Source organism: Lissotriton vulgaris, chromosome 4_1 (genome assembly GCF_964263255.1).
Source record: "Lissotriton vulgaris chromosome 4_1, aLisVul1.2, whole genome shotgun sequence".
Classification (NCBI taxonomy): Eukaryota; Metazoa; Chordata; class Amphibia; order Caudata; family Salamandridae; genus Lissotriton; species Lissotriton vulgaris.
This window is the reverse complement of record NC_141691.1, coordinates 1,013,648,018-1,013,792,196: the sequence shown is the minus strand read 5'-3', so window position 1 is coordinate 1,013,792,196 and position 144,179 is coordinate 1,013,648,018.

Sequence of the window (144,179 nt, the reverse complement as noted above, 5' to 3'; positions counted from 1 at the left end):
TTTTTGATAATATTTTTTGTTAAAAAATTGTATTTAACATTTCACTTTTGTTAAAATAATATTTTATTTTTGATTTTTTTAATGTGATTTATTGATTTATGTGAGTAGTATATTAGTTGTTTCCTGTTTTATATTGTAGATAAGTAAATTTTATTAAAATGTATTTTATTTTTTGGGAACTGTAAAATGTTTTTAGCATTGTATGATTTGTATTTATTATTTGTAAGCCTGGACGTAGTGGGGCTTCGCGAAGCTATGCGAAGAGGGCAAAACACTACGCCCACCCACGCACTTCGCGTAGCCCCACTACGCGCCACCCGCCTCCCTCCCGCCCTCCCTAAATGCTTACAATAATATATAAAATAATTATAAAACCACTTACCTTGTCCTGCCGCGTCCCCGGGGCTCCCGCTCGTCATTGCGCCGCCGGCGCTTGTCTTGGAAGGTAATGCGCAAGCGCGGGCGGCCGCGCATGCGCATTTATCATGAGAAATGCGCATGGGAGGGCGGCAGCGCATGCGCATTAGCATCCAAGACGCACGCGCCAGCGGCGCAATGACGAGCGGGAGCCCCGGGGACGCGGCCGGACAAGGTAAGTGGTTTTATAATTATTTGATATATTAATGTAAGCATTTAGGGAGGGTGGGAGGGAGGCGGGTGGCGGGCAACTTCGCTACACCCACGAAGTGGGCATAGTGTTGCCTACTTCGCCTACTTTGCAAAGGGGGAAGTAGGCAAAACTTCGCCCACTTCGTGGGCGTAGCGAAGTTGCCCGCCCACCCTTAATTATTTTTAGTACAATTGTATTATTTATGATTTTAGGTATGTACATGTTTTATGCAAAAATTTTAGGAGGTGGAATGTTATTTGTAGTCCCTCTAAAGTCCTGCATTTTCTCTACTGTTTGTTAGACTGAAGTGTAAATAGTAAATATAACCAGTACAGAGTCCAACACTTTCCCTACTCTTGCAAAGCCTGGAGTGGGAACAGTAAATGTATCCCCTTCAAAGTCCAACACTTTCCCTACTGTTGTTTAGACTGAGATGAGAATAGTAGAAGTTATGTATCTGGAGCTCAATTCTTTCCCTTCTATTGAATACATTGGAGTAGGAATAGTAATTCTAACCCCTCTGCAATTCAACACTTTCCCTACTGTTGCATAGACTGGAGTGTGAATTGTAAATCTAATCCCTCTGTAGTCCAACACTTTCCGTACTGTTGAGCATAATTGAGTGGAAATAATCATTGAAACCCTTCCAGAATCCAACACTTTTCATACTGTTGCATAGACTTTCCCAACTTTTGTTTACATTATAATGGGAATAGTAAATATTATCCCTCTAAAGTGCAACACTTGCCTTATGATTTTATAGGATTGAGTGGCAATAGTAAAATAATCCTTTGTAAATTAAATATTGTATATAATGTGTATTAACCTGCATTTACAGTAATTTTTTATTCCTTATTGATACTGTATGTTTATATTATTTACATGGTTTCTGTTTTCAAGAGTTTGAATAAATGTCCATCATTTTTTTAACTGAATTTTCATATTTGTCATATTAGTTTAATTTGTTTAATTAATTGTTATATTTTGGTATATGTTTGTTTATATTTTTTGCTGTTAGTCTTATTTTTCGATTTTCAAAATTCTACTATTTTAATGTTAATATACAGGAAAAATTGTTTATTAATTTATTATATATATATATATATATATATATATATATATATATATATATATATATATATATATATATATATATATATATATATATATATATATATATATATATATATATATATCCAATCCAAAACTGCCAAACGGTGAAGACGCCTCACTCTCAGGTTTGTAGGCAGCCCACTGCGTTTCAAGCATTACGATGCTCTTGTTCATGGGCAAATGGCAGAGGGAGGTACCAGGCAATCAATCAGGAACAGCTGATATGCACCCAAACAGTCCCGCCTCAGTGGGCATATGCATGCAAGGCATGCTGGTACTTTGAGTTCCTGTTGTTTTTTACCACAGTGGGTGCCTTTTTCTTCACTCACTTTCATCCAAATTGTAACTAGGCATGGGCGGAAAATCCGTTCCGCTCGCGGATTTTGCGGCTTTTCGGGAAATCCGCAATCCGCGAGATTCGCGAATCTCCCGCAAAATCCGCAAATCCGCGAGCAGCGGATTTTGCTCGCACTGCTCGCACTGTTCGCATGAGTTCGCGCCCCGCGAATAAGTGCAAAATTGCAGAAATACGATCTTAGCAAAACTGAAAGTAACTACTTACCAGGTTCAAAAGTTCAGGCTCATCATTAGTAGCCATTTCCTGTAGTGCTTCCTGAGGGGCCCCTCCAGAGTTCAGTTGCCAGTTGAAACTATTATGTGACCCTGCTCTGAACCTCAGAATAGTTACACATATGCCACAAAGGTCCTGAATTACAGCTAAGGGAGACAAGCAGGAGCCAGGCTGGAAGTTAAAATCCATTAATCAGCCCCTAATTCATTATTGTCAGTTGGGGCAGGGCAGGTGTTGTAACTAATTTTGCAACAATGAAAGCACTTAGCAAGTGCAAAAGATCACTAATCAGGGCGCACTAAGGAAGCAGGTGCCAGCTAAAAAAATATTCTGTGACACATTAATCAGCCCCAAATTAATTCAGGTCACTTGAGGCAGGGAAGGTGTGCTTTGCTTTGCCGAAAATAATGTACACTGGACAACCAGAGGGTGTGGTGATGAAACAGAGGGTGGCATGGGTGGGCCAGAGGGTGGCATGAGTAGTCAGAGAGTGGCAGTGGTGACAGAGAGTGGCAGTGATGAAGAAGAGTGTCCCAAACAGGCTGGACACGTAGAAACAACAAGTTCGCAAAACTTGCGACCCGACAGGTAAGTTCGCAAATTGCGAAATTGTAAAAACCCTCGCGAACTGGCAGAAACACGGGCGAACACAAAAAAAAAAAAAATCCGCAAATTCGCGGGAATTCGCGGATTTTGCGGATTGCGAATCCGCAAATCCGCAAAATTCGCGAACGCGAGATCCGCAAAATTCGCTCATGCCTAATTGTAACCCCTAGGCGTCTTCACTGTTTGGCAGTTTTGGATTGGACATATATATGTATATATATTTATATGATATAATAAATTAATAAACAATTTCTGACACAGCTCCGGGGGGTAAGAACAGATTTATTGATTTTCTTGCGCTGGCAATAATGTCCCTGAAACGCTGGCCAGACGCGTTTCAGCCATCCATTGGCCTCATCAGTGCCCGTCTCAGCTGCCTTCTCGCTGTTTCCAGGGGTCCGTTATGGTGATGTTTAAACCTGTGACCACTCTGGATCATGTGATCACTGGCCCCACCTTTGCCTCAAAGGTGTGAGACATCTTGCGCTCTCCTACAATCCCGCTGAATGCTGGGCGTTGAAGTCCTTCGTTAGAGCCCATTCAGTGAAAGGATTTCTAAAACACCAATTGGTGCTTCCAAAATTGTTTTGGACGATGATTTCACGCCACTGCAGCTGGATTTGAGGGTAAATCTGTTCTTTGTCCCCTTTCTCAGGCAAACACAGCATTTGCCTCCTCTCTCCCCACGTGTTAATCGCCCCCAAGTGGAAATCCAATATCGGGGGGGGCAACGCGTTCTAACAATCCTCCAAAGATTGCAGGTAAACCGCGCAGCTCCAGACCGAGAGGCGCAAGAAAATCAATAAATCTGTTCTTACTCCCCCGGAGCTGTGTCACTCTCTTTCTGGAGTAAGAGGGAGTCTGGATGCTGTGTTTTACCAGTTTGCAGGTGCTGGTTATGTGACACGCCCTCTCTGTCTGGAGCTGCGCGGTTTACCAAACCTGTCATTGGGTACTGCTCCAGGTGGACTACAGTACAGTAAGCCAAATGAGAAAAGAACTTGCACCGGGCGACCACACCTTACTCAAAGGATTGAAAAAAGACAATGATGTTAAAAATATGTAAAATGAATTACATCTCGTTTTCAGGACTACGAATCCCAATATGCAAAGTGGCTCAAACATCGTGAGCAAGGCCAATCAGGAGGCCTCATATTGAAATAAATAAGCTGAATCAGATGAAAAACGAGTCTGCACTTCATTTTACTAACAGCCCAGGAAGAAGAGTCCATGAGACTCGAAACGCGTTGGCAAAAGCAAATCAAACCGGGAGCGTGGATGCAAGTGTGTTATGATATTCTGGATGGAAGGCGAGCTGTGTGTGACCTCCTTAAGCTGTCAGGCATTTGTTTGAACATTTTCTGCACGGCCGCCTGAGCCGTGGGGAGGGGCACCATCCCTGCTATTGGAACGGGAGGCTGTCATCCGGAACTGCTCCTGGTGGACTACAGTACAGTAAGCCAAATGAGAAAAGAACTTGCACCAGGTGACCACACCTTACTCAAAGGATTGAAAAAAGACAATGATGTTAAAAATATGTAAAATGAATTACATTTCATTTTCAGGACTACGAATCCCAATATGCAAAGTGGCTCGAACATCGTGAGCAAGGCCAATCTGGAGGCCTCATATTGAAATAAATAAGCTGAATCAGATGAAAAACGAGTCTGCACTTCATTTTACTACCAGCCCAGGAAGAAGAGTCCATGAGACTCGAAACGCGTTGGCAAAAGCAAATCAAACCGGGAGCGTGGATGCAAGAGTGTTATGATATTCCGGATGGAAGGCAAGCTGTGTGTGACCTCCTTAAGCTGTAAGGCATTTATTTGAACATTTTCTGCACAGCCGCCTGAGCCGTGGGGAGGGGCACCATCCCTGCTAATGGAACGGGAGGCTGTCATCGGGAACTGCTCCTGGTGGACTACAGTACAGTAAGCCAAATCAGAAAAGAACTTGCACCGGGCAACCACACCTTACTCAAGGGATTGAAAAAAGACAATGATGTTAAAAATATGTAAAATGAACTACATCTCGTTTTCAGGACTACGAATCCCAATATGCAAAGTGGCTCGAACATTGTGAGCAAGGCCAATCAGGAGGCCTCATATTGAAATAAATAAGCTGAATCAGATGAAAAACGAGTCTGCACTTCATTTTACTAACAGCCCGGGAAGAAGAGTCAATGAGACTCGAAACGCGTTGGCAAAAGCAAATCAAACTGGGAGCGTGGATGTAAGTGTGTTATGATATTCCGGATGGAAGGCGAGCTGTGTGTGACCTCCTTGAGCTGTCAGGCATATGTTTGAACATTTTCTGCACGGCCGCCTGAGCCGTGGGGAGGGGCACCATCCCTGCTAATGGAACGGGAGGCTGTCATCAGGAACTGCTCCTGGTGGACTACAGTACAGTAAGCCAAATGAGAAAAGAACTTGCACCGGGCCACCACACCTTACTCAAAGGATTGAAAAAAGACAATGAAGTTAAAAATATGTAAAATGAATTACATCTCATTTTCAGGACTACGAATCCCTATATGCAAAGTGGCTCAAACATCGTGAGCAAGGCCAATCAGGAGGCCTCATATTGAAATAAATAAGCTGAATCAGATGAAAAACGAGTCTGCACTTCATTTTACTAACAGCCCAGGAAGAAGAGTCCGTGAGACTCGAAACGCGTTGGCAAAAGCAAATCAAACCGGGAGCGTGGATGCAAGTGTGTTATGATATTCCGGATGGAAGGCGAGCTGTGTGTGACCTCCTTGAGCTGTCAGGCATTTGTTTGAACATTTTCTGCACGGCCGCCTGAGCCGTGGGGAGAGGCACCATCCCTGCTAATGGAACGGGAGGCTGTCATCGGGAACTGCTCCTGGTGGACTACAGTACAGTAAGCCAAATGAGAAAAGAACTTGCACCGGGCGACCACACCTTAATGAAAGGATTGAAAAAAGAGAATGATGTTAAAAATATGTAAAATGGATTACATCTCGCTTTCAGGACTACGAATCCCAATATGCAAAGTGGCTCAAACATCGTGAGCAAGGCCAATCAGGAGGCCTAATATTGAAATAAATAAGCTGAATCAGATGAAAAACGAGTCTGCACTTCATTTTACTAACAGCCCAGGAAGGAGAGTCCATGAGACTCGAAACGGGTTGGCAAAAGCAAATCAAATTGGGAGCGTGGATGCAAGTGTGTTATGATATTCCGGATGGAAGGCGAGCTGTGTGTGACCTCCTTAAGCTGTCAGGCATTTGTTTGAACATTTTCTGCATGACCGCCTGAGCCGTGGGGAGGGGCACCATCCCTGCTAATGGAACGGGAGGCTGTCATCGGGAACTGCTCCTGGTGCACTACAGTACAGTAAGCCAAATGAGAAAAGAACTTGCACCGGGCGACCACACCTTACTCAAAGGATTGAAAAAAGACAATGATGTTAAAAATATGTAAAATGAATTACATCTCGTTTCCAGAAATACGAATCCCAATATGCAAAGTGGCTCGAACCTCATGAGCAAGGCCAATCAGGAGGCCTCATATTGAAATAAATAAGCTGAATCAGATGAAAAACTAGTCTGCACTTCATTTTACTAACAGCCCAGGAAGAAGAGTCCATGAGACTCTAAACGCGTTGGCAAAAGCAAATCAAATCGGGAGCGTGGATGCAAGTGTGTTATGATATTCCGGATGGAAGGCGAGCTGTGTGTGACCTCCTTAAACTGTCAGGCATGTGTTTGAACATTTTCTGCACGGCTGCCTGAGCCGTGGGGAGAGGCACCATCCCTGCTAATGGAACGGCAGGCTGTCATCTGGAACTGCTCCTGGTGGACTACAGTACAGTAAGCCAAATGAGAAAAGAACTTGCACGGGGCGACCACACCTTACTCAAAGGATTGAAAAAAGACAATGATGTTAAAAATATGTAAAATGAATTACAACTCGTTTTCAGGACTACGAATCCCAATATGCAAAGTGGCTCGAACATCGTGAGCAAGGCCAATCAGGAGGCCTCATATTGAAATAAATAAGCTGAATCAGATAAAAAACGAGTCTGCACTTCATTTTACTAACAGCCCAGGAAGGAAAGTCCATGAGACTCGAAACGCGTTGGCAAAAGCAAATCAAACTGGGAGCGTGGATGCAAGTGTGTTATGATATTCCGAATGGAAGGCAAGCTGTGTGGGACCTTCTTAAGCTGTCAGGCATTTTTTGAACATTTTCTGCACGGCCGCCTGAGCCGTGGGGAGGGCACCATCCCTGCTAATGGAACGGGAGGCTGTCATCTGGTACTGCTCCAGGTGGACTACAGTACAGTAAGCCAAATGAGAAAAGAACTTGCACCGGGCAACCACACCTTACTCAAAGGATTGAAAAAAGACAATGATGTTAAAAATATGTAAAATGAATTACATCTCGTTTTCAGGACTACGAATCCTAATATGCAATGTGGCTCGAACATCGTGAGCAAGACCAATCAGGAGGCCTCATATTGAAATAAATAAGCTGAATCAGATGAAAAACGAGTCTGCACTTCATTTTACTAACAGCCCAGGAAGAAGTGTCCATGAGACTCGAAACGCGTTGGCAAAATCAAATCAAACCGGGAGCGTGGATGCAAGTGTGTTATGATATTCCGGATGGAAGGCGAGCTGTGTGTGACCTCCTTAAGCTGTCAGGCATTTGTTTGAACATTTTCTGCATGACCGCCTGAGCCGTGGGGAGGGGCACCATCCCTGCTAATGGAACGGGAGGCTGTCATCGGGAACTGCTCCTGGTGATCTACAGTACAGTAAGCCAAATGAGAAAAGAACTTGCACCGGGCGACCACACCTTACTCAAAGGATTGAAAAAAGACAATGATGGTAAAAATATGTAAAATGAATTACATCTCGTTTTCAGGACTACGAATCCCAATATGCAAAGTGGCTCAAACATCGTGAGCAAGGCCAATCAGGAGGCCTCATATTGAAATAAATAAGCTGAATCAGATGAAAAACGAGTCTGCACTTCATTTTACTAACAGCCCAGGAAGGAGAGTCCATGAGACTCGAAACGGATTGGCAAAAGCAAATCAAATTGGGAGCGTGGATGCAAGTGTGTTATGATATTCCGGATGGAAGGCGAGCTGTGTGGGACCTCCTCAAGCTGTCAGGCATTTGTTTGAACATTTTCTGCACGGCCGCCTGAGCCGTGGGGAGGGGCACCATCCCTGCTAATGGAACGGGAGGCTGTCATCGGGAACTGCTCCTGGTGCACTACAGTACAGTAAGCCAAATGAGAAAAGAACTTGCACCGGGCGACCACACCTTACTCAAAGGATTGAAAAAAGACAATGATGTTAAAAATATGTAAAATGAATTACATCTCGTTTCCAGAAATACGAATCCCAATATGCAAAGTGGCTCGAACATCATGAGCAAGGCCAATCAGGAGGCCTCATATTGAAATAAATAAGCTGAATCAGATGAAAAATTAGTCTGCACTTCATTTTACTAACAGCCCAGGAAGAAGAGTCCATGAGACTCTAAACGCGTTGGCAAAAGCAAATCAAATCGGGAGCGTGGATGCAAGTGTGTTATGATATTCCGGATGGAAGGCGAGCTGTGTGTGACCTCCTTAAGCTGTCAGGCGTGTGTTTGAACATTTTCTGCACGGCTGCCTGAGCCGTGGGGAGAGGCACCATCCCTGCTAATGGAACGGCAGGCTGTCATCTGGAACTGCTCCTGGTGGACTACAGTACAGTAAGCCAAATGAGAAAAGAACTTGCACGGGGCGACCGCACCTTACTCAAAGGATTGAAAAAAGACAATGATGTTAAAAATATGTAAAATGAATTACAACTCGTTTTCAGGACTACGAATCCCAATATGCAAAGTGGCTCGAACATCGTGAGCAAGGCCAATCAGGAGGCCTCATATTGAAATAAATAAGCTGAATCAGATGAAAAACGAGTCTGCACTTCATTTTACTAACAGCCCAGGAAGAAGTGTCCATGAGACTCGAAACGCATTGGCAAAATCAAATCAAACCGGGAGCGTGGATGCAAGTGTGTTATGATATTCCGGATGGAAGGCAAGCTGTGTGGGACCTCCTTAAGCTGTCAGGCATTTGTTTGAACATTTTCTGCACGGCCGCCTGAGCCGTGGGGAGGGCACCATCCCTGCTAATGGAACGGGAGGCTGTCATCTGGTACTGCTCCAGGTGGACTACAGTACAGTAAGCCAAATGAGGAAGGAACTTGCACCGGGCAACCACACCTTACTCAAAGGATTGAAAAAAGACAATGATGTTAAAAATATGTAAAATGAAATACATCTAGTTTTCAGGACTATGAATCCTAATATGCAATGTGGCTCGAACATCGTGAGCAAGGCCAATCAGGAGGCCTCATATTGAAATAAATAAGCTGAATCAGATGAAAAACGAGTCTGCACTTTATTTTACTAACAGCCCAGGAAGAAGTGTCCATGAGACTCGAAACGCGTTGGCAAAATCAAATCAAACCGGGAGCGTGGATGCAAGTGTGTTATAATATTCCGGATGGAAGGCGAGCTGTGTGTGACCTCCTTAAGCTGTCAGGCATTTGTTTGAACATTTTCTGCATGACCGCCTGAGCCGTGGGGAGGGGCACCATCCCTGCTAATGGAACGGGAGGCTGTCATCGGGAACTGCTCCTGGTGATCTACAGTACAGTAAGCCAAATGAGAAAAGAACTTGCACCGGGCGACCACACCTTACTCAAAGGATTGAAAAAAGACAATGATGGTAAAAATATGTAAAATGAATTACATCTCGTTTTCAGGACTACGAATCCCAATATGCAAAGTTGCTCGAACATCGGTAGCAAGGCCAATCAGGAGGCCTCATATTGAAATAAATAAGCTGAATTAGTTGAAAAACGAGTCTGCACTTCATTTTACTAACAGCCCAGGAAGAAGAGTCCATGAGACTCGAAACGCTTTGACAAAAGCAAATCAAACCGGGAGCACGGATGCAAGTGTGTTATGATATTCCGGATGGAAGGCGAGCTGTGTGTGACCTCCTTAAGCTGTCAGGCATTTGTTTGAACATTTTCTGCATGGCCGCCTGAGCCGTGGGGAGGGGCACCATCCCTGCTAATGGAACAGGAGGCTGTCATCGGGAACTGCTCCTGGTGGACTATAGTACAGTAAGCCAAATGAGAAAAGAACCTGCACCGGGCGACCACACCTTACTCAAAGGATTGAAAAAAGACAATGATGTTAAAAATATGTAAAATGAATTACATCTCTTTTTCAGGACTACGAATCCCAATATGCAAAGTGGCTCGAACATCGTGAGCAAGGCCAATCAGGAGGCCTCATATTGAAATAAATCGGCTGAATCAGATGAAAAACGAGTCTGCAGTTCATTTTACTAACAGCCCAGAAAGAAGAGTCCATGAGACTCTAAACGCGTTGGCAAAAGCAAATCATACCGGGAGCGTGGATGCAAGTCTGTTATGATATCCCGGATGGAAGGCGAGCTGTGTGTGACCTCCTTAAGCTGTCAGGCATTTGTTTGAACATTTTCTGCACGGCCGCCTGAGCCGTGGGGAGGGGCAACATCCCTGCTAATGGAACGGGAGGCTGTCATCGGGAACTGCTCCTGGTGGACTACAGTACAGTAAGCCAAATGAGAAAAGAACTTGCACCGGGCGACCACACCTTACTCAAAGGATTGAAAAAAGACAATGATGGTAAAAATATGTAAAATGAATTACATCTCGTTTTCAGGACTACGAATCCCAATATGCAAATTGGCTCGAACATCGTGAGCAAGGCCAATCAGGAGGCCTCATATTGAAATAAATAAGCTGAATCAGATGAAAAACGAGTCTGCACTTCATTTTACTAACAGCCCAGGAAGAAGAGTCCATGAGACTTGAAACGCGTTGGCAAAAGCAAATCAAACCGGGAGCGTGGGTGCAAGTGTGTTATGATATTCCGCATGGAAGGCGAGCTGTGTGTGACCTCCTTAAGCTGTCAGGCATTTGTTTGAACATTTTCTGCACGACCGCCTGAGCCGTGGGGAGGGGCACCATCCCTGCTAATGGAACGGGAGGCTGTCATCGGGAACTGCTCCTGGTGGACTACAGTGCAGTAAGCCAAATGAGAAAAGAACTTGCACGGGGCGACCACACCTTACTCAAAGGATTGAAAAAAGACAATGATGTTAAAAATATGTAAAATGAATTACATCTTGTTTTCAGGACTACGAATCCCAATATGCAAAGTATCTCGAACATCGTGAGCAAGGCCAATCAGGAGGCCTCATATTGAATTAAATAAGCTGAATCAGATGAAAAACGAGTCTGCACTTTATTTTACTAACAGCCCAGGAAGAAGAGTCAATGAGACTCGAAACGCGTTGGCAAAAGCAAATCAAACCGGGAACGTGGATGCAAGTGTGTTATGATATTCCGGATGGAAGGCGAGCTGTGTGTGACCTCCTTAAGCTGTCATGCATTTGTTTGAACATTTTCTGCACGGCCACCTGAGCCGTGGGGAGGGGCACCATCCCTGCTAATGGAACGGGAGGCTGTCATCGGGAACTGCTCCTGGTGGACTACAGTGCAGTAAGCCAAATGAGAAAAGAACTTGCACGGGGCGACCACACCTTACTCAAAGGATTGAAAAAAGACAATGATGTTAAAAATATGTAAAATGAATTACATCTCGTTTTCAGGACTACGAATCCCAATATGCAAAGTGGCTCGAACATCGTGAGCAAGGCCAATCAGGAGGCCTCATATTGAAATAAATAAGCTGAATCAGATGAAAAACGAGTCTGCACTTCATTTTACTACCAGCCCAGGAAGAAGAGTCCATGAGACTCGAAACGCGTTGGCAAAAGCAAATCAAACCGGGAGCGTGGATGCAAGTGTGTTATGATATTCCAGATGGAAGGCGAGCTGTGTGTGACCTCCTTGAGCTGTCAGGCATTTGTTTGAACATTTTCTGCACGGCCGCCTGAGCCGTGGGGAGGGGCACCATCCCTGCTAATGGAACGGGAGGCTGTCATCAGGAACTGCTCCTGGTGGACTACAGTACAGTAAGCCAAATGAGAAAAGAACTTGCACGGGGCGACCACACCTTACTCAAAGGATTGAAAAAAGACAATGAAGTTATAAATATGTAAAATGAATTACATCTCATTTTCAGGACTACGAATCCCTATATGCAAAGTGGCTCGAACATCGTGAGCAAGGCCAATCAGGAGGCCTAATATTGAAGTAAATAGGCTGAATCAGATGAAAAACGAGTCTGCACTTCATTTTACTAACAGCCCAGGAAGAAGAGTCCATAAGACTCAAAACGCGTTGGCAAAATCAAATCAAACCGGGAGCGCGGATGCAAGTGTGTTATGATATTCCGGATGGAAGGCGAGCTGTGTGTGACCTCCGTAAGCTGTCAGGCATTTGTTTGAATATTTTCTGCACGGCCGCCTGAGCCGTGGGGAGGGGCACCATCCCTGCTAATGGAACGGGAGGCTGTCATCGGGAACTGCTCCTGGAGGACTACAGTACAGTAAGCCAAATGAGAAAAGAACTTGCACCGGGCGACCACACCTTACTCAAAGGATTGAAAAAAGACAATGATGGTAAAAATATGTAAAATGAATTACATCTCGTTTTCAGGACTACGAATTCCAATATGCAAAGTGGCTCGAACATCGGGAGCAAGGCCAATCAGGAGGCCTCATATTGAAATAAATAAGCTGAATTAGATGAAAAACGAGTCTGCACTTCATTTTACTAACAGCCCAGGAAGAAGAGTCCATGAGACTCGAAACGCGTTGGCAAATGCAAATCAAACTGGGAGCGTGGATGCAAGTGTGTTATGATATTCCGGATGGAAGGCGAGCTGTGTGTGACCTCCTTAAGCTGTCATGCATTTGTTTGAACATTTTCTGCACGGCCACCTGAGCCGTGGGGAGGGGCACCATCCCTGCTAATGGAACGGGAGGCTGTCATCGGGAACTGCTCCTGGTGGACTACAGTGCAGTAAGCCAAATGAGAAAAGAACTTGCACGGGGCGACCACACCTTACTCAAAGGATTGAAAAAAGACAATGAAGTTAAAAATATGTAAAATGAATTACATCTCATTTTCAGGACTACGAATCCCTATATGCAAAGTGGCTCGAACATCGTGAGCAAGGCCAATCAGGAGGCCTAATATTGAAATAAATCGGCTGAATCAGATGAAAAACGAGTCTGCACTTCATTTTACTAACAGCCCAGGAAGAAGAGTCCATAAGACTCGAAACGCGTTGGCAAAAGCAAATCAAACCGGGAGCGCGGATGCAAGTGTGTTATGATATTCCGGATGGAAGGCGAGCTGTGTGTGACCTCCGTAAGCTGTCAGGCATTTGTTTGAACATTTTCTGCACGGCCGCCTGAACCTTGGGGAGGGGCACCATCCCTGCTAATGGAACGGGAGGCTGTCATCGGGAACTGCTCCTGGTGGACTACAGTACAGTAAGCCAAATGAGAAAAGAACTTGCACCGGGCGACCACACCTTACTCAAAGGATTGAAAAAAGACAATGATGGTAAAAATATGTAAAATGAATTACATCTCGTTTTCAGGACTACGAATCCCAATATGCAAAGTGGCTCGAACATCGGGAGCAAGGCCAATCAGGAGGCCTCATATTGAAATAAATAAGCTGAATTAGATGAAAAACGAGTCTGCACTTCATTTTACTAACAGCCCAGGAAGAAGAGTCCATGAGACTCGAAACGCGTTGGCAAAAGCAAATCAAACTGGGAGCGTGGATGCAAGTGTGTTATGATATTCCGGATGGAAGGCGAGCTGTGTGTGACCTCCTTAAGCTGTCATGCATTTGTTTGAACATTTTCTGCACGGCCACCTGAGCCGTGGGGAGGGGCACCATCCCTGCTAATGGAATGGGAGGCTGTCATCGGGAACTGCTCCTGGTGGACTACAGTGCAGTAAGCCAAATGAGAAAAGATCTTGCACTGGGCGACCACACCTTACTCAAAGGATTGAAAAAAGACAATGATGTTAAAAATATGTAAAATGAATTACATCTCGTTTTCAGGACTACGAATCCCAATATGCAAAGTGGCTCGAACATCGTGAGCAAGGCCAATCAGGAGGCCTCATATTGAAATAACTAAGCTGAATCAGATGAAAAACGAGTCTGCACTTCATTTTACTAACAGCCCAGGAAGAAGAGTCCATGAGACTCGAAACGCGTTGGCAAAAGCAAATCAAACCGGGAGCGTGGATGCAAGTGTGTTATGATATTCCGGATGGAAGGCGAGCTGTGTGTGCCAGTAGGTATATATAGTTAGGATTTTTTCCCTATGGGATTTCTGAAAATTCTATGCCTAATAACTTTGGCGTTTGTGGACGGAATTGGCTGAAATTTTCAGGAAAATGGCACATTTTGTTTCTGAGCAGCCCTTGAAAATTTGGGGGGGTTTTGTGGAGGGGGGGCCGAGAAAAAAGGGGGGTCCCAAAACACGTTTTTCCCATGTTAATTTCCATAGGGCGGTTGGACTCACTTTTAGCCCGAACGGCTGAATGGATTTTCACGAAACTTGGCAAAATTGTAGGGACTGTTAGCCCGATGTGCCTTTGCTAGGTCTCAATATATGTGCTTCAGTGGATTTTGAGAAATTAACGTTTAAATCAAGATATATATCTGTAACAGCGCTCCGGGCAGCTATCCGGTTAGCGAACCTTTCGCGTAACGGAACTTTGCGATGAGAAGCTGATTGGCCCTCCGGTGTCTGTCAACATTCTAAACAGTCCGGAGCGGCCGCCATTTTGTCTCTCGGTAGGATCGAGAGACAAGAGGAGGGCAAAACAAAGGGGGAAATTACCATAAGGGGGCATAGTAGATCCTCGTTGACCCCCTAGGTTTTATGTGGAGGTTTTAAAAGGGCCTAGGAGGGTCCAAAAAAAAAAAAAAAACATTTTTTTTTGCGTGATAAGCGCCAAGTTCGCGAACCGGAAAGCGTTCTGGGCAGCGAACTTTATGGATAAAAGAATGAAAGACTTTTCTAATGCTGTATGTTAATTGTTTGTTGTTTTTCTTGTTTTTTTTTGTTTTCTTTTTTTTAAAGTGTTTTTTTTATTTTGATTCTTTTTCATAATTTATTAAACTTTCTAACATTTCAGTGTCTGAAATGTCATTATTTTCTTGATATATTGTTTGCAATCTGTGAGGTTGCAAAATGTCCTCATTTGCAAGGAGGACATCTACTGCTTGGACACATTGCAGCAGTTCATTATCCAAGCTTTCATCCATAAATTCCATGTCAATTTGTTCAATTAATTCCTGGCTGCTCTCTTGCAGGTCCATCTCAAAAGAAACTTGCTGCTCGCCTTCCATTTTGCCTGAAATTTGGATTAAAAAAATATATATTAGTAGAGATAGGGCACTGTTGGGATTAATTTTAGATAGGCAGTTTTTATCAGTGAATTTATCTTTTGGCAGTGTATAGTATGAGAGTGGAAATAGGACTATAATTTTGCCTGAAATTTGGATTAAAAAAATATATATTAGTAGAGATAGGGCACTGTTGGGATTAATTTTAGATAGGCAGTTTTTATCAGTGAATTTATCTTTTGGCAGTGTATAGTATGAGAGTGGAAATAGGACTATAAAAAAGTGTATGTGATTTAACCAAGACAAGCCTTACTCCATTGATAACTATAACAGAGAAGTCTATCTAAATACATTACTACTACAGAGGGATAGTGTATATCTAGCAAAAAAAGTCTACTATATTAAGTCATAGTGCACAATATATTAAATTATAACTTACCTTCACAAAGAAGTTGAAGTTTTTTGAAGCTATTGAAATAGGAGGTACAACAAGAAGTAGTAGCCAATCAAATGTCAGGTAGTAAAAGTAGAAAATGAAAGTAACATTTTCATTGGTTGTCAATGCCAACAATTCAGATGTGTTTTGTGAAGTAATTTACCTCACGGTACTTGGAGAGGTCTACAGGCTAAATGGCTAAATGGAATTTCAATGAAATTTGTGAGAATGGAAGGGATTGTTATGTAGTATGAGCTAATCTATATTTGGTGAGAGTGTCTCTAGTCGTTTTTCTGTAAATTACTTTCCCGCCTTTTTTTAGGACCGCTTTCCGGAAAGCGGCCCGGTTAGCGAACCTTAAGCGTCACGGGAGTCCACCATTTTGTGTTTCGGTCGCATTAAGATACAAGATGGAGGGCAAATAATGTTTAGAATGGGTAGAAGGGGTCATGGTAGACTTATCTTGACCCCCTAGGTTTTCTGAGAGTGGCTGAGGAGGCTTATATGTGCGGAAAAAAGAACTTTTTTTTAAAAAATCCGCGAGGTTAGCTTTCGGTTAGCGAACCGGGTAGCGCTCCGGGGAGCGAATTTTGTGGAAAATTAGTGAAAAAAGTTAGAGGAAAATAATAATTGTGAGTGATCAGATGTAGGGTAGCTCTGAGAAGAGCTTTTGGGTTTATGGTACATTTAGGTACTTATAAGTAGGTACCAATGCACAGTCTTAAATTCAGAATGAAAATTCTGTTGCCCTCATCTGAGAAGTGAACTCCATCTCCTCTGTAGATATCTTGCATGTAGTAACGCAAGTTATTGTTGTACAGAGAGCCCATTCCATGGTCTCTCATGTAAGCTGAAACAGATTTGTTTACATGCTTCCTCGCTTTCTCAATTTGTGGACAAAATTGGTTGGACCACCTCCATTTCTGTCTTTGGCATATATTGGAATATACCAAGGCAGTTTGAGGAAAAAGTGCCATTAATTGCTTAAAGGTGTCCTTTAAAAGCATTTCCAGACCTACCCCTGTCAAAGTGCCCAAATCATTACCTCCACAGTGCACTATTAACAGGTCAGGTTTTGGCAAATGCATAAAGGTTTTCACCAATGGTATCAATTGGTGACATTTTAATCCTCTTTGGCCCAACCACTTAATTTCCACATCTTGTAAATTGAGGTTAGGTAAATTTCTGCTCTCAGCATACCTTTGAGCCCAGTGGATGTAACTATGTCCAACAATCCAGACCTTAAACATGGTGGGAGAAGGTTGTTCTGCAGTCAGATGAAGTGTGGTAATGAAAGGGCAGTTGAAACAGTAGGAGTTTCTAAAGAAAAAAAACTGTGGATTTACAATGCTAATGATTCATTAGCAGTGATTGGTGCATTTCCATTTCTGAAAACAGAAAGTTAGGGTGCATGGATGTGTTCTTTGAAAGATGTAATTTGAATGGTCAAGGAAGAAACATTTATTGAAAGATTGCTCTGGATACGCAGGTGCACTGAGAGTTCAGAGTTCAATTGAAACATTGTTGTGTGAATTTGCAAACATGAGAGGTCTTCCAGGAGGTGGTTGCTATGGAAACAAGGGAGAGAGGGCAGAGGGGGGAAGGGTTTTGATTTGAAAAAAGTGAGGGAAGAGGTATGATTGGCTAATATGAGAGATATGTGAAATGAATATCTGTATTTCTGTGCTTTCAATAGCTGCAGCCTTTGGAGTGCATCCTTTTTCTTCTGCTGAAGACAATTTGGTGTATTTCTGAGACTGTTTTCAAAACTCAAACAATATTTGCTAAGGTGAGAAAAGATTTATTTAATTTAGATAGAGAATAGTATGATTTAAGGAGAAAATGATGAAGAAAGCTGTGTTTTTAAAATGTGGTTTTGTCTCTAGTGATATAGTAATAGAATTAGTTTTATAGAGAAATTGTAATTGCATATTTGGTGTAACATTCTGGCATGCAGTAACACAAGTTATTGTGGTACATGGAGCCCATTCCATGGTTTGTTATGTAAGCTGAAACAGATATGTTGTTTTTAAAAACGATTTAAGAAATCAATTTATGTGCGATAAAATTCGCCGAAGTGCGGCGATAATTATTGTCTCTAAACAAGTTAGAGACAAAAATTACCGCTAGTTGTTGGAAATATGCCCCCGGGTTTTTCCTTGCAGGAATCGGGAAGCGAAAGACTAGCACTGAAATCAGTAGTCTCACACCTGAATCGGGAGGGTTGGCATGTCTGGATACTCTACAGCTGGAGCCATAAACTACATCCGCAGGGCTAGGTGATAGCCTAGGTCCGGCCTGGACAATCGGACACAGAGGAAGAGAAGTGTCAGAGGGTGCGGTAGTGAATAGGGTGAAAGGGAGGTGTCGAGCGGGCACAGGGTGTGATTCTCAGAGAAGAGCAGCGCAGATGGGGGAAGTATATGGCCCATGCATGAGAGAGAGAGCGGGGGTGACCATTGCGTGGGGGAGATGCGTGCGAGGGTGGGGAGCCATGCTGAGAATCGGCGGCGTGCAGAGAGTGGCCCTGGTCAAGGCATCTAAAATGGCTGCCGTGCACGACAAAATTGTGGCATTGGACAAAAACGCAAGATGGCGCAGACAATGTTTATCAATAAGGATTCATTTATAATAAAATATTTACTCGCAGTGACAAAATGGTGTTCAACACTTCCTGATTTCCATCGAATCGAACGTTAACAAACGTCACGCAGCAAAAAAAAAAAAAAAAAAAGCTCACGCACAGAGCGGTTTTTAGCCATGTTATCCAATGGAAGGTGGATAACATGGCTAAGAGCATTTGCTGGATAATGCATGAATATCGCTGACTTTTCAGCGATATTCATGCATTGTGGCCGATGTGCGGCGATAATTTTTGTCTCTAAACAATTAAAACGAAGCACAAAATGGCGAATTCCCGTTTCGCTACCAGTTTGCGGCCCAGTTTGCGGCCCGTGAAGCGCTTCTACCGTGAAAAATCATTTTTTTTTTATTTTCCCCACGGGACCCTTTAATAACCCCAACAACATTCCTAGGGGGTCAAGAGGGGTACACCTTGCCCCCTTTCAATAAATTCCCCCTTCGTTTTTCACCTCTTCTTCTCTCTCGATCCTACCGAGAGATAAGATGGCGGCCGCTCCGGACTATTTAGAATGTTGACAGACACCGGAGAGCCAATCAGCTTTCTGTTATCCAATGGAAGGTGGATAACATGGCTAAGAGCATTTGCTGGATAATGCATGAATATTGCTGACTTTTCTGCGATGTTATGTTTACCTTTTTAAATGGAAAGTGTTCCTCTTGGGGCAAGTGTCTTGTAAATACGCTCCCATTTGCGCTTGGCAAATTTAGATTTTGATTATGGGAGTTACCTAGCCATGTTAATAGTGTCCCAAAAATGGTGCTAGGGCATTCCAGAAAACACTTTCATGTGTCTCAAGGACATTTTTAGTCATTTCTTCATGAATGCAGGTATACAATTGATTTATATGCTGTGTTTAAAAACGAATTTTGAAATCAATTAAATTTCAGGATATGTACTGTTAGAGCTTCATAGGTTGTTTGGGGTCATATTTAGAAGGCATTTTAGTGTCTTTGATGTTATTTTTCCCTTTTTAAATGGAAAGCGTTCCTCATGGGGCCCTGAGCAGTTCTTAGCCATGTTATTTAATAGGAAGTGGATAACATGGCTAAGAGCATTTGCTGGAAAATGTATGAATATCGCTGATTTTTCTGCGATATTCATGCATTGCGGCCGTTTTTTTTCACATTTGCAAGCACTTCTTAGCCATGTTATCCAATGGGAGGTGGATAACATGGCTAAGAGCATTTGCTTCAAAGGTTGTTTGGGGTTATACACCATTTTTGGGAAATTATTAACATGCCTATCTAACTCCCATAATCAAAATCTAAATTTGCCAACCGCAGGTGGGAGCGTATTTACAATAAATTTGCACCATGAACAACGTAAAATAGCATACTAGACACTCAAATGCCTTATAAATATGACCCAAAACATCTTATGAAGCACTAGTAGTGCATATTTCCAGAAATGTATTGGTTTTCATTTAATGATTTACTTCATTGGTAGGCCTTCACATGTTTTTTTACCTTGTTTTTTTTCAGTGATAATCTTATCTGCAACCATGTGTTGGCCTCACCTCAAATAAACAAAACAGGTGATGGACTGAATGTGGATCAATGACACACATTCACCCCAGTCTAAAGATCTGGGCCTAAACAAATCTTTAGATAGGCTACATCTTATCGTCATCCTGAATTAATGATTTAAAATATTAGGGAGTGATTTATGAGTGTTGTATGCCTGTTTTGTACCATTGAGTGTCATTTTTGTGATGCAGTGCTGGTGGAAAATATTTGCTATGTTAAATAATTAGTACGGCATTAAGTTTTAGATGACTGTTATTTATTTACTGTTTGGTAATAGTGGTTAATAACATTTTATATTATATTTTTCCACAGATTCAACTGCAGATTCTTTCATAGTTTGTAAAATGCCTTCCAAAAGTAGAATAAGAAAGGCTAGAAAACGTTAAAGACAGCAGGATGATGTTTTATTGCAGCAGTCCTCTTCCCCAAATACTTGTCAAAACACCAAGAAAGGTCCGGGTAAGAGCACGAAATCATTCTTAAGAAATATTTGTAGTAAAAAAAGTTTTGCTCAAAAAAATGTTTCAGTTCACAAAAAGAAAAGTAATTTAAATGGAAAGGAGAGACCCATCACAAATGTTACTGGTAGAGGAAGAGATAACTCTGTGCATGATAGTAGAAGGAAACAACAGTTTAGGGACATTCGAAATCGAATGTTCCGTAATAGGATATTAGTTAATTTATTGAAAAATATTAAAAAGAAAGGCCAACAGAAAGCGGCATTTTATAAGAAGAAGAAAAATGTAGAGAAAATTATTGATCATGCTTTTGAAATTAAGCGAAAGTTGTTTATTTTGGTAATCAATAGAATTAGGAAACTAAGCAAGGTAATTTCTGATTTCAAAACAAAAAGTAGATGGAAGAGAGTAGTAAATCGTACTAACTTTTGTGAAGTTTTTTCCGGAGAATGGATGCATAGTTCAAGTTCTGAGGCATTTTTTAATGAGGAGACTTATTTTCAGGATAATGATTTGGTGCATGCAGTTGACATCAGTGGTCGAGCTTATGAAGTGAAGGATGGTTGTCCAGTTGAAAAAGAACAACTTGTGACAACAGAGACAGAAGAGGCGCTAAGTGATGAGGTTTTAGGAAGACGTCCTAAGGGTCCTGTGTACATTTGGAAGTGTAGTTCTATTTGCAGTGTGCGACAGGTTTCCATCAATTTGCTTTGTGATTTTATACGGACATTTAATAAGAAAAGTTTGAAGCAGAAAATGAAGTTGTTGCAAGATTTAGATCCTTGCAGAGTGAGACAAATGACAGGTTTGCGTGGTCATTCACTGGCTTGTCTTTCCAGGAGAGTATGCCAGAGTGTTTTTCATCATTTCAGGATGCTAGCAGTGCATCATAATAAAGTGAGAAAATTAGTGAGAATGTTGTATTATGCTAAGAGTCCAGCAATTATGCTTAAACAATTATGTGCTGCTCTTTTGCATGGTTCTGAAATAGATGTGAAGAATATTTGTGAAGAAATTGAGTTTTGTTACTTTGGTAGTAAAGATGAGAATGTTCAAATTGACCCAGAAGTAGAGGGTAATGTGGAAGATAATGTACAGGTTTCCAGTACAGATAATTTTCAGAAGGAAATTGCCACGTTTCAGATGAAATCAAGTGAGAGGCCTAATTTCACTTGTGTATGTTGTCGACGCACTTATTATAAGAATCAGACTAAGGTAGTGGATTTGTATGCAAAAAGTGAAAGGGAAAATAATAGTGAATGGAAGGATTTTGCCACATACTTGATGGTAGAAAATTATTTTGATTTGGGATCGGATCAACGTGTGTGTACTTATTGTTGTAATAAATTAAACCAAAACCAGATGCCTGCTAGGGCAGTTCATAATAATCTGGAATTGGTTGAGATTCCTTCTGAATTGAAGGATTTAAATACTTATGAATCTATTTTGATTCAAAGTATCCATCCCTTTCAGGCTATTGTAAGAATGGAGCCAAAGACAGGGAAGTTGCCTCCAGCAGATTTACAGAGAGGAAGAGTTGTTTATTTGCCTCTAGATTTGAACAAAAACATTAATACAATTGGAATAGAAGAAGTGGAAGAGGAACCTCTGGTTATCTTGGTTAATGGGGTTCCGACAAAGAATAAGAAAATATGGCAAGATTTAGTGGATGTTAGGAAAGTCAAAAAGGCAACAGTGTATTTGAAGAAAAATAATAAGTACTATAAGAATGTATATGTTGCAGAAGAGGAAGTAAGTGATGAAGAGGATAGCGATTTGTGTGCTGGCCAAATTGAGAAAGTAGAGGCCTCTAAAAGTGAAGAAATATATGAACATTATAGTGTTCATCCTTTGCATTCCAAGGAAGTCATGGGGAATGCTATTGAGTTGTTTCAAATGAAACAAGCCAAAGGGAGTCCCATTAGTGTTTGGGAGGAAAGTTTGGAAGCTCGGTGTTTCCCACAGCTATTTCCCACAGGTCAAGGAGGAAGATATGATGAGCGACCTCATCAAATTCCTGCGTCTGAATACCGGACTTTACGATTGTATGCAGCAGATCCTAGGTTTCGGCAATGCATTCCCTATTTGTTTCATCTCCTGTTTGAAAGCGATCTGTCTGGACTGTCATATGCAGTGAACCACATCTTAAAAAGTGGTATACAGATGCGAAACATCTCGGCAAGTGACTTTATGCATAAAGTCAATGTCCAAGACAGTATTTTGGATTCTCACTTAATTAATCTCATGGCGTGTCAGCGTGGTACTAATGAGTACTGGTACCGTCGTCATGGTGATTTAAAATGTATGCTGAGGAACTTAGGAACTCCAACATGGTTCCTCACTCTGAGCTGTGCCGAGTATGGCTGGGAAGACTTACTTGAATTTCTACGAGAGGCAAATGGAAATATTGAAAACATTGAATTCAAGACACCTGGAGAACTGTGTTCTTTGGATCCAGTGAATGTATGCAGGTACTTCAATCATAGATTTGAAGCTATGATGTCTTTCATCACAAATAAAAAGAATCCACCTCTTGGAGAGGTGTTGGATTTCTTCTGGAGAAAGGAGTACCAAGCAAGAGGTGCCCCTCATATACATATGTTGTTGTGGATCAAGGATGCACCTAAATTTGGAACAGATCCGGATGACTTAGTGATGAATTTCATCGAACAGTATTCTACGTGTGCTGTTCCAAACGCAACGGAGGAGAAAAGTCTAAGAGAACAAGTTCTACGTTTCCAAAGCCATCGTTGTGGAAAGTACTGTCGTCGTAAATTCAGAAACAAGGACAAGTTCTACACCAAATGTCGTTTCAACTTTCCACGACCGGTGATTTCTAAAGGAAGAGTGAACAGTTTGATGTCTTCGCTGCGACATAATGTGACGAGGAAATCACCCAAGAATACATACAATTTGAAAAGGAACGAAGAGTCCAAGTACATCAATGACTACAACCCAGTGATTTTGTCCATGTGGAATGCTAACATGGATATACAGTTTGTGGCTGACAACTGTATGGCTGTGGCTCGGTATGTGACATCTTACATCACCAAAAAAGAAAAGACCGAACTGAAGGATATGTGGGAGGATATTTCTCATGAAAAGAGCCTCAGCAAGAAGTTGTACAGTTTCAGTCTGAAGATGTTGTCGCATCGAGAAATCGGAGCTTACGAATGTTCTGACCGGTTGTCTTCAGCAAGTCTCTATGCCAAATCCAGGAGTCTCGTTTGGGCGAGTCTTGGTCTTGCTGCAACGCGAAATCGAGTTCTAAAACCTGTCCGGGAAATTGAGTATTTGGCAGAAAAGGAACCAAACAGTACCGACATTTTGAAGACCAACATGTTGGATACATATTATCCAAATCGAAGCAGTCACCTTGAGAATGTTTGTCTATATGAGGTTCTCCAAAATTATATATTCAAGAGGAACATCAAAGAAGATATTGAGAAAGGAGTGTATGCTGTAATTGGAAGTGAGGGATGCCTGGTCAAGCAAAGAAAATGCCAATTAGTAAACCATCGAAAATTGAGTGGTGAATCTCCAGCAAAAAAGGAGTTTTTTTATTTAGCACTTTTGCAACTTTTCAAGCCTTGGCGTGCAGAAGAGGAACTGCTTGGAGATTTCCTCTGTTACGAAGACTCTTTCAATGCAGCCAAGGAGTCCATAGAATGTCCTGCTTTTTCTAAATATCAAGAAATGCTAACTTTGGAAATTGAGCAGGAAGCAACGATTGCAGCCGAGATTGCCAGAGACAGTTCTCAGGACAGTCAGAGTTCTGTTTCATTGAGTCAAGATCCACTTGGAGGACCTATTATCGAAAATGAAGCTGCCACTGCTATGAATGAAGTGGAAAGAGCCATGGCACATGCTCAGGAGGATTCAGTTAACTTAGAAGACTTGGAAAAACAACTCAACGTTGAGCAGAGGAAAATATATGATGAAGTTACCACGGAAATTGAGCACGGATTAAGTCATGAGAAGAACAAGTGCTCATGTACATCGTTGAAGCCTGTCCGACTGTACGTGAGTGGAGAAGCGGGAACTGGAAAAAGTTTCCTCATTAAAGCAATCTCTTGTTATTTGCAGGAAAGGACTGAGTCATCGCTGTCTTGTGTTGTCACCGCTCCTACTGGACTGGCAGCACATAACATTAAAGGTATTACTTTGCATCGTCTACTGATGCTGCCGGTGGAGCATGACAACAAATTACAATACAACAAGTTATCTGGAGATGCTTGCTGTGAAGTTTCAAGAGTCTTGAGGAAAATGAAACTACTTATCATTGACGAAGTAAGCATGGTTTCCAATGTCATGCTTGCCTTTGTGCATTTGAGAATGCAAGAAGTACTTAAAACTGAATATGATGTGTTATTTGGTGGGAAACACATCATTGTTTTCGGAGATCTTCTGCAGCTGACACCAGTAAAAGGTCAACCTGTGTTCAAAATACTCACGCATGAAGATACCAGGAAGTGCCTAGGGAGCATTGGCAACGTCAATATATGGTTAAACTTCAATTATGCAGAACTGCATCAAAATATGCGTCAGGCAAAGGATGAAGATTACAAGAATATTCTACAAGATATTAGAATTGGAAAAGTGACTGAGCATGGGAAAGAAGCTTTAAATGCACGATTACTGTCAAATTTATATCCCAAACAAGAGATTGTGCCTGAGAATATTTTTCAGAAAATTACTGAGAAGAAATCCGGGATATGTCTCATGCCAACTCTTGCAGAATGTGCCATCTTCAACAACAAAATGTTGAATTTAGAAAAGCAAGAGATTGTGAAACTTGAAGCTATCGACAAATTAGAGCATATGGGATCAACAATTATTTTGTCAGACAATTTGAAATCAAAATTGGATTCATTAGAGAAGACTATATCTAAAACAGCGGGTTTTGAAAAGACTTTGAATGTGTGTTTAAATTGCCGAATTATTTTGAGAAGGAATTTACATGTAGAAAGAGGTCTGGTAAATGGATCAATGGGTAATGTTGTTGATTTTGAGAAATACAGAAATAGAGATGGAATAGAATTTTTAAGAATTAAATTTGATGGCATTGAGGAAGTACAGCAAATTGGTCGTTGTTCTGCTAGGTTTTTGCTTGTTAAAGATTTATATGTTCGCCGTAAACAGTTTCCTGTTTGCTTGGCATATGCGGTGACAATCCATAAATCGCAAGGTTTAAGTGTAGACTGTGCATTGGTGAATATTGGCAGTTCTGTGTTCAAGGAGGGTATGGCATATGTGGCATTGTCACGAGTTAGAACTTTATCGGGATTGTACTTGATTGACTGTGATGTCACAAACATTTGTGCGGATCTAGATTGTGTTAAGGAATACAATAGGTTAAGAAGAGAGTATGCGCCACATTTGCCTCAATATCCTTTGTTTGAGAAACGTGTGGTAGGCCGCAAACGTAGAAATAGCAGTAATAGTAGGGAGGTTGTTGCAAAAAGACTAAAAGTCAATGAACCGAAAATTGTTTGCAGAAAGAAAGTGGATTCTGTTGAAGATGTTGTCGGTTTTCAATTTGAAAACAGTTCTGGTGTCAACTGCTATGCAAATGTAGTGGTTAATGTTCTCTTTTCACTAGAGAGTTTAAAAGAACAGATTCTGTTGAATTCTGAACACATTTTATGCTGTTTGTTGAATTCTGTTTTCGAGAAATGTAGCACTGATCGAACAAAAGTAGAAAGTGTGTCTGAAGTTCGTTATCTGTTAGATGAATGTTCAGGTCAAACAGACTTCTCTGAAAATAATCAGCAAGATTGTCAGGAGTTTTTAATGTATATGCTTGATATATTGCAAGTTGAGGGTGTAGATGTAGATCACCTGTTTGGGCTTTCTTATCAATGGCAGCATGACTGCGAGAATTGTAGGGTATCAAGTACTACTAGTGTAGACTCAGAAAGATTTATATATTTAACTTTGCCAGACAGTAAATCAGTCTCCTTTAATAAGCTAGTAAATGCAGCGGATCACAACATGGAGTGTAGCCAATGTAAATCTGAAATGATGTCAACATTACTTATACGTAGATATGGACAGTATGTCATTTTAATGATCCAACGATGTAGGCCTGATGGATCAAAATTGTCAACTTTAATAAAAAAAATTGTGGCTTCTCAGCTTTCAATATCAGGAAGGACTTTTGTAACTGTAGCAATTATCTATCACGATGGTCCTTCAACAACTTCAGGACATTATACAGCTTATTTAAAGTCTCGAAACGGCTGGTCATTCTGCAATGATTCCGTTGTAAGTTTCAAAAAAAAATTGCCGTTTGACCTTAAAAATTCTTACCTGGTGTTTTTAAAACCAAAATTTTAAAGAAAGAATCTCGAGATTTCCTGTGAAGAATTGGAAAAGGTTCATCAAGTTGAGGGAATGTAAGTCTGCAATGCTGTCTAGATTATTGGTCCAAAACTTTTAATTATAATGTTATTTTGTAAAATCCGACTATATAAACCTGATGCAAGTAAGTCTGCTTCATAGTAAGCAGTATCAGTGTCATAGGAAAAGGAGAACATGAGTGACAAAGAAGAGTAAGATATTAGTAGTCCAGGATTGTGAAAATAATCTCAAATGTTTTCTTTTTGCAAGTTGCGAAAATAGAAAATGTCGGGATTTGATTGGAAGAATTACAAGACTTGCGAATCGCGGCAACATGATTTGGCCTAGTGGAAACATGTGATAGAATGAGAGAAGTCTTTTTTCCTATGTAACATATTTTTCGTATCGATGGAGGTTTTCTTTCAGAAAGTGGCGGGCTGAAAATATTTATAGCACAACAGAGTGGATGCTGTTCATAGGAGATCCTTCGACGTCATTGAAAGTAAGTTAATTTTAAGGAGTTTTGAAATCAGATTTCTTAGGTTGTATGGGTTTTTTAAACACAGTCATTTTGATTGTGTTTTTTTTCCCCGCTGTTACATGATGAATACCTTCAAGTCACTGATTTAAGTGAAATTTGATACATTCTGAGAACAGCAAAAATAAACCATTTAACATGTATAATTAATGTTATGCTTTTTGTACTTATGATATACATTTAGAAATGTGAGGTACATATGGGTAAGCTGAGTCTTCTGTAAGTATCAATTTTAATGCGTACAGTGCATGAAAGTATGAAAAAATATTTTAAAAAGGTAACAAGAATTATAAGGTAAATGTTTTCTACTCTTTTTACCCGCAATGCACTGCTGATGATGTCACTGACACTATCTCTCATTTACTCTCTATAGCTGTCTTTCTTTTTACATTATTCTCTGTTTACTTCCCTTATACTAACTCTTCTTTTTTTTAAAAAAATATTTTTTTAGTTCGCTTAAAGTTCGCGAACCGGTCAGCGAACTTGAAGCGAACCAAAAGAAATAGAGCTTGCCAGAGTGATAAACATTCTAGCAATTTTATTTGAAAGGGGAGGTAGTTCTGAAAAGAACTTTTTTTTTTTGTTTTTGTTGTTTTATATATATTTTTTTTTTTCTGAACATTTTTTGATTTTTTTGTATTTTTAGAACAGTTTTATGTTTTTTTTGTGTTTTTTATGGAGGGGAAACAACAAAAAAACAGGCATTGAAAACGGCTCAACAGGAGCAAAAAAAAAATTACTTCTTGGGTGCATTAGGGCACTTATGGTTTTCGAACACCATATTAATCAAATTGATGCTCATGTTCCCATACGACAACATTGCACCGCAATATATACAAGTAAACCTCATATGTTGGAAATTTGGTTGAATATTTGGCACAGTTTCCTGTGCCTCTCTTCCTGACAAAGACATTGATGAGGTAGATCTGGCCACAGGAGTTGTCGGGGGATTGTCTTGTAGGTCCCTTAACTCAGCCCGGCTGTAGTTCAAGGGATGCCACCTGGTCATATGTCGATGCATAGTATAGTTGCCCATACTATATTTCTTCTCTGTGCCTCTTGACAATCTGTAATCACAGATGAGGCAGGTGACATATTTCGCATTCACCTTCTTCTCCCCTGGAGGGATGGAAAAAAACTGCCAGATGAAACTAGTTTTTCTCTTTGAAACACGGGGCAACTCTGGGATAAATTGTTGTTGATCTGGATCCTCTTCTTCTTCTTCCTCCTCTTCCTGCTCTCTGTTGGAGGTAAATTGACTTGGTGGTCCTCTCTTCTTATGAGGAGGTGGAGGTGGTGGTGGGGGTGCACCAGCTGCAGCAAGAATGGAAGCCATTGTTGAACTTCAGGTAAATGGTCTTTCTCTCACCAAGATGAAAGTCAGAGTGAGGAAAGAAGGAGGGGTTTACATGATTTGGGAAAAGCAAAAGTTCTGAACCAATGAAAAGTGTTATTTTTAGGTCACATGACCTAGTATTACATAATTAGGAAACCAAAAGTGAAATGAACTAATGAAAAGTGTTATTACGAGTCACATGACCTGCTGTCTTTACGTTTCGCGCTTTGCGCCACTATCCAATCCGCTTCCGGGTCCGCTAACTTGGCGCGTCGGATAACGTATTACGCGACAACGCAAAACGTCATGATAACGTAACAGTTACGCTTAAGGAACGATTACCGGCTCGCGCACCAAGTCGCGGCTTTGAATTCAGCTAACGGGAAGCTGACCAGTTCGCGGACTAGGAGCGGAACAAATTTTTTTTTTTTTAAAAATGTATAAAAAACATGTACAATATATTTTATGATTTAAAGAAGAATACATTTTACAGATACAAATATTAGCTTTCAAAAAACCATTGAAATTCAATGAAAAAACCATAGGTTATAGTCCATATATAGTTAGGAATTAGCATTTACAAAACCTTATTTTACTCGCATAAAACCATTGAAATTCCATATATAGTTAGATGCGCTAACTATATATCGCGCACCCGCAATCCACTGCTGATGATGTTACATATTACATCATTCATGACATGGTCAGTGACATCACTGATGACATCACTGATCACAACATCCAGTGACTGTATGTTTCTGTAAAGTTAAAATATGTCTTACATATTGAAGAATGAGTGGATGTATAAATGTCTGGATGAAGGATTTAGTAGGTGCATGACTGATTGTATGAGGGAGTGATTAAATGTGTCTCACTGAGTGCATGGGTTAGTGAATAAACTATATTACTTTGTGCATCATTATATCTGTTGTTCTGTAAACTGCTGCATGTGTTGATCAGTAGCTATATGAATAACTATATGGGTTATTGATTGGTTGCTCAAGTATTTGTATGGGAGACTGAGTATATGTGTGAGTGGCTGGGAGGTGTGTGACTCTGTGCATAGATGTGTGAGCAGTTGATTCACTAGATGTATGGTTTCAAAAGTGCATGTGGAAACAGCTGTATGGGCGGTTGACTGTGTGCATGAGTGTATTGGTGAGTGAATGGATATCTCAGTGCTACATGTCAAAGTAAGTACATATGTAAAACACAGTACATGTGAGAGTTAACATATATAAATAACTGTGCATTAGAGCCAGTGAATGTGTGAATGGCTGTATGGATCATTGTGAACTTTTATTAGGGATTATATAAGAGAGTAAATATGTGTTAGAATATGCTTCAATAAGTAAGGTGTGTATAACTGTATAGTTGAGGAATTGGAGGTGTGATTGATTCTTTGCATGACTGTCTAGGTGTATGAGTAACTCCATGGATGAGTGACAATCTGTGAGTGTCTGTTTTCACTGAGTGTATCTAAGGATATATCAGAGTCTGTAGAGGTTCATCGTATTAACACATGAATGATGTCATCTGTGATGTTGTCAGTGATGTCATTTGAGTTGTCATCAGTGATGTCATCAGTGATGTCATTTGAGATGTCATCAGTGATGTCATTTGAGTTGTTATCAGTGATGTCATCAGTGATGTCACTGACCATGTCATGAATGATGTAATATGTGACATCATCAGCAGTGGATTGCGGGTGCGCGATATATAGTTAGCGCATCTAACTATATATGGAATTTCAATGGTTTTATGCGAGTAAAATAAGGTTTTGTAAATGCTAATTCCTAACTATATATGGACTATAACCTATGGTTTTTTCATTGAATATATATATATATATATATATATATATATATATATATATATATATATATATATATATATATATATATATATTCACTGAAAAAACCATAGGTTTCACACCAGGTATAGTTAGGAATTAGCATTTAAAAAACCTATTAAATTCACTGAAAAAACCATAGGTTTCACACCAGTTATAGTTAGCTGGAAATTTTACTGATATAAAACCATTGAAATTCCCACGTTATAGTTAGTCGGACTCACTATAACTTGCGCGTGCAATGCACTGCTGATGACGTCACATATTACATCATTCATGACATGGTCAGTGACATCACTCATGACACTGATGACACCATCCAGTGAATATGTGTCTTTCTGAAAAATAAATATTAGTGAGTAATGTTTAAATATTTAAATATATATATTAGTGTTTCACTTTGTGTATAAGTGGCTACATGTGTTGGTAAGTAGCTACATGCGTATGTATATGGGTTATTAGATGTTTCTCTTAGTATCAGTATGAGTGTCTATATGGTTTGGTGGGGGTATTACTTAGCACATAGATGCATGAGTGACTGACTCTCTGTTTGTATGTGTTTTGAAGACAGCATATGTGCAGGACTGTATGGGTGGATGAGTGTGTATATGTGTGTGTTAGTGAGTGAATGACTGTCTCACTAGTGTTTTTATCAATAACGACATATGTTTTAATCTAGTATATGTGAATATTGATGTATATAAGTGAGTATATGTGAGAGTGAGAGATTGAAAGAGTTCCTGTTTAAATAAGTATGTGTTTCTATAAGTGATTGTTTTAGAGAATAAATATGTGTAATTTTCAATAGAAGTAAGGTGGAAGTGTGTGTATAACTTTATATTCAAATAAATGGATGTTCAATAGTTTATTTGCACGTGTGAGTATGTCTGTGAGTAACTTCTCGATGATTGTTGGTGTGTAACAGGATGTATAGGTGTATCATTTCATATGATGAGTGAGTATATGTATGAGTGGATGTGTATATAGATGGTGGAATTACTGAATTACTTGTTGTAACTGATATGGGTATCTGCTTTTTTTTTAAATTTCAGTTTCTATTTTTGAATATGTGTTTCAAGAGTTACATTACAGTGAAAGGAGGTCTGTCACTATGTCACAAGGATGGTGTCATGAGTGATGTCACTGACCATGTCATGAATGATGTAATATGTGACGTCATCAGCAGTGCATTGCACGCGCAAGTTATAGTGAGTCCGACTAACTATAACGTGGGAATTTCAATGGTTTTATATCAGTAAAATTTCCAGCTAACTATAACTGGTGTGAAACCTATGGTTTTTTCAGTGAATTTAATAGGTTTTTTAAATGCTAATTCCTAACTATAACTGGTGTGAAACCTATGGTTTTTTCAGTGAATTTCATAGGTTTTTTAAATGCTAATTCCTAACTATAACTGGTGTGAAACCTATGGTTTTTTCAGTGAATTTCATATGTTTTTTAAATGCTAATTTTTAACTTTTTATAGGGCTTCATACCTATGTACTTTTTAGTGAATTTCTGTGCTTATTTTTTCACAAATGTCTTTAGCTGAGAAAGGTATGTTTTTCTTAAAATGAACACTATAATGTATATTAAGATAATATTTAACTTTTTTTTTTATATTTGACTCTGGGGCGCTCCCGGTGTGCGTACCGGTGAACGCTTCGGTGCGCGTACCATCAGCGCACCAACAAAAAAAAAGAAAAAAAAAATTAATGAAGGAGTGACCATAAGGAATGGGAACAGAGAGAGTGGTGTTAAGAGAAAGAGAGCTAAAGGGAGGAACACAGAGGGACTGTGTAATAGATAGTAAGACAGATAAAAAGTGTAAGAGGAAGTAACTGAGAAAAGAAAAATGAATAAGGGAGCAAAAGAAAAGAAGAAATAGGATTTACCTTTATGAGCCTCCTAAGCCCCCCTCAGAAAACCTAGAGGGTCAAGAAGTCTCTACCGTGCCCCCTTCTACCCATACCGAACATTGTTTACCCTCCATCTTGTGTCTCGATTGTACCGAAACACAAAATGGAGGACTCCCGTAACGCTGCCGGTGCGCGTAAAGGAGCGCGCACCAGTAAGCGCTCGATAAAAAAAGGTGGGAAAGCAATTTACAAAAAAACCACTAGAGACACTTTCATCAAATATAGAATAGGCCCTACTACATAGCAGTCCCTACCATTTACCCAAATTTGAAGCAATTCCATTGAGAAAATTATGCTGTAGGCCTGACTAAATATCCTGAGGTAAATTACATGACAAAAACACATATGAAATGTTAGAATTTACAACCAATTAAAAACTTTCTTTCATTTTCTACGATTATTTCCTGACGTTTCATTGGTTAAGTACAAGAATATATATAAAAGAAGAGAGGGAAACACAGCCATTTTGACTACTGCTTCCAGAAGTACATTTGAGAACAAATTACACTGACAACTTCAACTGATTTCTCCAAGGTAAATTGTTATTATGGAAGTATATTGTACACTTTAAGTTAATTTCTGAAAAAATATTCTGTTAGTTATATACTATCCCTCTGTAAAAATTATAGATAGAGATAGACTTCTCTGTAATAGTTATGGATTGAGTTAGGCTTCTCTGGTATACAGTACCCTAACTCTACTAATATAGTTAATTTGTATGCAATTTTCAGAAAGAAAATGGAAGGAGAAAATCAAGGAAATGTTACTTCTATCAAAATAAAGGTGGAAAAACCAGAAGACCAAAAAGATGAAGTAGATTTCATGGATGACTCTTTGGATGAACAGTTAATAGAATGTTTGGAAGAAATGGAATCATGTACTTATAATTATGAGGAAATTCCGGACAATATTATGTTAGAAATTTTATTAAATTATGAAAAAGAATCAGAGGAATACATTTATATTTAATAATTTCAAATTGTTTGAGACAATATTCATTTTTATATGTAATTCATAAAGTATTACCAAAAATGTTTAAAATATAAAGTGAGACTTATAGTATACTGTTCAACTATTTTTCTGTTACATAGTAAGTTTACTCATAGTTACTACCTTTCTCCCACTATATTATCTCATATGAATATTTTACACCTCATTTTCATAAGGGAGCAGGATAGACTACTCATGATCCCCTAGAAATTCTCAGGGAGTGCTTAAAAGATCTGTTTCTCCTTTCCAGACAGACTATGTTATGAATTCCATATACCACAAAAAATACAATAACAACATGCAAGATGTCTACAAAGAAGATGGTGAACATTAAATTTAAGTCTCTTCATTAGTACCTACATGTAGGTACTTACATAAAATAAAAAAATAAAAAAAAACAATTAATAAACATACAATTTTTTGAAGTGATTATTTTTCCATAGTACCCTCCTCGATACGCTCCCCGGTGCGCGTACCAGGCGCTTCCCCCGCGAAAATCAAAAAAAAAAAAAAAAGGTGAGACCCCGCGGGGCCCTTTAATGGCCCCCACATCAAACCTAGTGGTACAGGGGGTGTCTACTCTGCCCCCTTATGGTCATTTCCCCCTTTGTTTTGGCCACCTCTCGTGTCTCGATCCTACCGAGACACAAGATGGCGGCCGCTCCGGACTGTTTAGAATGTTTACAGACAACTGAGAGCCAATCAGCTTCCTGCGCGCAAGTCGCGTGGCGCGCCTGGAGCGCTCACCGGTGCGCGCACCGGAGAGCGCCTATAGATATATATATTTTTTTGAACCTAAATTACTCAAAACCCACTGGAGCACATATCTTGAGACATAGCAAAGGCACATCGGGCTACCAGTCCCTACAATTTTGCCAAGTTTGGTGGAAATCCATTCAGCCGTTCGGGCTAAAAGTGAAATCGACCGCCCTATGGAAATTAACATGGGGAAAACGCGTTTTGGGACCCCCCTTTTATCTCGGCCCCCGCTTGACGAATCCCCCCCAAACTTTCAAGGAAGGACCGGAGCTCGACGAGGCCATTTTCAGGAAATTTTCAGGCAGATTCGTCAACCGGTGCCAAAGTTATTCCAAATAGAATTTTCAGATTTAACATTGAAAAAAATCCTAACTATAACTACCTACTGGCGACCGCCAGTAGGTAATATATATTTATATATATATATATATATATATATATATATATATATATATATATATATATATATATATATATATATATATATATATATATATATATATATATATATATATACGTGCTAACCAAGTAGGCTCTCACTCAGGGGAACGTTTCTCCAGCAAAGATTTTATTATACCAGTATTACTTTAAGTACTCCAAAATGGCAGTGTGAAAAGGTCTCTTTGGGTACATTCATTAGCCCCGGCGGCCCAAATCACAAAATCATACCAATGAGGCCACGCAAAGTCACTATACGTAGCTTTGAATGGCCTCGCAGATACGGAATAATGCAAGGCAGCACAAATCTCTTACTCTGGCTCAGGAGGCAAACCTTGGGTGTTGTGGTGGGTTTTCCCATGCAACACCATTGGATTTTGACACTGGGGAAGGCCCAAAACCTTATGTCTCCTCATGTGAGGCGTAGCAAGGATAAATACAAGTAGGATTGTTGCTGTGCAAGAAGGTGCACCTTCCTGCACAAAACAATCCTACCAACAACACAGGCACCATAGCACCATGTTGCAACTGCACCAGTGCAGGGGAAAAGGACAGGGATGCACCGTATTGCATATATATAGTGTATTACTGATCTTTCACTTTGGTTTAGGGCAGCACAGAAAGCTGACTTGCTGCGCTGCCTTACGTAAAATCCCCATAAATGAAGGCCTTTGTTTTTAGAAGGATTCCCAATTATTGCAATTATTGAGCAAGCAATTTATTTTCTAGGCAATGCATGTGATGTATAACTCAATATAATTCCCACATTTTAGGGACTAGTTTGAGATTAACTAGTTAATTTATGGACCTTACATGAATATATGCGGGTAACTCTCCATAGAGTCTAACAGCTCTTTCCTAATCTGTTTTGAATGATGCAGCTTTCAAATCCTCTTCTATTATTTTACTATTTTTAGTGTATCTGCTCTTCCTGCTTAATCATACTAGTCCCATATTGGTTAATAGATTCACTTAAAATGCCTTCCTCACAATGTCATGTCATAATCTTAGAAGCTAAGCACAGGGCAGCATACAAAATAGGTTGGACACCTAATATATGTTTACAAGTCTTGCACCATCAACATGTTTGAGTCAAACGTTCACCCAGAAACCATGGTGAACACATTAAAACTCCTCTGCTTATCTCCCTTCGATTGAGGTCATTGCAAGATACTATCTTACTGTCCTTTCTTAAAGGAATCATCTAGACAACAAGTTGACCTCTTGAAATGCCAATTGTATACATTATGTCTTAGTTACTAAATGTTTGTAGTCTTCTTAATGTACTGCTTACTATGGTAGCATTTTGGTTTTCTATTTGTATATACAGCTCAACAATGACTGAGCCATTTCCCCATAAACCCTCCTACATATCTCAAACTGATTAAAGAGTTTTGATAACTTTAATGTTAACACTGCCTCATACCCAAAGCTACAAAATTAGATTCGAAGCTATTGTCTATTCAAGATGATCCAATCTCCTAAAATGTCTATCAGGCTAATACTTGGAATGGCTAATTATCACAGGAGCAAAAGCAAAGGAAATAGCGTCAGTGATAGAAACATGGAGTTTACAGAGGCATGTGTTTTGTTTGGCTCACATTCAGGGCGATTAGCAGGAACAGAGGATTAAAACCTCAGATATTCACTGCTCTTACATCAGTGCATTGATGAAATGAAATCCAGAACAGTGAAAAAATAGGCTCCGAAGGTATTGCTCTGTCTGTTGGTGATCCCAAAAAAGTTGGAGAAACATGATTGGCACTCGTAAGTCTCCAATTGCCATCCCCCATGTCAGCCACATGTGTGTGCAGACCAACGCTGAAAGGGAAAAGTGGGTCACACTGAAAAGTGGTTCTAACAAGGCCACCTTCAGTGTGGTGACAGCTTCACATTAAAAGCAGAGAGCACAACATTGGGATGAAAGGGAGCAAGGGATGGTCACAGGGAAGCAAGAGACATAGACAAGATTTTAGGGCCCTGATTTTGACGTCAGTTGGAGTTGCCTCCAACTCACACCGTTTCGATGTGGGAACAAACTGACTATAATTCGGCTGTTCCACACACATCATTATGATGCGACCGCACATGGTGCAGTCGTAAACTCCCATTTCTCTATGGGAGCTTGTGCGGCAGACAAAAAACTGTTCCAGCACAAGAAAGTTTGTGTAAATCCCTGCGACGTGTGGCAGGCACCTCACAGTGTCTGCCACACAATGCAGGGATTTTCTGGGGGGCTCAATAGGTGTCCCCCAAGGCCACAGCTGGAGGGCCACAGGGGAAGGGGGCCCTGCTAGAGGCCCCCAAATACTTTTTCGACAGCAGTTCCATGTCAGAAAGGCTGACATGGAATTGCCATTGGAAAGTGCCACCATAATTCCGACTGCAAGAAACGCATCCATTAGGGACTATAAGACTATTCCGATGGGCTCTTTGAGCCCATCGGAACTGAAGCAGAATCCTTGGCTGGCTTAGACTCCAATCGCCATTGTTGTAATACAGTGGTCGGAGTGTAAACCTATATTGCCTGTCGGTAAGCCTCCGACCAGCAGTCGGAGGCTTTCTGACCGACATTGTAATCAGGACCTAGGTACTTTATTATGTATTGCAGAGTATGGTGAACAAGGCTATTGACAAGCATGAAGGGAGAGGGTGGCAGGACAGCAAGTACATTTTGGGATGGGAGGATAAGAGTGCTGATTGAAGTGTGTTGCTAAAGGTGGAGATGAAGGATGCCAAAATGCCAGGCATTTGTACGTAGAGATTGGGCAATGAAGCAGACTGTCCTCCTAAGGGTGGAGATGGAGGGTGCAAGATAACACATGCATGTTTATATATGGGCAGGGGAGGGATGGAACAGATTACCAAGGATAGTGGAAGGGATGGTAGGACACCAGGGACTGCATTATGGAAAGGGCCCAGGGGCACAATGGGCATGTGCACTCAGTTTGAACGCCCTCTGGATACATTGGTATTACAGAAAAGGCCAATGACGCTTATGCATCTCTTTCTGTAATACAGTTAGCACAGGCAACAAATAGCACCAGTACTATCACCAGAGGTAATTTAAAAGGATTGCCACCCAATGCAAATGAGGAGATCTCTTTGCCTCTGCACCCACGCTGTATTATAGACACAGGCACAGAGGCAAAGAAGCTTTCAGGAGGTGCACTGACAGTGTTCCACCTAATAGTTGGTGCTCGGTCAGTGTGCCCCCTGATAGCAGTCCTCTGGAAGGGCCACATGGACATCAAAGACATTCCCTTGCAGGTGAGTGCAGTCACTCACTGCACCTGTCTGCAAAGGGATCTCTTATCCACATTGAAAGAGCAGGCGGGTTGTTGCCTGCACAGTGAAACACTGAGTGGCAGCTTCAAAGCCACTCCATATTTCACTTAAACTTGCTGCCACTAGGGCAGTATGATTTCACGTCTGCATTCAGCATAATATGGTGCACTCTCCTTATTTGTGCAGGATGCACCTTTTGATAGGTGAGCCCAGAACAAACAATTAGACCAGGTACAATTAAGGAAGACTGGGGGAGCTGATGCTATATTGTGAGTGACTACTCCACAACTCTTTTACTCCTTCACTGCTGATCAATCCAATAGAATATGTTTTGGGGCATACACAACATAAAATTCCTAGATGGGTAGTTGCCAATAATGTAGAGTTTTCCACCTTGAGGTTTTAATTGACATCATTGACAACTTGAGCATTACTCTTGCTGTCTGTATGCTTTCACATGGAACCCTTTGCTGTAATTCATCCACCTTATTGACTGCTACACTTTTCTAATTTTATAAGATTTGATTCCTATCTATAGTTTATTAGCAACAAACAGACTGATTTAGAGTTTGGTGGACAAGTACATCGGCACAAACATGGCAGATATACCATCCTCCTTTTTACATGTACATTAAGCTATAATGCACTTGTAATGAGGCAAATGAGATAGCATTTGTGACAGACTACCTGTCCACCAAACAATAAAGCAGGTCTTTAGTTTTCATTGTACCTTATCCTGTGTAAGCAGTTCTGATAGTCTCAAATAATGATCTCTTAGATCCTTATGCTCAATATTGGGTTTGGAGGGTTCTAATAACAAGACTAGAATTCTGTTTATACTGCCTAATTGTGTCTAAAAATGTAAGCCTTTAAGACAAGACTTAATCACATAGTCAACTTTATTTCTCACCTTCATCCCAACTTGTTTCTCATGCTGGAAATGTGGTGCAATCTCATCGTGAGTGCTTTAAACATTTGTGAGAGAGGGCAGCTGACAAGTTCCTCTCCCATATTTACAACAACTTTTTGTTTTGTTCATAATGGAAGAGGAGCAATACATGCAACGTGCATGGAGCACTAAGTCTTTTTGCCTCTTATGGTTAGAGGTGTGTCCACATTCTAGAGCGTCCCTTACGGAGTTCCCTATGATCACTTTGGAGCAGTCTCTGGTGCTAATGAAATCTTTGAAATCTGGCTCCCCCTCCGACCCCTGCCCAGCTAAAGTTGTGTCTTCTGTTGCCAAAGTAATCAACCACATAGTGAACCATATTCTGAACACCACTTTGAGGGAAGGGTCGATGCCTCAAACGTGGAAACACGCTAAAGTTCTCCCACTATTGAAGAAACCTACGGCAGACCCTGCGGCCGCCACTAATTATAGGCCCATCTCACTCCTGCCTTTTTTTTTCAAGGTTGTGGAAAAATTTGTTAATGGAGTTTTAACAAACTACGTGGAGACAAACGGTTTGCTGCACTCTAGCCAGTCAGGTTTCAGAGCTAATTTTAGCACCAAGACTGCTCTGGTAGAAGTTGCAGAGACAATTAAAGCTACTTTGGACAGAGGAGGTAATGTGGTTCTGGTTTTACTGGACCTCTCTGCAGCCTTCAATACTGTGCCCCATACTAGATTATTGCAAAGACTCAGTGACTCCTTGAGAGGGGTATTGGTGGGACGGTATTGAGCTGGTTTGCGTCCTTTCTTACCAACCGCTCCCAAACTATTTGGTCCCCTCCTTTCTCTGCGGTGATCCCTCCTATGCAATTCTGAGCCCAACATTATTTAATTTGTACATGGCCCCGTTTCCCCTTCTCACCGAGAAATTTGGTGCTAAAATAGTGTCATATGCTGATGATACTCAGCTGTTTTTCACATGCGAGAAGGGTGTTGAATTCAATGGCAATCTTATTAATATCTCTTTCTCCTAAGTCTTCTCCTGGTTAAATGATAACCATCTAAAATGCAACTCTGAGTAGTCAGAGATCATCTTTTTTGGCTCATGCCCGTTTGAAGACTGGCATGCATGGTGGCCACAGGACATGTTCCCTCCTGAGTCAGCTGTCTCTACTGTGAAGCATTCAGGAGTCAATTTGGATTCGGCCCTCTCCATGAATACCCAAATTCAGACGGTTGCTGTGGTCTGCTTTGGGCTGCTGAGAATGCTTTGGAACTTTCTGCCCTTGCTCTCAGTCCCATACAGGAAGACAGTGGTTCAGGCCCTGATCGTTTCTAGACTAGATTATGTTAATTCCCTGTATCTCGGCCTCCCCGAATATCACCTGGGCAGTCTGCAGGTGATCCAGAACGCAGCGGCCAGGGCCATCTTTTTGACAGGGCCCAGAACCCATACCTCCCAGCTCCTGTCATCGCTGCACTGGCTCTCAGTGCGAAAAAGAATTCAGTTTAAAGCCCAGGTCTTAGTCTTTAAAACCTTCCACAAGATTTGAGCCCCTTATCTTAGGGACAGATTCCAACCTTATATGCTGCAACGCTCTTTGAGATCCTCCTCCCAACTCCTGATTACCACCCCTCAGGTGCAACTTTCCAGAGTAGGGGGAAGATCTTTTCATGTAGTGGCCTCTCGGCTGTGGAACTGCCTTCCTCTATCCATCAGACAGAGCCCTGACATCCTTTCCTTCAGAAAGAGTCTAAAAACGTGGATCTTCCACTTATGATTTCCCTTTGAAGTGACTAGCTTTGTTCGTCGTTATGTGGTCTATGTTTCTTCCAGCACCGGGACACTCCATGGAGTAGCCGTGCGCTATGAAAAAAATAAAAAATGCAAAATATATTCTTGAAGATATATATTTTTTAACCTGTAGTTGCATGTGTTAGTTACACAGAATGCCAAACTGAGAAAGTTCAAAATTCTTAGATTGATCTTTTTTTATAGCCTTTTTTATGTTTTTCTCCCCTTGCCTTGATCCATCTATTTAGCTTCCTCAATGTTTATGAAATAATGTGAAATATAGACAATGCTAGCATTACACACTGCTCCATTCAGAAGTAAAACATAAGCACGTGGGAAACTATCTTAGTAGAGCAAAATGTAGTATCTTCTCCATTGCATCTTCTGTATAAATAATGCAAAAAGTTGAGAGGGAAGAATAAATGAAGAGATGACAAATCATAAAGTGATAAAAAAATGATACTTTTTCCAACAACATTTGGCAGTCTCAGAGCCAGGAAACAAAGAGAATAGTAATCCAATTAATAATAGTAGTTACATATTAATGACAATGAAAAAATCTGGCCTTGCATCTGTGAGTCTCATCTGGACTAGCTGTCTGGTCTCTTGCTTGCCAGCAAGATATTAGATGATGAAATGAGCCCAATTGATCAACTGAAACATTTCAGTAGGGGCATAAGCTGGGCAAGGTAAGAGATTTAGCAACAACATATGTGAGCTGGGGCAGATGAAAAATACAATCAGGCACTTCTATCAAAACGTTATTATTCCCTTTTTCACTTCTCCATTTCATTTTTCATGTTTACACAAAGTTACAGACCAGCTACCCCACCAATCACTTGGCAAAAAGATAACAAGGGGTTGGGGTAGAGAGAAACAGCACGATTACAAATCTGTAAAACTGCACTAATGCAGCAAAGCATCACCCACATACCTTAGTCATATCTTCATTTTATTCATACTTCCACCATTCTCACTAATTCCATATTGAGCAAACAAGTAGGGGGGAGATATGTGTGAGGTAGCTGTTGTTTGCAGACATCTTTCAAATATTCCTGGAGCCCATAAACCCTCCTTTTTGTACCCCCGTCCAGTTTTAGTGGAGATCTAGATATTAATAGATCAAACTTTAAACCTAAGACTCATTAGAACATGATAAAACCTCTGAGAAGGGTTTTTCAAGGTTCAACCTGTAGAGGTGATAAGAAATATCAAATTCATCAACACCTGTTGATCCAATCAGTAGTAATGTACAAAAGGACTCTTTACAGACAAGTTATTCAAAGGTGAAAATGAATGTGGACTGTGATTTATTACTATATGTCGGTATGAAGAAATCCTGTTGATTTTACCTGCATCCGTCATTTTATTTAATCTACATAGCAATTCTATTTTTCCACTTATCGATATTAAGAGGCTCACCGAATAATAGTGTTGCAGCAGAAATGTATTAAAGGGCTTACCGTTAACTTAACACAGACTGTAAAAAGACATGCTCCCCAATAAAGGCATGAACGTTTAATTAATACAGGGCCCCATTAGGAGGCCCTTTTTTTTATTATGGGTGTTATTCCTGCACCTCCAGGATCCTAGAATTAACAATATTGTAGCTCCCATTAACTCCACTAGTTTGGAATTCACTGGGATTCTGGGTTAAACCCTAAGAATTCCCAGAGTAATGAAGAATTACTGGAGAATTGTGTAATTCTAAATATGAGTCTCCTGGTGATCAACCCTCCTCAGTTTCTCTCAATGATGCTGGCTGTTGAAATCTCTGAGGGAAACAAGCGAGTTCACTGGTAACTCCATGGATCTCCTAATACTCCAAAAAGGCCGAATACATTAGTTTGTGATTGTTTTCTTAAAAATGACCATTGCTTGCCAAGATTAAGCAACGAGGTTCATTTGTGGGGGAAAACACGGACATCTGAATGTGAGATGATAAATGAGAAACAAAGGTATGAAATGTTTACTTCATTGTCACACTCAGCGTCTCTTCGTATTCCTTATTTAATCTATAAAAAAAAGATATTAACCGGCCAGGATTCTCCTTTTATTAATGGCACTGACGTAATTCTATCAGCCTTCTAGAGATCTTTTTAAAGGGGATGATCACAATGAGACTTGGGCCTCTTATTGGCCTTCTACTTTGGTAAGTGAGCCGAGTATCCATTTCAAAGTGTGTGTTAACATTGTTTCAATGCATTTTCTCTACTCCAGTTGACCTCTGCACTGAACATGCACATGGCGTTTTGCGGTTAAACACAAACAACAGGCACACACAGACATCAGCAAAAATCAGCAAGAGTAGTGGCAAAAAACAAAACTCTTCCTCGACTAAAATGAAATATAAAACACTGTGACAGGTTATTAATGGCGCGTTTCTAACTAAGCTTTATTGGGAGGACATCAGCATGCGGTAATGTAATTACAGACTAAACTTCAACTTGAACCCCAAAAATGTGTGACAAATTTCAAAGAAAGGGACATGTAAGAAGCATCTTATGTCACGAAATTAAATATCTGACCTGGCAATGAAGAAAGTGATAGGCACTTTTTTCACATGAAAGACTGAATCCTTGTGTGAAAGAAAAAGATGTGCAACCCTAATACAGGGCTGGTCAGCCTCTTTTCTTACCATCTGCTTCTAACTAGTGATCCCAATTTTACAATGACCTAATGAAACAAAAATAATTGCCAGTGGAGTGGTAGCAGGGAATTGCAATGAAATATTCAACTTGCTCCCAAGTACATACCAAAATAAGGTACTATTTATTACGGCAAATGTATTTATATGTGTATAAGAAAATGGGTAATTAGTTGGGAAGGACAAGAGGCACAATCAAGTAATAATCACAAGCCTTGTCACGGCAAACCACAAAATTCACTAAGTAAACCTGTGCTGAATTACTCTGGGGCCCTGGCACAAAAGCAGACAGGCATAATTGAGAGGCAATGCATAAAGTATTTTTGCAGCATTCAAACACTAATAAAGTAAAAACACAACACAAGAAAAATCCCAATCCAATTTACAGGCATATGCATCAAAGTAAATACCGGGAGCAAATGGGCAGATTCTCAGAATCTGCACCTTTGCTCCCGGTATTTTTGCATTTGGTATGCATCATCCCAAATACAAAAATCGCAATTTAAGGAATCTCTAAATTGAGATTCCTTAAATTGCGATTGCATTTAAGGAATCTCATATTGAGATTCCTTAAATGCAATGCGTGAAAGTCAAATAAATAGCGAATTCGATAAAAGGGGGAGCAAATTACCATGAAGTTGGACTTCATGGTAATTTGCCAAAACTTTGAAAAAAGCACGTTTGAGCATTTTTCAAAGTTTCCTGTTGCGCGCACACACATGCCCTTAGGGCATGTGTGTGTGCAACATAAGTGCATATATCAATTCCAGGGGTGCAACAGGGTGTCATTTTGACACCCTTGCACCCTTGAAATTGCATGAGCAATTTGCGAGAATCTACTGGTACTATTGCTCATGCAATCTCCAATACGTTCCTATGGGCCTGTAGGCCCATATGAATGAATGGGACAGCATTCCTTAATTGCGACTAGCAATTTGTGAGTAGCAATTAAGGAATGTTAAGGAATCGCTATTTTAATAGCGATTCCTACATGCATAGGCTTTTGCTATTCCTAAATAGCGATTCCTTAAAAATCGCTATTTAGGAATAGCAAAAGGCTACGTTGATGCATCTGCCAGTTAGAAATTAAGAGAATACTTAAATGAAAAAAATTGCCTCAAAAAGACAAAAACAATAAGCAGAATTAGAGATTTGAATTTCTAAAATTACTCTCAGTGGAAGTAGAGCCTACAAGTTCGAAGGGCCATTCATGGTTATCTGGTCACGCTGGATTGGGTCAAAGCCAAAAATTAAACCTGATCACAATGGGGCGACGGTTAGATACAGGGACCAGGTTTGTTGTGGTAGCAAGTTTACCTTCTAACTTCCTCCAGTTCAGGCAAGAAGCACCTATAAAAAAGTTGTTAGTGGTTGGGCTGCAGGATAGGTCCACAGAACGTCTCGTTAACTGCGTGTTGCTGAAGACTCATGCCTCAGCTGGAGCTTTGCTTTAGTAGTGAGGTCATCATTGATGTGAAAAACTGCATGTCAATCAGAACTGCATGTTGGCAGGAAATGCAGGGCAGTTGTTGATGCGAAGAGCTCTGGTCGGTGAAGTGAGCTGTCTATATCTGGCAGTGGTAGGTCCCGCATTGGCCTCAATGAAGTCAGCTCATGTTGGGGAGGAAACTGGGGATGGTTCTCTTCAAAGTAAGGAGCCCAGAACCTCTGTTTTTTCACCTGGAGTCCTATTCTTGCTGTTTTACATTTGGACGAGTACACTCTACCACCAAACGAATGGTCTAGGACCTGGGGTACTTCTTGGGGATTAGAACTCACTCCAGCAAGGGCTAGCCGCAGGGTTCAGGCAGGTCCAGTTGGTAATGATCAGCTGGACAGTTGTAGGGAAAGACCTCTGGTAACTTGTTGTGTCCCTGTAGCCCAATTAAGAATCAGCCAACATGCCTTGGGAATCACTTCTGGGTTTGTGGGGTCAAGGCAAGCAGATCAGTCTTCAGGCTTCAGGCAGCAGAGCAGTTCTTCTTGTGAGTCTCCACAGGTGCAGGAGTGCTCTGATGGGAGATTCTGAGAGTGCTACACTTATACCCAGTTTCAGCCTAAGTGTGGGGGGGGGAGACACCCCAGTTGTCTAACCCTAAACTAGTTCTGGAAGTTCTTCCCTTCTCTCTAGCTTTGACTCCAGTTTGTTTAGGTGATGAGGGTATGAAGGCCCAGGTGTGGGCTGAATTTTTCAGTGACAGGCATCTCCTAAATTCAGGAAGGGGCTGGGCACAGCCCTTACACTATCCTTTGAAGTTCAGAAAGGGCTGAGTATAACCCTCCCGGCCATCCTGCTCAGGAGCAGAATAAGCTCCCCACTTTTGTCTCCTGCTTGGAAGGAATACACATCAAACCACAGGAGAGCTATTAACAGTCATGTGACCTTAGACAATGGCAGTAGGATACATTTGGTTTAGACAAACAAAATACCAAATATAGATAAGTGGCATTTTCAGAATAGTAACTTCAAATACAACTTTACCATTAAAGGAGATTTTAAACCATAATTCAAATGAGTGAAAGATGTATTTCTCTAGCTGTTCCCTGTTCCCAAAGTCAAATGATCACATATTAAATGTAATAAGGTAACTGTCATAAGCCACCTACCTGGATCCTAGATGATTCACATGGGGCGGCAAAGCTAATTCCCGATTACTCCCAAGACTTACCCTCGGAGTAAAGGAGGAGACACTGCTCCGGTGGCAAATCCCAGAGGGAAGGAGGTTGGAATGGAAAGAGTGTAGAGTCGAAGATGCTGTGGCTCGTCTACTCAACAGCAGCAGTGCAGCCATTCACACCAGTCTGATGAATGGTACCAGCAAATATGTTACCTATAAACAAACACATAATAAGGCATTAGTCGAGTATTAACTCTATCTCTTACGGTATCACCTCATGAAAGTTTTTCAAATCTCAACCAACTTTTAGTTTAGTTGTTGTTTTGTTTTTATTTAGATTGTCCATGGAGTATCCTTCATCAAAATTTTCAAAACTGTAATGCGTATGAGTTCAGCATCAAACACAACAAGAAAATTTGGATGGGTTTAGCTTCACCCCAGTCCTCTCTGGCAGAGCCCTGGCAACAGTATGTACAAGTCGAAAAAAACACTAGTTACCTTTGTTTGCAGCACGATTTGCAGCTGAGCTCAGTGCAGAGTAAAATCAAGTCTGTCAATGCATCTCTCCTTTTCTTCTTATTCTTTTTTCCACCCAGGTGTGAGACTGTGGCGGAACATTATTGCGGTGAGGTCAAAGTGAGAGGATCAAGGGAGCTGGCAAAACAGAGTGCTGGAAGTCAGGGAACAGGTAAGTGGCAGGTGAAGAGGCTAAGCGAAAGGGAGGAGTGTGGACGGTCTTTAAATAAGACTGATTTAGAACATTGATAAAGGTCACATTCTAATTGTTTGTAACAAGGAACAGGTGCAGATAATTAACTTGACGAGGCTGCCTTCTAGAAAGTGCTTCCGAATGTTCATAAAGGTCGTGCACACCCCCTCCCCTTAATTATTTGCAACCAGGCCCATACGAGATATCTTCAAAATGAAAATTGCAGAGGCCTCCTTTTTATTTTGTTTTACATTTGGTCCGGTATTTAATGGTACCTTTAAAAAGAAAACACATTTTGGCCCCAGGCATGCTCCCTCTATATATTTATTCAATTGTTTGTCAGGACACAGGACTGAGTCCCTAAGTCCTAAAAGGGCTGCTAAAAATCTTTGTTAATGTGAGGCAGTCATGGAAACAAATATTTTGATCTCCCAGACCCACTCCACTACTGTGTCTCTATATGTACATACATTATAAAGCTTAATTTCTGAAAAACTACTGAAAGGATTTCCACCAAATAACAAAAAGCTCTCTTTCTCGGTAAAGATCTAGCTATCTGACAAATATGGTGCAATTTTGTTCAGCAGTTTTTCCTGTATCGATGTTCAAATTTCCATGGAAAATTGCATGGTCAAAATGCATTTGGGGCCCTCCTTTTTTGTAGTCCCACTTTCCAGGAAGGAGAAGACTTCGGAGAGAGACCTGTCTATCACTACACCAAAGCCCCATTTCATGGGCAGACCAGTACTACTGTCATCCTTCGCCTTGTACAGAGGTATTCAAAGAGAGGCTACACTCCCTGCTCACCATAACCCATTATGTGGACAAGCCCCTACCAAACGATGTGAGTAGGTTTTTGACAGAGATAGCAGTGCATCACACACTCAAAACCTCTTGTGTGGGCAAGTGAATACTACTCACAGCGTTTGACCTCTACAGAGATCTTCACAGAGAAGTCAGTTGTGCACCACACTCACATCCCATGGGAAAGACCCTACTACACACACTCTTTGCCCCATACAGAATTCTTACTGAAGAGGTTAGTCCCGCACCACACCAAAGCACCATAACATGGACAAGCATCTACTACTCATAGTAGGAACGTAGGATCTGCTTCTTATGGTTACCCGCACTTTTGCTGATGTATCACTGTTTTTGGCCTAGACTGACTGGGATCCTGCTATCCAAGACCCCAGTTTATCATCTCTCTCCTTTAAATTGTTATGTATGTACTTTGGGAACATTCCAGATTGGATACTGGGGTACCCTTATCAGTGCCTAGTATATTGTACACCATGTACCCAGAGCATCGGTACCCCAGATACCTCCCATGGGCTGCAGCATGTAGTATGCCACCCATGAGAGGCCATTCAAAATGAGGGCGGACTGTGTAAGCTGGTGGTTACACTACTTACTTAAGATATAGGTTCACTATATCTATCTAAATCACTACAGTTAAAAACCCATCAGTAACCCCGGTAGTAGGACTTATCAATCCTGAAGGCAGGGCGCTGGGTTTTACATGAGAGGGTGCCCCTCCATGAGCAGAGCCCCTCTGCAGCCTTTGGAGACCATTCTCCCGGGTTGTCTGTGATGCAGCCAGACATATAGGTCTAAGTGCATCATAACCTTGCAGCAAATGTTAACTTTAAAATGGTTGCTTGGAAACATGTCGTGTTTGGTGTCAAACACCTTGGAATCATGCCTCCACACTCAAGTCAAACAAGCTTTATTCAACGATTGTCATAAAACCAACGTACAAATAAATATAAAACATATATCAGAATAAAAATTTATAGGTACATTACATTTAAAATATATATCCATTTCATCATTGTACATTGATTTAAAATGTAAATTTAAATTTGACACCATGGGTACAAATTAATCATTTAACAATCTATTTCTTTTTTTTTTTTTTAAATAATTTTTATTTTTCCTTTTTCTTAATATGCACATTGTATTTTACATCATACATTTGTATATTTTATACATCAAAAATTTCAAATTTCGCTGGTTTGAAGTTTTAAACAGTATAAACAATATAAGCAATATAGAGATATCCTGCCATATAATTTACAGTTCAAAATTTCATATTCTGTTACAATATCTTATATTGCCATCCTTTCTTTCCATTTGGCTATTGGTTCCCAGATTTTGAGCCCAAGTCTCCTACCCCTTTTCCCCTTGCGTGCATAAATAGCTTTCTCAAGGTTATAACTAGCTAGTAAATTTGCCAGCCATACATGCATTCCTGGGGGTACCTTGTCTAGCCAAACTCTTGCTATTGTTAATCTCATAACTGCGGTAGCTATAAACATGAATTCCTTCTGATCAGAACCAACTTGATTATCTCTCCCAAACAGTATCATCATAGGTGTCAATTTGGTTCGTATGTCAAGAGTATTACTAAGAAAATCTTCCATATTTTTAATCAGGGAATAGAGCTGAGGGCAGGTAGCAAACATATGGATAATATCTGCATCCCCTGCATTACAACGTGGACAGGTGGTGCCAGTGGTGCCTCCCCATTTAGCTATCCTGGCGGGAGTATGGTACAACGAGAATAGAGTCTTATAATGCTGCGATTGCATGGGACCTGAGCACAGAACATTACATCCCATGTCCAGGGATTCTTGAAAATTTCCAGTCTCCCCACCCAATTTTTCAATCCATTTGTTGCTAACTTTCTCTAAATCATCAATTTTACTTTTTGCTAGACATGCATAAAAAGATCTAATTGTGCAGTCCCTCCCCATTTTTATTTTCTCCAATACTTCATTAGTACTAAATCCCGCACTACCACCTTGCTTACGACAGAGGAAGCTCCTTACCTGTAGGTATTTGAAAAAGTCCTTCCTCTCAATCCCATACTTGAGGATAAGATCTGTAAACTGAACTAACGCCTCCCCATCCATTAAGTCCCCAATCTGCCCTATTCCTTTTTGGTACCAACTCAACATTATCGAATCTGCAAATACTTCCGCCGGGAAAGATCTGTTCTTATAGAGCCTGATATATCTGTTATATCTTCCCAGCCCCATTTTTTTTTTTTTTAGGAATGCAATCCATACCCTACCTGCTGCCACTACAGTCTTAAATCTAGTCCGTTTGTGGTAACCAAACTCAATTCTATTTAAAAAATTATTTTCTGCCTCTGCCCCTAATACTATAGAGTAAACTTCTGTTGACATAGTCGTAACACTGCTATCACTTCCTCCACCCCCAATTAACCCCTGCATATACTGAAGTGCTGCCGCCATTTGATATAACCTAAAATCAGGTGCCCCCCAGCCACCTCTTTCTCTTGGGAGGGTCATATATCTATAGGCCCGTCTAGTTTTCCCGTGTGCCCAAATAAATCTATTAAGTACCTTCTCTAACAAATTAAACCATCTAGCCTCAAATACTAAAGGAATAGAACGAAAGAAATATAAAAATTTAGGTAAAATTAACATTTTAATTATATTTGTGCAGCCCATAAGGGAAAGGTGCAAATTATTCATCCTTTCTAAGTCTTTTTTGACTTTATCAATTAGAGGTGCCAAATTCTGCTCTACTATGTTATCCAAACTTGTCGTTAAAAGCACCCCTAAGTACACTGCTGAGTTGACCACCCTATCATCAGTACATACAGTATATCTATTTTTGATTATCTGCGTTTTTAATCTATTTAGGCTATATCCTGAGATCTTTCCAAACCTCTGAGCCTCTAACTCCACCTCTTTTATAGCTATGGTCGGATTAGGCGTTAAAATTGCAACATCGTCTGCGTAGGCTAAGGTCTTCACCACACAGTTATTAATCCTCATTGGTGGTATCTTTTGATTAGCTTCAAGCCTACGCAATAGTGGTTCCAAATATAGCGCAAACAGCAGGGGAGAGGAGGGACATCCCTGCCTAGTCCCCCTAGCAATTTTTACTTTATCAGAAAGCCCTCCATTCACTCTTATACTTGCTGTTGGAGCATTATACAGTACCCGTATGGCTTTTATAAAAGGTTCCCCCAATCCACACCACCTCATAACCTGCCACAGGTAATCCCATGAGACCCTGTCGAATGCCTTCTCGGCATCCAGAAATAGTGCTGCGACAGGGTCTCCTAGGATATCCGCAGAGTCCAACATCGTGATCACCGTCCTTACATGTTGCGTGGTCCCTTTCCCAGGAATGAATCCATGCTGGATAGGGGTTACAAGCTGCTCGATTATCCCAGCCAGCCTTTTTGCTAATATTTTAGAGTAGATTTTAACGTCCGAGTTCATTAATGTGATTGGCCTATATGACCCTGGTGTTTCTGGTGGCTTCCCCTTTTTCAAAATAACTATTATTATTATTATTATTATGTTTCTTATATAGCACCAGAATCGACCCCCGAAGGGGTATCTCCGCGCTTGCCTTGGGAACCCGTCCTGGCTTTAGCCTGTAAGATAACCCCTACAGGGCATCCCCAAGGTGAAAGCCAGGCATCCCGCAGCGGGGGGGGGGGGGGCGTTGTGGAGATTAAGCAAGCTTAATGCCCAGAGTTGCAGAGTGTGAACCCATGATTAGGTCAGGCACCGAAGCGAGAATTATTGAGTCCATGGACATTTGAGCTCAAAACCCTGCCACGTCGGGAATTGAACCCTGGTCCCGGGTCTGACCTCTGCTTCAGGGTCTGCCTGCTCTAACCAGTGAGCCACACTTCTCCACTTCTCCACAACTATTATGTTAGCCCCTCCCCACGTCTCCGGGCTGGGTTACCCTACCTGTGCTTGCTGCATTATCATAAACATGTCTGCCAAAAGCTCTTTTTTTAATATTTGATAAAATTCAAGTGGAATCTGATCCGGCCCTGCCGCTTTCCCTGCCGGTAAACTTCCAAGAGCTTCCTCTAACTCTTCAAGCTGCAATGGTCCATCTAATATCTCCCTGTCTTCTACTGACATTGTTGGTGGCGGAATATTCCTCAAATATTTATCAATCTCTTCTAGATTCGTTGGATCTTCTGGAGTATATAAATCCGCATAGAATTTTCTAAAGACTTCTCTTACTAGGTTAGTCTCCATGACCATGTTCCCCTGCGCGTCTCTTACTTCCTTTACACCTGCTTCAGCTGCTCTCTGCCTAGTTTTAATTGCCAGCACCCGCCCCACCTTCTCACTAAGTTCGTATATTTTTTCCTTTTTTGTTAAGAAGTTATCTGCCGCCTGCCTTGCAAGACCTTCCACTGCTTCAGCTTTTAGCGCTATGATCTTAAGCAGACAATCCTCTAAGGGTAGATTGTGTCTTATAGCCCTGCTTAAGTTCCCTTCCTCTCTTAACAACCTCTGTCCTATCTCTTCTCTCCTTTCCCTTTCTCTTTTTTGTCTCCCCATTGCAAAACTAATTGTTTCACCCCTTACTCCTGCCTTGAATGTATCCCAGACCACCCCTGGGGCTGCTGTCCCCCTATTTATATCCCAAAACCATTTGATCCAAAATACCATATGCTCCCTATATGCAGGATCCTTTAAAAGGCCTCTCTCAAAAGTCCATTGTGCAGGAATTCTTGGTATTTGGTTGATTTTAATAGTAAGGATCACCGGACTATGGTCTGAGATTACCCTGGGTAACTTCTCCACCTGTGACTCGACTAGTAAACAATTCGTTATCAGAAAGTAGTCAAGCCTAACCATTACTTTATGAGGGGCAGAAAAGAAAGTACAACCATCAAGGTGAGGATGTAGCTTTACCCAAGGATCTACCAGAGCATTATGTGTGACCATGTCTGCCAGAGCCCTAAATACTTTCCTTTTCCTACCTCTATAGGTCGCATTTTCTTGTGTAAATGAGCTCTCTAAATCATGTATATTAAAATCTCCACAACATACTATGGGTTCATTCCACTGGGCTAACTCCGCATCAAGAAACTGAAATACATCAGGGTCATCTTCTGTTGATCCATAGATAGTAACTAGCGTTAATTTCTGCCCTTTAAAACAGATTTCTAAGATAGCCCATCTACCCCATTTGTCTTCCTTCTTCTTCCCTACCACGACATCCCTTTGTCTACCCAGGATTGCTACTCCTCTGGTCCTAGTCTCTTGTCTAGATCTTGCCAACAAATCAAATCCTAATTGCTCTAAAAGGTATGCCCTACTTGACTCTATATGGGTTTCTTGCAGACATATCAAATCTAATCGCAAAGATTTCAAATACGCTGCAACTCTCATTCTCTTATTAGGCTCATTTAAACCACATACATTCAGTGATACTATCCTACATGCCATTGTGCTAACTTTGACAGGTACCATACAAGATAAACATTATTTAACATCATCAAACCAGACTGCATATTTTCACAAGTTCTTGAATACATAACAATGTGCCATATCTTAAAGAAAAAATGTTGTCGTTCCACCCCCCCCTCCCCTCCCCTCCCTCTCCACCCCTGCTCTGCCCCCTCCCCCCTCCCTTTTACAGGCAAATAGGTCAACTGACCTATGTGTGCCCGCCTTTGTTGTTGTGCAAGTCGCTTCCCTCCCCCACTCACTTCACTTAATTTTGCTGTGCTCCCCTTAAATCACCCTCACTCTTATCCAGAAACATGTATAGCCATATATAAATATCTATACCTTTTAACCTCCCTTCTGCCTCCTCATTTCTTCTAAGAAGAGCTCAGCTTTAATCTCTGAGTTAAACATCCAAGTTTTCCCTCTCACGATTACTTTTAGTCTGGCTGGGTAAAGTAAATATGCTTCCATACGAGAGCTTGGAATGGTGCGATCAACTGCCTTAACTTCCACCTCCTCTCTACAGTAAAATGGCAGAAGTCAGGTCTAGCGAAAAAGGTGGTGCCTTCAAAAGTCCTCCTACTCTCTGGCTTTGCCTTACTCAAAATCTCCTCTCTGAGCAGGAAGTTCCCAATATACACCAATATTGCCCTGGGATGGTTTTTCTGGCCATCCCTCCCTCCTCCTCCTGACCCCCGGCTTTTTTTACTGTAAATGGGAACCTATGTGCCCTCTGAATTTCTGTTTCCCACTGCCACTGGGATTCTGGAAAGGCACCCTTCAGCAACTTTATCACGTATTGCCTGACGTCCTGCCCTTCTGCCCCTTCTTCCACACCCAGCAAGCGAACGTTGTTCCTCCTCTGCCTATTTTCAAAGTCCTCCATCTTCCAACGCATATCCTCTGCCATTCTTTCTTGCTCTGTCTTGAATGACTGCCATCTCCCAACATCATCTTCTAGCTTGCCAGTGCGCTCCTCAACCTCTGTGACACGGTCCACCAGTTCATCATACAGTTTATTGACTTTCCTTAAGCTGTTTTGGATTTTCTTTGATGCCTGCCTCGCCCTGCGGCTCTCTGCCCTTGCTTCGCTTTGCATTTGTTTAAGAGTCAAGAACAGGGTATGAAAAGGGTCCCGTTGTGCGGGGTTACCGCCAGCAGCTGCTGCTCCCTCCGCCGTGTTTTCATGTACATCCTCCTCCTGATATACTTGTGAGGTTGCTGAGTAGTCCCAGAGAAGTCGTTTCTCCAGTTTAGAATGTCTTTTTTTTTTCATTGTGGACTCTTTCTCTGACGCGCTTATACCTGATTCAGTATCTTCCTGTTCGTCCTCTTCTGCACTAGTTTCTGACGATAATGTTGAACCTGAATCTTCGTTGACTGAATAGAATTCGCCTTCCCCTTCTAGAGAAGTGCAATCACCGCCCCCCTGAAGGTGTTTGTTACTGTTTGCCTCTCCTGTAAGGTTCACATTCACTAAACTTTCATGGCTTCCCCATGAGCCAGGCTTTTTCTTTGAGGCGTTTATTTCTTCCTCCACCAACATTAGGGCTCCGAGCATATCGGCTGTGGTATCTCCTGTTGTGCCTCCCGTGTTCCTTGTGCCATTAATTTCCTCCCCTCCGCGCTCCCCTTTACCTTCACCTTCACTGCTTTCCAGCGCCGCTTCGGCCGGTACACCGCCGCCTGCCTGCGTTGCTTCCACGATCTGGCTTGCTCTCGGCGTCGGCTCTCTCGGTTGCCTAGCAACCGCCCTCACAGAGTCTCCGCCGTCCGCTGCGTCCTCGAGGACGTTTCCTGCAACCGGAGTGTCAGCGTCTGCTTCGTGAACGGAGACCGGCATCACAGCATCTCCGCATTTTGGCGTTTCTGCTGCTACCGCATCGGGGAGTTTCACTGTCACTGTCAAGATCTCCGTCATGGTAGGCTGCGGCAATACCTGATTCTCGTAACTTCTGCTCATCTCCCTTTGCTGAATTGCTTTTACTAGTGCAGCGCGCCTCTCCTGGATTGTTGTGTTTGGAGATCAAACTCTGTTTTCGTAGTTCTGCTTTCTTAGCTTTCTCTGGAGGAGGGGGGGGAGGAAATACTTTTTTAATCGCGCCGGTGTTCTTTCCTGCTGGGGTATCCGATTTTGCGCTAATGGCTGTTACTGTCTTCATTGTTGCCGAAGTATCTGTCAGCTTTTTAGTCCTCTCGCTCACCTTCTCCTGGTTGGGAGCACGAACAGGTATTTTAGGAGCCATATAGTGTCCAGAAAAAAGCCTCAATAGCGCTTCTTTCACTCGGACCCAAGCCTGCCCAACTCGCAATATTTTCTTCTTTAAAGTTACTTCTGCAAGCCACCAGCGCCCAAACTCCATTAGAGGTATTACTCCGTGTAGCACAGCGTTTTTCCACGAAATGTCAACTCATTGTGGGAGAGGGAATTAGATGCGACCTCTCAGCACAACAGCGCAGCGGCCATCTTGCCTAGCCTCGGTTTTCACCCTGATTTAACAATCTATTTCTAATGGTCCAGGCCCAGCCTAAAAATTTTGCCACAGCTATGTAAACTGGCATATCAGTGCAGGTGCGGATAATTCTAATTGCCACCGACCCTCTATCGGTGCCCATCAGCCTCCACACTATTAACTGGTGTTAGAGGTATGATTCCACCCTTCTAGAACCCCTACTGTGGGTCACCGGTCTACCCGGTACCAGCTTTCTCGACCTGGGCAGCACAAAAGGGATGCTGCCAGCCACAGACACGTTTCTGTTCTCCTGCTGCTGAGCCAAGCTCGAGCAGAGGAAGGCGTGACAATAGACATCCTGTCACAAGGAGGTGTAACAACCTCCCAGACAGGATTTAGTGTATTGGGGCTGGGTGGGTTCACTCTGAGAGTGCTAGAAAGTCTACACTGGGGCACATTTGGTGTCCCTGTGCATAGTCTAGCTTAAACCAGTTCTGGGAGCCATTGGGTCCTGCTCTGGTGCAAAACTGGAAAGAGGAAATGGGTGTAGCCACCCCTCTGTCATGCCCCTCCCCTAGGATCTTCCACAGAATCTTCCCAACCCCTTCCCATGGGTATAAAGCGGGTTACCTGGCTTCAGGACTTTAGATTTTACCTGGACAAGAGTCTGCTACGAAGAAACCATGTACTTTGACTGCCTGCACTACGATTGCACAACTGAAGTATCTCCTTTGGAGTAAAGGAGTTACTCACCTGCTGCAGCAGGCACCAAAGCGCATCTGACCGAATTGCTTCTCCAGAGCTCCTGCAGACTCCGAAGATTTCAGCAACACAGGAGGTGGTTTTCTGAAGATCTCCGAGGTATATCTGACCTCTCCGTGATTCTGAGACCAGTACCCCTCCTGGGGACCATGCAACCCAAACCCCTGTGCATTGCATACTTTTGCAAGTGCTTATGTTTGTTGGTGATTCCTGAGCTTGTGCATTGGACCCTGTGTAGTCCTGACCCTGAGCAGTATTTATATAGAAAATATCCAGCCTCCACTCACCGAGTGCTCTGTGGGCTGGTGCTTTGTAAACTTGCTTGAGGTCTTGTTGCATTCCCTGGTCTGTTGGTCTGTGGGTCCCAGCAAGGGTCACCTTGTTTGTTCTTGGGCTTACCTGGTTGCTCCAGATGTGCCCTGATTCTGCATTGCTTGGGGAGTCCCCTGGATCTTGCTGTTCCAAACCGTAACCTGTTTACTCTGACCACATGGGCTGCATTTGCTAAGGCTTGTTGGTGCTCCAGCCAGACACAAACCCCTCAGCACTCTACATCCTTTGTGGGACAGCTCACTTCCAGATCCTGGTCATCTTCGACAGTTACTGTGGCCAGTGGTTTCAGAGTTAGCATCCCTTCTTCACACCTGAAGCACCCGACATTGGTGGGCATTTGACTACCGAGCCCATGGTCACCTGACGTGACCCAGACTCTGTCCCCTCTGCTTTCAGGTTCCTCTCACCTAGAGTTCAGGCTTGGATTCCACTGGACACTCTTCACCTTCCGGGCAGCAGTACTTCTTTGCAGCTCTCCACTGAAAACGACAAAGGTTTCTGACACCACTTGAACCCTATGCACCCGTGTACTTCGGAACTCACTGGTGGGTTGGCTCTAGAACCTCCTACGTTCCACAGGGTTTGCTTGAAATCCTCATAGAAGTGTCCTTAAGCTTTAACTTTACAACCATGACTTTCCTATAGAGTTGTATGGAGCACCCGGCCGTGTTTCCTCATTGCACCCGTCCTCCGTGGGCTCCCTGTGTCACTCCTCTGGGGGGTTCCTTGGGGTCCCAGCAATTCTACGTGCTCTAGGCACAGTGTCTATTGAAGTTGTGATTGTTATACCATTTTTTAGTATATGGTTCAGTCTTCCCCTGGAGCACGCTGTGTATTGTGCCACTTACAAATGTTCTATCATTACAGTATTGTGTACTTTATGTTCTAATCTCGTGCAACTACTATGTGGTTCTCCTTGTGGGGGTGTGAAAGTTAAAAACTGACATATTTACACAATAACACAGAAAGGAACTTCATTAACCTGCCCAGTGTGCTCTAACCACTCTCGTGCAGAGATTAGTAGAGATAGTTATATTAATAATACATATTTTCATATAACTACTATGTGGTTCTCCTTTCATTTAGTCATTTAGGAGGTGATATTCTGGTAAAATAAGCTGCTTTACATTCCTTCAAGATTAAGCCTGAAGGCTGCTCTCCATAGCTACCACTAGGATAGCTTTCAATAAGGTAATCTTTGACCTCATACATTCTAAGGGTCATGTGGACTGGTACAAGGCACCACTTTAAGTAGTGGACAGCATATACCAACCCACCATCTCACACTCACAGCCTTTGCCCTGTGCCAAGTCTCAAAGATGCATGGGTGGATGCAAAGCAATCCCCACACAACACTTAAGAAACACCTCCTTGATGCAAAGTAATGTAACTCAGTGCATTCAACTGCATTGAATTACTATTCATTATTAAACATCAAAAATAAATGATTTCTATAGGTGTATAAGGTGACATATACATGTACTGCTAGGTCTACATAAAAACTAAGGCAGGTCTAATACAGCATTTTTATAACTGTAAGACAAATTTATTGTTACAAGTGTTTGAGTTAAATTTCCACTTATAACAATATAATACAATGCTTACCTTTTGTTATGAAGAATAGACTGTTGTAACACACTGTTCTACTATGGCAACATAAAGGCATAAAATGGCAGACAACATTAATTGTTTTCTATGTTGAAGCCAGTATGGGCAGGTCTGTAAAGAACCATTAAAAAAAATGTGAATCATTTTTAATTTGTATGGATTTTTTCTAAATTGGTTTCAACATAAAAAACAAAAACAGGCAATCAAATCTAGGAATGAGAAAAAAAGAAAACTAGTGCTTTTGGCACACTTTTGCTCTTTCACCAATCTCTTATGAATAGTTCTGCTCTGCCCTCATGGTAAAGCCTCTTGGAGCACCTGCAATTTTCCGTCTATGCCCGATCCAAGTCACAATGTGCTCAAAATAGTTCTGGTGGCACTGCATCACCCAATCCAAGTGATGGTCCTGCTGTCAAAGTGGAGACCTCAGCATCCTGCTGCTGTTGCTCTACATGAGCTAACCGGATGGGGGCATTCATCTCATATACCTCCACATTCCAATCATACCGTCGATTTACTTTTTGTCACTGCCCCAAGAAAATTAATTTTTGCAGATGTTGCATGTGCCAAAACATGATATGACTGTTTTTATTCCTTTCAGAATGCTGAAGAATTGCCCGATAAGATACTCCTTTGTGGCCGGGCGAGTGACATCTGCCTCCTCCTGAAACCCCTGCTCATTCCCTGATACAATGTTGAACCACAAATTTTGAAAAAGTAAAAAAAACAGCTATAGGATAACACAAGGTGTTGTTTCAACAAAGTGCAAACCTCAAATGAGGTTTGAAGGTCCAGTGCTTCCTATAAATTACCCAAGACATTGAGTTCAACCAATACGTTTTTTTCATATGTGTGACACCACTCCCTCTGGAGTTCTGTGGGACCCTCGTGAGTCTCTTGTGGGGGTGTGAAAGTTAAAAACTGACATATTTACACAATAACACAGAAAGGATCTTCATTAACCTGCCCAGTGTGCTCTAACCACTATGATCACTCTTACTTAAAAGCATTCTTTCTCAGTAAACCCAACTTTCAGAATTTGTGGGGCTCCTGCAAGCCCCCTGTGTAACCTGGAACTGGAATCATAGGCTACCCAGAGATCCTGTGGGGACTCTTTAATGGCTTAAATACTCCTGTGAGAGTCTGGTGGGAGCATAGAAAGTCAAAAAACTAAATAAACTAGAAAACACACATACATTACTAATATTGAAAACTACTTATATTAATTAGTAGCATAAGTACATTTTCTCTGAAGTAAAAAAAATAAAAAACTAATTTCAATAAAAAAATTATAGAGCCTGTAGCCTCTCTGTGAAGAGTTGAGTAGATGGCAGTAGGTTCCACCTAATAGGGCATTGGGCACCTAGATAGAGTTGGCTCTCCATGGAGAGCTGTGAATAGATTTGAAGACTGTATATAATAGGCGCTTGAGGGAGTGGACTCTCCATAAAGAGTTATTTACAGATCAAAGGCTGTGTGTAGTAGAGGTCTTAACTCCATGGCTGCTAAGGGTTTTCCCCTCCTGTGCTGATTTTGGAGATTTCCCATTGTTCATGACGAGCTCAGCTCGTCATGAGTGCAGCTCCGCTGTGCCTCATGACGAGCTGAGCTCGTCATGAGCATGGAAGGAGTTAAGGGACTGGGTATAATGGCTATGGGGTATATATATATATATATATATATATATATATATATATATATATATATATATATATTCACTGGAAAAAACCTAGGTTTCACACCAGTTATAGTTAGCTGGAAATTTTACTGACATAAAACCATTGAAATTCCACGTTATAGTTAGTTGGACTCACTATAACTTGCGTGTGTACTGCACTGCTGATGACGTCACATATTACATCACTCATGACATGGTCAGTGACATGACTCATGACATCACTGATGACACCACCCAGTGAATGTGTGCCTTTCTGAAAAATAAATATATTTTATATATGTATATGTAAAGGTCAATGGAAGAATAAATGTTTAAATAAGTGTCTTAATGGATGTTTTTTTAAAAAAATGATTGGTTAACTGGCTTATTAATTGTATTTTAGTGAATACATATATTAGCGAATATTGTTTAAATATTTAAATGTTTGTATCAGTGTTTCACTTTGTGTATAAGTGGCTGCATGGGTTGGTGAGTAGCTACATGTGTGTGTATATGGGTTATTAGATGTTTTTTTTAGTATCAGTATGAGTGTCTGTATGGTTTGGTGGGGGTATTACTTAGCACATAGATGCATCAATGCCTGACTCACTGTTTGTATGTGTTTGGAAGACGGCATATGTGCAGGACTGTATGGATGGATGAGTGTGTATATGTGTGTGTTAGTGAGTGAATGACTGTCTCACTAGTGTCTTTATCAGTAACTACATATGTTATAATCTAGTATATGTGAGTATTGATGTATATAAGTGAGGGTATACAACGTTTACCACGCATTTTTTACCACGCACTACACTTACAACGCAGGCATTACCACGCATACCATTACAACGCATTGCGCTGGGGGGCGCTCTAGGATAGGGAATACGTTTAATTTTATATCCAACACCTTCCCTAGTATCCACGGGGACTGGAGTTGGAATATAAAATTATACTTACCACTATCCAGCACCTCAAAGCGCTATGCGTTGTAACGGTATGCGTTGTAAATACCGCGTTGTAATGGTATGCGTGGTAATAGTATGCGTGGTAACGTCATACATCCTAAGTGAGTATATGTGAGAGTGAGAGATTGTAAGAGTTCCTGTTTAAATAAGTATGTGTTTCTATAAGTGATTGTTTAAGAGAGTAAGTATGTGTAAGTTTCCTTAGAAGTAAGGTGGTAGTGTGTGTATAGCTGTATATGCAAATAAATGGATGTTCAATAGTTTATTTGCATGTGTGAGTATGTGTGTGAGCAACATTTGGAAGACTGTCGATGTGTTACAGGGTGTATAGGTGTATCACTACATATGATGAGTGAGTATATGTATGAGTGAATACATAGAACTGTTGGTGAATTAGTGGATGTGTATATAAATGGTGGAATTACTGAATTGGTTGTTGTAACTGGTATGGGTATCTCCTTTTTTTTGAAAATTTTAGTTTCTATTTTTGAATATGTGTTTCAAGGGTTACAGTGAAATGAGGTCTGTCACAAGGATGGTGTCATCAGTGATGTCATGAGTGATGTCACTGACCGTGTCATGAGTGATGTAATATGTGACGTCATCAGCAGTGCATTACACGCGCAAGTTATAGTGAGTCCAACTAACTATAACGTGGAATTTCAATGGTTTTATGTCAGTAAAATTTCCAGCTAACTATAACTGGTGTGAAACCTATGGTTTTTTCAGTGAATTTTAATAGGTTTTTTAAATGCTAATTCCTAACTATAACTGGTGTGAAACCTATGGCTTTTTCAGTGAATTTCATAGGTTTTTTAAATGCTAATTCCTAATATTACGCATGTGGAACCTATTATTTTTTCAGTGAATTTCATAGGTTTTTGAAATGCTAATTCCTAACTATATATAAGGCCTCAAACCTATATTTTTTTCTTTGAATTTCAAAATTTTGTTAATAGCAAATGTCTATAGCTATAAAATGTAATATTTTTAAAAAAGAATGAATCCTATATTTTATTTGTATTTAAAACAATTTTTTTAATGTATATATATTTTTTTTATTACCCTGGAGCGCTCCTGGGGCGCGCCCCGGTGAGCGCCCCGGAAAGCGTAGTCTTTTTAAGCGCCCCAAGGCGCGCTCCGGAGAGCGTCCCGTTAGCGCTATTGCCGCGAACGAAAACATCATCGTGACGTATCGCGTAGCCGCGTCCACGTGATACGCAAGGCGTAAGCGCATCCGGAAGCACTCGAGCGAATACGATCGCGCAACGTAAACATGTGACGCGCTTACGCGACGCGCCCGGGGGCGCGCCGCGTAAGCGCGTGCGTCATGTGACCTGAAAATAGCACTTTTTATTGGTGCAGAACAGTTTTGGTTTCATAATGATGAAATAAAACTTCTCATTGGTTCAGGCCTTTTTTTCCAAATGATGAAAGACCCCACCTTTTTTCCTTATTCTGACTTTGTCCTTTGACTTAGGAAGACCTGTTTAGCAATCTTTCAAGTATATTTTGTACTTTTAAATGGCTTCAATAGCAGCAGCAGCTGGAGCATCTGCACCACCACCACCACCACAACCACCAAGAGGACCACCACAAGATTACATTGGTGGTCAACAAGAGGAGGAGGAGGAGGAGGAGGAGGAGGGGAGGAGAAGATGGCTGCAAGAACACAATACCCCATACCAGCCAAAACCACACATCGTATGGGAGTTTTTTTCGATCCCAGAGGGAAAGAAAAAAGTAAATGCGGCCAAGGTGACTTGCCTAATCTGTGGCGTGGAACTTTCCAGGGGAAACCCTAATAAGAAATACTCTTTCGGAAACAACACCATGATTCGCCACATGCAGCGCAGGCATCCAATCAACTATTCTGCTGCAGAGATAAGGGAACTGGCCAGTAACCTTCCCCAATCTTCAAGCTCCACCTCCCAAAGAAATCAACCCACTCCAACGGGACCAGAGGCAAGGGAGACGATCCCTTACATTCAGCCAAAAAAAGTACAAAATGTTCCAAAAACACACAAAAAATAAAACAACAAAAAGAAGAAAAAAAACAGTTCTTTTTAGAACTACCTCCAATTTATGAAAAAAGGCTAATTTTTTTTATAACTCTGTCATTCTTCTTTCCCCATGGGCCGCTCCCCGGTCCGCTACCCGGTGCGAGTACCGGGCGCTCCCCCTGCGCAAATCAAAAAAAAAAAAGAGTTATTTACAGATCAAAGGCTGTGTGTAGTAGAGGTCTTAAGGGACTGGGCTATAATGGCTATGGGGTATATATATATATATATATATATATATATATATATATATATATATATATATATATATATATATATTCACAGGAAAAAAACATAGGTTTTAGGCCATATATAGTTAGGAATTTGCATTTACAAAACCTTGAAAATTCACTGAAAAAAGCATAGGTTATAGACCATATATAGTTAGGAATTTGCATTTACAAAACCTTGAAAATTCACTGAAAAAACCATAGTAAGTAATCTTTATTGCTCAGTTAATTAAAACCATTGCAAATATTAGTACATGGGAAAAAATAAAATTATAAAAGTATAAAATGACTATAGGTTCATGATGTTAATGGTCATTGCTGCAGAAATTTATACAGCTTTTCCACAAAACGTGAGTTAAAATCCGTAAGTCCCTTGTATTGCTTGAAGGAAAAGTCTTACACGGTAGCATTGGTCCCTTATATTCCTGCGGTGACTGTGTAGAAGGCATTGCCCCTGGGTTTTAAGCCTTGTTGTAATGTGCGACTTTAATTTGCTTCTTGATTTTTACTGCAGCTGGTGTCTGCCATCTGGCTTTCCTGTTTCTTTTCTGCTTTCTCTAGAAATTTTACGAAATGGCATGCTAATTGGATGTGTTTTCCATCGAAGCAAGCCATGACCGCTTGCCGGCATGTTCTTATGCCCAGCTTGTTAAAGGGCACTTTTAGATGTAATCTGCGCTCTGTGACCAAGCCTTTGCAGGTGCAAATTAGATGTTGAATGTCTTCTTTTGCGTTCCCGCATATTCGGCAGTTGATTGTTGCTTTGGACCTTTTCCATGGAGGAAGGTGTTTTTGAGATGGGAGTAGGCCCAGCCGTAGATGCAAGAACTTCTCCTTTATGCTCCTGGTAAACCCAGCTCCTAGGTAACTTTGGTTGAGGCTGCTTGTGTAGCTTTTAATGACCATCCAGCCGTGCGCACGTTTGACTAGGCTTGCTTTGTCCTCTATAAATGAGATAGCTCTAACAGATTTGTTAACTAGCTGTTTGAAGGTGTTATGGGACCCGCTGCATTTCCAGGCTTCTTGTAGGCACAAGGTGTTTATTGATTGGTTTAAATATTTTGCGGCCGCACTGTTGCTCTTTCTTTCTATCTCTTTCCATAGGTAGAAGTTGAGACTAGCAGCTTCTCCTCTCTGGATTTTGTGCCATCTTTTGGCATAGGCACCCATTCGCTCCAGCTTTTGGTTTCTTAGGCCAAATTCCAGCCTTATTTGTGCCGGCGAGGTGTAAGTGGGCAGACTGAATATCATTCTGATCGCCTTCACTATTGTGCTATTCAATTGCTGAGCGTCTCTCCCTCGTAGGCATTCGCTTCCATACGTTATGGCTGGTGTCAATTTTGCCTGAAATACTTGAAGCAGGGGGGTAAAGCTTCGGCCAGCTACTTTCGTTTTTAGGCCCCTTAGTGCTATTGCTTTGCTGATACCCCTTCGTTTGATTGCTTCCTTTTGCTGTTGAAATGAGCCCTTGGTGTCCGCAATTACGCCGAGGTACTTGTATTCCTCCACTTTTTCAAGTGTGTGCCCTCCCATGTGCCAGCAGTGCCCTACTGATGATCTTTTGGCATTAATCCTCATTGTTTTGGTCTTTGTGAGGTTGATGCTTAGGCTGTTCTCTGTTGCGTAATTAAAGGTTGTGCTGATTAGGTGTTGTAGCCCTATCGGTGTTCTGCTAATTAGGACAATGTCGTCAGCGTACATTAAATTTGAGAGAGTGAAGCCACCTATGCTTGGAGCATGAGAGTTGCTTTCATCCAGCTTCTGTGCTAGGTCAGACATAAAGATGTTAAATAATGTTGGCGCCAGCACGCACCCTTGTTTTAAGCCTTTTGTGGTTTGTATTTTCCTTGATAGGAGATCTCCTGTTCCTAACTTGACTTGAACTCAAGTGCCCGTATGTAATAAGATTAGCTGTGTTAGTAATCCCGATGGAATGTTCCTGTCTTCCAGCTTTGACCATAGCAAGTTCCTGTTGATGTTGTCAAACGCTGCGGCGAAGTCAATAAAACATAAGTACAAGGGCAGATTAGCTGTCTTCGAGGCGTCGATGAGGAGTGAGAGGGCCAGAATGTTTGTTGATGTGCCCAGTTCTTTTCGGAATCCTGTCTGGGTGATGGGGATTACTGCGTTTGCTTCCGACCATTCTGTGAGCTCTTCTAGTAGAAGGCCAGCATAGTATTTGGCCTCGTTATCAATTAAGGCTATTAGTCTGTAATTTTTGGGATCCTTTGCGTCGCCTTTTTTATGAATTGGTGCTAGTATCGAGCCTCTCCACGATGCAGGAATTGTTGTGGTGTCTATTACCTGTTTGAAAAGAGGTAGTAAGACCATAGCCCAATATTCTGGGTTTTGTTTGTAGAGAATTGGCGGTATCCCGTTGGGGCCTGGTGCTCCCTCCGCTTTTCCTTTAACGATCCTGCTTATAATTTGTTTTTCGATAGGATTTAATGCAGTAATGTCCTGTTTTGGGGGCCCAGCTCGAGTTTTTCTGCCCTTCTATGGTCGTCTGTTTGTTGCTGGCTCTTTTGCTGTGTTGAAGTGGGCCTGAAGGTAGTTGGACCAGGCATCTTCAGTTAAGTAGGAGTCTATGCTAGTGTTTCTAGAATACTGGAGTTTGTTGACGGTCTTCCAGAATCTACCGCTCGTGTTGATTCCTTTTGCGTCATGTAGAAGTCTGGCCCATAACTCATCCTCTGCTTCCCTTTTTTCGTGCCATATTAGTCTTTTTTTACTCTGTTTTAGTTTTTGCAGTTCCTTTTGTATTATGGTGTTAGGTCCGTCTCGATGTAATTTCCGCAGTAGTTTGTTGATGTTTCTTTTCAGATGCTTGATCTTGGCGTTTTGCTTTGTAGCCTTGTAGCGGTTTCCGGTTGATTCCGACATCTTTGTCTGTATGTTGCTGTTGCTATATTCCTTGTTTATGTGACTCTTTGGTTTCCTGGTGTGTGCCTGTCCAAGGCTGCTCGTGAATTGCTCCCAGGCGCTTAACTGATCGGGCTGATTTGTGATAATCTTTTCCCACCGGCTTTTTGCGTCCGTTGTGAAGCTTTCCAGGTTTGTTGTGTTGCATTTTATTCTTTTCTGTGCCATCGTCAGCGAACAACCTACATTTATTGCTGGTAAGGTTGTCGCGGCACCCTGGAAGTTAAGGCTAAATTCTTGCGGCTGATGATCACTGACTGACATTGTGCCTATTCGGAAGTCCATGATATACCCAAAGAGTTGAAGAGATGAGAATGTGTAGTCTAGGATCGAGCTGACAGATGAGTTATGAAAGGTGGCTGTCGGGGGATATCGTTTGTGAAGCGACCATTTAGCGCTGCCAGGTTATGATGTTCTAGGTCCTTTACACTAGTCCTTGACAGCCGATTTTGTTTGTCCCATTTACAATTGCTTGTTGTGGGATGTTCCATGCTCGGAACTGGTCCTCCAGACATGTATCCCTAGTTTGAAACCCTCCCAGGAACATATTAAAGTCCCCTGTTACTATAAGGTTGGGGGTTTCCGCTTCTGCCAATGTTTTTGAGATTTCTTCCATCAAGAGGTTCATTCCAGCTTTTTTCTCCCGGGGATGTAAATATACATTCATAAGTCTTAACTTTTGGATTTGGTCTTTACCCCTCACTTCTAATTCTATAGTGAGTATACAACTGTTGCCTGTCTGTGTCGCGTTTATATGAATGGGGTCATTGAAGCTCTTAATGGAAGTGTATATTGCCAGTCCGCCTTTTAAGTGGCCATATTTGGCATTTCTTATTGCTGGGAGATAATGTGAGGTAAAGCCCTGGATTTGATATGGTTGGTCTAGCCAGGTCTCCTGGAGTGCTATAATGTCAAATTTTTGGAAGTAATCAAAGAGCTCGAGGTCTTCTCTTTTGTTCCATAGTCCGTTTATGTTCCAAGAACATATTCTTAACTGTTGTTGTGTTACGTGTTTTTGTTGAGTGTTTTGTCAGAGCCTAGGGGCCCTTGTGTTGATTGTCCTTGCTATCCAGTTTCATTCGTCGTGGCCAAGTGGCCTGTTTATTTGCCTGTTGGTCTCAGGAGACATCCTGGAAACTGAAAGGCTTCTGGCCCCCTTTAAGACACTTTTAGTTTTTGCTTGTGATTGTTTGTTCGTCAGATTTTGGCTTTGTTGCTCATTATATGCCTGGCGTAGTGGTTCAGGGTACCCAGTTTTTTCCAGTCTTTTTAGGCGAATCCCCCAGGATAGAAAGTGTGCTTCTAGTTCCATTATTCTCATCGCAGTTTCGTTCCTTGTCCATGTTGTTTTAGTAATCTCCAGATCTGACAGTTGGTAGCAGTGGGTGAATTCCACTGCCGCTAGATCTTTTGAACTAATGTCCGACAGGCTACTGAACGTTGATAGTAGGTGTAAGATGTTACCTCGGTTGAGAGTGTCCCCTCTGCATCTAGACTTATATTCGGGAATGAACAGTATTGTGCCTCTGTTTGCTTCCACCTGCCCAGCCTCCGGTTTTTTGATGTCTTCTGTGCCCGTTTCTATCCCTGGGCTATCGTGTGTCTTGGCTACTGTATGGTCCACCCCCTGCACTGCCCCTTTGTTCGTGTTGGTGGCTGCTATAAATTCATGTTTCAGGGTGGATCCCTTGCTTCCGTCTGCCGTCGGTCCCCCTTTTGAGATTAATTGGGTGGGATTCTTCCTTTTTGTCATCTTTGATGTCTCCTTGAGCGGAGATCTTTTTGAAGTCGTGGGCGGACTTTCTGTTACCTCAACCACTTCTTTTTCTTTTTCTGGAGTCTTGGTTGTCCTATTGAAAAAGTTTTTTATATTGACCATCTTATTTCTACCTTTCCTTTTTTGTTTTCGGGGTTTTTTATTTTCTACCCTCGGTTCTTCCTTGCTTGCTTTCCCAGTGATTTCGTTGTGGGGGCTTTTGCGGGTTTCTGGCTTTAGCCCTTGCGTGTTTCCTGGGATTGTGTTTGTTTGCACCTTGGTTTCGCTCCTTTGATTGTCAGGGGGCTGCCTTATGGATATCCCTGCAACACCTGCATAGGTTTTGTGATTAAATTTACTGGTTTCAGGGCCGATAGGGGTGTTTGGCGCATGGTCTCCTCTTTGACTGTTGGGCACAGTAGATGAGTTCTGTTGATTTACAATGTCTGACTGTTCACTGTGCTCTCTGTGGAATTGTTTTGGGCCCTCCTCACTAGGATCTGTATCCATTGCAGTTGTTTTTCCCGCTGTCTGTTTTAAATCCGCTACAATGTCGCCTAGAAGATGGGGGATTGAGGTGAGTTTATCCACTATTGTGTAGCAGGCGCAGCTTGGCTGCTCTATTTTAGTTTCCGCTTGCACCCTCTTTATCATTTCGTTCATGTCTGCCAACTTGTTATCAATTTTGGCTACGTGTATGGCCAAGAAGTTTAAAACGGATAGCTGGATGTCCATTTTATCCGAGTGGTACTGCATGGCCTTTATCGATAGTTGGAGAGTGTTTAACAATGATGACCATAGGACTTCCGCACTTTTTGTGTGATCTTTGGTTGGTGAAATCTTGTCTGGGCCTGGTGTTCTCTCTTCTGTGTTGTGATCGACCTGACTATTAGCTGGTAAGTATGACGCTACCAGCCTCTCCCACTCTTTTGTTGTTAGCTGGGAGTTGTCTTCTATGTCAGTCGCAGTCGGTTGGTCGTGTACTTGAGTTATGTCCGGTTTTGCGGCTTTTTCTATTGTTTCCGGTGTTTCCATTTCCACTCTTTCCGGCGTTTTCTCTGACTCTCTACCCTGGCCCATTTGACCAAGTTTTTGGGCGAGCTGACTCCCCAGGACTGTGTCTATGTCCTGTTCCCGATCAGTGATACGTTCCGCCTTCGCAGTGGAGATAGTGCTACCTGAGTTGTGATTTAATTTGTTTATTTGTTCAGCCTCCTTTGGAGGCTCCGTGTCTGCCTGGTTTGGGGCGCTTGACTCGCCAGTTCCCGGTGGGGCTGTTTTAATTTTGGTATTAGGTTCCTTACTGCTATTTTCTGCCCCTATTTCTATGATTGGTAACTGCGCGTTTGTCTGTATTGCAATTTTTGGCTCTAAGGGATAACCCTTCTTACTGCTTTGGTGTATATTTGATTCCTTGTCACTCCCGCTCTTGCCATTATCAAGGCTTTCCATTTGTGTACTCTGTTTCTCGGGAGTGTACTGGTTCCACTTGTTTCCACACTTTTTGTTTTTTGCCATTTCTATGTGTGAGTTTTGACAACCCCCTTCAGGCTCCATTGGCGAAGGGAGCCCCTTGAGGTTGCTATTAGAGGTACTTAGGAATGAGCCTGGTTCTTTCAAAAATGTGAAAATAGAATAGATTTTTGGTTGATTGCTTTTTCTATCTATTTTACTGGTGTCTGTGTCTGTGTCTATGTCGATCCTTTCTGGCCTTTCTAGCGATGTATCTAATAATAAAGGATCTTCTTGTTCAATCTGCGAATTATCTGAGTTGTTTCTGTGTTTACGCTTTTCTGCCCTGCGCCGTTTGGACGGGGCATTGACAGTTGCTTTTCTGACTTTTCCTGACCTCATGACGTGCTTTGGTGCTTTGATGTTTGGTACTTTAGCGTTGTTCTTGTAGGTCTTTTGAATTTTTGAGTCGCGGCTGGTGGAGTTGTGGTGGCTTAATAGGGCTGGATTGCAAGTTATATCTTTGCTGTGTGTTGTTGAAGGACCTCTGTCTGCCTTCGTCTGCCTTTTTGCCTTTTAGCCTTTGTGTGAAAGTCTGCTCGCTCCCCCGATGGTAAAAAAAGCCTTCGGCTGGTTACATAAATTTTAGTTTTTGATCTAATGGTATTCTGATATATTTCTCCACAAGCCTCCCTTAGGGGCAGCTTTCCCAAAGGGCCTCGCACCTTGCGCCTCTTACCTTCTGCCTTCTGCTTTCTACTGTGTCCTCCTGGATTCTTCCTATTGAGCAACTCTCCTGTAGCCCAGCTGTCTTCTCCCCGTACCTGTGGGGTTATGGGTTATGGAGTTGACGGTTGATGTCTGGCAACTCTCATCTGCTTTGGCAGTTTTTTTCCCCAGGAGAGAGAACGAAGGGTTGCCGGGTGGCTGGCTGGGCTGTTACTGGCTGGGCTGTTACTGGCTGGGCTACGACAGCAGGGGAACAAAGGGGCAGAGGAGCGGGGGTTTCCCCTGACTTCCCCTGCTCGACTCTGCACGCTCTCCCCCCTGCCTGGCTCCCACGCTCTCCTCAGCTCCTCACCTCCTCAGCTCCACTGCTCGGGGCTGGTGGCTGGCCGTTGGGTGGCGCTAGCTCTACAGCAAACCGCTTTGCCTTTCCTTTGGTGGGCTGATCCCAACTGGTCCCGGCTTCAGCAACACCTGTGCACCTTTCCTCTCAGGGCCTCCGTTCACTGCCAGCCGGTCCCGGCTTCTGTGATCCGCACCTCGGTGGTTTCGCTGCCACAGCTGCCGCTGCCGCAGCACCTGTGCTCCTCGCTGGTCACCACACTCGGTGTGCACCTTGTCACTGGGGAGAGGAGGGCTCCGCTGGTGCACTGGAGCACGCCCACACACCGCACGCTAACGCAACACCAGCGCGACTCAGCACCGTGGTTTGCAGTTACGGCTGCATGGCTGAACGGCGCTCCGCTGCTTCAAGGCGCTCCAAGTGTGCGGGGCTCCTATGCGCTTTTCTCAGCTTTCTCTCACCCCCGCTCGGTCCTCGGAGGTCTCTGCTACAGCCGCCGCTGCTCTCCTCCGCACCTCCTTACTCGCTCTCTCTTGAGAAATGGGCGTGTCGAAAAAACCATAGGTTATAGACCATATATAGTTAGGAATTCGCATTTACAAAACCTTATTTTACTCACACAAAACCATTGAAATTCCATATATGGTTAGTTGCACTAACTATATATCGCGCACCCGCAATCCACTGCTGATGATGTCACATATTACATCATTCATGACATGGTCAGTGACATCACTGATGACATCACTGATGACATCTCAAATGACATCACTGATGACATCACTGATGACAACATCCAGTGACTGTATGTTTCTGTAAAGTTAAAATATGTCTTACATATTGAAGAATGAGTGGATGTATAAGTGTCTGGATGAAGGATTTAGTAGGTGCATGACTGACTGTACGAGTGAGTGATTAAATGTGTCTCACTGAGTGCATGGGTTAGTGACTAAACTGTCTTAATTTGTGCATCATTATGTCTGTTGTTCTGTAAACTGTTGCATGTGTTGATAAGTAGCTATATGAGTAACTATATGGGTTATTGATTGGTTGCCCAAGTATTTGTATGGGAGACTGAGTGTGTGTGTGGGTGGCTGGGAGGTGTATGACTCTGTGCATAGATGTGTGAGCAGTTGATTCACTAGATGTATGGTTTCAAAAGTGCATGTGGAAACAGCTGTATGGGCGGTTGACTGTGTGCATGAGTGTATTGGTGAGTGAATGGATATCTCAGTGCTACATGTCAAAGTAAGTACATATGTAAAAAACAGTACATGTGAGAGTTGACATATATAAATAACTGTGCATAAGAGCCAGTGAATGTGTGAGTGGCTGTATGGATCATTGTGAACTTGTATCAGGGATTGTATAAGAGAGTAAATATGTGTTAGTATATCTTTGAATAAGTAAAGTTTGTATAACTGTATAGTTGAGGAAATGGAGGTGTGATTGATTCTTTGCATGACTGACTAGGTGTGTGAGTAACTCCATGGATGAGTGACAGTCTGTGAGTGTCTGTTTACACTGATTGTATCTAAGGTTATATTAGAGTCTGAAGAGGTTGATCGTATTATCACATGAATGATATCATCAGTGATGTGATCAGTAATGTCAAATGAGATGTCATCAGTGATGTCATCAGTGATGGATTTGAGATGTCATCAGTGATGTCATTTGAGATGTCATCAGTGATGTCATCAGTGATGTCACTGATCATGTCATGAATGATGTAATATGTGACATCATCAGCAGTGGATTGCGGGTGCGCGATATATAGTTAGTGCAACTAACTATATATGGAATTTCAATGGTTTTGTGTGAGTAAAATAAGGTTTTGTAAATGCGAATTCCTAACTATATATGGTCTATAACCTATGGTTTTTTCAGTGAATTTTCAAGGTTTTGTAAATGCGAATTCCTAACTATATATGGTCTATAACCTATGGTTTTTTCAGTGAATTTTCAAGGTTTTGTAAATGCAAATTCCTAACTATATATGGCCTAAAACCTATGGTTTTTTCTGTGAATTTCAATGGTTTTTTAATAGCAAATATCAAAAGCTGTCAAATGTCAAGTACGTGATAGGTAAAAACTTTTTCGTGTTTATGCACGCTGATGTGCTTTGAACGCTGCCCCCCCCCTCCCCTCTTTTCTCTTAGTAGTACTCTCTCTTTGCAGATAGTGAAGGGTAGTTAACGCAGGCCTTTGCCTCGTTGTAATCCGTCGTGCCTGCTTCCCTCTCCATTTGATTGATTGTTATCCAAGCATTTACTGTTTTACAATTGATTCTCCTCGGTTCATTCTCTATTTACAAACAAGCACAAAGTCGCAATACTCTGTTTAGTCTTTGCAGATAGTGAAAAATCGTGTAAAAAAATAAAAGTAATCGAGCAAAATCAGTAGGCCACTAATTGGATCTCTTTTTGACCTCGCTAAAATAGAAACATTAGGAACAACCCTTCATGAGAAATATGAAAATAGTGAGATGAACTGAGCTCCACACCATGAGGGCTGCAAGACAGCTCGGCTCCGTCACCCACCCCGCCCAAAATAACGACAAACCCTATGCAAATATTAAAAATATATACAACACACCAGCAAAGTAACAGGGTAAAACATTTTATTAAATAACTATTTACATAACTATTTTATACTTTTTGTTGCCCGATCCGGCTAGCTCAATCGATCGAGCATGAAACTCATGCACTCTGATAGCAAGCGTTGCTGCTGATGCTATGCAGACCAAAACTGGTTTTCAGTTTGTACATTCTTCTAGATTTTTCCATCCAAGGTTGGTTGAGTTTGTAGTACAATGGCTTCAGATTTTCAAAATACGGTGTGGTGGCGCGGACTGGGAGGGGGCGCTTGGCTCCTGCCCCCTCCCCAAGTAAGATTTTCATACGTGAAAGTACGTTAATGGTTTTGGTCCCTGAGTTGCTTCGATGTCACTGCCATTCTCAAATGGCATAAGTTCTGGATGTTGGGTGCCATAGTTCAGAGTTCTGAGCAGCGCTTGTAACACTGTCTGAAGCTTATTTGCACCTACTGTAGCTTCACTATTCTCAAAGTAAGTGAGGGTCGTTTGTGGACCTGACTGCATTTGAAAACAATGTGATATGGTACCTCCCTAAACCGCTTGACGGAGGCCCCCGAGGGGCGGTGTGATGGCACGGACTCGGAGAAGACGCTTGGCTCCGACCCCCTCCCCAAGTCTTATAGCACTGGTGTAGCCTGAGATCGCCCCCGACATAGGCGGCCGGCTCCCCGGGTCCGGCGGAACTTTTTGCCTTTTGATGACTCTTCTATTCTGGACCTTGTCCCACAATCCGTTTGACCTGAAGACACGCTGTAGTGGGGCACCCCTTTACCGTTTTAGTTGCCATTCCGCCCGCTTTTGCTACACTGTGCCTCTTCCGCCATTCAGCTGTTTACCGCCCGCTCTTGCGACTATAGCGTCTCGCTCACCATGTAGTTGAGTTGCTCCCGCTCTTGCGATGCAACGATAGGCGGCTGCCACAGGACTCTCAAAATGGCGGCCGGCTCTTCAGATTTGGGCGTGGTCCACTAAAATGGCCCTGGGACACCTTGGCTCTCCGGTGTCTGTCAACATTCTAAACAGTCCGGAGCGGCCGCCATCTTATCTCTCGGTAGGATCGAGAGAGAAGAAGAGGTGAAAAACGAAGGGGGAATTTATTGAAAGGGGGCAAGGTATACCCCTCTTGACCCCCTAGGAATGTTGTTGGGGTTATTAAAGGGTCCCGTGGGGAAAATAAAAAAAAAATGATTTTTCACGGTAGAAGCGCTTCACGGGCCGCGAACTGGGCCGCAAACTGGTAGCGAAACGGGATTCGCCATTTTGTGCTTCGTTTTAATTGTTTAGAGACAAAAATTATCGCCGCACATCGGCCACAATGCATGAATATCGTTGAAAAGTCAGCGATATTCATGCATTATCCAGCAAATGCTCTTAGCCATGTTATCCACCTTCCATTGGATAACATGGCTAAAAACTGCTATGTGCTTGAGCTTTTTTTTTTTTTTTTTTTGGCTGCGTGACGTTTGTTAACGTTCGATTCGATGGAAATCAGGAAGTGTTGAACACCATTTTGTCACTGCGAGTAAATATTTTGTTATAAATGAATCCTTATTGATAAACATTGTCTGCGCCATCTTGCGTTTTTGTCCAATGCCACAATTTTGTCGTGCACGGCAGCCATTTTAGATGCCTTGACCAGGGCCACTCTCTGCACGCCGCCGATTCTCAGCATGGCTCCCCACCTTCGCACGCATCTCCCCCACGCAATGGTCACCCCCGCTCTCTCTCTCATGCATGGGCCATATACTTCCCCCATCTGCGCTGCTCTTCTCTGAGAATCACACCCTGTGCCCGCTCGACACCTCCCTTTCACCCTATTCACTACCGCACCCTCTGACACTCCTCTTCCTCTGTGTCCGATTGTCCAGGCCGGACCTAGGCTATCACCTAGCCCTGCGGATGTAGTTTATGGCCCCAGCTGTAGAGTATCCAGACATGCCAACCCTCCCGATTCAGGTGTGAGACTACTGATTTCAGTGCTAGTCTTTCGCTTCCCGATTCCTGCAAGGAAAAACCCGGGGGCATATTACCAACAACTAGCGGTAATTTTTGTCTCTAACTTGTTTAGAGACAATAATTATCGCCGCACTTCGGCGAATTTTATCGCACATAAACCTTGCTATTAGCAAGGTTTATCGCAAATGCGATAAAAAACGGCCGCAATGCATGAATATCGCTGAAAAGTCAGCGATATTCATGCATTAGTCAGCAAATGCTCTTAGCCATGTTATCCACTTCCCATTGAACAAGCGCATGGTCTTTTAAAGATTTGTGAAGTACTCGGGGCGGCGGTGTGTGTGTGCCCTCTTTCAGGAGCGGGCGGGGGGGCACTGCCAGCAATTTGCAGGCCAGGCAGTGTTCAACACGTGCATCACCCTTTCTCTGCCTGCTATTGCGCTCCATGCTTCGGAAAGGTAAGAAAAAGAACGTGCATTTGAGTTTGAAATGTCCGATCTTGTAGCAGTACACTTGCAAAGCTCACACATGACAATAACCCGATTCAAGGCCCCATTCACCCGATTTTTTAAAAAAATATAGTCCAAGACAGTTACATTTTAAAACTTTATTAATATTTAAATATAACGAACGCAACAAAAACTGTAAATATATTTAACCATTTTTTGAAATTAACCAGAACTATAACGATAACAACAACAACAACAATAATATAACTTTTATGCCTAAATTACGCAAACATTTAGCTAATCTGCTAAAGGGGGGAGTCGCCATTTCTTTACAATAATCAATAATGAAAAATCCACATCAATAGGGTTGCCCGTTTTCTCGATGCAGCACTATAGTGCAATATACACAGCACCTGGGGTGTCAAGAGTGAACAGGTCTTTCTTTGTTCCTTAAGATGTTATCTCCGAGAATGCTGATGCATTGGTGTCTGTACACTTCTTTGTCAATTCTGTCAAGATGATAACTGCTTTATAAACAGACGATATCTTTGTTTAGTCATTAGTGTTAAGTGTGTCTGAAACTACAGTGCCCTTCTGTTTTTTTTTCTTCAGGCACTACAGAGTTTTGTGTGTTGTTCTTTTGAGCGACAATTATTCCAGAGGTTTCAGGTTCACTTGTTTTGTTCTGCAGTGAGTTAACAGCTTTAGAGAGTTCATGTTTATTTGCTATGTCCTGCTGTTCGTCAACTGCTTCAGAGACGTCAGCCTCATTTTTTATGTTTCAGTAGATCCTGGACCTGCCCGGCCGCGCCCAAAATGGCGCCGGTGTAAATGGGACTCGTAACTGCTTGTTCTGTACTGGTTGCCCAACCTTGATATCACGAGATACATATGCAGTTTTGAAGCACATGGCGGAGGCTTGTCTGCTGTAGTGGGGCGCCCCTTTATCGTTTCAGTCGCCATTCCGCCCGCTTTTGCTACACTGTGCCTTTTCCGCTATTCAGCTGTTTAGCGCCCGCTCTTACGGCTACAGCGTCTCGCTCACCATGTAGTTGAGTTGCTCCCACTCTTGCGGTGCAGCGATAGGCGGCTGCCACAGGACTCTTAAAATGGCGGCCGGCTCTTCGGATTTGGGCCTGGTCCAGTAAAATGGCCCTGGGACACCTTGGAACTCGGACGCTTGTCTGCCAGGGCTTGGGTTCCATTCTCGAAAGCGTCCCCTCAGCCTTGAAGATTGTACAAAAGTCTTGGGGGCCCTCGACTCCCGCAGGCTTCCGGTGGGGAGCGGCTGCCATGATTGCTTGCGGAATGGCCACGACGGAGCTACGAGATGGTGGTGCTCTCATGGTGACGCCAGCTTCAGTCTGAAACATCCAGAAACAAGGTGGGGCTTTCATCGTTTGGGGAAAAAAAATGTTTTAATCCAATGAAAAGTGTTATTTTTAGGTCACATGACCTAGTCTTACATAATTAGGAAAAGAAAAGTAAAATGAACCAATGAAAAGTTTTATTAGCAAGTCACATGACCTGTTATGCTTACGTTACGCGCTGCGCGGCGCGCTCTGGATCGTTTCCGGGAAGCTGCCCCTTGCGCACCGGAGCACTTCCGGGTGCGCTAACGCGTCGCGTCATATGACGCATTACGCGACAATGCAGGTGCAGAATATAGTCAAAATGTCTCCACCAACCAGCGGTCGGAATTCCACCCCTTTCAGCAGTCCAAAAAGTTCGGTCAAATCTTAAGAGCGGGAGCAACTCAACTACATGGTGAGCGAGACGTTGTAGTCGCAAGAGCGAGCGGTAAACAGCTGAATGGCGGAAGAGGCACAGAGTACCAAAAGCGGGCGGAATGGCAACTAAAACGGTAAAGGGGCGCCCTACGACAGCGTGTCTTCAGGTGAAACGGATTGTGGGACAAGGTCCAGAATGAAAGATTCTTCAAAAGGGAAAAAATTCCGCCGGACCCCGGGAGCCGGCCGCCTATGCCGGGGGCGATCTCAGGCCTCACCAGGGCAACACGACTTGGGGAGGGGGCAGGAGCCAAGCGCCCCCTCTCAGTCCGCGCCATCTCACCGCCCCTCGGGGGCCTCCGTCAAGCGGTTTAGGGAGGCACCGTATCACATTGTTTTCTAATGCAGTCAGGTCCACAAATGGACCCCACTTACTTTGAATAGTGAAGCTGCAGCAGGTGCAAATAAGGTTTAAACAGTGTTACAAGAGCTGCTTAGAACTCTGAAGTATGGCACTGAACAACCAGGACTTATGCCATTTATGTAAGGCAGTGACATGGAAGCAACTCAGGGACAAAAAGCATGAACGAACATTCACGTATGAAAATCTTATTTGGAGAAGGGGTAGAATCCAAACGCCCCCTGCCAGTTCGCGCCACTACACCGTATGTGGAAAATCTGAAGCCATCATTCTACAAACTCTCAACGCTTGTTATCAGTGCATGACTTTCATGCTCGATCGATTGAGCTAGCCGGATCGGGCAATAAAAAGTATAAAATAGTTATGTAAATAGTTATTTAATAAAATGTTTTACTCTGTTTCTTTGGTGGTGTGTTGTGTATATTTATAATATTTGCATAGGGTTTGCCGTTATTTTGGGCGGTGTGGGTGGCGGAGTCGAGCTGTTTTGCAGCCCTCATGGTGTGGAGCTTAGTTCATTTCATTATTTTCGTATTTCTCATGAAGGGTTGTTCCTAATGTTTGTATTTTACCGAGGTCAAAAAGAGATCGAATTAGTGGTCTACTGATTTTGCTCGATTACTTTTATTTTTTTACACGATTTTTCACTATCTGCAAAGACTAAACAGAGTATTGCGACTTTGTGCTTGTTTGTAAATAGAGAATGATCCAAAGAGAACCAATTGTAAAACAGTAAATGCTTGGATAATAATTAATCAAATGGAGAGACAAGCAGGTACGACGGATTACAACAGGGGTAAAGGTCTGAGTTAACTACCGTTCACTATCTGCAAAGAGAGAGTACTACTAAGAGAAAAGAGGGGAGTGGGGGGGGGGGCAGCGTTCAAAGCACATCAGCGTGCATAAACACGAAAACGTTTTTACCTATCACGTACTTGACATTTGACAGCTTTTGATATTTGCTATTAAAAAACCATTGAAATTCACAGAAAAAACCATAGGTTATACTCCATATATAGTTAGGAATTTGCATCTACAAAACCTTGAAAATTCAATGAAAAAACCATTGGTTTTAGGCCATATATAGTTAGGGATTTGCATTTAGAAAACCTTATTTTACTCGCATAAAACCATTGAAATTCCATATATAGTTATAAGCGCTAACTATATATCACGCACCCGCAATCCACTGCTGATGATGTCACATATTACATCATTCATGACATGGTTAGTGACATCACTGATGACATCACTGATGACATCTCAAATGACATCACTGATGACATCACTGATAACATCTCATTTGACATGACTGATCACATCACTGATGATATCATTCATGTGATAATACCATGAACCTCTTCAGACTCTAATATAACCTTAGATACAATCAGTGTAAACAGACAGTCACTCATCCATGGAGTTACTCACACACCTAGTCAGTTATGCCAAAAATCAATCACACCTCCATTTTCTCAACTATACAGTTATACACACCTTACTTATTCAAACATATACTAACACATATTTACTTTACTCTCTTATACAATCTCTGATACATGTTCACAATGATCCATACAGCCACTCACACATTCACTAGCTCTTATGCACAGTTATTTATAGATGTAAACTCTCACATGTACTGTGTTTTACATATGTACTTAATTTGACATGTAGCACTGAGATATCCATTCACTCACTAATACACTCATGCACAGTCAACCGCCCATACAGCTGTTTCCACATGCAGTTTTGAATCTATACATATAGTGAATCAACTACTCACACATCTATGTACAGAGTCACACACCTCCCAGCCACCCATACACACACACTCAGTTTCCCATACAAATACTTGGACAACCAATCAATAACCCATACAGTTACTCATATAGCTACTGATCAACATATGCAGCAGTTTGTAGAACAACAGATTTAATGATGCACAAATTAAAACAGTTTAGTCACTAACCCATGCACTCAGTGAGACACATTTAATCACTCACTCAATCAGTCAGTCATGCACCTAGTAAATCCTTCATCCAGACACTTATACATGCACTCATTCTTCAATATGTAAAACATGTTTTAACTTTACAGAAACATACAGTCACTGGATGTTGTCATCAGTGATGTCATCAGTGATGTCATTTGAGATGTCATCAGTGATGTCATCAGTGATGTCACTAACCATGTCATGAATGATGTAATATGTGACATCATCAGCAGTGGATTGCGGGTGCGTGATATATAGTTAGCGCTTATAACTATATATGGAATTTCAATGGTTTTATGCGAGTAAAATAAGGTTTTCTAAATGCAAATCCCTAACTATATATGGCCTAAAACCAATGGTTTTTTCATTGAATATATATATATATATATATATATATATATATATATATATATATATTACCCACTGGCGGTCGCCAGTAGGTAGTTATAGTAAGGATTATTTTCCACAGGAAATCCGCAACATTCTATTGGGAATAACTTTGGCACCGATTTAGGGATCTGCCTGTAATTTTCCTTAAATTTGCCTCGCTGCGCTCCGCTCCTTCCCCGAAAGTTTGGGGGGGATTCATCCAGCAGGGGCCGAGATAAAAGGGGGGTCCCAAAACGTGTTTTCCCCATGATAATTTCCATAGTGCGGTTGGACTCACTTTTAGCCCGAACGGCTGAATGGATTTCCACCAAACTTGGCAAAATTGTGGGGACTGGTAGCCCGATGTGCCTTTGCTATGTCTCAAGATATGTGCTCCAGTGGATTTTGAGTAATTTAGGTTAAAAGAAATATATATATCTATAAGCGCGCCCCGGTACGCGCACCGGGGAGCGCTCCAGCACGCTACGCTAGTTCGCGTGCGGAAAGCTGATTTGCTCTCGGGTGTCTGTCAACATTCCAAACAGTCCGGAGCGGCCGCCATCTTGTGTCTCGGTAGGATCGAGACACAAGAGGTGGCAAAAACAAAGGGGAAATGACCAAAAGACCCCCCCTGAACCCCTAGGTTTGATGTGGGGGCCATAAAAGGGCCCCGCGGGGCAAAAAAAATATTTTTTTTCTTTTCGATTTGCGCAGGGGGAGCGCCCGGTACGCTCACCGTGGAGCGTACCGGGGAGCGTACCATGGGGAAAAAAGAATGACAGTTTTTTAAAAATGTAGCATTTTTTTATAAGTTGGAGGTAGTTCTAAAAAGAACTGTTTTTTTATTCTTTTTGTTGTTTTATATTTTCTTTATTGTTTGTTGGAACATTTTTTACTTTTTTTAGCTTTTATGAACAATTTTATATTTTTTTTGTAATTTTTATGGGGACAAACAAAAAACAGGGAATTGTAAACGATTTAACTGGAGCAAAAAAAACAGGAAAAAATTAAGGTTTCTTTTTACAGTTGTGGTTGTCTCCAGCACGGTTGATGAGTTTAATACTTTGCTCTCCATTGCAAACTGTAGTCCCGCAAAATTTGCAAACTATTTTAAAATCTCCAAACTGGGTTTGGATGTTTGGGACCATCTCCCTTGTCTCTGGACCCGATGGAGTGGGTTGTTTACTTTGGGAGGTGCTTGGAGAAGATTGGGGAGGGTTCTCTGACCTCTGCCGCAGCATAGTTGTTTGGGTGCCGGCGTTGTATGTGGCGAATCATGGTGTTGTTGCCAAAAGAATACTTTTTGGCAGGGTTCCCCCTGGAAAGTACAGTGCCACAGATCAGACAAGTAACCTTTGGCACATTAACTTTCTTGAGGCCCCTTGGGATTTTAAAAAACTCCCAGACAATGTGCTCCTTTGGCTTATAGGGGGTAGTATTTTCAGGCAGGAACCGCCTCTCCTCCTCCTCCTCCTCCTCCTCCTCTTCTTTATCTCCACCACTGTGGTGTTGTGGTGGTCCTTGTGGTGGTGGTGGTGGTGGTTGAGATGCTCCTGCTGCTGCTGCTACTGTAGCCATTTCTCAGTACAAATAGGTACAAATAGGTCTGCAAACAGGTCTTCCTCACTCAAAGTACGAAGTGAGAATGAGGAAAAAAGGTGGGGCTTTCATCATTTGGAAAACAAAACTGTCCTGAACCAATGAAAAGTGTTATTTTCAGGTCACATGACCAGGGCATTCATCATTTGGAAAACAAAACTGTCCTGAACCAATGAAAAGTAATATTTTTAGGTCACATGACCCGATGCGCTTACGCTAAGCGCCCCGACGCGCTTACGAAGCGCAATCGTATGCGCTCGGGTGCTTCCGGGTGCACTTACGCCGTGCGTATCACGCGGACGCGGCTACCCGATACGTCACAATGATGTTTTTGTTCGCGGCAATAGCGCAAACGGGACGCTCACCTGTACATGCACCGGGGCGCGCCGCAGGACTGCGCTTTCCGGTGCGCACAACGGTACGCGCACCGGGAGCGCTCCAGGGTAAAAAAAAATACATATATATATATACATATAAAAAATAGTATTACATAAATATACAATATAAGATTCATTATAAAAAATATTATATTTGATAGCAATAGAAATTTGCTATTAAAAAAACTTTGAAATTCACTGAAAAAAACATAGATTTGAAGCCCTATATATAGTTAGGAATTAGCATTTAAAAAACCTACTAAATTCACTGAAAAAACCATAGGTTTGACACCAGTTATAGTTAGCTGGACATTTTACTGACATAAAACCATTGAAATTCCCACGTTATAGTTAGTTGGACTCACTATAACTTGCGCGCCTGCAATGCACTGCTGATGACGTCACATATTACATCACTCATGACATGGTCAGTGACATCACTCATGACATCACTGATGACACCATCCTTGTGACAGACCTCCTTTCAGTGTAATGTAACCCTTGAAACACATATTCAAAAATAGAAAGTAACATTTTCAAAAAAATGGAGATAACCATACCAGTTACAACAACCAATTCAGTAATTCCACCATCTATATACACATTCACTCATTCACCAACAGTTCTATATAGTCACTCATACATATACTCACTCATCATATGTAGTGATACACCCATACATCCTGTTACACACCGACAGCCATCCAAAAGTTACTCACACACATACTCACACATGCAAATAAACTATTGAACATCCATTAATTTGCATATACATCTATACACACACTACCACCTTACTTCTAAGGAATCTTACACATACTTAGGGGCATATTACCACGCAATAGCGATAATTATCGCTATTGCTTGGTTAGAGACAAAAATTTACCGCTGAGCTGCGGCGATTTTTACCGCAAATAAACCTTGGTATTACCAAGGTTTACCGCAAATGCGATAAAAATCGCCGCAATGCATGAATATCGCTGAAAATTCAGCGATATTCATGCATTAGCGAGCTAATGCTCTTAGCCATGTTATCCACCTCCCATAGGGTAACATGGCTAAGAACTGCTCAGGGCAGGTGTTAGCTTTTGGAGATATTCGCGCTTAGCGCAAATATCTCCAAAAGTTGGTAATAGGAGATAGCGATGTTAGCGACTGTTTTCAGTCGCTAACATCTTGGCACGCCCACTTTGCATGTCATTAGTGATAAATATCACTGACATGCAAAGTGGGGCCCAAGATGGTCGCTATCTCCTACTAACTGTCGCTAACCGGTGTTAGCGACAGCTAGGTAATAGGGAGATAATTTTATCTCCGCTTTCTTGGCTTTTAAAGCCAAAAAAGCGGAGATAAACCCCCTTGATAATATGCCCCTTACTCTCTTAAACAATCACTTATAGAAACACATACTTATTTAAACAGGAACTCTTACAATCTCTCACTCTCACATATACTCACTTATATACATCAATACTCACATATAGTAAATTAAAACATATGTAGTTACTGATAAAGACACTAGTGAGACAGTCATTCACTGACTAACACACACTTATACACACTCATCCACCCATACAGTCCTGCACATATGCTGTCTTCAAAACACATACAAACAGTGAGTCAGTCATTGATGCATCTATGTGCTAAGTAATACGCCCACCAAACCATACAGACACTCATACTGATACTAAAAAAAAAATCTCCCGCCCAGTGGGAGCAAACACAAACAGCTGTTCCCACTGAGTGGGAGTAATGCCGGGTTCTGCAGCACCGAGGACGAGTGCATGTGGGGAGCCAGCGGAGCCACATGGGCCCTAGGGCTCCCCCAGTGACTCCCAACATACTGTTAGATGGGTTCCCCTTTGTGGGGTCAGCTGCCTGCAGAGGGTTTGCCACCGGGCCTTTGGGCTTGTGCGGAGGGGTTTGGCTTTATGTATTGTAGGAAAATATTACTTTCTGCTAAAAAAACAAGAAATTCACTGAAAAAACTAAAGTTAAATAACGTTACAGTTAGGTAAAGATTTCAACGACAACATAACGTTTTAAATGTTCAAACCCACTGACATTCACCAGTTATAATTACCACAAGTAAATATAACTGGTGCCCCAAGGTAACTATAACTCGCACCCTCTCCATGAACTGCTATTACCCCACATATTATATCACTCATGACATCCTATGTGAAAGCATTCCTAATATGGCACCATTTGTAATCAACTTATTGATGAGAAAACTGTGCATGGCGGGATTTTCTACGTTTAAAATGTTACGTTGTCCCTGAAATTTTCACCTAACTATAACCTTATTTATCTCACTTTAACCCTTGCTTTTTCAATGAATATACGAATATATATATATATATATACATTATGTATATATATATATATATATATATATGAGAGAGAGAGAGAGAGAGAGAGAGAGAGAGAGAGAGAGAGAGAGAGAGAGAGAGAGAGTGAGAGAATGCGCTGGTACGCGCTAGGGTCGCTGTCAAAGTCAAATATGTTTATTATTAAAAGTAGAGGTTCCATAGCAGTGAAGATTTCATCAAGACAACATTGATGTACAAACTGTCAAGGGACAAAAAACCAAAGTGTCTACTCTCCGTAAGTACCACAGTGGCTTCTCTTGTATGCACAGCAATTAATTATGCAAACTCAATTAACTCGAACAAATAAATATACACATACAAAGAACACAGGAGATGCCTGCAGGTGGTAATGAAAGACATCAATAGCAATATTGCATTAATATTACAGCAGGGAGAAAGTGTAAATCTTAACAAAGCTGCGTTACTTAAACCATACATCATGTAATAATCCATCTAATTGAAACAATGCACTACATGATGCAAACTAAACAGTTTATTAATAACAAACATAGTAGATACTAGAAATACTATAAACCAATACATTTGAATAGATTTTGTGCAAATAATATTTCTCAGTAAATAAATAAATAGCAATAAGTTAAACAGATTTTTGAGAGGGATGTTCCCTGCATAGAAATCGTTTGTGTACCCCCTGAGTGCCGACTGCAAGTGAAACTGATATTGTGACATTTATTTTGTCCTTCGAGTCATACAAGGGTAGCATATGTAGAGTCCTTGGCCTTTCCTTAACAATGCAAGATCCAGGACCTATCCTGTGACCTGGAGGGGCACACCAAGCATGCCCTATAGAAGGCAATGGACGACTTGATGTGCCTTTGATGTATCTCATTACCAGTGGTGGAATCATACTGTGTTTTGAATCGATAATGTGGCGGAATCATACTGTGTTTTGAATCTATAATGTGATGAGACATTTTTCCTGCCTAAGAGCAGTCTTCTGACCACACTCATGTAAAATTCTCCTGTGTTGTGAAACCCAGAACCTAGCACTGGACTCCTGTGTGTATATCGCGTGCATGTGTATGCAGTGCATGTGAAGCAAATGTATGGTGGTAGGACTCCGTGTGTTGTGCACATCTGAGTACTGGGGCCAGTGAAAGCCACTTTGGTGCCCCTGGTTTAGCATGGCACAGGATGGAATATGAGGACAGCTTCTCCCAGAAACTAGAAGAGTATTGCCTGGATTCTTTGGCTTGAGGCCAGAGACCCAGTCAATGAAGTTAGGAGGGTGGAGATGGGGCTCCCTTTAGCAGTTCCACGAGGGCCTTGATAGCAAAGGATAGCTGATTAATTCTTTGTGAACACTGATATTTTTTGAAGGGTGACAGGTGTGAAAGCAGCTGCTTCTGTGAGGTAAGGGAACCTAAAGTCAACACATTTTGCTGGAGGAGCTTAGGGTCTGCCTAAAAAGCCTTGAAAACTGCCTTGCTGCTGACAGAATGAAGGAGTGCGTATTGCCTTCAAAAGGAGAGACTGTCCAGGAGGAGAATACCAGTATGTTTCCAGTGTGAGGAGCCCTAGAGCAAGCTGGTGACTCAAGAGAGTAATCCAGGTTTGACCTGTGCTGTAAAGGGGTTCCCCTCTCTCTCTGCCCGGTTCTCTGCCCGGGTATCAATATTGTATTAGAGTGTGTATTCCCATGAAGTCTATTAGTCCACCACAGACTTAAAAGATTTACACTGCTGCTGCTGGCAAGGAAAAGAAAACCACAACACCACCAAAGCAGAGAACGTGATCGGTACTGAAGGCAGAAACTACCTTGAGAAACATCACAGTGAGAAATGCTGCATAGAAACCGCAACTGCCAGTACTTGATGTCTGGCTGCAGCTGACTAAATTGGCCACCACTGCTGCTGCAGACCCACCTCTCCAAGACTGTTGCATGAACCTTGTCCTGAGTGAGAACACTGCTGTGATTTCCTAATGAAATGAGTCAAGTCGAGAGCGCGGTATTGTACCCAACATTCACCCCACAGACTGGAATACCCCAAGCAGCCAAAAACAATACCCCAGGGATTTGCCTCTACCGGAAAACAAGAGACAGAGGTGCATACTATTTGTCAAAGACATTATTAAAACATTAAACTGCAATGCTCATTGAGCCAGAAATAACATTTATGGTCATCTGCACAAGAACCTAATTTTGTCTGAGCTCGTAGAGAGATGAGATTGATAATACCAGGACCTTGACAATAATGAGAGAGACAGTAGGTTAGAATGTAGCTGAGTACAACATGTATGTCATACCTATCTATTATGTAGTGCTAAGTACCGCTGAGATATTAAAGTACTTAGTTTTTTTCCATAAAAGAAGCACTGGGCAGGACATTAAGTTATTGTGCCTGTTGGTTGTTGAGTTCTGAGCAATGCCCCCCACTTCCTTGCTGAGGAACCTGTGACTTCTTGCCTTCCCTGACCTGAAAGTCAGGTGCAGAAAGAGCATTTCCTGGCCCAGTTTCCAGAGCCATAATAAATATCCCAGACACCTGTACATCACTAGCACACGATGCAATATGTTCTTCAATAAATGTGTCTATTGGTTACGTTTTCTACACACATATCATCACAGAGCTCCATAGCCAGGCAGAATGCTAGGCATTACGATTTGAGCCCGGCTGTTATAAGTAACTTCCAGCAAAGCAGATCTTCTATTTATTTTGATCTTTGCACAATAAAAACCTTGTTATTCACCCTAAAAGACCTAGGGAGCCTTACATAACAATTGCAATGCAACAAAGTAGTGCAAAAACAGATTAGTACGAGATAGCTTTATGTTCCTCTTTCTCTAAATCTTTCAAACTTAGATCAGTTAGTAAGATATAATCATAACACAATTCTGTATGCAATTTTACATCCTCGCTGTTGGTAATAAATGACCACTGGAAATAAATATTACCAGGGAAAAATATTTCCGGTTGATAAGCAAAGATCCAAATAAATGTTGCATGGTCCATAGTCTTTTGACAAACTGCTGTAATTAAGGTCTAAAAAGGAGCAATTTGATCTGTCTTTCAAACAATTCTGCAAAATCGCTTTTATTGGACTCAGATATCAATAAAAAATATTGATTTATATATGTACATCTAAATAAGCCGATGTGCTTTCGGTACAAAATCCATGAATTTTGGGTTAAGGTTAAATTGCATATAGATGTTAAATGTCTTCAATTTGGAAAAATAATTTCCAAACATCCCCTGAAAATGTGGAGTTTATTATAGAAATTTCACATCTAATCTCAGCATTTACTTCAGCATTTTTTTACTTCAAAAGTTAGCTGAGCATATTATATGTGGAAAGCCATTCGAAATGTTTGTGAACGATCACAGATTTACAGCTTTGAGGGTGTTCAAAACATTCCCAATGTCTGCCTTCATGCTTCAGAACAACGTTGTTCCCACTCATAGCCCTATGTTGGTAAAAGAAGCAATTTTGATATACTTGTGGGTTTAATCCAGTTATAACTATGAATAAAGGTTGAACAAACCTAAAATCTGATTCTGTGAATTTTAAATTCACTATTTGGAAATTCTGACAACAAAACCAGAATTTTGCTATTGCGAACCACATTGACCCCCAAGGTTTTGGGATGGAGCCCCACGAGATATTCACATGCATTTAGAAGATACTCAATTTTTGCTGGGGCAAAAATACAACAAAATACTAAAATAGTTTAACCAAAGAATATGTTTTCATTTAAGTTCCAGGAATAGGCCCCAGCATGATAAAACAAGCTTTCATCCTTTACTGCATGTTTGGTTCTGATGTATGTGAATTAATAGAAAAACGACAACTGAGAAACCACTTTGGAGGAAACCAATTCATCGAAAACCAATTTTAAGGAAATACAAATACATCAAAAGATAAAGGAAACATTTTAAAGTCAAGAAATATTTTTTTTTAAATCCAAAATTACATCAAACTTGGGTGGAGTTATGAACTAGTGCATATTTTTCGGGTTCAGTGATGAGTAATGTTTAGGGGCGATATGGCGTTTTTAGGTGTCAGGAATGAGTGGAATTTAGGGTACACGGATGGTGGAGTTTAGGTGTGGTGAGGGCTTTTTTTATTTATCAGCAATATGTGGAGTTTAGTAGTGGTGAGGTGTTTTTAGGGTTTCGGGATGGGTGTAGAGTAGGGGTGTTGACTTAAGAGACTTTTACGGTTCATGGATGGGTGGAGTTTAGTGCTAGTTAGGGCCTATAAGGTTCACTGATGGGTAAAGATTACGGGTGATGAAGAGTTTTTAGGGAACAGAATTGGGTGGAGTTTAAGATGATGAGCTGTTTTAAGGATTCAGGAATGGGTGGAGTCTAGTGGTAGAATGGGGTTTTTAGGGTTCAGGGATTGGTAGAGTGTATGGGGTTAGGGGTGGTTAGGAGTTTTTAGGGTCATTTATGGCTGGTTATTAAGCATGATGAGGGTTTTTAAGGGTTCAGGTGTGGGTGGAGTTTGAGGAGTGCGGAGGGGTTTTAAAGGGTTAGGTATGGGTGGGATTGAGGAGCAGAAATGTTCTTTAGAGTTCAGGAATGGGTGAAGCTTAGGGGTAGTGAGGAGTTCTAGGGCTCAGGGGTGGGTGGAGTGTAAGTGTACAAAGGGCTTTTAGGGTTCAAGTGTAGATGTAGTTTATGGGTTAGGGATGGGTGTAGATTAGGTGTAGTGAGGGCTTTTTAGGTTTCTGGGATGGATGGAATGTAGCGGTAAAAAGGGCTTTTAGGGTTTTAGGACGGGTGTAGATGTGGTGAGGGGTTTTAGAGAACAGGGATGGTTGTGTTTTGGCATTGTGAGGGTCAGGGATGGATGGTGTTTCGGGGTGGTGAGGGTCAGTGAATTAAAAGCATCCAAAGTAATGGTTTGATAAAGTAATGGAGAAGGGTGGCTCAATGGTTAGAGCGGCAGACCCTGATGCAGAGGTCTGGCCCGGGACCAGGGTTCAATTCCCGCCTTGGCGGCTCTTGGACTCAATCTCCCCGGACCTGAAAATTCTCGCCTCAGTGCCTAGTCTAATCATGGGTCCCACTCTGTGACTCTGGGCAATAGCTTGCTTAATCTCCACAACGGCCCCAGCAGCGCTTGGATGCCTGGCTTCACCTTGGGGGTGCCCAGGAGTGGACATCTCACAGGAAAGCCAGGAAGGGTTCCACAGCGGTATGAATACAGCGCTACGAGACCTCAGGGTAGACGTGCGCTATATAAATACAAACACATTTGCACATTTACATTTAATTTTGAAACAGTTTTCCCTTAAGTTAACCTGTGCAGCCATTGTATTTACACCATAAATTTTAAGCATGTAAAAGTCAGTTTCGAAAAAAATGACATTCTATGAGTTGTTTTCTATGAAATTATGAATGCCATTCAGAAAATGTTCATTAAACAGATTTGGGGATATTGTTTCTCAGTAATGATATTTCGTGAAATCGTTTTTCTATTAAATCACTTACTGTTTGGTTCACAATAGATAACCCATGCTTCACTTTGTAAAAGCAGATTGTGAGATTTACCAGATGTTAGATGAAATTAAAGCTCATAGTATTTCAGGCGATGAATTTCATAGTTATTGCCACCATTTGTCTCTCAACCAGTATTGCCTGTAGTAATGCAATTTTAATCAGGAATAATTAATTTCCCACTTTCTGTAATTTGTTAGCACTTGCTGCCACTCAGCAGGGTTGATGTCCCCATTAAGTGCTTTTTCTCTCTCATTAAATATTTGTTTACCTGTCTTGCAATACTTCTATAATAAGTGGTAACATGGCCCAAAATGTTTTATTTGTTGGGGACACTTCTTACTAATTAGGTGTATTAGTGCCTACGTCTTCATATGTTAGTTTATTGTTAACAATCAACCATCTCATTGACTAAGATCATCATTGGCTTCTGAATTGTTAAGAAGATATTCTTTCTGAAAGTGGAGAGTTGGTAAAAGTCAATATTACCAATGTTAATTTATCACCAATTTCATTGCATAAGTGTATAGCCTGAACCTGACAGAAAGTGCTATATGGGCTAATACCACACCACCTCTACACCAAGCTACTTGTCGTAATACCTTTCAATTCTAGACATACTGCAGAATGAAATGGCTCAAAAGAAGACAAAAATTAAGAACAACATCAGGGTCAGACTAGGATCCAAAAAAGGTTCAAGCACCCCAAAAGAGTGCCTCACATTTGCGGATCATGGCATTAGGTGAATAATGTTTTGAAAAAGGTGTGGTAAAATAAGCATTTTAATGCCGTTTGTGCCAGTAACATTGGTCAAAACTAGAAGCATTGCAGCACTAAAAAATGCATTTACTTGTAGTGGCAACACCCTGCACAGGGTGAGCTTCCCTCTCCGGAAGACCCATGTCCTGGATTATGCTTACCACATAAATCAAACATTAAATACAGAGCCAATGAGGACGAGGTTAAGATGGCATCTGTGAGACCAGAGCCTACAAGGACAAAAAAATTAAGAGAGTCTGAAATTATTCCTGTAGGAGGGTGTCACAGTGCGGGATATTTGGAGAATATATAACGCTTGATGGCAAAGATAGTTATTTTATCAATCTCAGAGGGATGAAACGATTATTTTGCCATGTCAGGATTTAATCTTGTGAACTGCAATATGCTCACACTATTTGGTTTCTAAATCCTCTTCTTGGCATTCCTGGGACCGTAATACACAAAGTGCCCTGGGGCACTTTGGTATTATGGAAGGGGGCGAAGACGCTGGTGTGGCCCCTTCTGTAATACTGAATGCACTGGCACCAGCATGTTCTCATGAGGGCATTCCCTCATTTGCATGGAGTATGGTCCATGTAAATGAGGGAATCCCTTGGTCTGTGCCATATTACCGACATGGACTCAGAGGCAAAGTAACTGTCAGAAAGTGCAGTGAAGGTTCGCCAACTAAAAAGTGGCACAGTCAGTGTGTCTCCTGATTGCATCCCTGTGGAGTTGGATGTGAGGGTCCCATGGACCCCCGGAAATACCCTTGCAGGTAGGTGCAGCCAGTCATGGCACCCGCCTACTACAGTATCTCTAATCCCTTTCAAAAGTGCAGGCGGGTTTTCTCCCTGCACAGTGAAATATGGAGCTGCTTCAAAGCTGCTGCTCTGCTTTTCAACTGAATACCCTGCCCCAAGGGCAAGGCAATTTTCCGGCTGCCCTGAGGGCAGTGCATTCCATATAATAGGGTGCACTTTCCCTGTTTGCACCCGGCGCACCTGTTTTAAGTTGCACTGGGTGCAAACAGGGAAAGTGTGTCCTTTACAAAATAGGGCCCCTAGAGCTCTTGTATCATGGTGGCCATGCAAGATTTTCTAAAGCCTTGTAAGGGGGATGGCTTAAGTCTGGAATTGCTACCAACAGATTGTAGTGGGAGCTACAGTTTCACGTTTCTCCTTGAAAGTCTGGGTTAATTGCCACTGCATGTTTTCTGCTTTGTTCGGAAACACCAGAATTGAGTGAAAACACCTATTTGACACCTTTAGTTGACAGCCAGACTGTAAAAGACAGATATAATTTGGGTACTTTGAGCAGTGGCATCACACAAAATGATGAAGCTCCCTCCAGAATGAGGTGAGGGGCCCCTGAGTATGCCATATGTCACATATGTTTATAGACCTTGGCCTTGAATACAAGCCCCCTGAAGAATGGGGCCCCCAATACTGACAGGCGCTGTAGGGGCTTGTTTTACACCCCTGGTCATGGGCACGTAACACCTCTGGGCCTGTGGGCCAAATATTGTATTTGTTCTACAAGTGCTTTCAATGCCCCTGAAAGCTAATGAAAGACACTTGCATGCCCTTACTAAGAGTGCACAAACCAGGCATGTATAGATGCAGTGCATCATTGGTGTGCTGAGCAAGGCCAGTGGGCCAGCAAAAAATATGTTTGCATATGTAAAAATGCCACTCACAATAGGTGCGTCATGGATATACACAAGCTCTGGGTGTAACAGAGACCCATATGAGTGGAGACCTACTGCACTCAGGGCCACGTTTCCCCCTCTAGAGCTATCTGATCTGCGGAATCCAGAGCTAGAATGACCATTTGGAAACAGGAAGCCCATCCCCTCATTAGGCTGAGGAGAAAAGTGTTGTTTTTAGGGGTGGAAGGATACAGGAATTATTCAATGGCCTGTGTGACAAACAGCCAGACGGGAACACAACATGTTTAATTAGGCATATTATACTCTAGTTTATATACTCCATATTATATAGTATTCACCCAGTAAACTAGAGACTAGAATGAAACATTTTCCAAGGCTGATTTCACTTCCCAGTCCACCACCACTAGGCCATTACCACATTTGAAAAGACCTATAGATATTTTGATAGAAGGGCAGTGCAGAATATAGAGAATTGAAAACTGGATGTACTGCTTTCATTACTGCTAAGTCATTGTGAAAACATAGGGGGTGATGCAGAAGTCTGACTGCCAAATTTTGGCAGTGTCAGTCCTAATAATAGTCTGATTATGTAGCACTTGGCACAGCTATGATGCCTCTTAGTGCAGCACACAACAATGCTGTGGTGAGAATTTGGGTTATTGGTTAAGAGGGGTGGAAGCCTCACTCAGACAAGATCCACAATATTTGTCAGGGTGACCGTGAAAGTAAATTAATTAACTAGTGTGTAACCCTTTCGGTCTTGTCACAATCAGTCAGCCTTAACTTAGAGGCAATGTGTAAAGTATGTATGCAGAACACAAACAGTATTAAAGTGAAAACACAACACAAGAAAAATCCCAAACCTATTTAAAAGTATACAGTATATTAAAAAAATAAAATGATACCACAACAACCAAAATCTGATCAGTAGAACCAGAGATATTTAGTTGTAATATTTTTAGTGAAATAGCACCAAGAAGCTGAAAGTGTCAGTCACAGTTATCTGGCCTTGCTAGACTGGGGGAACGTCACAAGTTTAGGCCGCCCATTTTGGAGCACCGGTCAGATACAGGGACCAGGCTAGTCCCACTGCAGATTTACTTTCTCAAGTCCGGCGTGAAAAGTACTGTTTTTGTTGGAGGGGGCCGCAAGGAAGAAACTTTCAGCGCAAAGACTAGGTTTAGTTTCACAGAGACTAGTTGCTCTAGTGCAAAGAGACGGTTGTAACTAGGTCTTCAGATTGCCAGTCATTGTGGGCTGGCACTGTCACCATGAAGAGCAGGTCCTGCTAAAGCATTGTATTGGCAATCACCGCAGGCGGTCAGTCTTCAGAATGAATAGGTCACTTTGTGTTTGCGATGTGCTCTAACTTTAGGATTTTCACCTTTTCTCACGAAGGAGCTCTCACTGATGCCAGCTAAGGGTCCAAGACCTGGCAGCAGCTCTTGGGGATCAGGAATTTTGATTCCAGCAGAGGCCAGCAGCAGTTCTTAGACAAGCAGGATCAGTTGGTTCCGGCTACTTTACAGTTGCAGGGAGGACTCTGGAAGCCTGTTGTAATCCTGTAGCTAACACAGGAAGTCAGCATACTGACCCTTGGAGTCACTTGGGAAGCCTGGGGTCAAAGCAAGCAGGTTCAATCTTAAAATAGCAGGACAGCCTTTCTGACAGCATTGCAATCCTCCTTCTGAATATTCCACAATTCCAGGTGTATTCTGATGAGTGGTTCTAAAGGTCTTTTTTATACCTGCTGCCAGCCTTTGTGTTTCCTGACCTACCCCCAAAACTGATTCTGGTCAGTTTTTTCCCTGGTCCTGGCTCCAAACTGTCAGAGTTACAAGGACAAGGACAGGCCTGGTGTCATGTGCCTTCGTGTTCTGTGGGCAAAGTCCTTTGAAATGTAATCAGGGCAGGGCACTGCTCCTACCTAGCCGTTCTCACTTAAAGACCCTCTCCTAGCTGCACCCAGGTGCTATTGTTCACTGCGAAGGGCCCAGGTATATTCTTGATGAGGGAACAATTTATTGGCCCAGGCAACTCAAAACTACTAGGAAGGCCGCAGAAACTTGGGGCAGAAAAATGCCAACTTTCTAAAGGGGAATTTTCAAAATTATAATCTAAAATCCAACTTTACCATTTACCAGGATTTTCATATACTGTTTATTTGAGTGTAAACATCATTTCCCTATCTGCTCCCAATCTGAAGTTGGCATTTAATAATTTAAATAGGGTACCCATGGTTAGACTTTGGTGGAGACTGGCCTTACAACAGTGAAAGTCAATGTTTGGAGCTTTTCACTGCCAGGACATCTAAAGCTTTAGCACACATACCCTTCTTTTTAAATACTGTGCACCATACCCTATGGACCTTAAAGGCCTAACTTAAGTGTGACTTATAAGTATTAAAAAGAAAGAGTGTGATCTGGCAAGAGGCTTGTTTTGCCACGCTAAAATTACTGTTTAAAACTGCATTATAGGTTGCAGTGGTAGACATAAGGCATGTTTAAAAAAAAGGCTACTTTAGTGGATGGCACAATGAGTGCTGCAGCCCACTAGGAGCATTTAATTTAGAAGCCCTGGTACATGTACTATCATATACCAGGGACTTACAATAAATTAAATGTACCAATCAGGTGTCAGCCAATTTTATAATGCTGTGAGGACAAAGCAAAAGCACTTTACGAATGATTAGCAGTAATAAAGTGCACAGAAACCTAAAAGCCCACAAAAAACTGCTTCAGAGAAACAGAAGGAAGAGGAAAGCAAACTCTGGCCTGATCCTGCGTAAAGGGCTAGATCCAACAGCTATATTTACTAACATAATTGTATTGGTTTTATTGACCTCAATCGGTTTAACGGTGGAATGGGCCCCTTTGGGTTGAGCACATTTGACCTATAAGGAAGCCAAAGTAATCTGGAGCAGTTGGACTCAAACACTGACTTGCCACGTGACTTCCCCATTTACTGAATAGACACTGAAGGCTGCATAAAGGCCTCCTGAACTTCGGGCAAATCAAGGGTGTCCACCACATTCCTGGTCATTATGGCTTCAGGCCAGAGCTTTTTGCCTACAAATCATTGACTTCAGGTGTGTTAGTCTTTTTAATTCAATGTAAGCAAAACAAGACTACAACACCATGCATTAGTCTATCAAACTCAGGACTGGAAACAGGGTCCATAATGATCTGGCAGGAGGTGATCATCCTAGGCAAATTGCAAACAGCTGTACAGGAGCAGGAAATTATAACTTTATCACAGGTGTACAAAACTTCTAAATTGGCATGCAAATCTTTATTATAAAAACAGTGACAATTTGATAATCATAAATCATTGCAAATACAAGCATGTTCATGGGGTTGAGTGCCTACTGCCGAGATTCGAGTATAGACTGCGGTTTAGAATATCCACTTTTTACCCTTTCATCCTTCCTAGGTCAACAACAAAGTCTAAAATTAACTGGCTAGAGATATATCATTCTATGTCAATAGGGGCACTAACTAATCCTTAGCTCACTAAACATGCATGGCCATTTCAAGTGGGGCTGTTGCAGATTAATATTTTATAGTATTTGTAAAGAGATTCAAAATGCACATTAAAATCATCATAACATGCACTGTGGGGTTGGGTAGGGTGGGTTGGCCCACCATGGCAATGGCCTATTGACCCTTTTGCATGTTTTTGGACAACCACAAACAGTACATATCTTTGCTGCAGAAGGGTTGGTATATTAGTTATGCGATAGGGGTAAAAAGATGCAGATGAAAACCTTCTACCCAATTTCTATTTTTTCCTAATATATTACATTTATTTATTTCAAAAATTAATTTATTTGAGAAAACTATGAGTGATTTACATGAGTCACCTTTTGATACATTCAGAGTTACGTCTAGTTTTTAGAAATCTATAATATTCCAGGGACTCCCACAGGATTTACAGCTCTTTCCGTGACAAATTGCAAGTAGGTTGAAACCACAAAAAAAGGAAAAATCGATCACCACTTAGAAAAATCAAAAAACGATGCTAAAACACTTGTTTCCTCCACAGTGTTTCCTCTCCCCTGATGTCCCACTGCAGGGCATTCCTGGTGCAGGATTGCGCACAGCGTCGCCATCCTGCACCAGAAATGCCCCCACTAGACATCAGGGATGTTTTTTTGGTGGCATAGGAAGCGCCCCCTTGGGCAAGGGTCGCTTCCTGGGGGGCAATTTAAATTTCAGACTTTTCTGCCCCCCCTGGGGGCAGATCGGGCCAATTTTTCCCGAATCTGGACCGGGGGGGGGGGGGGGGGGTAGAAAAGCCCACCAGATACCAGGGATTGTTTTTTTTTGTATAGGAAGCGACCCCTTGAGCAAAGGTCGCTTCCTGGGGGACAATTTAAATTTCAGACTTTTCTGCCCTCCCTGGGGGCAGCTCGGCCATTTTTTGGGCCGAATCTGGACCCAGGGGGGTAGAAAAGCCCACTAGACACCAGGGATTGTTTTTTTTTAATAAAGGAAGCGATCCCTTGGGCAAGAGTCGCTTCCAGGGGGCTAAATAGTTATTTTAGACTTTTCTGCCCCCCTGGGGGCAGATTGGCCATTTTTTTCCGATTCTGGGCCCAGGGGGGGGGGGGGGTAGAAAAGCCCACTAGACACCAGGGATTGCTTTTTTTTGTATAGGAAGCGACCCCTTGGGCAAGGGTTGCTTCTAGGGGCTACATAATCATTTTAGACTTTTCTGCCCCCCTGGGGGCTGATCGGCCATTTTTTGGGCTGAATCGGACCCAGGGGGGGGGGGGTAGAAAAGCCCACTAGACACCAGGGATATTTTATTTTTATAAAGGAAGCGACCCCTTGGGCAAGGGTCGCTTCCAGGGGGCAATATAAATATTTCGGCTGTTTTTTTCCGATTGTGGACCCAGGGGGGGTAGAAAAGCCCACTAGACACCAGGGATTGTTTTTTTGTATAGGAAGCGACCTTGGGCCCATATTTTGTAAAAATATATTCTGCCCCCTCTGGGGGCAGATTAGTGTCTTAATTTGGCCTTTCTGCCCTCTGGAGGGAGCAAAAAAAACACTAGACACCAGGGAAATCTTTTTTTTTTAAATGGAAGCGACCCCTTGGGCAAGGGTTGCTACCAGGGGGCCCAAATTTAAAAAGATTTATATTCTGCCCCCCATGGGGACAGACACCCCATTTGTGGCATACCCTGTGACATAGCCTGTTGTAATGTGTATTGTTTTTTTTTTCTTCTAAAGTGTATGGTTTTATTTTCTCTTTAGACTGTTGCAGTGTGCGGGTCCGTTACTGGTGGTTCTGCTGTTTGTGTAGTTGCATGTTTTTGGTAAGAGACCTTTTTTGTTCAATTTTAATGTAAATGTTTTTTTGCAAAGTGCGTAATAATACGAGTATGTTTGGTTTCTGTTTTTTGTGATTGTAAAACATGTTTTGCATTTGTGCTCGATGTGTACTTTGCTTTCTGTAGATGTAAGTTATTTTTTTCTTCTTTCTAGTGGGATATCGTTGCCTTTTTGCTGTGTCTTTGCAGAGTAGGTGCTGGTGAGAGTAGCTGTCTCTTGTAAGTGAATTGTATTTTTTTTCAGTATATAGATCTTTGTGATAAAGGCTTACATTTTTTCACTTACTTTGCACAGTGTTGGTTGTAGAGTTGTTTGTTCAGTATCCTTTTATTTAGTAAGGATAATGGCTAGCCCCCGGATTACTGCTCAGCAAGTTGTTCGAATGCTTTTTGAATCTTCCTCTGACCATGGTTCAGAGAGTGACTATGATTCTGAGGCAGAGGTGGGAGGTGAAGATTCAGGTAGTGAGTTTTATCTACATATGGCTTCATCTGATGATGACGATACTCTGAGTGCTGATGAAGCTAATTTTGGTGTGGATGAAGTGCCTGTGGTTGCGGAGTACATTGCTGTGCCGATAGTGCAGCAATAGGCATCCGGGCTGCAGCCTGGAGCTGCTAGACTTCCAGTTGGTGTAGTGAGTCAAGAAGCAGCTGGGTGGCAGCCTGGGGCTGCAAGACTTCTCATTGAAAGTTCTGACCTCTGGGTTGCCCCAGGCATGGTGCAGCCGGCATTGCCTGAATTTTCTGGTGTTCCAGAGTGTAGGGTGAACACTGAAAACTTTTTGCCAATTGATTTTTTCAAGTTGTTTATGGATGATGTGTTTTTGGCTGAGATTGTAGAGCAGACTAATTTGTATGCAGAACAGTTTTTGAGGGAGAACTGTGCCAGCCTTAAGCCCCACGCTAGAGCTGCCCGATGGACTCCCACAAATCTGGAAGAGATGAAAAAGTTCTTGGGTTTAACCTTTTTGATGGGCTTGCTTAGGAAGCCATCAATGGCTTCATATTGCTCTACTAGTCCCTTGATGGCAACTGCTATATTTCCGGCAGTCATGAGTCGTGATAGGTATTTGCTTCTGCTTCGGATGATGCATTTTGTCGATAATGGTTTAGCTTTGCCACAAGTTCATCCTGATTGTGACCGTCTTTTCAAGATTCGGCCTGTCATTGATCACTTTGTTGATCGGTTTTCTGAGATCTATGTTCCTGGGAAAGAAATTGCAGTGGATGAGTCTTTGTCGTTGTTCAAGGGCCGCTTGGTTTTTAGGCAATACATTCCTAGTAAGAGGGCACGCTATGGAATTCAGCTGTATATGCTGTGTGACAGTCGGACTGGATATGTCTTTAATTTCAGGGTGTACACCGATAAGCAATCCAGTATTAACCCCCCCGGTTGTCCGTCCACTTTTGGAGTGACCGAGAAAAATGTGTGGGAACTTGGTAGAGGATTAGTTAACAAAGGTCATCATTTATATGTTGATAACTCCTACACTGGTGTGCGGTTGTTCAGGGAATTGGCCAAAGTGGACACTGTTGCTTGTGGCACAATCCGCTCTAACTGTAAAGGTTTCCCAAAAGAAATTGTTTGTCAAAAGCTTGCCCGGGGTCAGTGCAGTGCATTGCGTTGCGAGGAGCTTCTAGCTGTGAAGTTTTCAGACAGGAGAGATGTTTACATGTTGACTACCATACATGATGAAAGAACTGAACCAGTGACTGTTTGGGGTCAGGTTGCAGAAGCGTGCAAACCTGTGTGCATTTAGACTATAATAGGCACATGGGTGGTGTTGACAGAGTAGATCAGAGGTTGGAACCGTATGATTCTCTTCGTAAGGCTTACATTTGGGACAAGAAGTTGGCTATCCAGCTTTTCCACTTGGCAACCTTTAATGCTTTTGTTGTGTTCCAGGAATCTTGTCCTCAGTCAAAGATGACTTTTGTAAAGTTTCAGGAGTCTGTAATAGGTAGCCTTGTTTTAGTGGAACAGGCAAGTATTCCTAGAGATGGAGTGGTGGAGGATTTTGCCAGATTGAAAGATCGCCACTTTCCTTTCCCACGCAAGTGAGGCACCATTTTTATCGGAAGACCTGGGGGAACGCTGGGTGGGAGGAAATTTGTGTGAGCAGAGAGATGCCACACTTTCCCACACAAAAATGTGTTAAAAAACTGTTTTTTTCAATTAAAATTGAGGTTTGCAAGGGATTCTGGGTAAAGGAATGTTGGAGGGTCCACGCAAGCCATAGCTCCTTGTAAGCCCCCGGGTGTCTACTTTGCAGAAATGTGTGGGTTAGGTATGTTCCCTAGTTGGCCGCCGAGCCCCGGTCCAAAAACTCATGGGAACCCCCTTGCAAAATCAGGTTGCTTTGTGATAGGTAATTTTGATGTCGCCTCATTAGGTTTTGGGCCCTTGCCTGTTGCGGGTCTTTGAGCCAGCCACGCAAGTGAGGTACCATTTTTATCTGGAGACCTGGGGGAACGCTGGGTGGGTGGACATTTGTTGATCCACGCAGATTCCAGAACTTTCCACCACAGAAATGTGAGGAAAATATGTTTTCCCCCACTTTTTTAACTTTGCAAGGGATTCTGGGTAACAGAACCTGGTGGGAGGCAGTCGAGTCACCCCATCCTAAATTCCCTGGGTGTCTAGTTTTCAAAAATGTATAGGGTTACTAGGTTTCCCTAGGTGCCGGCAGAGCTAGGGTTAAAAAACGACAGGTAGGCACTTTGCCAAAAAAGGCCCATTTTTCACTGCAAAATTGAGGTGCGACCACGTTGCGTTTTGCGCCATTTCCTGACGCAGGCACTAGGCAGACTCATGCAAGTGAGGTACCATTTTTCTCAGAAGACTTTGGGGAACGCGTGGTGGGTGAACATTTGTTGATCGATGCAGATTACAGAACTTTCCACCACAGAAATGTGAGGAAAATGCTTTTTTTCCCCCAATTTCTTAAATTTGCATGGGATTCTGGGTAACAGTACCTGGTGGGAGGCAGTCGAGTCACTGCATCCTGAATTCCCCTGGGTGTCTAGTTTTCAAAAATGTATAGGTTTGCTAGGTTTCCCAAGGTGTCGGCAGAGTTAGGTTTAAAAACGATAGGTAGGCACTTTGCCAAAAAAGGCCAATTTTTTACAGCAAAATTGAAGTGCAACCACGTTGCGTTTTGCGCCGTTTCCTGATGCAGGCACTAGGCAAACCCACGCAATTTAGGTACCATTTTTCTCAGAAGACTTTGGGGAATGCGAGGTGGGTGAACATTTGTTGATCCACATAGATTCCAGAACTTTCAACCACAGAAATGTGAGGAAAATGCATTTTTTCCCCAATTTTTTAACTTTGCAAGGGATTCTGCGTAACAGTACCTGGTGGGAGGCAGTCGAGTCACCCCATCCTGAATTCCCCTGGGTGTTGTAATGACTGGATTTTCTGACCAAGTTATCAGCTCACCCAAGCACCACCAACCAAGTCACCACGTAACTTCATCCCTTCCCAGATCCTATTTACAACAGTACCTGGGTTACTTACCTGGGAATGGGGAACCCACAATATATACAAGCTTATACAGCTAATATACCACTAAATCCTAGAGAAACTACGGAATTCCATCTTACATCCTATAATCTCACCTTATAGCCCCACAACAATCTGGCTCGGGCTAATCTACTCTCTCTCGTGTCGGAGAGCAGCTCCAACATACAACGCCCTATCCTGAGCGATTTCTCCTTACAATGTTCCCACTTGTAGTCCCACGACAATCGGCCCGGACCCCCCTTGCTCCTCGGGGAGCAGCTCCAATATACATAACGCTCTATCCTGAGCGATCTCTCTTCACTGTCCTATTAATACCTCCTGCTCTCTATTGGGAATTTTCTTAGTATCTAACATCTACTGGAAGTATCTATCTTGTATATGAATTATTTTCCCTTATGTAATGGATAGGAGATCCGATCCTCTCACACAAAAACTGCCAAATCACCACATTTAAGAATTATTCCCTAATATAATTCAGACTCTCCCCTGCCATCAGTTACCTTCTCAGAAGGGAACATACCATCCTTCTGTTCGTCAGCATCTGGCTAAAAAGAAAGGTTAATTTTATCATGGAAATAATACTCAGATGTATTCATTAAGAACTGAGGTCCATTTATTATAAAATAAACATAAACATTGCATTCATAATAACATCTAGCAATCTAAGCATAGCCTGAAAAGTAAAGGAAAGAGTTAATATATTTGCGCACTATAATAGCAGGACAGACTTCACCTTATAGTTACGTAGTCCGATTCTGGCTGTCATCTGGGTCCCTCTCTCGTTTGTGCCTCGGCTCATCTCAGACTTCTCCCTGCACTCACGGATACATGTCTGCACCGCTATGCTCCTTCACCTCCGTCACCCCTCCAGAGCACTGGAACCCTTCTCTGGTCTTCGTCTCTGTCTCTCTGCTCTATGCCGTCCAATCTGCACTGACTTCTCCTCTCCTTCACGAACTGTCTTCACCTTCAGATTTCACTCTAATAGTATAGTTTCCATTATTCTAAGAAACATCCGTCGACTAACTTCTTCACTCTGATTATGCCAATACTGGCCACTAACTAACTCCAACTGCTCTAACAGACCGATTGATTTAACCTCGGTCTCTCCAAAGGATCATCTGCGTAGCTCAGAATCGTATGCTTTGTTTCTCTTCCAAAAAGATCATCTCTCTGTCCAAAAGTCATCTGCCTGCTTTACCTTGCTGTGTTTTGATAATATAGAGAGCCCTTCGTTCGTGGAAATTCCCAGAACAGTAACCTGCCGCCCACCAGACTTCTGTACCAGGCCCCGGACTCTCGACGCTCCCACAGTGGCCACTTGTTGTTGCGTCTTAAACCCGAGCTCCGTTTATAATCCTCCGATAAGGGCCAGCTCTGACTGGTTCCTCTCCAGCGAACAACAGCTCATAACTAAAATATTACTTTTGACCTACAAGCGCCTTGGACAGCCGAGGCAGAAAAGAAAATGGAGTCTCTCTCGTTTGGGCCTTGCAGTCCCGGAAAAGAATGAAAGAGACGCATAGCTCTGTCAAAGTACATAGGCAAGCACTACCAATAGGTAATATTGAATCAGGAACAAAGCATCTACCTCCTAATATAAGTCTTCAGGCTCAAAAACGATGAAAGGAGCACTGAATTATGTCAAAGTCAACAGGCAAATCCTAAAAATAAGCTAAGAATCGAGATCTATCCACTATACTAAGATGGTAGTAGACTACAGTCACCACCACTCATAAAATAGAACAAAATATCCGGTCACTACACTCCACCCTTGACTGTCGTCTACTAACAGCTTGTACTAAAGTCAAAATACAATTCAAATAGAATGAACATCTGATGAAGAATAATAAGAAACAAAACTAACAGACCTAGATAGAGCTTGGGAACTAAAAATCTGGATAAATGAGGGGACACATTGAATGCAACAACAAATAGTGATTAAGATGCAAATAGCAATCAAGACACCCCCCAACACTTGTCATAGGGAGTGTCAATCAGGCAACCAAGTAAAAAGCCAATCAAACCACCCTTGATCTATATGTTGCCTAACTTCATCAGTCAATTCATGGAGCTTATCAATATGGGATTGAATGGATCTGGAATGATCAGACATTTTAAAACAGCAAAGACCTTCAAAATCTGACCAGCCATGACCATGTTTGAGTAAAAGGTAATCAATGGCGGCTCTATTTTGTAAAATGGCTCTACGCTCACCTTGAGCATCTAGTAAAAGGTCAGATAAAACAGCAGAAGTGTGGTTAATAGACTTAACCATCCAGCAAGCAATTTTTCCGATTGATTTAGCATTATATACTGACAATGCAGGAACACCTACAATAGAGATAGCTAAACTAAAATATTCAGATTTAGAAAATAAATGTAAAGAGGAATCACAATCTGCTTCTAAAGATTGAGTATCACGTGTAATTCGGGAAATCATAGCAGGATGTGAAGAAAACATTAACAAACTCAATGTAGTAAAAGCACATGAACCTCCAGTAATATTTGCAGGAATATTGGGCCAGGATGTATTTCCACAAGAAAACAACCATCCAGTAGGTAACAACACAATGCGATAGTGACTAGCTGTAACTACAAGAAGTCTACAAGTCATATTATTTTGAACAGAACTACATAATTGTGGAGTTCTAGTAAAGCATAACGTCCTTTCATGGGCTGAAAATGAAGTAACATTTTTGAGTTTTAACTGAATGCATTTGCCAATAGCTCTGGGATTACAGGTCATGAAGAAACAACGATCACCTTCAGTGATATTGTAAGTTGTGATTAGGGAATTAAACGGGGGTTGTGAATCAGTTAGGACTGAACATAAAGCACAGTAATCAGAGGCCGCAAAATCACTGAAAATCACATTAGGATGAGCATCAGTTAAATTGAAAATATGGGAAAGTGTTTCCATAGAAGCTGGAAAGAAGTAGGGTGAGGAGGGGCACAGCGGCTTGTAAAAGTACGTTGTAGGAGGTATGAAGGTTCGTGTGCTCTCGAGGGTCGTGGTTCCGTCAGACCGCGATAATTATATACAAAGTAGTGTATGCATCGTGATGCAAATACATCCCCTAATGGAGGCACAACGTTGGAGTTCAAAACAATGACTCAATGAAGGTTTGTATCCACTTGAAAGTGTTTAATCACATTTGATAAAGTTCAATCCATCGATATTTTTTTGTCATATCAGGAATGTCAACATTGCAGAAATAAAGTAGCGGTGATGCGGGGGGAACGCCTCCGATGCATTTCGGGCGGGTGGCCCTTTGTCAAGGAGCGCTAGAGAGAAGACAAACTGCCGTAAGGATGGGAGAGTGAAACGGGGTGCGGGTATTGAAAGTTAAAGTGCCGATCAATGGTGAGGGCCAAAATGAGATTAAGGGTAGTGAAGGAAGTGATGGGTACCGGGGTAGCGTCAGCGCGTGACGAGGGTAGCTGGCGGTGAGGGAATGGGGTCGCGAAATCATCAGCACGAGCGGTGCCGGTGTGGACTTACTTCTTAGCGCATGTAGTGAGGCTCACTACTTCAGGAAAGCTGGACGCCTAAGTTGCGTGGCTGCGTGGGATCGTTAAATGAGAATGGAAAGAGTGGAAATCAAGGATGGACAAGGAGGGAGGGTGTAGAAATCGATGACGGGTTAGGGAGGAAACTGTGGCGGCCATATTAGAAGGGTGTACAATGTTATGGAAGGAAATGGGAACAATGCATAAAAAAGAAATGGTTGGTCAACATAGACAACAAGAATTAAAGACAACAAGAATTAGAGATAACAACTGAATTCAATACGATCATTGAGACCATGAGGTTTAAGAGTCTGAAGACGATAAATCCATTCCAGTTCTCTTTGAAGAAGGAATTTGTTCATGTTGATACCTTCTTTTTTGGAAGCTGTCTCGAGGATGATAAATTGAAGTTGGGCAATGGTGTGTCTTGCTTCGGCAAAATGTATGGCTACGTTGGACTTGTCATGTTTCAGCCGTCTGTTTGACTTGTGTTCGTTCAAACGTGTTTTCATCTTGCGTTCAGTCTTGCCGACGTATAATTTGCCGCAAGGACATTTCAAAGCATAAATGAGATTGGAAGTATCACAGGAGGCATTAACTGAAAGTTTGATAGGATAACCTTTCATTGGGTGTCTGATGATGTTACCCTTAATGATGTTATGGCAGTGACTGCAATTGAGACATGGTTGGGTGCCTTTGTATTGGATGGGATGAGTGGAGGGTGTAAAAAGAATTTCTTGGATGTTCTTACTCCTGGAGTAAGCAAACAGTGGTGGTTGTTGAAAAATGTCCCGAAAGTCTGGGTCCATTTGAAGAATAGGCCAATGTTTAAGGATGATTTTCTTATACATGGCGCTTGAGGTGGAGAATTTGGAAACAAGGACTATGCGTTGTGCATCTTCTTTGGGTTTCTTGGTAAGGCTTTCATGTCTGGAAATTTTAGCCACTCTGGTTTGTGCCTCTGTGAGGATGGTTTCTGGGTAACCTCGTTGGAGGAAACGTTCATGCATTTCTTTCATGCGAATGTCTGTGGTGTTTTCATCTGAGACAATGCGTTTGACATGCAGCATTTGTGAAAATGGCATGTGTTTTTTGAGGGATCCTTTGTGGAAGCTCGAAAAATGGAGGGTGTTATTGCGGTCGGTGGGTTTCCTGTAAAGATCAGTGCTGAATCCATTGGGATTGATGGTCACATTCACATCAAGGAATGAAATTTGTGTGTCACTGATTTCCCACGTAAGTTGAATTCTTTCATCTTTCTTGTTCAGTTCCAATAAGGCATCATTGAGTGTCTTTTTAGTATTATTCCATACAAAGAAAAGGTCATCAATGTATCGAACGTACATTTTCATGTTGTCTTGAAAGGTTTGATTGGAGTAGATGTGTAATTGTTCGAAATTGTCCATGTAAATGTTTGCATATGTGGGCGCGGCACAGTTTCCCATTGCCATCCCGGATAACTGTAAGTACCATTTGCGATCATTTTCAAAGTAGCTGTGGTATAGGGTGTAGGTCATAAGTTCCAAAATGAATGATTGTAACGGTGGATCAATGGTGCTGTTCAGAAGAGCTGCTTCAATCGCCTCAATGCCCCCTGAGTGGGGTATGGATGTGTATAAAGAATTAACATCTGCAGTACAGAGGATGTATGACTCGTGATCTTGAATTTGAATGGTTGAGAGTTTGAGTAGAAAATCAGTCGTGTCTTTGATGTGGCTTTTGGACTTGGTGACAAGGGGTTGAAGGTACTTGTCTATAAATTTGCCGGTGGGTTCGTGGATGGAACCTCTGGTTGAAACGATCGGTCTGAACGGTGGGTTGTGGAGGTCTTTATGAATCTTGGGACTCATATGAATAGTCGGACTTCTAGGAAACTCAAGTAAAAGAAAGTTCTTGGTTCGATCTTCGATGATTCCGTTCCGATGTGCTCTGATTACAATGTTTTGTAGGGTATTGAAAAATTCCCGTGTTGGATTGTTGTCCAATTGCATATAAATGGAGCTGTCTTGTATATGTTCTTGAAGTCGTTGGATGTACATAGAAGAATCTAGGATGACTAGGGCTCCGCCCTTGTCGGCTTTGATGCATTTGATTTCTGTGTTATTAGCAAGAGATTTGAGGGTGTCACGATCTTTTTTGGTAAGATTCTGTTGCTTGACTTTTTTAGTGAAGTTGAGTTTAGATAGATCGTTGCGAACAAGGTTCTCAAATAAATCAATGCTTTTGTGACTGCAGGGTGCTTGAAAAGTACTGATTGGTCGTAAACCTAGTAGTTTGTCTGTCTTGGGTTTGGGAGCTGGTGGTAAAACTTTGTCAAAAAAATGACGGAGTTTGAGTTTCCTGGTGAATTTAAACGTGCTAACCTCTAGTTCCAAAAGGTTGGTGGAAGTCACGGGGATGAATGAAGTGCCCTTCTCAAGAAGATTGATCTGATGTTGAGGGATGGTAGTTTTGGAAATGTTGATTACGAGACGTTCTTTTTGTTCTTGACTGTGCTGCGTGTGTTGGGAGGGTTGATTTCTTTGTCTTTTTCTTTTGCTCTGGCTCCTCCTGGGTCTTCGGTTGGTGTTGGGCCTGATTCTAAAAAAGGAACCGCAGTTGATGTGGCGGTAGAAGTGTTAGCTTGTTGGTCATTAGGTGGAGTAGTTGTAGGTTTGCGGGTGGGTCGGGATGATGAGTCGCTCCCTGAGGATGAAGTATCGGTTTGAGGATTAGGAGGTCTGTTGCGACGCCGTTGGGCGTAGATGTCAGCCCAAGTGTATACCTCGTCAAGTTTATAGTCGAGAGTATCTCTGCGAAACTTTCTTAATTTGCGTTCATGAATTTCCTTACAATGTTTTTCAAGGATATTCTCAGTGTCTTCCAGGGTTTTGGTTAGTTCTTCAGGGGTAAGCATGGTTTTTTAACTCATCGTCGACCTCATTGATTTCGTGTTCTAAATCTTTAAGTATGCCAGAAAGTTCCTCTACGATTAATTGAATCAGGTCTAAGCTACATTTGTTGAGGATGCCGTCCCATTTATCTTTAAATGATTTTGAATTTTTGCATAGAGATGGTCTTAAAGAAATCCGTAGGCCACGTGGGATCCTGAGGGCCCGATGGTATTTTAACAACGTGCTCGCGTGGAGCTTCTGGTTAATGTGTCTTTTGGATAAATAAAGTAGTTGTTTAATGCATTGTTCTTTATTGCATGCAGTAGAAGTGGTGGGGATGTCTTCCTCTATCAGTGAATAGATGCGGTTGCGTTCATCATCATCATATGCCAGAGTGTGTGCTCTGGCTGGAGTACTCTTGCTGATCTCGTCGAATTGCATATTGAAGCGTGCACCCGCCTAGTGGCGGAAAAGGAATCACAAAGAAGTAGGGTGAGGAGGGGCACAGCGGCTTGTAAAAGTACGTTGTAGGAGGTATGAAGGTTCGTGTGCTCTCGAGGGTCGTGGTTCCGTCAGACCGCGATAATTATATACAAAGTAGTGTATGCATCGTGATGCAAATACATCCCCTAATGGAGGCACAACGTTGGAGTTCAAAACAATGACTCAATGAAGGTTTGTATCCACTTGAAAGTGTTTAATCACATTTGATAAAGTTCAATCCATGGATATTTTTTTGTCATATCAGGAATGTCAACATTGCAGAAATAAAGTAGCGGTGATGCGGGGGGAACGCCTCCGATGCATTTCGGGCGGGTGGCCCTTTGTCAAGGAGCGCTAGAGAGAAGACAAACTGCCGTAAGGATGGGAGAGTGAAACGGGGTGTGGGTATTGAAAGTTAAAGTGCCGATCAATGGTGAGGGCCAAAATGAGATTAAGGGTAGTGAAGGAAGTGATGGGTACCGGGGTAGCGTCAGCGTGTGACGAGGGTAGCTGGCGGTGAGGGAATGGGGTCGCGAAATCATCAGCACGAGCGGTGCCGGTGTGGACTTACTTCTTAGCGCATGTAGTGAGGCTCACTACTTCAGGAAAGCTGGACGCCTAAGTTGCGTGGCTGCGTGGGATCGTTAAATGAGAATGGAAAGAGTGGAAGCCAAGGATGGACAAGGAGGGAGGGTGTAGAAATCGATGACGGGTTAGGGAGGAAACTGTGGCGGCCATATTAGAAGGGTGTACAATGTTATGGAAGGAAATGGGAACAATGCATAAAAAAGAAATGGTTGGTCAACATAGACAACAAGAATTAAAGACAACAAGAATTAGAGATAACAACTGAATTCAATACGATCATTGAGACCATGAGGTTTAAGAGTCTGAAGACGATAAATCCATTCCAGTTCTCTTTGAAGAAGGAATTTGTTCATGTTGATACCTTCTTTTTTGGAAGCTGTCTCGAGGATGATAAATTGAAGTTGGGCAATGGTGTGTCTTGCTTCGGCAAAATGTATGGCTACGTTGGACTTGTCATGTTTCAGCCGTCTGTTTGACTTGTGTTCGTTCAAACGTGTTTTCATCTTGCGTTCAGTCTTGCCGACGTATAATTTGCCGCAAGGACATTTCAAAGCATAAATGAGATTGGAAGTATCACAGGAGGCATTAACTGAAAGTTTGATAGGATAACCTTTCATTGGGTGTCTGATGATGTTACCCTTAATGATGTTATGGCAGTGACTGCAATTGAGACATGGTTGGGTGCCTTTGTATTGGATGGGATGAGTGGAGGGTGTAAAAAGAATTTCTTGGATGTTCTTACTCCTGGAGTAAGCAAACAGTGGTGGTTGTTGAAAAATGTCCCGAAAGTCTGGGTCCATTTGAAGAATAGGCCAATGTTTAAGGATGATTTTCTTATACATGGCGCTTGAGGTGGAGAATTTGGAAACAAGGACTATGCGTTGTGCATCTTCTTTGGGTTTCTTGGTAAGGCTTTCATGTCTGGAAATTTTAGCCACTCTGGTTTGTGCCTCTGTGAGGATGGTTTCTGGGTAACCTCGTTGGAGGAAACGTTCATGCATTTCTTTCATGCGAATGTCTGTGGTGTTTTCATCTGAGACAATGCGTTTGACATGCAGCATTTGTGAAAATGGCATGTGTTTTTTGAGGGATCCTTGGTGGAAGCTCGAAAAATGGAGGGTGTTATTGCGGTCGGTGGGTTTCCTGTAAAGATCAGTGCTGAATCCATTGGGATTGATGGTCACATTCACATCAAGGAATGAAATTTGTGTGTCACTGATTTCCCACGTAAGTTGAATTCTTTCATCTTTCTTGTTCAGTTCCAATAAGGCATCATTGAGTGTCTTTTTAGTATTATTCCATACAAAGAAAAGGTCATCAATGTATCGAACGTACATTTTCATGTTGTCTTGAAAGGTTTGATTGGAGTAGATGTGTAATTGTTCGAAATTGTCCATGTAAATGTTTGCATATGTGGGCGCGGCACAGTTTCCCATTGCCATCCCGGATAACTGTAAGTACCATTTGCGATCATTTTCAAAGTAGCTGTGGTATAGGGTGTAGGTCATAAGTTCCAAAATGAATGATTGTAACGGTGGATCAATGGTGCTGTTCAGAAGAGCTGCTTCAATCGCCTCAATGCCCCCTGAGTGGGGTATGGATGTGTATAAAGAATTAACATCTGCAGTACAGAGGATGTATGACTCGTGATCTTGAATTTGAATGGTTGAGAGTTTGAGTAGAAAATCAGTCGTGTCTTTGATGTGGCTTTTGGACTTGGTGACAAGGGGTTGAAGGTACTTGTCTATAAATTTGCCGGTGGGTTCGTGGATGGAACCTCTGGTTGAAACGATCGGTCTGAACGGTGGGTTGTGGAGGTCTTTATGAATCTTGGGACTCATATGAATAGTCGGACTTCTAGGAAACTCAAGTAAAAGAAAGTTCTTGGTTCGATCTTCGATGATTCCGTTCCGATGTGCTCTGATTACAATGTTTTGTAGGGTATTGAAAAATTCCCGTGTTGGATTGTTGTCCAATTGCATATAAATGGAGCTGTCTTGTATATGTTCTTGAAGTCGTTGGATGTACATAGAAGAATCTAGGATGACTAGGGCTCCGCCCTTGTCGGCTTTGATGCATTTGATTTCTGTGTTATTAGCAAGAGATTTGAGGGTGTCACGATCTTTTTTGGTAAGATTCTGTTGCTTGACTTTTTTAGTGAAGTTGAGTTTAGATAGATCGTTGCGAACAAGGTTCTCAAATAAATCAATGCTTTTGTGACTGCAGGGTGCTTGAAAAGTACTGATTGGTCGTAAACCTAGTAGTTTGTCTGTCTTGGGTTTGGGAGCTGGTGGTAAAACTTTGTCAAAAAAATGACGGAGTTTGAGTTTCCTGGTGAATTTAAACGTGCTAACCTCTAGTTCCAAAAGGTTGGTGGAAGTCACGGGGATGAATGAAGTGCCCTTCTCAAGAAGATTGATCTGATGTTGAGGGATGGTAGTTTTGGAAATGTTGATTACGAGACGTTCTTTTTGTTCTTGACTGTGCTGCGTGTGTTGGGAGGGTTGATTTCTTTGTCTTTTTCTTTTGCTCTGGCTCCTCCTGGGTCTTCGGTTGGTGTTGGGCCTGATTCTAAAAAAGGAACCGCAGTTGATGTGGCGGTAGAAGTGTTAGCTTGTTGGTCATTAGGTGGAGTAGTTGTAGGTTTGCGGGTGGGTCGGGATGATGAGTCGCTCCCTGAGGATGAAGTATCGGTTTGAGGATTAGGAGGTCTGTTGCGACGCCGTTGGGCGTAGATGTCAGCCCAAGTGTATACCTCGTCAAGTTTATAGTCGAGAGTATCTCTGCGAAACTTTCTTAATTTGCGTTCATGAATTTCCTTACAATGTTTTTCAAGGATATTCTCAGTGTCTTCCAGGGTTTTGGTTAGTTCTTCAGGGGTAAGCATGGTTTTTTAACTCATCGTCGACCTCATTGATTTCGTGTTCTAAATCTTTAAGTATGCCAGAAAGTTCCTCTACGATTAATTGAATCAGGTCTAAGCTACATTTGTTGAGGATGCCGTCCCATTTATCTTTAAATGATTTTGAATTTTTGCATAGAGATGGTCTTAAAGAAATCCGTAGGCCACGTGGGATCCTGAGGGCCCGATGGTATTTTAACAACGTGCTCGCGTGGAGCTTCTGGTTAATGTGTCTTTTGGATAAATAAAGTAGTTGTTTAATGCATTGTTCTTTATTGCATGCAGTAGAAGTGGTGGGGATGTCTTCCTCTATCAGTGAATAGATGCGGTTGCGTTCATCATCATCATATGCCAGAGTGTGTGCTCTGGCTGGAGTACTCTTGCTGATCTCGTCGAATTGCATATTGAAGCGTGCACCCGCCTAGTGGCGGAAAAGGAATCACAAAGAAGTAGGGTGAGGAGGGGCACAGCGGCTTGTAAAAGTACGTTGTAGGAGGTATGAAGGTTCGTGTGCTCTCGAGGGTCGTGGTTCCGTCAGACCGCGATAATTATATACAAAGTAGTGTATGCATCGTGATGCAAATACATCCCCTAATGGAGGCACAACGTTGGAGTTCAAAACAATGACTCAATGAAGGTTTGTATCCACTTGAAAGTGTTTAATCACATTTGATAAAGTTCAATCCATGGATATTTTTTTGTCATATCAGGAATGTCAACATTGCAGAAATAAAGTAGCGGTGATGCGGGGGGAACGCCTCCGATGCATTTCGGGCGGGTGGCCCTTTGTCAAGGAGCGCTAGAGAGAAGACAAACTGCCGTAAGGATGGGAGAGTGAAACGGGGTGTGGGTATTGAAAGTTAAAGTGCCGATCAATGGTGAGGGCCAAAATGAGATTAAGGGTAGTGAAGGAAGTGATGGGTACCGGGGTAGCGTCAGCGTGTGACGAGGGTAGCTGGCGGTGAGGGAATGGGGTCGCGAAATCATCAGCACGAGCGGTGCCGGTGTGGACTTACTTCTTAGCGCATGTAGTGAGGCTCACTACTTCAGGAAAGCTGGACGCCTAAGTTGCGTGGCTGCGTGGGATCGTTAAATGAGAATGGAAAGAGTGGAAGCCAAGGATGGACAAGGAGGGAGGGTGTAGAAATCGATGACGGGTTAGGGAGGAAACTGTGGCGGCCATATTAGAAGGGTGTACAATGTTATGGAAGGAAATGGGAACAATGCATAAAAAAGAAATGGTTGGTCAACATAGACAACAAGAATTAAAGACAACAAGAATTAGAGATAACAACTGAATTCAATACGATCATTGAGACCATGAGGTTTAAGAGTCTGAAGACGATAAATCCATTCCAGTTCTCTTTGAAGAAGGAATTTGTTCATGTTGATACCTTCTTTTTTGGAAGCTGTCTCGAGGATGATAAATTGAAGTTGGGCAATGGTGTGTCTTGCTTCGGCAAAATGTATGGCTACGTTGGACTTGTCATGTTTCAACCGTATGTTTGACTTGTGTTCGTTCAAACGTGTTTTCATCTTGCGTTCAGTCTTGCCGACGTATAATTTGCCGCAAGGACATTTCAAAGCATAAATGAGATTGGAAGTATCACAGGAGGCATTAACTGAAAGTTTGATAGGATAACCTTTCATTGGGTGTCTGATGATGTTACCCTTAATGATGTTATGGCAGTGACTGCACTTGAGACATGGTTGGGTGCCTTTGTATTGGATGGGATGAGTGGAGGGTGTAGAAAGAATTTCTTGGATGTTCTTACTCCTGGAGTAAGCAAACAGTGGTGGTTGTTGAAAAATGTCCCGAAAGTCTGGGTCCATTTGAAGAATAGGCCAATGTTTAAGGATAATTTTCTTATACATGGCGCTTGAGGTGGAGAATTTGGAAACAAGGACTATGCGTTGTGCATCTTCTTTGGGTTTCTTGGTAAGGCTTTCATGTCTGGAAATTTTAGCCACTCTGGTTTGTGCCTCTGTGAGGATGGTTTCTGGGTAACCTCGTTGGAGGAAACGTTCATGCATTTCTTTCATGCGAATGTCTGTGGTGTTTTCATCTGAGACAATGCGTTTGACACGCAGCATTTGTGAAAATGGCATGTGTTTTTCGAGGGATCCTTGGTGGAAGCTCGAAAAATAGAGGGTGTTATTGCGGTTGGTGGGTTTCCTGTAAAGATCAGTGCTGAATCCATTGGGATTGATGGTCACATTCACATCAAGGAATGAAATTTGTGTGTCACTGATTTCCCACGTAAGTTGAATTCTTTCATCTTTCTTGTTCAGTTCCAATAAGGCATCATTGAGTGTCTTTTTAGTATTATTCCATACAAAGAAAAGGTCATCAATGTATCGAACGTACATTTTCATGTTGTCTTGAAAGGTTTGATTGGAGTAGATGTGTAATTGTTCGAAATTGTCCATGTAAATGTTTGCATATGTGGGCGCGGCACAGTTTCCCATTGCCATCCCGGATAACTGTAAGTACCATTTGCGATCATTTTCAAAGTAGCTGTGGTATAGGGTGTAGGTCATAAGTTCCAAAATGAATGATTGTAACGGTGGATCAATGGTGCTGTTCAGAAGAGCTGCTTCAATCGCCTCAATGCCCCCTGATACTTCATCCTCAGGGAGCGACTCATCATCCCGACCCACCCGCAAACCTACAACTACTCCACCTAATGACCAACAAGCTAACACTTCTACCACCACATCAACTGCGGTTCCTTTTTTAGAATCAGGCCCAACACCAACCGAAGACCCAGGAGGAGCCAGAGCAAAAGAAAAAGACAAAGAAATCAACCCTCCCAACACACGCAGCACAGTCAAGAACAAAAAGAACGTCTCGTAATCAACATTTCCAAAACTACCATCCCTCAACATCAGATCAATCTTCTTGAGAAGGGCACTTCATTCCTCCCCGTGACTTCCACCAACCTTTTGGAACTAGAGGTTAGCACGTTTAAATTCGCCAGGAAACTCAAACTCCGTCATTTTTTTGACAATGTTTTACCACCAGCTCCCAAACCCAAGACAGACGAACTACTAGGTTTACGACCAATCAGTACTTTTCAAGCACCCTGCAGTCACGAAAGCATTGATTTATTTGAGAACCTTGTTCGCAACGATCTATCTAAACTCAACTTCACTAAAAAAGTCAAGCAACAGAATCTTACCAAAAAAGATCGTGACACCCTCAAATCTCTTGCTAATAACACAGAAATCAAATGCATCAAAGCCAACAAGGGCGGGGCCCTAGTCATCCTAGATTCTTCTATGTACATCCAACGACTTCAAGAACATATACAAGACAGCTCCATTTATATGCAATTGGACAACAATTCCAACACGGGATTTTTTCAATACCCTACAAAACATTGTAATCAGAGCACATCGGAACGGAATCATCGAAGATCGAACCAAGAACTTTCTTTTACTTGAGTTTCCTAGAAGTCCGACTATTCATATGAGTCCCAAGATTCATAAAGACCTCCACAACCCACCGTTCAGACCGATCGTTTCAACCAGAGGTTCCATCCACGAACCCACCGGCAAATTTATAGACAAGTACCTTCAACCCCTTGTCACCGAGTCCAAAAGCCACATCAAAGACACGACTGATTTTCTACTCAAACTCTCAACCATTCAAATTCAAGATCACGAGTCATACATCCTCTGTAACGCAGATGTTAATTCTTTATACAGATCTATACCCCACTCAGGGGGCATTGAGGCGATTGAAGCAGCTCTTCTGAACAGCACCATAGATCCACCCTTACAATCATTCATTTTGGAACTTATGACCTACACCCAATACCACAGCTACTTTGAAAATTATCGCAAATGGTACTTACAGTTATCCGGGATGGCAATGGGAAACTGTGCCGCGCCCACATATGCAAACATTTACATGGACAATTTCGAACAATTACACATCTACTCCAATCAAACCTTTCAAGACAACATGAAAATGTACGTTCGATACATTGATGACCTTTTCTTTGTATGGAATAATACTAAAAAGACACTCAAGGATGCCTTATTGGAACTGAACAAGAAAGATGAAAGAATTCAACTTACGTGGGAAATCAGTGACACACAAATTTCATTCCTTGATGTGAATGTGACCATCAATCCCAATGGATTCAGCACTGATCTTTACAGGAAACCCACCGACCGCAATAACACCCTCCATTTTTCGAGCTTCCACCAAGGATCCCTCAAAAATCACATGCCATTTTCACAAATGCTGCGTGTCAAACGCATTGTCTCAGATGAAAACACCACAGACATTCGCATGAAAGAAATGCATGAACGTTTCCTCCAACGAGGTTACCCAGAAACCATCCTCACAGAGGCACAAACCAGAGTGGCAAAAATTTCCAGACATGAAAGCCTTACCAAGAAACCTAAAGAAGATGCACAACGCATAGTCCTTGTTTCCAAATTCTCCACCTCAAGCGCCATGTATAAGAAAATCATCCTTAAACATTGGCCTATTCTTCAAATGGACCCAGACTTTTGGGACATTTTTCAACAACCACCACTGTTTGCTTACTCCAGGAGTAAGAACATCCAAGAAATTCTTTCTACACCCTCCACTCATCCCATCCAATACAAAGGCACCCAACCATGTCTCAATTGCAGTCACTGCCATAACATCATTAAGGGTAACATCATCAGCCACCCAATGAAAGGTTATCCTATCAAACTTTCAGTTAATGCCTCCTGTGATACTTCCAATCTCATTTATGCTTTGAAATGTCCTTGCGGCAAATTAAACGTCGGCAAGACTGAACGCAAGATGAAAACACGTTTGAACAAACACAAGTCAAACATACGGTTGAAACATGACAAGTCCAACGTAGCCATACATTTTGCCGAAGCAAGACACACCATTGCCCAACTTCAATTTATCATCCTCGAGACAGCTTCCAAAAAAGAAGGTATCAACATGAACAAATTCCTTCTTCAAAGAGAACTGGAATGGATTTATCGTCTTCAGACTCTTAAACCTCATGGTCTCAATGATCGTATTGAATTCAGTTGTTATCTCTAATTCTTGTTGTCTTTAATTCTTGTTGTCTATGTTGACCAACCATTTCTTTTTTATGCATTGTTCCCATTTCCTTCCATAACATTGTACACCCTTCTAATATGGCCGCCACAGTTTCCTCCCTAACCCGTCATCGATTTCTACACCCTCCCTCCTTGTCCATCCTTGATTTCCACTCTTTCCATTCTCATTTAACGATCCCACGCAGCCACGCAACTTAGGCGTCCAGCTTTCCTGAAGTAGTGAGCCTCACTACATGCGCTAAGAAGTAAGTCCACACCGGCACCGCTCGTGCTGATGATTTCGCGACCCCATTCCCTCACCGCCAGCTACCCTCGTCACGTGCTGACGCTACCCCGGTACCCATCACTTCCTTCACTACCCTTAATCTCATTTTGGCCCTCACCATTGATCGGCACTTTAATTTTCAATACCCACACCCCGTTTCACTCTCCCATCCTTACGGCAGTTTGTCTTCTCTCTAGCGCTCCTTGACAAAGGGCCACCCGCCCGAAATGCATCGGAGGCGTTCCCCCCGCATCACCGCTACTTTATTTCTGCAATGTTGACATTCCTGATATGACAAAAAAATATCGATGGATTGAACTTTAGCAAATGTGATTAAACACTTTCAAGTGGATACAAACCTTCATTGAGTCATTGTTTTGAACTCCAACGTTGTGCCTCCATTAGGGGATGTATTTGCATCACGATGCATACACTACTTTGTCCATAGAAGCTGGGACAGCAACCAAGCAGGTCGCTAGAATATCAGTCACGGAATGCATAGGGGTGAGGCAAAAATGAGTCGAATCAGTTAATTTAGATGCCATAGTTATCCAAAGGTTCGATGAAGAATCCCACGATGCAGAAGAACGACGTCTTCGGTCCAAGGAATTAGTCCGGTTCTGGGGGCCCTCCCGTCTTCCGGCCCAGCAAACCAAAAGGAGTCCAGCGACGACACCTCCGGCAACAGCAATCCAAGCGATGGTCTAGGAGAACGGAATCAAATACAGGTATTATTCATTCTCGCAAATACCATTTGTCAGCTGGAACTACATCCCAGCTATCTTGCCCTGGCCTCATCACTAGGACAGTATTGTCCTGAACGGTTGCAACAATTTCGGCCTGTTCAGGGGGACTTGTTGGCGACTGAACCCACACTCTTGCTAAGGGATTATCAGTGGAGCCAAAACCCTTTTTTCCACGAACAGTTAACAGAGTTGGGGCAGTGCCTTTTTGAATCTCGCCACTGAAGACAGGCATAATTAACAATTGAGTAACTCGTTTTTTTTTGTGCATCAGCAAATCTGAGTCACTACTGTTTAACAGGATCACTTTAATCTCTCCCTGATAGTCACTGTCAATGATACCTCCGAGCACTTGGACACCTTTTAAGGCTAAGCCAGATCTCGGGGCAATGAATCCAAAACTTCCAACTGGTATTTGAACACCAATTCTGGTTTCCACAATAGTAATGTCTCCTTTCTTTAAAGTAATGGTATTTACAGAATGCAGGTCCAAACCTGCGGAACCTGGGGTCGCTCTGCATGGAGCCAGAGCTCCAGGGGAAATTTCCCAGTACATCACCGTACTCTCAACAGTGTTAGGTTTAACATCAACAGCTGGAGGAAATAAACGCATCAATGGGGAATGAAAATTCAGATAAGGGAGATTATTTAAAATCAACAATGCATCATACAAATGACCTCTCCAATTTTTAAAAGTTCCATCTGAAAGCTTACGTAATTGATCTTTCAACAAGCCATTCATTCTCTCCACAAGGCTTGAGGCCTGTGGGTAGTAAGGTATATGGAACACCCATTCAAAATTGTTTTCCACACAAAATTCTTGTACCAATTTGCCTTTAAAATGAGATGCGTTGTCAGATTGTATTTGAAGTAGAACACCATAATATAAGATAATGAGCTCTAACGTTTTAATAGTGTTAAGCTGGGTAGCTCTCTTACAGGGAAATGCAACCAAAAGACCACTGAAAGTGTCTACAACTGTGCAAACATATTGACAATTTTCGCTCACGGGAAGAGGACCTATATAATCAATTTGCCAAATCTGTGCAGGAGATTTACCTCGATGCAATTGGCCCTTCAGAATGTGGGGCACTTCTCGTTGTCTAGAATGCTGACATATGGGACAATGAAGTATGGTATCTTTAATCAAATCAAGAGGAATATAAATTCCTCTGTCAGCAGCCCACCTGCTAGTGATTCTTTCTCCAAAATGTCCTGACATCTGGTGGGCCCATTTCGCCAATCCCGCCAAATTAAAATCTTGTTTGTCCACCATTGCCTCAGAAATTTTTAATTTCTCATCTGCAATTTGGTGAAAAAATGTATCAAGGGAATCTACATGTGTATGAGCATCGACATGAAAAACAGTGACATTACTCTGAGGAAGTAAATCCCAAATCTCTTGCCATAGGTGCTTACCCCAAAGCTCTTTTGAATGAAGTTTCCAATCATGTGAATGCCATGTCGGTAACCAAACAGCTAAACCATTAGCAGTAGAACAAGAATCAGTAAAAATATGACATGTACCAGGCAATTCTTGTTTCAAGACTTGATAAACAGCATATAACTCAGAAAACTGAATACTTTTCCCTTCACCTGTGGTACTCAGCAGTTTCTGTGTGATTGGATTGTAGGATACTGCCTTCCAATGCCTTTTCTCTCCTATGTACTTTGCTGAACCATCCGTAAACCATACACGTTTTCTGTCCTCCACGGACAAATCATCGAACGGTCTACCCCATTTAACAGGGGATTCCTGTACTATAGGTACGGAGTAATCACTGTCTGCTTCACCTGATGGCGCCTGCGCCACTTGCTCATGTAACACCGCAACACCTTTCGGACCCACACGCGCTCTGTCTTGTATATAACATTTCCATTTAATTATGCTCGCTTCTTGAGCATGTCCAATTCTATGAGTTTTCGGTGAACTCAAAACCCATTGCATAATCGGAATTTCAGGTCTCAAAATCACATCATGACCTAAAGTCAATTGCTCGGTATCCACCAGAGCCCAATAACATGCAAGCAACTGTTTCTCAAATGGTGTATAACGCTCACCAGCATCGGGTAACTTTGTAGTCCAGAAACCCAACGGCACATTAGACTTACTTTGTTTTTGCCACAAACTCCATTTTGCATACGGGCCTTGCACAGACACATTCAAATATACATCACCATCACGTACAGGCCACAAATCCAAAGCATGCTGAATTGCTTCTTTCACCAAATCAAATGCATCTTGCTGCGGTTTATTCCATTCAAACACATTCTTTTTACGGGTAACTTTGTACAAAGGGGCCAAGATCTGACTCAAATGTGGAATATGTTGACGCCAAAAGCCAAATAAACCAATAAATCTCTGTGCTTCAGTTTCTATTTTTCGGGACTGCAAATTCTGCAATTTTCTGTTTCACTTGTGGAATCACTTCTCGATTACCTTCATGCCAATTAATGCCTAAAATTTTTACATTTTGTGCTGGACCTTGCAATTTGTCTGGATTATTCTCCCAACCCCTGCTTTGTAAATGAGCTAAAATTTGGTCTAATTAAGTCTAAACCATATCCTGTGTTCCACCTTGAATTAAAATGTCATCAATGTAATGACACAATTGAATTTGTGGATTCACTGGAACTTCAGTTAAATGTTCCACCACCAGCCGATGACAGATCGTAGGGCTATGCATGTAGCCCTGGGGAAGACATCTGAACATCATTTGACGTCCATTCCATGTAAAACTGAATTGTTCCTGGCACTCAGGGGCAATCGTAATGGAAAAGAAAGCATTAGCAATGTCAATAGAAGCATACCAGGTCCCTGAATGCTTTTGAATTCTCTCAATCAAAGTAATATTGTCAGGTACTGCAACAGGCAAAGGGGGTGTATGTTTATTTAATTTGCGGTAATCAACTGTCATGCGCCAAGAATTATCACTTTTGCGCACCGGCCATACGGGATTATTCCAGGCAGAAGTAACTGGAGTTATAACACCAGCATCAACCAAATCCTGAATTGTGGGACTAATCTCTTCATGCCCACCTGGAATGCGGTACTGTTTCTGAGAAACAATTTTTGTAGCTTGAGGAATTTTCACAGGGGGAATTCTCAAACGTCCAACTCTTACGGACTTTGATGATATATAATTTCTGTCTCCAAATCGATAACATCCATCATCTAAATATGATGTCATGCCTTTCAAAATGTCAATTCCAATTATGTATTCACAAAGGGGAACTACCAATACAAAATATTGTTTTCGGGGAATTCGACCTATTTTCATCTCAACATTAATTTGTACTGCGGGGGTTTCTTTACCCCCTAAACCAGCGATTGTGAAGAATTGTCCTTTAAATCTTTTTGGATTTCCATAAAGTAAGGTGGCCTCCGCTCCAGTATCAACTAATACTCGGGCCCTCTGTATGTTGCGATGTCTCCAAATAATTTCGATGTCTACAAAGGGTCTGTTGTCTCTGTGAGCCCATTTGCGTACCTGAGCTTGACCTATTTCCTAGTCATGTTTAAGGCGTTCTGACGCCCAAGACAAATCAAGATAAAGACTCTCATATTTCTTAGGTAAGGTTATCTCCTGCTCATATTTGTTCCCCTCACGAAATGGATTTTTGTCATCAGCAAAGTATTGTGAATTCCGATTAGAAAAATTGTGTCGTCTCTCTCTCAGTCTGAACTCAGGAGAATCATCCCTTTCCTTTCCATGTCTGCTTTCAAAACGTTCATCTCTCGCCCTCTCACACTCTCCGTCTCTCACTCTCTCTCGTGCAACATGCGGAGACACATTCCGACTCCTGTCACTCCTGTCAGAATTGTGTCTATAATCCTCAGTTTCACTGCCGCTAGAACGATTATGAGTACGATCTTGTTTACTCACTGGCCTAGCACCTTCCTTCTTGTCCAAACCATGTTTGCGGAACAAAGCCCACAATTTGTTATTTGGCTCACCATCAATGTCCTCTTTTTTCACACCATCAGCCAATAAGGCGAGATACATGACATGTTTAGTAAAGCGAAAATTACCACCAGTACGACTCTCAGGTCTAGACTGCCTGTCCGGTTTAAACCATTCACCCAATTCACCAAGTTGACGCACAGCTTCAAGCACATCAGACAAAGGAGAACCAGTTTGATTAATTAACAATGTCAACATAACTTGCTTGTAAGCAGCCGGGGCGGAACAAATATTTCTATTCGGCACAGAAGATGCTAATAAACCATCCATCAATCTGTCAGATGTATTCAGAAAAATCGCAGCTTTCATCACTTCCTCTTTCATTCTTTGCGAGGCATCTCTCAAAGTATACCACGGCTTATCATTCAAGGGCCAATCAGATTCAGTAGGATATTTGTGATTACAACCTTCCGTTGGCAACTGAAGTAAATGAATCTGCCCAGGAGTAGCATAAGTCTGAAAATGATCTTGCACAGTAGAATCGGAACTTAAAGAACAAAACTTTAGTGAGTCGCCCATATCCAGCATGATGCCAGCAGCACCCAAGTCAAAAAGACGCAACATCCATGTAAGTAAGGCCTCACCAGGCCTCTGTCGAAATCGTTCTAAAATGTCACTAACTTCCTGTTGCGTAAAGTCTTCCAAACTATCCAACTGGATCCCATTGGGATTACCAGGAGCCTGCTGTAATTTCCTCCGAAAGACAGGGTGTGCAGAAACGTCCCCACGAACAGCACATTCACACCGATCCTCAGACTTACACAAACCATCAGATTTACAAGAAGCACTTGATTTACAGTCACGTCCAATACGAGAAGATTCTCGAGTTTGATTCTCCTCAGCCGAGGAGCCAGACTAAGTCGAGTCCCAGATATCACCATCCCACTCATCAGGGTTCCAATCGAGCCCTGCTTTCGCCACAACCAAACGCACTTTTCTTTTATTGACTCGACCACGTCAATGTTTATATTTGTATCTGGCAATTCGAACTGCAGCTCTCTCTGCAATAGTCTGATACGTATCCAATTTGTCGCCCAGCAATTTATTCTGACATTTCAAAAGTGTATAAGCATTTTGCACTTCAACAAACTGGTTTTCAGATTTTTGCACTGATGCTGCAATTTCTCAAGTTTCTCATGTACAAGCCTGTACGCGTATAACAAAATCCAACATCTCCTTCCTAATATAGGAAGTTCTTCACCCTTAACAATCGGCGCTTTCCGTAAGCAAGCAGTCACCTGAGTAGGGTCCGCCGATTCCAAACAAGAAATCCAAATTTCACTCAACCCTGTACAATCAGCCCATTCATGAGCTAGCGCCTCATAAGGCGCAGATTCCCAACCTGGAATCTCAATAAGCAATCCAAGAGTAGATTTTGACCTCCTCAAAAACATTGTGTCAACAATAAAAATATAGCGGGGTTTAGTAGCGTGGCGCACAGCGGTTTAGTTTGTGGTGAGATTGCCAATGTTTTAACTGTGGGTTGGTTAGTTTTTTAAGGTGCTCCAGCAAGAGACGTAACCGTTTGTGTACGTCGTGAAGAGAACTGGTTGTGTGCGTTACATGGGAAGTAGACGCATCCTTGCACTTGGGCACACAATATGGTTAGTTGAAACACAGACTCCAGTGAGATTTTTTTTAGCAGTTGATTATTTATTCATCAATCTTGCAAAAGGAAGTTTTTGTTCATGATTTCACAAAAATTTCTAACATGTTCATAGAAATGTTCCAGAGAGATACTCCATACTCCGATGCATTTCGGGCTGGTGTTGCCCTTTGTCAAGGAGTTCTCACTCGTCCTGCGCTCTGGACTTCTTTCTCGAGTGCAGGGCTGCGGGCACGAGCAAACTCCCTTGACCAAGGGAGTTTGCTCGTGCCTGCAGCCCTGCACTCGAGAAAGATGTTAGAAATGTTTGTGAAATCATGAACAAAAACTTCCTTTTGCAAGATTGATGAATAAATAATCAACTGCTAAAAAAAATCTCACTGGAGTCTGTGTTTCAACGAACCATATTGTGTGCCCAAGTGCAAGGATGCGTCTACTTCCCATGTAACGCACACAACCAGAACAATAAAAATATATACACATATAAACAAAAAATATATACAAAGAGAACTACCGCACACGCCGAGCGCAAACAAACAAGATATCAATAAAACGCACGACAAGGCTTCGAAAGCTGTTCGTGACGCCAAATGTAATGACCAGATTTTCTGACCAAGTTATCAGCTCACCCAAGCACCACCAACCCAGTCACCCTTCCCAGATCCTATTTACAACAGTACCTGGGTTACTTACCTGGGAATGGGGAACCCACAATATATACAAGCTTATACAGCTAATATACCACTAAATCCTAGAGAAACTACGGAATTCCATCTTACATCCTATAATCTCACCTTATAGCCCCACAACAATCTGGCTCGGGCTAATCTACTCTCTCTCATGTCGGAGAGCAGCTCCAATATACAACGCCCTATCCTGAGCGATTTCTCCTTACAGTGTTCCCACTTGTAGTCCCACGACAATCCGGCCCGGACTACTCTACCCCCTCGCTCCTCGGGGAGCAGCTCCAATATACATAACGCTCTATCCTGAGCGATCTCTCTTCACTGTCCTATTAACACCTCCTGCTCTCTATTGGGAATTTTCTAAGTATCTAACATCTATTGGAAGTATCTATCTTGTATATAAATTATTATCCCTTATGTAATGGATAGGAGATCCGAACCTCTCACACAAGAACTGCCAAATCACCACATTTAAGAATTATTCCCTAATATAATTCACACTCTCCCCTGTCATCAGTTACCTTCTCAGAAGGGAACATACCATCCTTCTGTTCGTCAGCATCTGGCTAAAAAGAAAGGTTAATTCTATCATGGAATTAATACTCAGATGTATTCATTAAGGACTGGGGTCCATTTATTATAAAATAAAGATAAACATTGCATTCATAATAACATCTAGCAATCTAAGCATAGCCTGAAAAGTAAAGGAAAGAGTTAATATATGTGCACACTATAATAGCAGGATAGACTTCACCTTATAGTTACGTAGTCCGATTCCGGCTGTCATCTGGGTCCCTCTCTCGTCTGTGCCTCGGCTCATCTCAGACTTCTCCCTGCACTCACGGATACATGTCTGCACCGCTATGCTCCTTCACCTCCGTCACCCCTCCAAAGCACTGGAACCCTTCTCTGGTCTTCGTCTCTGTCTCTCAGCTCTATGCTGTCCAATCTGCACTGACTTCTCCTCTCCTTCACGAACTGTCTTCACCTTCAGATTTCACTCTAATAGTATAGTTTCCATTATTCTAAGAACCATCCGTCGACTAACTTCTTCACTCTGATTATGCCAATACTGGCCACTAACTCCAACTGCTCTAACAGACCGATTGATTTAACCTCGGTCTCTCCAAAGGATCATCTGCGTAGCTAAGAATCATCTGCTTCGTTTATCTTCCAGAAAGATCATCTCTGTCCAAAAGTCATCTGCCTGCTCTACCTTGCTGCGTTTCGATAATATAGACTACGGAATTCCATCTTACATCCTATAATCTCACCTTATAGCCCCACAACAATCTGGCTCGGGCTAATCTACTCTCTCTCATGTCGGAGAGCAGCTCCAATATACAACGCCCTATCCTGAGCGATTTCTCCTTACAGTGTTCCCACTTGTAGTCCCACGACAATCCGGCCCGGACTACTCTACCCCCTCGCTCCTCGGGGAGCAGCTCCAATATACATAACGCTCTATCCTGAGCGATCTCTCTTCACTGTCCTATTAACACCTCCTGCTCTCTATTGGGAATTTTCTAAGTATCTAACATCTATTGGAAGTATCTATCTTGTATATAAATTATTATCCCTTATGTAATGGATAGGAGATCCGAACCTCTCACACAAGAACTGCCAAATCACCACATTTAAGAATTATTCCCTAATATAATTCACACTCTCCCCTGTCATCAGTTACCTTCTCAGAAGGGAACATACCATCCTTCTGTTCGTCAGCATCTGGCTAAAAAGAAAGGTTAATTCTATCATGGAATTAATACTCAGATGTATTCATTAAGGACTGGGGTCCATTTATTATAAAATAAAGATAAACATTGCATTCATAATAACATCTAGCAATCTAAGCATAGCCTGAAAATTAAAGGAAAGAGTTAATATATGTGCACACTATAATAGCAGGATAGACTTCACCTTATAGTTACGTAGTCCGATTCCGGCTGTCATCTGGGTCCCTCTCTCGTCTGTGCCTCGGCTCATCTCAGACTTCTCCCTGCACTCACGGATACATGTCTGCACCGCTATGCTCCTTCACCTCCGTCACCCCTCCAAAGCACTGGAACCCTTCTCTGGTCTTCGTCTCTGTCTCTCAGCTCTATGCTGTCCAATCTGCACTGACTTCTCCTCTCCTTCACGAACTGTCTTCACCTTCAGATTTCACTCTAATAGTATAGTTTCCATTATTCTAAGAACCATCCGTCGACTAACTTCTTCACTCTGATTATGCCAATACTGGCCACTAACTCCAACTGCTCTAACAGACCGATTGATTTAACCTCGGTCTCTCCAAAGGATCATCTGCGTAGCTAAGAATCATCTGCTTCGTTTATCTTCCAGAAAGATCATCTCTGTCCAAAAGTCATCTGCCTGCTCTACCTTGCTGCGTTTCGATAATATAGAGAGCCCTTCGTTCGTGGAAATTTCCAGACAGTAACCAGGCCCTGGACTCTCGACGCTCCTACAGTGGCCTCCTGTTGTTGCGTCTTAAACCCGAGCTCCGTTTACATTCCTCCGATAAGGGCCAGCTCTGACTGGTTCCTCTCCAGCGAACAACAGCTCATAACTAAAATATTACTTTTGACCTACAAGGGCCTCGGACAGCCGAGGCAGAAAAGAAAATGGAGTCTCTCTCGTTTGGGCCTTGCAGGCCCGGAAAAGAATGAAAGAGACGCATAGCTCTGTCAAAGTACATAGGAAAGCCCTTCCAATAGGTAATATTGAATCAGGAATAAAGCATCTACCTCCTAATATAAGTCTTCAGGCTCGAAAACGATGAAAGGAGCACTGAATTATGTCAAAGTCAATAGGCAAATCCTAAAAATAAGCTAAGAATGGGGATCTATCCACTATACTAAGATGGTAGTAGACTACAGTCACCACCACTCATAAAATAGAACAAAATATCCGGTCACTACAGGTGTCTAGTTTTTTCAAAAATGTATAGGTTTACTAGGTTTCCCTAGGTGCCGGCAGAGCTAGGGTTCAAAAACGACAGGTAGGCACTTTGCCAAAAAAGGCCCATTTTTCAGTGCAAAATTGAGGTGCGACCACGTTGCGTTTTGCACCGTTTCCTGGTGCAGGCACTAGGCAGACCCATGCAAGTGAGGTACCATTTTTCTCAGAAGACTTTGGGAAATGTGGGGTGGGTGGAAATTCATTGATTCACGCAGATTCCAGAACTTTCCACTACAAAAATGTGAGGAAAATGCAGTTTTTTTTGTCAATTCTTTAGCTTTGCAAGGGATTCTGGGTAACAGAACCTGGTAGGAGGCAGTCGAGTCACCCCATCCTGATTTCCCCTGGGTGTCTACTTTTCAAAAATGTATAGTTTTGCTAAGTTTCACTAGGTGCCGGTAGAGCTAGGTTTCAAAAACGACAGGTAGGCACTTTGCCGAAAAAGGCCCATTTTTCACTGCAAAATTAAGATGCGACCATGTTGCGTTTTGCGCTGTTTCCAGGAGCAGGCACTAGGCAGACCCACACAAGTGATTTACCATTTTTCTCAGAAGACTTTGGGGAACGTGTGGTGGGTGAAAATTTGTTGATCCACTCAGATTCCAGACCTTTCCACCACACACATGTGAGGAAAATGCATTTTTTTCCAATTCTTTAACTTTGCAAGGGATTCTGGGTAACAGAACCTGGTGGGAGGCAGTCGAATCACCCCATCCTGAATTCCCTTGGGTATCTAGTTTTCAAAAATGTATAGGTTTGTTAGGTTTCCCTCGGTGCTGACAGAGCTAGGGTTAAAAAACTACAGGTAGGCACTTTGCCAAAAAGGGGTCATTTTTCACTGTGAAACTGCGGTGCGACCACGTTGCGTTTTGCGCCGTTTCCTGTCACGAGCACTAGGTCGACCCACGCAAGTGAGGTACAATTTTTCTCAGAACACATTGGGGAACGCGGAGTGTATGGAAATTTGTTGATCCACGTAGATTCCAGAACTTTCCACCACAGAAATGTGAGGAAAAAGTGTTTTTTTTGTCAATTCTTTAGGTTTGCAAGGTATTCTGGGTAACAGAACCTGGTGGGAGGCAGTTGAGTCGCCCCTTCATGAATTCCCCTGGGTATCTACTTTTCAGAAATGTATAGGTTTGCTAGATTTCCCTATGTGCCGGCCGAGCTAGGGTACAAAAACTACAGCTAGGCACTCTGTCAAAAAAGGGTCATTTTTCACTGCGAAAATTGAAGTGTGTCCACGTTGTGTTTTGCGCCGTTTCCTGTCGCAGGCACATGGTCAACCCACACAAGTGAGGTACCATTTTTATTGGGAGACTTAGGGTAATTCAGATATGTAAAGTAACTGTTATTCCTGATGAGGTTTAATGCATTTCTGCCTTCCAAATGAAAGACATTTGTGTAAAAAAGAAGTAATTTTGAAAAATGACCAATATTTCTCATACTAATATGAGTACTCCCAATTTTGAGAATGTGCAAATATGTACTGTTTCTAAACTCTATAATTTGCACTCATTTCAGAAATACATAGGTGTCTTTCATATCGATTTTTCCATGTATACATTTTCGAAGAATAATTGCTCTAAACCCGGTACATAATTAAATTCCATTGCAAGTTGCTGCTCAGTTTTTGGCTCTGGATTCGTTGGGTTCTTGGTAAACCTACAAGTCATATATATCCCCACATCCAGGAATGTCCAGCAAATGTAACAGTATATTGCTTGCAAAGAGCAGTCATAATTATAAGAAGTTACAGGTGAAAACGTTGACACAAAAGGCAGTATTTTTCAACTAATTTTCACTTTTCCAATATTTAACTGCTAGTTTCTATAAAGAAACCTTCATGGATTTAGACACATGACCCCATTATGAATTCAGAATTGTATCTACTTTAATTAAATGCATAGCTTTCCAGGATCCATTATTTCTTTCATACTGCTTTTTACCATTAACTAGAAGGAGGTTGGAAGCACTAAAAATAGCACAAATAGGCTATGTCCCAGAAAAATGCCCAAACTATGAGAAATATGTTTGTTCTCTGACAAAAGACTACCATTCCCTAAAAGCTGGGGAAATTGTGATTTCAGCCCCACAAACCCTTTTTGATACCATTTGCAGGGAAAAACCCAGAGGCCTTCCTTTGCAGCCCGTTTTTCCAATTTTTCAGAAAAAAACAAAAGTTTCACTGTATTTTGCTTAATTTCTGGGACCCCTCCAAGGGAATCCACAAACCCTGGGTACCTTTACAATCCCCATGATGTTGGAAGAAAAGGACGCAAAAATGACGTGGATCCCTTATGTGGTCAAAAAGTTACAGGGGCCTAAGCATGCACTACCCCAAATAGCCAAATAAAGGCTTAGCACAGGAGGGGAAAAGGCCTAGCAGCGAAGGGGTTAAAGGAAAACCTGATGCGTTTAAAAAAAAGAATTAAACATTTTCTTTCCATTTTTCAAGAGTAAGCAGTGGTCCGTTGGACCACTGCCTGCTCTCATAAAACGCTTTCAGAAACATTCACAAATGGAAAGGGGTTCTCACTCTGGGGACCCTTTCCTGTTTGCAAATGGGTTACCACCTACCTAAAGTAGGCGGTAAAATGCAAATGTTTTGCGATCGCATTTCAGCCATAAAATGTTCAGACATACTACTGCAAGTTGTTATCAGGAAGGGACGCTCTAAACACGCCACTTCCTAATACCGAACCCAATATGAAATTCAGTAATAGGTTACCAATTCGCAAATTGGGCTTTTGTGTATAAAAAAAGACTTTTCTGCAGACGCAAACGGCCCCATTCTTTGAATAGGGCCATTAGCAACTTCAAAAAAGCAAAGTACACCTGGCCCTTAGATCTGTGACTTTATTTCTGCCTCAAAGTTATGGCATGCACAGCTTTTCGGGGGCAATTTGGATATGTGAAATTTGAAGGAGAAACTTCTTTTATATCAGAAGGTATGAAAGGGTAATATATTCTTGATCAAATAAGTAAAACCGTAACCTTCTTTTCCGTTCAAACATGGAATCTTGCATTCGGAAGGAAAAGCTTTCATTAGTTTTCAATCCAAACTGATTGTCTCAAGCATTATTGGCCTATCCCGAAGAGTAAAAAGGCTCCTGTAAATTGGACATTTTGGATATATTTAGGACACAAAATGGAAAACTAAACCTTTTAAAAGAACCCTTCCATTTTTCTAGAATGGAACCAAGAGACAAGCTTAGAGACCATTTTATATCTAAATTATTATTGCTGATTACTGGCTCACTGGCACCGGTCACTGGCACTGTCATTGACTGCCACCATTTCAGCTTTGCCAACGCCCATTTAGTTTGATGATTGTTCGTATAATTGTAAGCATTGTTTGAAAACAAGCACTTTGTATATACAAAATAAATATAATTTTTTTATGCATAAGCATGCATTGCAGCAGTAGTCATTGGCATCGAAGAGGACTACATATTGAGCTGTTCAAGACCTGAATGCAGTCACTAACAGTCAGGTAAATGGATGACTCTATCACTGCTGTTGTAAGCTAGGGTTTGTGGAAACAATCAAAATGTGAATGACCCTGCAACAGAACAATAGATGAAGATCTGTAGTTAAAAGCCCCTTTAAGCAAGTAAGTGAGAAAGCATATATGTGTATGTTTGTGTGTATATATATATATATATATATATATATATATATATATATATATATATATATATATATATATATATATATATATATATATATATTACCTACTGGCGGTCGCCAGTAGGTATATATAGTTAGGATTTTTTCTCTATGGGATTTTTGAAAATTCTATGTCTAATAACTTTGGCGTTTGTGGACGGAATTGGCTGAAATTTTCAGGAAAATGGCACAGTTTGTTTCTGAGCAGCCCCTGAAAATTTGGGGGGGGTTCGTCAAGGGGGGGCCAAGAAAAAAGGGGGGTCCCAAAACGCGTTTTTCCCATGTTAATTTCCATAGGGCGGTTGGCGTCACTTTTAGCTCGAACGGCTGAATGGATTTGCACGAAACTAGGCAAAATTGTAGGGACTGTTAGCCCGATGTGCCTTTGCTAGGTCTCAATATATGTGCTCCAGTGGATTTTGAGAAATTAACGTTCAAAAAAAGATATATATCTGTGACAGGGCTCCGGGCAGCGCTCCGGTTCGCGTACTTGACGCGTAACGGAACTTTGCGAAGCGAAGCTGATTGGCTCTCCGGTGTCTGTCAACATTCTAAACAGTCCGGAGCGGCCGCCATCTTGTCTCTCGGTAGGATCGAGAGACAAGAGGAGGCCAAAACAAAGGGGGAAATGAAGGAAAGGGGACAAGGTAGACCCCTTCTGACCCCCTAGGATTGATGAAGGGGATATTATAGAGCCACGCGGGGCAAAAAAAAAAAAAAAAATTGTGATTTTTTCGCCGTAGAGACGCGTCTTGGTACGCGAACCGGGCAGATAACCGGGCAGCTAACCGGGCAGCTAACCGGCAGCGTAACGGGAGTCTGAGGAGTAGCTGATTGGCTGTCAACATTGTAAACAGTCCGGAGCAGCTGCCATCTTGTCTCTCTGTAGGATCGAGAGACAAGAGGTGGTGAAAAACGAAGGGGGAAATGAAGGAAAGGGGGCAAGGTAGACCCCTCCTGACACCCTAGGATTGATGAGGGGGATATTAAAGTGCCCCGCGGGGCAAACAAAAAAAAAAAAAAAAGATTTTTCGCCGTAGAGGCCCGTCCCGGTACGTGAACCGGGCAGCTAACTGGGCAGCTAACCGGCAGCGTGACGGGCGTCTGAGGAGAAGCTGATTGGCTGTTCACATTGTGAACAGTCCGGAGCGGCCGCCATCTTGTCTGTCGGTGGGATCGAGAGACAAGAGGTGGAAAAAAAAAAGGTGTAAATGAAGGAAAGGGGTAAGGTAGACCCCTCCTGAACCCCTAGGATTGATGAGTGGGCTATTAAAGTTCCCCGCGGGGCAAAAGAAAAAAAAATTGCGATTTTTTCGCGGTAGAGGCGCTTCCCGGTACGTTAACCGGGCAGCTAACCGGCAGCGTAACGGGAGTCCAACATATTGTGTTTTTGGAGAATTTGTTTGCATACTGGGTAGCGTTCCGGTAAGCGTAACAAGGGGAAAATCAAGAGAAACAGTAAAATAAAATTTAAAGGAGTAGATTTCCACCAAACTTGGCAAAATTGTAGGGACTGTTTGTTTGATGTGCCTTTGCAAGGCCTCAAGATATGTGCACGTGTGGATTTTGTCTAATTAAGGTTAAAAAAATATATATATATCTGTAAGCGTGCTCCGGCGCGCTTACGTTACGAGTTTTGTTTGCGCTGCAGAGACGATACGTCACGGTTATGCGATGCGTCATGAGGCGTCTCACGGGCTATGTGATACGTCACGTAATAAAGAATATATTTTACAGCTATAGATATTAGCTTTTAAAAAACCAATGAAATTCACTGAAAAAACCATAGGTTATAGACCATATATAGTTAGGAATTTGCATTTACAAAACCTTGAAAATTCACTGAAAAAACCATAGGTTAGAGACCATATATAGTTAGGAATTTGCATTTACAAAACCTTGAAAATTCACTGAAAAAACCATAGGTTAGAGACCATATATAGTTAGCTGGACACTTTATTGATATAAAACCAATGAAATTCCATATATAGTTACTTGCACTAACTATATATTTCGCGCACCCGCAATCCACTGCTGATGATGTCACATATTACATCATTCATGACATGGTCAGTGACATCACTGATGACATCACTGATGACATCTCAAATGACATCACTGATGACATCACTGATGACATCTCATTTTACATCACTGATCACATCACTGATGATATCATTCATGTGATAATACGATGCACCTCCTCACACTCTAATATAACCTTTGATACACCCAGTGTTAAATACAGACTACCATTCTTGAAACCATTGACACACCAATACCAGTTACTACATACGCACTCACTGATTCCTAGGTCTACACACACATTCACTCATTCACCCATAGAATCACTCATACATACAGTCACTCATCAATACAACACTGTCATATGCACTCATACACCTATACAGACACTCACACACTGCCACTCATCCATGGAATTACTCACACACCTAATCAGTCATGCAAAGAATCACTCACACTTCCATTTCCTCAACTATACAGTTATACACACAATACCTTACCTATTCAAACATATACTAACACATACTTACTCTCTTATACAATCACTGATACAAGTACACAATGATCCATACAGCCACTCGCACATTCACTGGATCTCATGTATAGTCATTCATATATGCCAACTCTCACATGCACTGTGTTTTACATATGCACTTACTTGGACATGTAGCACTGAGATATCCATTCACTCACCAACACACCCATGCACACAGTCAACCGCCCATATAGCTGTTTCCACATGCACTCTTGAACTCATACACCTAGTGAATCAACTGCTCACACATCTATGCACACCTCCCAGCCAGCCACACACACACTCAGTCTCCCATTCAAATACGTGGGCAACCAATCAATAACCCATATAGCCACTCCTATAGCTACTGATCAACACATGCAGCAGCTTACACAACAACAGACATACTGATGCACACATTCAGACAGTTTAGTCACTAACCCATGCATTTAGTAAGACACATTTAATCACTCACTCATACAGTCAGTCACGCACCTACTAAATCCTTCATCCAGATACTTGTACATCCACTCATTCTTCTATATGTAAAACATATTTAAACTTTACAGAAACACACATCCACTGGATGATGTCATCAGTGATGTCATTTGAGATGTCATCAGTGATGTCATCAGTGATGTCACTGACCATGTCATGAATGATGTAATATGTGACATCATCAGCAGTGGATTGCGGGTGCGCGAAATATATAGTTAGTGCAACTAACTATATATGGAATTTCATTGGTTTTATATCAATAAAATGTCCAGCTAACTATATATGGTCTCTAACCTATGGTTTTTTCAGTGAATTTTCAAGGTTTTGTAAATGCAAATTCCTAACTATATATGGTCTCTAACCTATGGTTTTTTCAGTGAATTTTCAAGGTTTTGTAAATGCAAATTCCTAACTATATATGGTCTATAACCTATGGTTTTTTCAGTGAATATATATATATATATATTTGCAAATAGATAGATAGATAGATAGACAGAGAGATAGATAGATAGATAGATAGATAGATAGATAGATAGATAGATAGATAGATAGATAGATAGATAGATAGATAGATAGATAGATACATAGATAGATAGATAGATAGATAGATAGATAGATAGATAGATAGATAGATAGATAGATAGATAGATAGATAGATAGATAGATAGATAGATAGATAGATAGATAGATAGATAGATAGATAGATAGATAGATAGATAGATAGAATATGTATTTATCTGCAAACAGCCAGCTCAGTTGAATCAGACTCAGGTACAGACTCCAATTCTTTGTGCAAATCAGTATTTAATACAACTTGTTCACCTTTACGCATTGCGGTCAAGCCTGGCCTTGCTCTCATACACGCCACAATTCAAACACCTCTTTAAATAGTGCTCAAGTGATTACAGGGCAATAGTGATCATTTACAAAAGAAAATAGGTTTGCAAAATGCCTATGTTTGACAAAAGACAGACAGCGAATCCATCATTTGGGGAATTCACATATTATAACTAATCCATAGAAAACACATGTTGATAACAACTGCAATTATAATTATTAATGTGTATACATTTATAACAAGTAAAAAATGCAATTCATTCTAAAATTCAATTGAAGGGGAATTTTAGAACCTCTCCACCTTAAAATAGATATATTAATATAAATAGTAACATTGATAAAGACTTTTATATGAAAAATAAGTACATCAGCATTAACAAAATGGCTGATATCAGTACCATTCTCCTTGTGTGTACTACAAGTATTATTCTGTAATCCAAAATTGAGCCCATTGTGGGCCAAGTTCATATAGTGAAGATCACTAAGGGCCTGATTACGAATTTAGCATAGCAGAGCCAGATCAACGCCGCCTCTGCTGCGCCAAACCCGTGCGAGTCCGCCGACCGTATTACAAGTTGGAAATGCACAACTTGTAATACATGCAGCAGTACTTTGCCTTTCCCATGGGGGTGCATAGAAAACAGGCACTGCAATGGGTTCCTCAAAATAATTCCAATACAGTATGGACGTGGACGTCCATGCTGTGCTGGACCTTTGTGGGGGTACAGACAGGGGGCACATGTTGTGCCCCCCAAATGTATCCACATGTCTTGGGGGCATGGGGGCTCTGTGTAACACACTTTGTTCCTGCACCGCCATCCTATTCATGGTGGAGCTCTGCCATGAAAAGGCTGGCTGTCCAGGAACTCATAATATGATGAGCAGGACTGCTCCAGGCCCAGCTCAGTATATTGTGTTGTGGGACTCCTGCAGTACTGCCAGGGCACAGTTGACGGTCCACCGCCACATCGACTTTGGAAGTCGTAATGCTGTGGACGGTGGACCGCCACTGCTGCGCCACTACGAGCCTGGTGGTCGGAAGTGAATCAGACTTGTAATTAGGCCCTAACGCACTTCTTGAAAGCATGCAATCCAATATTAGTACAATGGCTGATATTCATATCATTCTCGTTGTGTGTACAGCAGGTGTCACTCTGGAGCCCAGTATTGAGCCCATAGTGGGCTAAATTCATGTACTAGAGATTCATTATTCAGACTATATCTGCCATTACTCATATCTTTATTGGGATCTTAAACATGGAGGGTCAAATGGATATTAAAAACAAATTACATGTTCATAAATTCTTTTTTTACTGTACAATTTTTTTTCCCTAACTCGATGTTGTATACACTGTTTACCTGTGCTGACCTTGCCCCAAGTCATAAAATATGTAAAAGTGTTTATATATATATATATATATATATATATATATATATATATATATATATATATATATATATATATATATATATATATATATATATATATATTCCAACAACCACTCCCGGCTGTTCCCCGTCTCGTAACACGGCGAGCCTGTGTGGGTGCCAGACACCCAAAATTTCATAAACAAAATTCTCCCACTCAGAAGAACGGCACAGGCTGCCTTTGGATGCTTCAAAATATATTTATTCAAGGCACGAAATCGGCAGCTCCCTAGCGACGCATTTCGCCACTAAGACTTGGTCACGGTTACTGTGTTCATTTCATGGTGCTATTTACATAGTGAAAACAAAGTGCATAGAAGAGGGACTACAATGGATCCACTCGGCCGATTTCGGCCGCCATACTTGAGTGGTACATTCCAATAAACATATATTGTCATAATGCTGCATTTTCAAATAAAGTCTAATACAAAAATAATAAATCTAGCCCCAGTGGGCTGAACATGATAAATTATTCGTGAAATCAAACTGGAGAGTCAGCTCATGTTTGCGAGCTTTTAGACCCGTTTTGGCCGCCATCTTAAAGTGATCGTGACGTACCACATTAATTACTGAATACATAACCAAAACAATGTAAACAATATTAATTCAGTCTCGCCCCAGTGGGCTAATGTAATGTCCCAGATTTCACTTTCTAGTGATTGTGCAGGTGATGCCCCAGTGGGCTAAACAGTTGTGACAATTCCGCCATAATTATATCATTAAGCCGGTTGTTGTTTGTAGTCTTGTTCCCCTATGTAAAAAGAAAATTCGTGATTTTGAATAACAATTATGTCAAATTATTTACACATAAAAGCAAACGAAGGAAATATCAGATCATAGATGTTCAATGACTTTAGAGGTGAACTGCCAATTCCTCACTACAATTCATCCCAACAGGGTGCAGTGTCTCGAAGTCAATAATGTATTTTGATTCCAAGATTCTCAATTGGTGCAGCCTATCACCTCCTCTCACATTCTCTTTAACTGCATCTAACACCACATATTTCAAAAGATTATCATTTTTGTTGTGGTGTGTTTTAAAGTGTCGAGCAACTGGGTATTGCTCATTGATGTTTCTAATTGCTCGCTTGCGTTCTAGTATCCTAATCTTGGCCCTGTGTTTGGTACTTCCAATATAGAATTTTCCACAGGGACAGATAAGGCAATACACACAGTATTCAGTGTTGCAGTCAAATGGACCCTTAATGTTGAAAAATCTGGAACTGTTAGGCACTCTGATGTTGTTACAATTGTTGCTTCCCTTACATGCTTTGCACTTCATACAGCATTCAAAGCCAGTGATATTTTTGTTGTATACTGTTTTTTTGTATGTGACCATATTTTTACTCAGATCATCCTTCAGGGATTTACCCTTACGATAAGTAATCTGTGGGTGTTCTTTCACATAGTTACTTAAAAACTTATCAGTTGTCAAAATTGGCCAATTTTTTATCAGCATGTTTCTCACTCTGTATGCTTGACCTGAGTATGTGGTAATGAACCTTACTGTTTCTTCATCCTCACTCGAAGGTTTTTTGTTTGGGGACTAGTAGGTCAGTTCTTGCTACTTTGTCTACCCTTACAACAGCTTGACGGATAGTTTTTTCTGAATATCCTCTTTCTTTGAAATGGTCTATCATTACATTTTTCTCCACAGAAAAGAGACTGCAGGGAACAGCCTATTGTTTGCCACCAGTGCTCATCCATACACTCTTATTCAGAGCATCCCCTTTGGGGAGTTATTAAGAGCTAAGAGGAACAATAGTAGCAACAGTGACTTTGAAATGATAAAAAATTGGCCAATTTTGACAACTGATAAGTTTTTAAGTAACTATGTGAAAGAACACCCACAGATTACTTATCGTACGGGTAAATCCCTGAAGGATGATCTGAGTAAAAACATGGTCACATACAAAAAAACAGTATACAACAAAAATATCACTGGCTTTGAATGCTGTATGAAGTGCAAAGCATGTAAGGGAAGCAACAATTGTAACAAAATCAGAGTGCCTAACAGTTCCAGATTTTTCCAGAGTGCCGCGTCCTTGCTTTTGTTTTTGGATTACTAGGAGACACGCTCCCGGTCTCCACACGCGGGCACCAACGCAGGTAGTTCCCTCTGCTACGGGAACATTTGGGAATAATATATATATATATATATATTCACTGAAAAAACCATAGGTTTCACACCAGTTATAGTTAGCTGGACATTTTACTGACATAAAACCATTGAAATTTCCAGGTTATAGTTAGTTGGACTCACTATAACTTGCGCGCCTGCAATGCACTGCTGATGACGTCACATATTACATCACTCATGACATGGTCAGTGACATCACTCATGACATCACTGATGACACCATCCAGTGAATGTGTCTTTCTGAAAAATAAATATGTTTTATATATGTATTTGTAAAGGTCGATGGAAGAATACATGTTTAAATAAGTGTGTAAATGGATGTTTTTTAAATAAAAAAATGATTGTTTAACTGGCTTATTAAGTGTATCTTAGTGAATACATATATTAGCAAGTAATTTTTAAATATTTAAATATATGTATCAGTGTTTCACTTTGTGTATAAGTGGCTGCATGGGTTGGTGACTGACTCACTGTTTGTATGTGTTTTGAAGACAGCATATGTGCAGGACTGTATGGGTGGATGAGTGTGTATATAAGTGTGTTAGTGAGTGAATGCCTGCCTCACTAGTGTCTTTATGAGTAACTACATATGTTTTAATCTAATATATGTGAGTATTGATGTTTATAATTGAGTATATGTGAGAGTGAGAGATTGTAAGAGTTCCTGTTTAAATAAGTATGTCTTTCTACAAGTGATCGTTTAAGAGAGTAAGTATGTGTAAGTTTCCTTAGAAGTAATGCGCTAGTGTGTGTATAGCTGTATATGCAAATAAATGGATGTTCAATAGTTTATTTGCATGTGTGAGTATGTGTGTGAGTAACTTTTGGATGACTGTCGGTGTGTAACAGGATGTATATGTGTATCACTACATATGATGAGTGAGTATATGTATGAGTGACTATATAGAACTGTTGGTGAATGAGTGGATGTGTATATAGATCGTGGTATTACTGGATTGGTTGTTGTAACTGGTATGGGTATCTCTATTTATAAGAACATTTTAGTTTCTATTTTTGAATATGTGTTTCAAGGCTTACATTACACTGAAAGGAGGTCTGTTACTCTGTCACAAGGATGGTGTCATCAGTGATGTCATGAGTGATGTCACTGACCATGTCATGAGTGATGTAATATGTGACGTCATCAGCAGTGCATTGCAGGCGCGCAAGTTATAGTGAGTCCAAATAACTATAACGTGGAAATTTCAATGGTTTTATGTCAGTAAAATTTCCAGCGAACTATAACTGGTGTGAAACCTCTGTTTTTTCTGTGAATTTAATAGGTTTTTTAAATGCTAATTCCTAACTATAACTGGTGTGAAACCTATGGTTTTTTCAGTGAATTTCAAAGGTTTTTGAAAAGCTAATTCCTTTCTATATCGAGTTTCTAACCTACGATTTTTTTATAAATTTGCTGTTTTGTGTAAGTATTAATTATTATTTTTTATTTTTTATAATATATATATATTTTTTTATCATTTTTTCCTGGGGCGCTCTGGGTGCGCGCACTGGTAAGCTCTCCGGAAAGCGCACCCAGAGCGCTACTTGCGTTCGTGAAAAAAAATATGAATGAAAAGTAAATAATAACGCAAGACATTTAGTACCATACATATAAAGGCAGTTTTTTTGAATAAGGAAATGAAAATGATTTTGCATTTCCGTGAAACTATCAAAACGTCACTTAGGCGCGCTGCGTAAGCACCCCCGGAAGCGCCTTCGTTCGCGCCACATATGCGCCCCCGGAAGCGCCTACATTCGCGCCGCGTGAGCGCCCCCGGAAGCGCTTCGGTGCGCGCAAAGTAAGCGCATCAAGTTATGTGACCTTAAAATAACACTTTTCATTGGTTGCTAACAGTTTTTTTTACAAAGAATGAAATCCCCATCCATTTCCTTCACTTCTTCTTTTACTTTTGTAACTGAAAGACCTGCCTTTTTGCTCTCGGTTCTTTGTTGGATATCTTGGATTATCATGGCTGCCAGGCCATCAAGCAGTGAAGATGACTCCAATGAATTCCTTGATGAAGAGCCTCCTCAGCCGAAGGTCAAAGAACATTTCATCTGGAAAAAAAATTCCATACCTGATGACCAGAAGAAGGTAAATGCGCCAAAAGTGGAGTGCAGGATCTGTCACACACTCCTGTCACGGGGTGACCCCACTAAAAAATATTCTTTTGAGAACTCCACAATGATTCGCCATGTGGAGAGGAGGCACCCCCAGAATTTTGCCTGGGAAAGTGTCAGGGCTCTGGCACAAGAGGTTCCGAGTGATGGGGCCTCTACATCAACCGGAGGACCAACAACATCGGTGAGGGGGAGATCACAAGAGCTGGTTCCGAACATTCAGCCTGCATTTAACAAAGGCGTCCTTAAATGCAGATACTGTAATCAGCTACTTTGCTTTGGGGAGCAAAGTGTTCTGCTCATGGTTCGATCATTGGAGAACCATCGCTGCCGTTCCCAGCCCTAATTATTATTATTTTTTTGCTCCTGTTGAGCAGGTTCCATTCCCTGTTTTTGTTTTTGTTCTAAAAAAAGAAAAAAGAAGAAACAAAAAAGTTCTTTTCAGAACTACCTCCAATTCTCATCAAAGAGCTATATTCTTAAAAAAATGAAAAAGAGTAAGTGAAGTGGAGTGCATTGATAAAGGAAAGGAAAATGAGTACGAAAGAACAGAAAGGTATGGGAGGGGAAAGGAAGTGAAGTAGGGGGACGGAAAGAAGGTGAGGGTTGGGAAGGAAAGTAAGGAGAAGGAGAGTGAACATGGGGAATGTAGATATTCAAAGAAAATGTAGAAAAGGAACAGGGGTGTGGAAGGGTAAGAAAAGATGCATTGCTGGAGTTGCATCATTTTTGTGACGCACTCCAGCAATGCATCACTTTTACGCTTACAGATATATCTGAAATACTGACGTATCTGTAAGTACTTGCGACATAATACGTCATATATTTAAGATGACGCATGAGTAGAAGACTGAAGGCCTCATTCATGAAGCCATGCGTCACTTTTACGCCACTGGTACGTCACTTTTTATGACGCACCAGTGCTGTTAAAAATGCACCGTATTGAGTGATATTTACAAAGTGACGCATCTAGGTAGATGAGTCACTTTGTAAACCCCTGTGCCACATTATACCTACGTCAGGTGTAATGTATGCAAGAGGGATGTATTGACGCAAGAAAAGGTCATAGAGGTGACGCAGTGAAATCTATGAGATATCTCTGCGCCACTTTTATGACGCTGTTGCGTCCAAATCTTGCGCCTGTTTCACATCAGGCGTAAGACTGATGCAGGCCCTTTCACATGGGCCTGGCCCCATGTGAAAGGATGCATTGCTGGAATTGCATCATTTTTGTAATGCACTCCAGCAATGCATCACTTTTGCGTTTACAGATACATCTGAAATACTGACGTATCTGTAAGTACTTGCGACATAATGCGTCATATATTTAATATAACGCATGAGTAGAAGACTGAAGGCCTCATTTATGAGGCTATGCGTCACTTTTACGCCACCGGTACGTCGCTTTTTTTTTTTTTTTGAAAACCTTTATTGTGCATCAAATCAGAACAAATACGGGCCTACAACCTTCCGGCCGGCCACGACAACAGTTGAGCATCAATGCCACTTTACGGCGACACCGTAATATCTTCGTTATAGGCAAGCATTAAATGGGTTACACTGTAATTACCATATTACCATGTCTCAGGATCGGTGAAGGTTAATTTTAAGGTTTTCATCGCAACAATTAAGATCAGGTCGTACTACTCCGCACTAATACCAGCAAGAAAAAGAAACTAGGTCCATGTAGGTGGGACTCGACAACAGACACCCGTATCAATCAGTGCGGCTCGCAACATGCAAGTTCCAGCCAGAGGATGGCCACACAGTATGCACACCTCTAAAGAGGACACAACATCCCAACTAACACCGCGCCACCACCCATCCCCCAGTCTACCTAACCCGGGCCTAGGAAAGAAGAAAAATTATATAATAACAAAAGGCACCATAGAAAATAACACCAACTAAAATGTACCCCCCCACCCTACACACATGCAGAGGCTACGGCCTACCCCCCCCCCCTAGCAGAGTGTTTCATCTCCCCAAAAAACCCGAAATGTAGTAAGAGAAGAGAAATTGACAGGAAGAAAGAAAAGGGAAAGGGAAAGAGAAAAAGAAATACAATTCACATAAGACCGGAGGAGGGCCAATTAAGCGTATCCAATTCGATTAACATACGATTCCCCGGCCGCCCTTACCCCGACCCCAAGCCCAGTACAATACCAATATTCAAAACCCCGGCAGTCCATCAGCGTCCCAGCAGCAGAAGAGAGACAGTCCTGATCCATAAGGGTGCATCCTCAACCCTGTCCCCTACGGTGCGGTGCAACGGTACAATCCAGCTGCACAACAGACCTCGTAGAAGGTGGGAACAAACAAAGGGACCACAGCTGAGTAAAGGAACGATCACCAAAGTCCATCCCGGACGTCGTAGTGTGGTCCACAGTCGTGGCAGATGGTCCATAGCAAGACAACAGTTCACCAAAGGCAGCTAGTCCACACGGCAATGATCGAAGGTGCCTGCCCTCAGCGTCTGACCAGTCCAGTGCCGTGGAGTCCCAAACTGTATAGAGAGAAGCAGCGCAGCGCAGCGAGTCTCCCACGACAATCCAGCTAGACGGTGGCGACATGGGTTCACCACAGTAGACAGAGCCGCCAGCGGTACCCACGGAAAGTCCAGGACATGGCTCCCAGCGGCATTTCTCAAGTCGGCGCGGTAATTCAGGAGCTCCCACACTGCCCACACTTAACTCCGGCATAGTCGAGGCGGCCACTAGGTCCAGGTCCACCAGCACTCCCGTGCATAGCCGCCCAGTCGGTTCACCACGACCGAGCACAGGGTGTGGCGAAGCGCCCCGCAGGTGGATGCAGGCTCGATCAACGGGGGGCAGGGCGAGCCCACCGGCGTCCAGTCGACCTCCCAGGTCCCGAGCTGTGGACCGCACATCTGCCCGCAATGCGATCAGGGCGTCGTGAATGTCCCCTAGGCTCAGGGGCAGGTCAGGAGAAAGGGACAGCATAGTATCATGACCGTGGGGCTCACGATCGTGAGTCAGTACTTGGGCCCCCCTGCCAGCACCACTTTCCAGCTGTACGGAATACCTGCGGCGTCTCAACTTGCACACCCGGATCTCAGGGGCAAGGGCTGCACTCTCCATAATGGCGATATCCCGGCTGTAGTATAAGGGCAGAAGACAGTAATATCGTCAGGATCCGGCCGTGTCTGCAACAGCAAGCTCAGGAGCGCCCGGCTCAAGATGGCCCCCGGGGAAGTCGTCGGAAGGCGAAGGCTAACAATGAATCCAAGGGAGGAATACAATGTATCGCTGGTAGCCGCGATCCCAGTGCAGCGTGTAAAGGAAAGCGGTTGCAACAGTGTTGCGGATGACTTGGTGTTGCAACCATTCACAGCCAGTCTACTCCGATCCGCCGTCTACGGCCACTGCTCCACTCCGCCGGGGCCAGCCTTCCACGAAGACAAAGACCTGAACGCCATCAGGGTACGCCGGGAAGCAAACTGGGACGTTCCTTCGCTTCTGCCGAGCGAAAAGCGACGGGGAGCACACCGTCGGGCGCAGCGTCGCCTCCCAAGTCCGAAGCCGCCGAAAGGGTGCACCGTAAATTCCAGGATTGTTAGCGGCTCGGACAAGAAGGAAACGGACCAGCGGAGCCGAGGGTTCAGGCGGCCATCTTGGTCGCCGGCTAGGCTCCTCCTCCCGGTACGTCGCTTTTTGTGACGCACCAGTGCTGTAAAAAATGCACCTTATTGAGTGATATTTACAAAGTGACGCATCTAGGTAGATGCATCACTTTGTAAACCCCTGTGCCACATTATACCTACGTCAGGTGTAATGTATGCAAAAAGTCCTGCAAGGGTATTCTGTGGAGTAACTATAAAGTACAGTTCCCCTTTCACACTTCACTGACACATAGTTAGTTAATCAATATTAAGGTTACTAATTCTGCAAACCCTAATATATATTATAAAGTGCATATGCAGATAAAGTGCATTTTCAAACCTTTATCTGCAAAATAGCAAAGTTTAACCTAATATACAAATACTCAGTGCATGCTTCTTATCAAGGTGTACTTGACACATTAACGTATAACTTTAACATATATGACAGAGTGGAGGCAGGCACTACATATTTTTAGTTAGGGTTATCAGAGATAGGGATTTCTTTTATTTGTGTCAATTAATAACTTTAAAACCATTTGACATGTTGCACCTTTTAACTTATCAGAGCATTGAAAGTTTTGGGGGGTTCGGTCAACGAAGTACAAAGAAAAAAGGAGGTTCACAAAAGACACTTGAATCCTAATGCATTTTACATAGATTTTTTTATTTCATGTAGCAGCAAAACAGCTGAACGGATTGTAATGAAACTTCACAGCAATGTACATTAGACTACGTAGATGATTCTTTGTGCTATTGCAAGGGATGTTATGAAATGGTTATGAAGGTATAAGGGCCAACTACTTAGTGAAATCTTGTAGCACAATCAACTAAAAGTAGCAGTGAATCACAAAAATAAACTAGACTGCATATGTGCAGTTTCAGATTTAACATTAACAACTGAAAACACCATTTATGGCCAAATGATAATGAAACCTATAAAGAGATACACAATCAATCAATCAATCAATCAAAGACATTTATAGAGCGCACTACTTACCCGTAGGGTCTCAAGGCGCTTGGGGGGGGGGGGGGTGC